The 144,179-nt window shown below is 42.7% G+C and overlaps 4 protein-coding genes across 6 annotated transcripts; 2 read left to right on the forward strand and 2 right to left on the reverse strand.

Annotated features, from left to right (window-relative positions):
• Window positions 1-1,222: 1,222 nt before the first annotated feature.
• On the forward strand, window positions 1,223-34,202 carry pdlim2 (PDZ and LIM domain 2 (mystique)). 2 transcript variants are annotated; one of them, XM_052067030.1, is made up of 11 exons: window positions 1,223-1,325; window positions 1,428-1,501; window positions 8,310-8,431; window positions 10,181-10,332; window positions 12,879-12,948; window positions 13,212-13,360; window positions 15,211-15,274; window positions 25,916-26,028; window positions 30,954-31,099; window positions 32,002-32,113; window positions 33,122-34,202. In XM_052067030.1, exons 3-11 carry the CDS (start codon window positions 8,339-8,341, stop codon window positions 33,312-33,314), a joined length of 1,092 nt encoding a protein of 363 aa, XP_051922990.1. In that variant the 5' UTR covers window positions 1,223-1,325; window positions 1,428-1,501; window positions 8,310-8,338; the 3' UTR covers window positions 33,315-34,202. The 2 variants fall into 2 exon arrangements, with proteins under 2 accessions (XP_051922990.1, XP_051922989.1); XM_052067029.1 differs by having other exon boundaries at window positions 1,237-1,501.
• A 7,016-nt stretch (window positions 34,203-41,218) lies between these two features.
• LOC127601582 (poly [ADP-ribose] polymerase tankyrase-1-like) lies at window positions 41,219-57,124 on the reverse strand. 2 transcript variants are annotated; one of them, XM_052066955.1, is made up of 28 exons: window positions 56,651-57,124; window positions 55,845-56,069; window positions 55,586-55,681; window positions 55,402-55,438; window positions 54,054-54,129; window positions 53,066-53,086; window positions 51,494-51,588; window positions 51,342-51,408; window positions 51,046-51,232; window positions 50,805-50,926; window positions 50,567-50,658; window positions 50,374-50,452; window positions 50,096-50,267; window positions 49,005-49,084; window positions 48,550-48,695; window positions 48,266-48,431; window positions 47,961-48,180; window positions 47,164-47,273; window positions 46,846-47,034; window positions 46,458-46,704; window positions 46,280-46,362; window positions 45,987-46,107; window positions 45,802-45,899; window positions 44,357-44,431; window positions 44,137-44,242; window positions 43,447-43,633; window positions 42,289-42,445; window positions 41,219-42,209 (listed from the first exon to the last, which is right to left on the reverse strand). In XM_052066955.1, the coding sequence occupies exons 1-28, from the start codon at window positions 57,081-57,083 to the stop codon at window positions 42,123-42,125; spliced, it is 3,774 nt and encodes a 1,257-aa protein (XP_051922915.1). In that variant the 5' UTR covers window positions 57,084-57,124; the 3' UTR covers window positions 41,219-42,122. The 2 variants fall into 2 exon arrangements, with proteins under 2 accessions (XP_051922915.1, XP_051922916.1); XM_052066956.1 differs by lacking the exon at window positions 53,066-53,086.
• Window positions 57,125-58,398: 1,274 nt separating this feature from the next.
• Window positions 58,399-88,579, reverse strand: piwil2 (piwi-like RNA-mediated gene silencing 2). The gene is given in 27 exon segments (XM_052067060.1): window positions 58,399-58,843; window positions 59,868-59,975; window positions 61,709-61,962; window positions 63,108-63,213; window positions 63,349-63,437; window positions 68,199-68,315; window positions 71,184-71,285; window positions 71,887-72,075; window positions 73,312-73,425; window positions 73,968-74,108; window positions 74,315-74,407; window positions 75,381-75,465; window positions 76,901-77,089; window positions 77,919-78,032; window positions 78,114-78,194; window positions 78,514-78,638; window positions 80,127-80,244; window positions 80,512-80,622; window positions 81,512-81,539; window positions 81,542-81,594; window positions 82,295-82,349; window positions 82,352-82,472; window position 84,324; window positions 84,757-84,874; window positions 87,528-87,633; window positions 87,713-88,055; window positions 88,492-88,579. Coding segments are annotated over 26 exon segments (3,090 nt in total). The 5' UTR covers window positions 88,028-88,055; window positions 88,492-88,579; the 3' UTR covers window positions 58,399-58,686.
• Window positions 88,580-92,399: 3,820 nt separating this feature from the next.
• htr7c (5-hydroxytryptamine (serotonin) receptor 7c) lies at window positions 92,400-120,451 on the forward strand. Its single transcript, XM_052067023.1, has 2 exons — window positions 92,400-93,239; window positions 118,562-120,451. Exons 1-2 carry the CDS (start codon window positions 92,782-92,784, stop codon window positions 119,298-119,300), a joined length of 1,197 nt encoding a protein of 398 aa, XP_051922983.1. The 5' UTR covers window positions 92,400-92,781; the 3' UTR covers window positions 119,301-120,451.
• Window positions 120,452-144,179: the final 23,728 nt, after the last annotated feature.

Below are 144,179 nucleotides of genomic sequence, written 5' to 3' on the forward strand. Positions count from 1 at the left end.
ACGATAGGTGCATTGGAAAGTTTGGAGAAGGGCAAATCAAGTTCACTATAAAAGTTTACTGAAAGGTAGTACATGGTTCCCCAACCTTTACTCTGCCAAATAACCCATTTTTATTGAAATAGTGATGATCTTGTGCCAATTTACTCACAAATGTACTGACTGTGACATCTAGGACCACACAGCTGATAGATATACTTGCAGGAAGCCATGACATATTCTGCTGTATGAGTGGCAGATGCATCCACAGGTTCATTATATTAACCACATAATATGTACTTAAAGGAAGACTAAGTAGCTGAGGGTCTTCAGTCGCTTTATTTCCCCGAACGGTAACGGGACTCATTTACTCAAGACCTGCTATCGCCCACAACTCAAAGCCAGTTTCTCCGCACATGAATAGTAACTCGCTTTGACAGTATGTCCATTCTGCCCTTTCATCTGAGATATTCCTGTGTTCCTTTGTCAGTCATCATCAGAGACGTCATAGACACACTTATAACAAAGCAAATAAAGAGCACCAACTATTTACAAGAAGCGCTACAAGGCATGCTCGGAAGTACACTGCCTGACAGTCGCCAAATTCTCTTTCGTCATGTCATGGAGAATTATTTTGTCATTATAAGGCACTGACCTAAGGTTTATTTGTAACTGATAAATCATTTTCTGACAAATTAAATTAAATTGGATAATTGATGAAGAGCACCCTGGTTGGGAATCAATCGGTAGTACAATCGTAGGTTCATCCTAAAATTACACCCAAATATGGCGAACCTTTTATGAGTCTTTTAAACCACACAGATAGAACTGTCAATAAAAATTATGGATTAAAAAAAATACAAGCACAGTCTCTCACTTGAATACATGGTTCTAAAACAATTGGTTCATAGAGGAAGAATCAGAAATATTTCCTATGTCACTTGACAATCACCAATACGACAGTCATGGTTATTCAATCATTTTTACTGGATGCGATGCAGTAAAAACAAATTTCCTTCCTTGAGAACGCTTCCCAAGCAAACTGCGCCTGTGAGCGTCGTGATACCAATCTTCCAATTAGATGACGTACAGGAAGTGACTTGGCAAGGAAACACGCGCGCGTTTCTCTTGCCCGTCAGCAGGTGGCGTAAGGTCGCTGAAAGCAGACGTGGTGGTTTTGTGGGCGAAATGGCTCAATTAACGTCACCGGGGCGACACCCTGGTCTCCTCCCGCCCCTGCGGTGTGACACGCCCCGGGTTGCTGCCGTTGACAAAGCCTTTATTTTGGTCGGAGCACATGGCAGTGGGAGCTCATCCCTTTTGATAGAACGCCGGGCTAGCAGCCACAGGTGGAGTTCGAGTTGACGCTTCCTTGTACTGTCTTGTACAACTTCCGTTACAGCTGCTCTTTACGCCAGCTTTACACCTCCAAAATTCCGTTTTTCAAACAGACTTGCTTATTGACGCAAATAGACTTCAGGTGGAGACGACGACCCACGGCACTGAAACGCAGCACTTCATATAGGTGAGTAAACTTTTCCTGAACCTCCCCAACATTAAACATCATCATTGGACCTGAAGTATTTATTACAACTTGCCATTCGCTTCATCTTTGATCACGACGCGTTGTGTTCAGAATGTTTGCTGTCATTGTTAATCTAAGTGTTGACTCAGCTCATGAAGGAGGGTGTCATTTTACAGAATATTGACACGAGATATGACGATTTTTGAACAAGGAAGTATTCTGGCGTAAATCGCTGTAATTTATTGGAATAATAAACCACCTTTGCCCCCGCAAGGTGCACCAGCCTCCACTTGCCCAGCTCCCAAAGATGAGTACTGAGGCTACCTGTGCACACTAGGCGGTCAAAATGATTTGTGGAGGGCCTGGAGTTTGGACCAGGTGCTAGATTTATATATGCCAGTATTTGACACTTTCACCACGTTGTTTCCTCACCCTATAATACTGGTGGTGAGAGCTCTCAAATAGCAGGCTTCTTCCTGCTTCTCTTTCTCTTTCATTACAAAAAAAAAAGTGTCTAGACATGACTGCACCTCAGCAGCTCAGGTTTGGGAACTAACAATCCTAGTGTTACTTTGCCACTGGTGAATAATCACTCTCCAAAACTGCAAAAAAGAGAGAGTGCTGTGGCTTTTATCTGGGTGGAATGTACATTCTATCAGGAAGTCAGTTTTATCAGTACATATTTGAGTGATCAAAGTTTCTTCCTGTCTCACTGTGATTTTTATTTTTTACTTGCACGTCACATGGTTTTTCCCAGAAACAACACATCGTGTAATGCCAATGCCAAATATGTTTCCACCGCTTCAAAGAGCTTTTAACTCACCCAGCGTCAAACATGACTGAAAGGGCAGAGTCTCCCCATTGATGCGAGATCATTCGAGAGGTTTCATGTATTGAACAAAGTCAGATGGGATGGTATGTGCAGAGATTGCTGAACAGTTCAGTGCAGCGCATTTGCTGCGTGAAGAGTGAAAACACGGGGGAAGTAGGGGCAAATCAGTGAAGCCAAGGTGTGTCATTTTCTGATTAAAACTAGATTGGTAGGAGAGCTCCAGGCCAAACGATAATTGTAATATCGTGGCATCTTGTAGCATGCTTTCCCTGTAGAAGGGCGTAGCCCGCACAATTCACAGGTATGTCACTGACTGTGATTACCGGTACTCTGGATGACACATGAGCCATAGTATAAACATGTGTCAACTCCTCACTCAACACCCCCTAAGACCTGTTTTGTTATTGTTTGATATTTTCCAATCTCCCTGGCGACTGCAGCTAAAAATGACCAAAGGGGTGTGATGAATGAATAAAATGAACGTTATTTCACACAATCCAGGGAGAGGCTTGTGGTTGCATTCCTCTTGTTTTATTCAGTGGGTGTGTAGTTGTCGGTAGGTTTCGACCTGTCGGAGCGCAGTGCGCCGCCACGCTGCACCGCTGTCAAAGCCCGGGCGGGCCTCCCAGTTGAGTATGAAGCATCTGTTATGTTAATCAGCCATGCTTTTGGGGGTTATTCTGACCCTGTGGATTTTTGTGCAAACAAAGACAAACACCCTCATTCAGGGAAAAGGTGTAAGTGTTGATGTACATGTCTGTGTTTTGGCTGCCTTGCATTTAAATGTGCAAAGTGTATTATCCAGATGTCTGTTTGCTCAGTCACTCAAAAACTCTCGGTGTGTCTACTTTCCTCAGTATCAACCTGCAACATTTTTGTGGTGTACAACTCATCTTGTAGTCTTTATAACAAATAACTCTTATTTTCCAAATTGGGCTATTTGATTTCATTTGAATTTCCTCCAATTTTTAATTGTCCTACATTTTGCTGATTTTTCTTTTTGTAACCATGAATGCACGTGTGCGCTTTTTTTCATACATGCATTGTGTAATACTCATCCAAAATTTGAAACCCAAATCACCATTCAGTTTTATCTAGAAAGTTTAGCTGGACTTTCATGTCAAGTTGCGTGTAAAACAGGGCATCCCTATCCACCACACCATAGACCCGTTTTCCAAAAATCAGGTGCATCTTCCTGTCTAGACGCTCGTCTCAGTCGCATGATATATGGGCAAAAGTAAGCTCACAAGCTAGCAAAATGTGATTTGAGTACCGGTAGTTAAGAGAGGAAAGTAATTTCATCTGTGCTGCATGTTACACATCGAGCGTATTTGACAATAGAAGCTGACTTGGCTTGAAAATGACTAAAAACAAAACAAAGCAAAATGTGTGTGGATGATTTTCATTGAAAAGGGCCAACAGGCCAAATAATGATACAGAAGATCCTTCAAATTCCCAAAAAAGAAAGTTGTATTTGAGAGAGAATATTGTCAATCCTATGTAACTCATTCACTCCCAAAGATGTTTACTAATTACACAGCTACATTCAGCCTAATGGAGAATCTGTTAACACCAGCTCACTTATTTATTGCTATTATTTTTTTGGGGCGGGGGGCAGTTTACAGACACACGTTTGGTCAATGTAAATGTATGAGATGCAAATCAAAGTTAATGACCCTGAAGAATGCCGTTTTTATTATGCCTACTGTTCTTGGCCATTACATACTCATCTACGGACTTGTGGTAGCAAGTTTGACTCACTCTGCACCCATTACACGTTCCAGCAAATGCGAGTTAAGTTTTGTTTCTGTTGGTACGAGCCAAAATGACTTCCAAGTATTTCTTATCAGAGTCAAATCTTGTTTTTCAGCCTCCTCCATTTTTCTATCTGCCGTGAAATAGTTGACTCCAAACAATGCGTGTAGAGTAACAGATATAAATTTGTGATTTTATATGAACAGACTGCTCTCAAATTCAGCATTGTCACCAAGATGCAATATTTTTTGGGGAAGACAAAAGTTGTATTTGTCGAACCCTGAAGGCTCTCTGCATGTTGAAGCAGCAACTTGAAGTTTTGCTTAGCCCGCTGGTCTTCCTTACACCTCCTTTTCATGTTTTACCTTGAAGGGAAAAGCCCTCATAATTGTTTCATTTGACTGAAATTCTACTTTACAAGTGAGAATGCCCCCGTGACATAAATAGAGCAAAGTGATGACCTGTGCAAGATCTTTTGGCTCATGTTCTTTAAACACTGGAGCAACATAATAGTTCAACAACACCTGTGTGAGATACATAATACCTAATGGAAAATACATTTCTAATATACTATATCTGCTTAGTACGTCCACCTCACAGTGCAGAGGTCCAAAGTTTGATTCTGGGCTCCAGCCTTTTTGTGTGGAGTTTGCATGTTCTCCCTGCACCTGTGTGGCTTTTCTCCATCTACTCCGGTTTCCTCTGACGTTCCGAAAAACACACATGGCAGATTAATGCATCACTCAAAATTGTCCCGAGGTGTGATTGTGAGTACACCCAGTTCAAGGTGTACCCCGCTTCCTGAACAAAGACAGCTGGGATAGACTCCAGCATGCCAGTGACCTTTGTAAGTTCAAGTTCAAGTCAACTTTATTGTCAAATGTGCTCTGTGCACCATACAGCACAGATGACATTTCTTTCCTCTCAACCACCGGAGAGAGACGAGCCGCTGCGGGTACCCGCATCACCATCAACCGAACAGTTAACATAAAATGACAAAATAATACAACATAAGACACAGACAGTCGTGCAATCTTAACCTGTTTTCTGCATACACTTGAAGCAGTTATAAATGAAAGAGGGGAGAATCAAAGAGGAATATGACTAGATAATGGTCATAATGAATTCATTTACACAACTGTCGATCGATGCATATAAATTTGGAGGTTTAAGAATGGCGATGTTTGCCTTGAAGTTCTTCAAAACAGCTGCATGTTCCTCCCCCATTTGCATCGTCCACAGTGCGGCTCAGCTGATGCTGAACAGCGAGCCAAGTGATGATTTCATGACAATAATTCCTCCTATTGTTTGAATGTGTTGTATTGTGTCTAAAGTGGTGTGGCAGCAATAGCTAGAGGTCACCAGAACACAAGTCACCTTTTATGGAGATGCCTTTTATATGACTGAACCAATAGTGTGCGAGAGCCGGATAAATTTCACAGTGCAGCACTTTGTCACTTGCAAGTGCAACTTGAACCTGATCAGTAGCCAGTTTCCCTCAGTGCAGTCATGGGTTTGTGTTTTTTTTTTCTTCTCTCCTGTGTAACAGCTCCTAAGAGAACATAAACCAATTGCTTTTTTACACCTCGGGTAAACCACCCAAATAATATGGTTATAAACCTGCAATACATATTTTCCCCCTAAAATCACAAAACAGAAAATAATTGTTGAATTAAAAAAAAAAAAGTGCAGCATAGCCTTGATTTCGGCGCTCCGCCATTTTTAGAGGAAACGTGTTTAAATCAAGGGCCACTCGGAGCGTCGGCTGCTCGCCAGTTGCCCATCACTGCTCCAAGCTTTTTATGATTGATATTTCCCTCACTCACTTTAAATTATACACTATTCATCTTCTGAAGTTTTAATAGAATATTAATGTATGAAATGTCTGTAATTATTGGCTTTGTTTTTGTTCGTGGAGGTCCTGGGTAAAAATAATTCTTTATCGAACACATGGTCAACATGCATGTATTACTTAGCCTCTATTGCTGTGGATCACTCTGAATGTTAATTTGTGACATGCTTCTGTAGTAATTGGTTTATGCTTTTGTAGGTCCTGTCTTCAAATTGTGAATATACAATAATTGCCATTATTTGACATCAAAACAAAAGCTTTTTAAGCTAAAATAAACCGTGTGTCTTTTCCCAATTTAAAACCGTTCCAATGTCTCTATGATGTCCGTTTGGGTGCAGCAAATGCGGCAAGGTTTTACTTGGCCCACGTGATATTTTTGTACTGCTTCAATAGTTATGCATACTAAGTACAATTTTATGAAAACTGAAATACTGTAGATCAACTGGGTACACATTTAGCTGTAATGTTGGGCCAAGATGGCTGTATACCGGTAATTGAAAAATTATTGAAGTGCGTTATGTTTTTGCTTGGCAAAACTTGCCTTTTTTGCAGAGCTGTGCCTATCCACAAACTTTGGCATATTGGTATACTGCACTGTACTGTATATGATAAGCACAACTGAGGCATGCTTTCTTCAAAATACCACACGGATTAAGAATTTGAATTACAGTGATTCCTCGCTTATCGCGGTGAATGGGGAACAGAACCCCCCTGATGGATGTACACGTATATCTACATGTGTATGAGTATATTTAATATTTATAAGGCCAAATTTAATGGTTTACATGCATGTAGAAGTAATTAACAAATTAACAAATGTAGAAGTTTGTAGTAATTAACATTACTTAATTCTCTCTCGCTCTGTCTCTGTGTGTGTGTGTGTGTGTGTGTGTGTGTGTGTGTACATATATAAAGATGTATAAGTTAGGTTAGTGTATACATAACAAAATACTGTAAACATGAAATATACATGTAGTACTGTATATGTTGCCCTCTGTGACTTGCTGTTGTTTTGCTGCCTCTCACGGACCTTTTGTGGCATTTTCGGTTTTTTGGGGGGGTTTGGATGAGTATTTTTTAAAAATCCGCGATGCACTGAATTCGCAATATGTGAATCACAAAGTAGTGAGGATCACTGTATTTTTATTCTGCATATTTATTGCCATGATAAAATCAGATCGTTTTGGGGGCAAATTTTTCTTATGGAGTGAACCTGTACTGTACTGAAAGGTCAAGGGCTTTTTTGTTAGAATGACGACCAATGACCAACATAGACAGTCTTCAGCCTTTGTTGGCCATCATGTACTTCTGGTCTCCAGCTGTTGGTTTCTACTTGCGGAGCGCAGAATGTGGTATAAAATCATTTTAACAGTGCATCGACACATGAACAAGTGCCGACTCTTATTTGTGCCGACAAATAAGTGCCGACCATTAATCTTTGTGTGACCAGTGGCTAATGGAACAATTTCTTCACCTGAACACGCACCACGCACGCTAAAAGCGAGTGCCCATAAACATTCCATTGCGTTATCACATGCAACATTTCATCACTGAGCTACCTAATTACACTCGTGAGCGATGCGTTGAATGACATTGCCAAATACAAAAATTAACCACTGTGTGAAAGTGGCTCGTTCTTTCACATTGGCACTCCGTCCAGCAGACCTGCCAAGGCTAAGAGTCAGTGAGGAGGTAATTCCAATAAATTAATTGGCACCACTGCTTCATAACAGTAACAGTGCGGCCACATCTTATGTTCAGAAAGAGACAGGTAACTTCAGGTATCCTTTGTTATTTGCTTCCATACAAGATGGTTATGCGTACACTCTAGATATACAACTCTTTGTTTACAAGATGCCAAAAGTCTCTATACGTCCAAATAATGTGAGCGTCATGAGCAAAAAGCAGAGTTTAACTTTGTCATATTGTACACTTTGCATAACTCGGTCAACCACATGTGATTTCTGCTACGCAAGCCCTGGCCCATAAAAATGTGCAGATAATAGCGTTACTGTAGCCCATAGCATAGAAGCACGCTCCAGTGCTTTAACAACATGCATTTATTTTCCTTGGCTCAAGTGTCCATTTAGATTTATTGAAACGATTTACCTTTGCAAATTCTTGAATAATGTTTGTCATGTGTTCCGAGCTCACCTCCAGATTCCTCCCATTCCTGTTTGATGCGGATATGCAGTTGATGTCAAAACGATTTAGTCCAGTGTAGGTGAACGTCAGATTCCAATGCTCAGTGTCTGCACTTGATGAGTCTAATGTAAAGTAATGACGGCAAATGTTCAAGTTAAAAAAAAAAAAGTTCGGTACACATATAGCAATGCCTTTTAATTAACAGCCTTTTATTTTGATTTCAGGTTCTCAAGAGTGTGTGCCAGACTGATCAATGGCACTGACTGTGAACTTGATTGGTCCATCGCCATGGGGCTTCAGAATAGTTGGAGGAAGGGACTTCAAAAAGGCCATAATTGTATCTAAGGTATTTGTCGAGACTCGCCCTGCCGCTGAACCTCTTCTCGCCTTATCAAACCATATCCTCTGTTTTTTGTCAAAACACAGACTGTAATGGCATGCCATGCAAAGTCAATTTCCTCCTCACGACGTCCCTTTTCTTGTCTTTGTTTGAATTCACAGGCTGTCTCTTACCTATTTCCTTGCAAGGCAAAACCATTAGAATAGAATGGAAGTAGATTACATTAGAAGGAAGCCACTGATTACAGTTACAGTGGAAGTTGAGGTGGGAGGTTAGTTGCTGCTGGTCTGGCGTGCACAGTTAAATGTGTTTGGATACGGATATGCGTTTCTGTCATTGATAACATGCATGTACCACATGTACCAGTAATTCACATAAGCTTACTGTTTTGCAGACCAGATTTTTTTGTTTTTGCAGTGTCGAATATGTCTGCATGCAGGAGACGTACAGCTCTGCTCACTTAGCATCCCGCTGCCACATTGTGCATTTCCCTACAATCCCCAGCAAGCTCTTCAGCACAGAGTATAAATTTGGTAGAAACCTGTGACAGTTTCAATCTCCTTTTACTTGTAAAACATGCATCATTTCCCCTCTTGAAAAGGTTTGCGTGACTGTGCACAAATATTGGGCTCTCGGTTAGATTTTGTTACCGCTGCCCATTCAACAACACGAGTCGCAAATATCAAACGTCCTTTCTGAAGTCTCGCCAAGTTCAGCTGTAACAGGGAAAAGCTCTTCATTGAAACCGATTGGCATTGTCCAGTTTGACGGACAGCCGGTCTGTCCACTGCTGTTGAGAAGCCGTCTGGCTGATGAGGTGAACCTGCTGGCACTTGGCACTGACATGGATTCAGTATTTCATTCAAGTTGCCTGAATAATAGTGATTTCTTGTTTTGCTTGGTCAAAGACTTGATTGACAATAATTTATCGGACTGCACGTCGTTAATCCAGGCATGTGAATCACCGCAGCAACACTTAATTGCCTGTTGAAGGGCCCCAGGCATGGCCTCTTTGCCCTCTTACTTGGCCAAAGTGACTGGCATTCTCTCTGCAGACATTTTTTTGGGGGAGACTGAACCTTTTTGTAGTGTTTTGCATTCTTTGTTCACTCCTCTTCCCTTTCTCACTTTTTTTTTGTACATTTTACCGAAAATGTCAGGCCACAAATTTTACAATTAAGCCGTTGATCTTAGCCTTTGTGTATAAGTCTTGTGTGAGGCTTCAAAACGGTTGCTCCAATTAAAGTGGAATTTCCACTGATGTGGTGGTGTGTGACATTGGCTTTGATGTATAGGGAGTGCACAGTAATTGCAAAGGTCAAACCAGCAAGTCTGTCACACTCAGGACTTCTCCCAAAGGACGTCTATCAATCGTTCTACCGTTGATTGAAGTTCCACTTTTTTCTGCATGTTCATAGCTGTGTCAACTGCGTCTTCCTGACAGTTGGTATAATAGACTGCTGGCTTAAAAAAGCATGACACAGCCTGAAATAAACCGGTCGCGTTAAACTTAGTAATTCTTCTCCCCCGCCCCCAATGTGTCATTGGTTGTCTTCTGTTAGTACAGCAAGTACACCAATGGATCAGAGGCATGACACATTGTGGAAACAACTTAACTTTGTCTTCTGTCAGTTACGCATTTGCTAATGCTCCATCCCTCTTATTGACAAGTTGTCAGCACAGCCACTTGTTAAACAATTAGGGGTTAGATTAGAGCATCTATTTTAAATTCTTCATTTTTTTCTTCTTCAACAGGTCAACGGAGGTAGCAAAGCGGAGCAAGCAGCTCTCAAACCAGGTGATGTCATCTTGGCCATCAATGGGGAAAATACTGCTGACATGCTAAATGCAGAAGCCCAGAACAAAATCAAGAACTCCAAGACCCATCTGCAGCTGATGGTGGAGAGGTATGCACCATGAATCAAAACATTATGATCTCCACATTCTTGCGGCTGTTTTTAGCATTTAAACTACACAGATAATGTGTACTCAGATGGGGTTTTTTTCCCAGTTCATAGGCCTCCCTCATTTAATGCCAAGATTACAGTCAGTCCTTCCACTGTTTTGTGTTTTAGTCATCATTTAAACACTGCACAAACAAAACAAGTGATTGCCATCAGAGGAAATACCAGTTTGAATTGGAGCCACATTGTTGTTTTCCCTGGTTCTCCAACAAACGTGTTTGGAGCCCCAAAGGGGTTTTCTTTCAGTCTGGCCTGCGCGCTTGGCTGCAAATTTAATAGAAGGCCTTCCATTTATTCCATTTCTTTTCACTGTTTCCCCCAATCCTTCTTCAACATCGTCTTGCCTTCTTAGGGGTTTCAGCCAGATGTTAGAAAGCGCTCACACACACATATACAGTACTTTCACATGTTATCTCCTGAGGTGTCCAATGTCCGTGTGTGTGTATTGCTGATCTTGTGTCTCCCGCTGAGCTAGAAGGACACTGCTACTGTCTGTGGTTGTGTCTTGCACATACATTAAACTGCGGTGCTGCAAAAAAGAGGTTTGTAGCACCGCCGCACACATTTTTCATGTTTACATTTTGATCTTGGTTTAGTTGGAAGCACGCTCTTTTCCGACTCAACATGTGGCTGGCACCATTGGCACTTTGAACAATCATCACTCAATCTTGTTTCCTGAAAACTGAAAAGGGGCTTTGTTTCTTGCAACCCTGTGCATGTACAGCGTGTGTTTGGAGTTGTTTGTTTTGAGGTGCATAACCATTTGAAGTCATCTATTTAGCATGTTGTGCTATTGAAGTTCTTTGTTACACCCTTTGAAATGTGAAAGTCGCAGTGCATTTTGACCTCACTTGGGTCACAACTAGTATAAGCAAGAACACATTCATTGGGTTTCCGTGCAACTTACATCTCTGCCATTCTTTGAGTCATTTTATTGTCTGGCTGAACTGCACCTGAATAACTTCCAGGCGTGGAACTGGTATGGAATGTTAAAAATGCCCAACTATTTTAGCCACAGAATCCGTGACACTGCTGTCTGATGGGTGAGATCACGGTTGACAGCAACTTAGCAGGCGAGTGAGGCGTGTTCATGTGAAATGGGTGTTTTTCGTTGCCCGTAGAACACCGTTGCGCAACACAACTCTCTGGAAGGTGCCATCAAATGGACTGATTCTTGATTTCATCCAGTCAGAACACCGATATGTTTAATACTGTGTATTATGTTTTTTGGGAAGACTTCCAAGCAAATATCAGCGCTGGCCAATTTAAATGCTGCAGGGAGGACCACAATGTTTCATCAGTACTATTGGGTGATGGGTGGGGGGCACAGGACCACGCACTTTGTCACAAGTTGTATGACAAAAATGTCACTTTAAATGGAGAAAGAAAATGTGTGCAAATTTTCAAAATACATGCTCGTTATATATTTCAATTTTAACCACATAGTATGATCTAGTTGGTGTGGAACTGTTTGCCCTTCATTCAAGCCTGAGCAATTAATATTTCAGTTTATGAGAGCGAGGACGTCTTCTGTACACATCTGAGGACTCTGCCTTAGGCAGGTCCCCTTAATGACACCAACGAGAGACTTAAATTAATAAGTGCTGCTTTATTTTAATAAAATTCAATGATGGAAAGAGACACTCAGCATTTTTTGTATTTGACACATTTATCTTTGTAATGGAGAGATCGGTGCTCATAGACTCAACACTAATGTAATCATTAACCTGCAATACATGGTATTGTCTGTTGGCCACCACTTGTCCCGTCACATTGGTGAAGATAGAGGCGGGGGTGGGGGGGGGGGGGGTCAGTTTTCAGGAAACAAGATTGAGTGATCCCATTTCAAAGCACTGATGTTTTTCTAATGTCCTCTGGAGAAGTAACATTTTTCAGCTTCTATACTTGTTCCTTTTCTTGTCATCCCTTCCCTACACATAGAATAGCGATGAGAGTTGGTGTGTTTCTGCGTGATTTACCACAGGCATTCAAGCTTTCCTGTTCGCCTCATTACAGTACCTCAGGCTTGACTGAGAGCCTGTCATCCTCCAGGCCTGCATCTAGCGGGGCACTGTGTGTTTGAATTGGCCACCGAGCTGCCCCCCCCCCCCCCTCAAAATTTAATCATTAAATTGCTTGCAGAATGTGTTTTTATTTAAAGCAAAAGGGACTGCAGTAGTTGGAAAGAGGCGAGCTGTCAGAGGAATATTTTTGAAAGAGACACGCAGTCTCATGCCAACGGACATGCTTGAACATTATCCAAAGCAGTTCAAACATTTTCCATCGTGTCATTCTAAACGATATTCCAGTCGGTAAAAATGTAATAAGAACTTATAACCTGTATTATTTAACTTTATTCAGCAGTCATTGTTTTAACATCATTGTTCTTAAAAGATGTCGGATTGAAAATACATTTTGAAGCTAACTTTAAATCCTACATAACCAAGTGCTGATCTTCGATTGATACCTGTGGATTTCTGTCTCTCTAGGTGTGCACTGTCCAATCCAAAACAGACAAATGGTATCAGCACCCCTGACCAGCTCACTGGGCACTTTCAGGTCGGATTTATTTTTTTTGTTTCTGTCATCTGTCTCCTTGAAAGGTATACTCTGATGCCCAACACAATCTGTAAAATCACATTTATGCACAAATCAGTTTTGTTTTGGGGTTGTTTTGGTATAATTTACTTTTTTGGTCATAAAAAGTACTGTTTTGATGTCCTTGTGGGTGCACAGCAACTGTGAACTCAAAATGCAACAAATTGAATGAGAGAATATTAATCCAATGCTTACGAACTGTCCCTCAATGCTATGATTCGTAGGAAGCAGTAATGGTAAGTCGAGACGAAAACCAGAACTATCGACAGTACAGCATATCCAGCCCTGCATCACTGTCACCTGTGCCGTATTCACAACCTCTTGACAGTCCTGACTGCAAGAAAGAGACATTGACAACCACCACCACCAGGAGGTAAAAGCTCCCCTGAATTTTTGTGTCAGTCTTAACGTTTACTTGTACTGTATCAGATACCCTAAAATCATAGTCAGACAAATGTGAATGTGCTCTTTATGAAATTATGCTTAATGCGGCTGTGATTTCTAGGATAACAACTTCCCTATGAATTCCATCCATCCATTTTCTAATCCATATATGGAGCCTATCCCAGCTGTCTTCGGACACGAGGCTTGGTTGCCAGCCAATTTCCCATGAATTGAGGCGAAACATGAAATGGCAGAGTGGCACAAATTAAGAGTTAATTCCATAATATTTAAATAGTCACTAGAGGTGCTACGGTTTACTGACAGCTAATCGATTATCAAATTGATTTTGACAATCGATGGGTGTATGTTTAAAAAAAATTGTCAAAATGCTCGGATTTTCAGATACTCGACAGTAAATATCAGATTTCTTGAGTCCTCCTTGAAAACAGATTCTTTGTGTTTAATTAAAAGTAAACATTTTTTGACTAGATGGCGGAAATCAGTCATCATGATTAATTTGTTTGTGGCAATCTCTACACTGTGAATTTGGAACAAAAAAGTTTTTGTAATCAGGAGTTGGAAATTTACTGAATATTATACAATATTATACAATACTGCGATTGACTGGCACCGAGTTCGGGGTGTCCCCTGCCGACTGCCCAAAGACAGCTGGGATAGGCACGCCCTGCGACCCTTGTGAGGATAAAGCGGATCAGAAACTGGATGGATTACTGAATAGTGTTGATAATGCCTTTGAATGTTATGCAATTGGAATGACTTCATCGTCAAGGCCTCAGACGTACTAGGGAAAAAATAGTTAAAGTGAAACTTTTTATTTTGACTAAAACTGTATGAAATTATGAATTAGTAGTTTCATTAATCATTGACATTTGTATACGCAGGTTAACGCCTTTTTCGGTGTTCATTTATTGGTGTTTCGTGGACTCCTTCTCCAATGTCACAAATATTTTAATCAGCTATGACAGAGAAATCTGGAAATTGGGGTCTGCATTTTTAAACCTTGTGTAGGATTCCTGGAGTTCATAGGAGTTGAACAAATCACATTTTATCGTTGCTCACTCACAATTCTTTCTAATGTACAATGATAATTGATCATGGTAAAACATTTGGAGAGATTCGAGTTGCATCATCCTGAAAGAACGTTGTTAGGCCATCTGTTTAAAGCTCCTTTAGCTGTATTCATCTGGCAATAGTTGATGCTTTGTGAAAAGTGTTCTGTTTGACAAGTTGAATAGGATTAAAAGTGGGCAAAGTGCTCCCGTGACGCTGCAGCATCCAGTGTCAATAGGTGTGAGAATAACAAAGTGGAGCCACAAGCTTATACTGTAGTAACAAAGGATATGCATAGGATATCACATTCCTCCATTTGCAGTCACTTTAACAAAAGCAGAATGTGGAACGTTCACCACACTTATTGTATGCTGGCCATTTGTGGACTCTGCACGACAACTTTATAGGCCCACAGGTCAAATGTTTGGCTTCAGTAAGTTGTTTGGCCCTTCATTTTTAAAAAATGCATTTACTTTTATCATATTTAATTATTAGTCTTTTCTGCAACGTTTGAAGTGCCCATGAGTATAAATGTATTAGAAAAAAATTATTCTGGTTGCGATTTTGGATGACATTGTTGCACTTTGTTTACGTCTCACTGCAAATGCGATTGCTAGCAACATTGAATCCATAATCAACACATTCACAGTCATTTACAAAATTTGATCCCAAAGTTAAAAAGTATACCCAGAAGAGTCGGAACATGATCTATTGTCCATATTTCTGCCCTAATACACAAGCATCACTTATTACTTGCTTTCCTTGTAGTGTCCATCTGCGTTCATGGTCCCCAGAGGATAAGAATTACAGACTGTCCAGGGCACTTTCGCAGGTTGGTTTCTGTCAACATCTTGTGTTCTTTTTGAAGCATTCTAAGTGGTTACTGCATCTGCCTCGTGTCCAAAATGTTCCTGGTTTGAATTTTTGCTCAGTCTTACTCACTCTGTGCTTGCGTGAGTTTTCTCGAGGTACGCCAGCTTCCACACACATTCCAGACATGTATGTTTGTCTACCGTATATGTGCTCGGCGAATGACTCACTGCTAATTCAGGATGTACCCCGCCTCGCACAAAGTCATTTTGGATAGGCACTAATTCACCCCTAACCCTGAACAGGATAACTGTTAGAAAATGTATGGATGACTGGATGGTTTGATCCTAAACATACTATCTCATCGGCATGATATGAGTGAAACGTTGACGTTCGTCCCTATATGTAGCCTGATGCTGCGGTACAGGTTTGTACAGTACAATGTGCTGGACATGCCTCTACTGTATTCTTGTTGTGATCATAAAGTCTACATCTGTTTTGTTTCAACAGATTTGCCCATTCTAGAAGTGAATGACATGTTTTATTTTTTCGTCTTTAACTCCAAGCACATTGTGTGTGTGATGCTAGACTGTCAGTGTTGCATGAGGATCTTATTATAACAACAAGATCCCCCAAAAAGTTTAAACATTTTTATAGCAGGAAGTGTGCAAACAAGAAACATAACTCTTATTGAAATATTTCACAGTCAAGCTAGACGGCAGTTCAAAAATATTTGTGATAAAATCAATGACCTTAACTTTAGGTCATTTCTAAACGGTCAAATACTTAAAAGGGGAGACTTGTGGTTATCATGCTTATTTACAGTTCTAGCAACAAAATCAAAACGAGGGTGACTTGGGCATCTGGAGAGCCTTTCGTGAGCTTAAGAGAGAACATGTTGTGGGAAAGTTCATTGTGAATTATTTCAGCTATGTGTGCACGCTTGGCTTCACTAAAGACTGAACATGTGAGATGACAGAGCAGGAAAAACATACAAGACCCCTTGTAATGGCAGAAGGAATTCCAGACCTTTTTATAACTCTTGTGGACACTTCATAAACTAAGATAAATATGCAGAGGTTTGAACTTCAAAACGTGTGAGTGTTCCTTCTAGGAGGCTGCAGGCTAAAGGTTCATCTAAAAAATGTTTCCTGGAGTTTGGGATGCTTTGTTTTTAACAAATTAAACGGGATCCTGATGCGCTAGCCACTTTCACACTGCCAGTTACCACATCGAGGAGTAGAGCTGGTATTTATTTGCTCTTGCCTTTCAAAGAGAGCTTGCTAAAGTGCGTGTCACAACAACAGTCGGGTAGGTGACAGTAAGATAACTAGGTGTTTCGTCACGTCAGCATGACAGTGGCGATTGCTTTTAACACACAGGGGCGTGGGCAGTGACTCAGTCGGCTAGTCAAATTACCACTCTCGACCCGAACCACTAATCCCGCATTAAAATGTTTTACACACAGGACAGAAAGTGGTGAAAACGTGGGTTTAGGTGGCCCGTTGTTCTGTACGTTCAAGTGGAGTTGGGGCATTCCGACTTTGCAACATGCCCTTGTAACTTGAATCTATTGAAGGTTGAAAGAAGTGAGATAAGTGATGCTTAGATACCCGAGGCAGCGGATTGAAACGGGGATGACGTAACGGACCAGGGTTAAAATTTGAGTACGCTAGCATCGCCGGGGGGTGGAGAGTAGAAGAGCCATCAGGAACATCACGGCGGAAACGGAGAAAGCCTCGAGATGGCTCTGGATGAGGAGAGGTGATCCATGGGAGGGGGCAAATGCTACTTCAGCACAAGCCGGGTATGTTCAACCACCGCCGGGTGGCCTGGAAGAGGATGTCTATTGTTGAGAACACCCACAGACTCCAGATTTCATAAGTGATGTGTTCAGGAGCAACTGAGAGATATATTTTATCAATCACTTTGCTGGAGAAACCAGTGGCAACCAGGAACAGACTGGATGAGGGTGAGCAAGTGACACAACGCACAGGTACCCTACCTGGTGAGATGCAGGAGGAGCCAGGCCTGGAAATGCCCCACAGAGCCAAGAATCTCCCAAGTGCCGCAAACAATCCCTCAGAACAGACCTCCAGAGAGGGTTTGAGTTAAATGGCCACAAGTCTGTCAAACTGTTTCCAGAGTGCCATTTTGCAAAGATGGCAATTCCATATTAGTTCGTTGTCCAGGCAGTGTACAACATTCAGACCAGCCCATCAAACCTCTCCATCTCCGGAAAAAACATGAGTCTCCCAACTGCCCACAGTGCCCAGCAAGGGGCACGTTGGAGCACATATTGAGCTGCAGTCCAGTAGCTCTTGGGCAAAGTCTGTATACTTGGCGCCACAATCAAGTTCTGAAACCCATCGCGGAAGCCATTTGTGTGGGAATCAGCAGCAGCAGACAGTCCCGCACCACCACCCATACGATCACTTTCGTGAAGGCTGGAGAGCAGTTGCAAAACACCGTAGGAGCCAGAAACCCACCACAATTCCTGCGAAAGACTAGCAGCTGTCTATCCACTTGGATAAACAACTCAAGTTCCCCCAGCACATTACCAAAACCCCCTTCGGAGGCCAGACATCCTCCTGGTTTCAGAGGTGGTGAAAACCATGATCCTGTTGAAGCCGACTGTCCCATGGGAGGACTGCCTGGATGTGGCCCACAAGAGGAAGAACATCAAACATGAAGAACTGCTCTCAGACTGTCGCAAGCAGGTCTGGAAGGTGAAGTGTATGCCTATCGAGGTTGGCTACAGAGGATTTGTGGGCCAATCATTATTAAACCTTGAGTGCGCCGGTCATCACCGGAGTGGAGAGTAGAAGAGCCATCAGGACCATCACAGAGGAAGCAGAGAAAGCCTAGAGATGGCTCTAGATTAGGAGAGGAGATCCTTGAGGGTTAGCAAATGCCACCTGAACATAAGCCGTGTCTGATCAATCATGGCTGGGTCGTCTGGAAGAGGGTGTCGAAGGGGAGTGTGTTGAAAGACCCGAAACAACGGAGGACTCCGGGTTACATTACTGATGATGTGTTCAGGAGCATCTGAGAAATGTATTTTAAAAGAAAAAAAGGTGATTGCAGAGAATATGGTTTTGCAGCAAGGAATTTTAATTCAAGATGATATAAATGAGTGGTGGCTTGGTTGATCTTGTTAGAAAAGTGTAAGTGTGTGACGCGAATGTGATCATAGTTCTGACGAGGCAGGGTCATTGAATTTGTCATGCAAAGGTTGGTTGTGTTTGACTTTTAGTTGACTTTGATGCCATATTACATTTTAGTCAAGCTAAGTTGACCTAATTTGAATGAATTTACAATGAAATTTCTTGTCAAGCTTATCAACCAACCTACTGGTGTAGCTGTGAAGCTGAAGCTGCTACATACGGGACAGCACTGTGAAACGCAATTTTGAATTGGCTAACTAGCACGCGCGCACACGTGCACGCATAGGCTTGCACGCACACTCAGACTATTGGAATGAACTTGCTCCTGTCATGGCTGTTGGTCTTGAACAGCCTCACATATTTGATTATTCATAGCTACACCCATTCTTATTTTTAATTGTTCTTTCTCTTTGCCAAATCATCTCTTTGCTCCTCTAACTTGAGTTCAACTCGCTATCCCCACAACAAAATAGATCATAATTGGCATTTATTGTTGTAATTTTGAACCTTTCAACAGTTTGTGCCTTTGCCAGCATTGTACAATTGATGCATCCCAGTCTTGAACTGAACTGCAATTTGCGATTTATGCCTCGTGCGCCACACTTCTTTTTTTCCTCGCATTTCTGGCCTGTAACTCGATACGAAATGTAATTTTTGACTGCCATCTGCGCTTGACGGCTTCAGTGTGGACTATCATTTCGACTGGTGGATGAGTTATGGGTTTTGGCTGACCCCTTTTCATGAATGTTGTCGACTGAGGTTTTAAAATGATTAGCATCCCACTGCAGTGCTGTGATTAGTGAGTTGAATTCTTTCATTGGCGCCCCGTGGGGAAGAGGTTTGCCTTGGCTGCCCTGTACATTATGCTGCTTGGGCTGGCAGGAACACTGCAGCTCAGTAAGTGTGAGCTGTGGCGAGCTCCATGACAAGGACCTCTGTCCCCGACTAAGAGGTGAACGGCACTACTATATCAGGTGATCCTCCTGTTTGAAAAGTGCCTAAAAGGCTTTTCCACACTTCTTCTGGGTCCCTCAGTGAGCAAAGTGGGATGCGCGCAACAGGATCCCCCATTTTCCAGGGTGTTGGGTATCCTGAGAAAATGCGGTGTACAATAGTGGCTGTGATGGCTCAGGGTGTGTACGACTAGGGCCGCTTTTCCCGACGTATTACAAGGCGTGTTCTTGTGTGACGAGAGCTAGAAGAGGGGGATGGTTGTGAAATGTTGTGGAAACCAAGGAGTCTGACAACCTTGCCAAACCATATTTAAGACATCACACCAATTTGCAAATGTCAAGATGTTGCAGAAGTGAAGAAATGCCCTTTATGCCCGAGAAACTTCAACACTCGTCCTCAAATAAATCTACGTTGGCAAACATTTACATCCACAAACACGAGTTGTTTTTACGTAATTATTTGGATTGGAACGAGGGGGCTTGTGCTTACGTCTGCCCCTTCTTGAATTCAACATTTTGAATAGTCTGTTTTGCCTACTTTTATTTCTTATTGCTTGTTTAAGATAAAGATCAAATCAGACATGCATACGAATAATTTCATGTCATACACTTACATGCCTGGACAATTACTTATAGATGGTGATGCATTTTATGGGTTATTGTTTTTTTTAATTGTTGTTCTGACCAAGAGTTTGGAAGGATTGTTGTGAGTTAGAGACCAGGCACTTTTTTCAAGTGTCCATCTATTGTTAGGCATGTGTTTTTTCAGGAAGTATTCAATGCTGCCAGAGAGTGTAACATCCTGTCCCTTTTTGTAATATGTGATGACAAAATAGCTCTGTACTAATACAATTACCGTTCTAGCCTAAATAATAATGCATAGCTTGCGGTTCTGAATCCAGTAAATCATGTTCTATTTTAGTTCCGAGTGAGGCTACTGATTTGGCACTCTCGTACTGCAGAAGCCTAGCCAGTGTCAGTAGTTGAGCTGGCAGTGGCCACGTTGAAGGGATCTTTTCTTCCTCCGTGTACAGTGAGCCCTGTGACCGGACTGAGTAAGGCCTTTTGACATGGACTTGTAGCCGTTAAGCTTGGGAGCCATTGTAGCCTCGGCAGGCAGCATGCCTCTCCTCATCCCCCAATTTATCAGCCAGCCTCTTTTTATTTTTTATTTTTTCCCCCCTCCTAGAGCGGGAAAGCAAAGTGGGGAACTTTTGATTTCCTCCTGCTGTACAGCCCTTGGCACAATCATGGGACACTGGCCCTGCAAGTTTTATGTGGGAGTGTTGGATGGAAAAGATGAGCCTTTACACGTCACTGCTGTTTATGAAAGTGGTTGAGCTCTGTCAACATTTCAAAAGGGAAATGCATCTGTAACTTAAGTTTATTTGTGCCTTATTCCCAGCAGCACACATTGCTAAGGTTGTTCTATGCTTGGCTAAAATGATGGGACATTCCATCATCATCATAGTTTTTTTGTGTGTGTGTGTGTCTTAGACCGATTGACACGTAATTTCATCTTTAGGATGCCATTTTTCTGATTTGTTTGCAGAATTCGGGCACATTTGGATTTCCCTATCCCTAAATCTATAATGTATAACCACAATGGCCACCAATACTAATCTTCGGTGTCACGGTCGCCAAAGTTTTTGTAAAAAATCTCATGGACAAGTACATATGGACTGCTTCTTCTGCTAGCGTTCACGAATGACATTTGGGCCCTGCACAGAGCACCAAATCTACTGTATGTTGACAGTATTTATCTGACGTCTAAAAGTGCTTGCAGTTTTTGTCATCATACCGATGCATTGTCTGTGTACTTTAGAATGCTGCTATTAATTATTTTTTTTTTAAATGCATTGTAGCATTTTACATCTTTTCTGAACTTGGTAACACATTGATCATCACCATGTTGTCTATTCATTTGGCATCTAATCTTCTACAGATGGTTTATATCAGGAGTAGCCTCATCCCGGGTGGCCAGCAAATCAAGACAGGAAGGGATTTGTACTGGCATCACTTTATTCCATGTTAATGAGTATTGCATTATGTACTGTAGGCTTGAGCCAACAATGTATTTATTCATTATGAAGTGGAAGTATTTTTTTGTCTTCAGTACTTAACAAAGATTTGATTTATTTTTTAAATCCGATTACCTTAGTATATTCCAATACCAACATATTTCAATGCTGGCGCCTTGATTTATTTTCAATTCATTTATAATAAGTGTTATTTGGATGTTTTGATGGTGATGATGATTATTTTTTGGGGCAATTCATGGGCCCTGTTCCTTTCCCCCATGGATAGTCGGAGTCCACTTTCTTTCTTTCTTCTCAATCAAATGAGAATTCCTAGTTGCGTAGTACGAGTCGGTCACATTTTCTGCCGACTTCAACACCACCAAATCTCCTGTCGTCAACTCTGTCTACCGCTTGGACATGGCGACCTGATACGTTTTTGTGTTCGTATTTCTTATTGTGGTTTGAAATTCTGTACCATCTTCTTTAACTACTGCTTTTCCATGACACTGAACTGTCAAAAGGCCCTGAATGTGAACGAGGCCATTCTATTCGATTTGCGATTCACAGTCGTCGCCGAGTCGAAATTTGAACTTCCAGAAGTACTGTATTGCCATGCATTAATGAATCAATACTTTACCCCTAGTGCAGAACGTAGTTCAGACCTGGCACGCTTGCACAACTGAGAATGCTATGCTAATAATTAACAGATGAACGATAATGGTTTTGCAAGTCCAAAGTGCCCTGTTTGAGAATTTATAGTAGCCATATTTGAGACATCTGAAATATATGACCTCGACCCTTGTATGAATGAGTTGATGTGAAACTGTTAACCTTTAAAGAATTTTAACGACTGGAATCACTTGTGACATAACTGATGCTTCTTGGGTTGCAGAATGTGAGCACAGTTATGCGGTAGTGCTAAGACATAATTACAAGGATTGAACCGTCAGTCACAATGGATGACCAGTGGGTTGATTCCAGCCTCTGGCTTTTTGTTCAGGACCTCCAACAAAAGAAAATCGCTGCATAATAAACACTGTATGTTCACACTTTCATTAGTAGTAGCACTAGCATCTCATTGCTTGGCCTTGTAAGTTGGCTGTACCTCATTGTTGGTCATCCTTTACTTTATGTGGTGAGACAGTGGATCAACACATATTGCACTTTCTCGTGGCATTGCCAACTATCCCAGAATAAATCTTCCTTAGCATCTGTACCGTGCAGTGCTGGCCCATGCCCTGTAATTGAATCTGCAGGGTGGTAATGATGATGCAGCGTGGCTTGCATGGAGCCAAACCGAAGACCGAAGGCCCCTCCACTGGCACTATCCCCAGCATATCCATTGGCCTTCATCTGAAACAGCTGCTCTTGCTTGACTTTGCTACTTCCTGTTTTTGTTTCTTGATCTGGTCAGTAATCAGATACTTGGTTCGCTTTTGCAGACAAACCGTTTCTACTGCGCTCAAATTAAATTAGAGGACACACTGTATTATGTCTATATTGCTTTGTGTTTTATTTAAATTCACCAATTCAGTCCCAAAATCCAGATTTACAGATGAGTTTGACTGAAAGATTTTTACACACACAACAAAAACTTCGGCTTCTTGCAAAACACCAATTAAAGTCTACTGCAAGTGTTTGAAAAATTCTTTCTGTACAAAAGTAATGCGCAGTTGTGTTTGTTTTATTGTCAGATATGTAATCATTGAACTATATCTTTATTTTTTTCTGATTGCACTGCAACTGAATTGGAAAATAGATTTTGATTTGAAACATGTGAGTGCATCGAATCGTTCCACTTTGAAATATGTTTTTCAATGAAGATATGCATTGAATCAACTTTACCAAAATGTCACTTGGATATCCTAGGCTCAAAGAAGAGAACAATGTCGTTGTCTCTTTATTTATAAGGCCTTACATCATAATATTCCAGCTTGTGTAAAATTTACTTTATTCTTCAATTATGCAGACCCTAGACTCACTGTTGTCAAACTCGGGGCACGGACGCCACATCCGGCCCATCATCTTATGTGGCCCGGGCCTGCAAATCATGTTTCTTACTCAAACAACAAAATAAAAATCGTCTTCCATTTGAATAATGTTGAGCTAGCGCGTGTGCGTGTGTGTTAAACAATTCCTTTTTCAAAATAGATGAGCAACTGGATTGTGTTGCGAATGTGATAATGAGGAATCATACATTGTGTTCAACGTCACTGAGGCCCGCTGAGGGAAACCATAACTACGATTGGGCCCGTGACCAAAAATGATTTTGTCACCATTGCAGCTCTTGCAATCCCAAATGTTAGGCGTGGACTGGTTTTCAGTTGGATACCTTGCTTTATTCAAAGTATTTTATCATGCAATCTGACTGTACAATTTCCCTTTTGTATGTTTACACCTTTCATTTATACCATTGCTTTATTTGTAATCAGGGAAGGAGTGTGTGTTACCAAGTGGCCCTCCTTGATCAAAGAAGGTTGAAATGAAATCTGATTATGCAATAAGCAATGTTACTGCTGATGGCCTCCAGAATGTTTTCCAGTTTAATTCACTCTTTTGAGAAGTCTGTGCTTGAGTGTGCTGTCGTACGTGTGTGCTTAGCATTTTCTGCAGCATGTAATCATCAGACGTTCTGAATGTACTTCTGTTCATTATGGCAACTTTTGGCATAATGATATAAGCAGTAATGGAAATCAAGAAGAATTGGCTAGCAGCCTGATAACCATATGCCCGCTCACACACACACACACACGCACCATTTTATTGATATTTGTAATAATTGATGATGGACTGACAGATGGTGCATGTTGCATTGTAGGTCTGAAATCATGCACATTTAATAGCTGCACACAATGGACCAAGCAGTGATTATTTTATTTTTTGTTCTCTTCCCAGTCAGTTTTGTGTGTCTCATCTAACTACTTACCAGCTGTACTCTGTTTACTGCAATTAAAGCCTTCAGAGGCCATTGTTTCTTTTTTTCCCCTCCTTTTTGTTTTTCTTTACTGAGCCGCATTCCTCTTGAGTCTCATAGATCACTGTTGGGATTTTCACTGAGGGGGAAAAAAACCCGGAGAGGAAGAAGTTTCATACTAAGGAGCCAGACAGTTGCATAACGGCCGATTGGTTTGCATTAGTGAGGATTCGTCTGTGACGGAGTGTTTTCAGTGAGTCTTCCTAAAGGGATGCCTAAAAGCATGCATGTTTCTCAGGTATATGCCCTTCAGATGGGCTCACAGCAGGAGAGGACATGGGTGCCTGTACCTTATTGTACTCTTTTCATATGGAAGAGGTGATTTTATGAACCTGGAGTTATTTTGTTGGGATTATCCTGGGAAGAATCTCGGGGAAAGGCCTATGATCATTCTTAACATCTTCGTAGCACGCACCGCCGATCCGCCCTTTCACAGAAGGGGAGAATGAAGAGAAATTTGCACTCAATTGAGAACAGAAACATTGTTGAAAGGGTTGTTGGATGTATGTATCTCATCACGGTCTTAAATCCATACCAAAAATGAATCACTACCCTCCAGTGACCCTTTTTAACATGTCAGCGGTTGAAGGTTGACAAAGACATTTACAATAAGTATTCATGTGGTAGCTGCACTTGTCATTTTTTTCCCCCAAAATTTGCATTCCATTCCCCGTTTGCATGGAAGCTTTGTATGGCCACAGGATCTGGAAACTGCTTTAAGAGTATAAATGGCATAAAGTCAAAATGTGACTGCAGTCGACGAATTATAGACAAACGAGGCCACTCGATTTTGTGGTTGACAATTTGTCGTGTCCGGTGCAAATTTATAGTGCATGTTATGCTGACTGTCAGCGCGGTCATGAATTCTTATGACATAATTGCAGCTAAATATGTCAACCTTTGCTCACGTTGTCCCGCTGTCGGTGTTTTTTTAACAGCTATAATAATTTTAAAAAGGCAGCTCAGCTTTTTTTCATTGTCTTTTGTCTCTACTGGATATGTGGTGCCCTCTTCTGTCCAAATTATATATAGGACAAAATATTCTTACGTGATTCGTAGAGTGTACCTGTGTGAAAGTGGACAATGTTCATAAGTATTGCAACAAATTGTGAACACTGTATCTACTGGGGCACTATTAAATTTAAGATGCCTTTCCAAATCGTTCAAAGTCAGTCGGTGCCTCACATTTGATTTTTGCCACACGACTGTAACACCGATGCGACTGAATTACAAAAGTAATATGCAGGACAATCAAAATAAAATTAATGCTGAACTAAGTTGCTGTCAATGTTTGAGCTTGGATCAAAGAAATGCGACATGTGTTTCCAATCACAGGGCACCCATAGTGGCTGACTAAGATTGTCAAGGTGTTTTGCTAATTCTGTAATGGTTTTGTCTGAATTAATGAAGTGTTTATTCGCCATATAAACATTATGGTTGCCCAGAAGCTGTATGTCTCTGATAACTGTGGCTTTTTCCATGCAAGCCTTTTTGTTTTTTTAAAGGCGCTTTCTAACACTCGACTGCTTTCTTGCCCTTCCTTGACAGGATTTCTCTCCTTCAGACTACAGAAACAGTTCTTTCTCCAGCAGAACCCCGACCCCACCAGGACACTACTCACCTCATCGTGCCCTTGATCACGACATGTCTCCTCATCACAGGTAAACACTACATACATTGGACCATTTTTTGCTGTGTAATGCAAAAAAAAAAAAAGAAAGAAGCAACCCTCAAGACATTGCTAAATCACGAGCTCTATGATCTCAACATCCCAAATTCTGAAGGGGGGGAGGGGTTGATGATCACACCCGCTGAGTGGTGTGTGCACTTGTGAAAATTTCCTCCCCAAGCTTCATGATTTCATCCATGAGTAAATGGGTCCCCACACTTTTTTTAATCATGCCAGCCACTTATGACCCTTAACCAACTCCTAATCATTTACCAAACTATGTATTTCTTAAGTTTAAAATGTGTAGATATTTTAAGTACACTATAGACAGAATTGGTGTACTTTGCGCATCTGCATGAAAGCATACTACATTTTTTGTCCTTACTTTATTCTGATGCCTTGCGCTGAATGGAATCAGCCAGTCATGTAGTCCAGTTTATGAACAGAATTGGTGACAAAGGGACACCCTGGCGGAGTCCACCCTTCACTGGAAACCAATCCAACATACTGTCGGCAATGTAGACCGAACTGACATCGGTCCTGCAGGAATTGGACAGCCTATATGAAGGGGTTCAGTACTCCTGAAGCACTGACCCCCCCCCAATCCCCAATCACCACACATACACACGCAGAACTCCTCGAAGGACACGGTGAGACACTTTTTTCCACCCAGACGCTTTCGGTTTACATCAGGCTATGAACTGAATTCAAACTCCCAGCTAACGTTTCACAGCCCATTAGCACCCCTAACTGGTGGAAAGCCGATACTACAGTTAAGCTTTGGGGACTGTGAATCAGCAATGCCAGTGACCCACTTTCGTCAGCCCCTGCTCGGCAGCAAGGTTGATTTAGCAATCATTGCAAGTTACAATATGGTGTTGATTGTGTCACTGCTCAAAAATAGAAGTGATAGGCACATACAGTAGAAATGTGTATTTTATTAACGGTATAGTTCTTTTCTTTTTTTTTTTTTCAAAGTGCTCTAAAATACGGGAAACCAGAAATAGATAAGATATCCTTTATTTGTCCCACACTGGGGAAATTTACAGCCTCCAGCAGCAAGAATGTAGGAAGAAAGAAGAAAAAAAACGACAAACACCGTTCAATTAAGTGCAATACAAACACAAAATGGATAAATCGCAGTGCAATTTCAATACCTACCTTTCTTCGCTGCACATGCTGACGACCGATACTTCTGTGTAAGGAAGCAGTTACTTGGTCTAAGGAGTTATAATAGAATGGATATAATTAGAAATGGTATACCTTGCACACACAATTATAATAACACATTCGTGGATAAGTATTGGTGCTGCCTTGTAATCTAAAACTGCTGCCAAATTATGTCAACCGGCCGCGGCAGAAACAGATATATGATAACAGCTATCAAATGAAGGAAGCGACACTTGCTTACGAGGCTCTGTGATTGACGGTGAGTAACAAAAATTGTTTTTACCAGTGCTTTTTGAAACTATGCAATGCTCTGAGAATATAAACAAGGAAGTAACCCGTAAATCGGATTTACTTTTAGGCCAAAAATGCATATGGAACATATACCTAATAATCTCTCCTTCTGTGGAGGAATTATGTCAAAACCACCGCTTTATTCTATGTACATTTGGAACATTATACCTTCCATATCATATTGGAATGAAAATTCCATTACACTTTTTTCACAGCCCAAAGGTACAGTGGTACCTCTACTTACAAATACCTCTTCATACGAAATTTTCAAGTTACGAAACTCCTCAACAGGAAAATATTCCCGCTTGGTACAAAGTAAATTTCAAGATACGGAAGGTAAAATACAGTACGGGCTGCTATTCGCAGCTTCGAGTTTCCTGAACGGAACATACTTATAGCTGCTGTGTCATTGGCTATTAACTAGCATCTTCCTTGCATCCTATTGGCTAAGATGTGTGTAGATAGATGTGTGTCTCTGCAGCGTCCTTGTCATTCGCAAAAAAACAGTCATATATTCAGGCCAATACGGTATGCGTGTATGTATATATATATCCATCCATTTTCCGGACCGCTTGATCCTCACTTGGGTCGCGGGTGGTGCTGGGGCCTATCCCAGCCGTCTTCGGGCAGTAGGCGGGGGACACCCTGAATCAGTTGCCAGCCATATATATATATAATGTGTGTGTGCATGCGTATATATGTATAATACACACACACACAGTCGAGTCAACATTCGTGAGGTACGGGCTCTGCCTTGCTCAAGGCCACACAGGCAACGCTCAGTAGTTCGAGCGCTTTTTGCAGCTTCCCATTTGCTTTCAATGGCTGGTGTCAAACTAACATTACTCTCTTGCCCAAACCAGAGCTACGCTCTTTCAGGTCTGAATTCTGCAGGCTCACAGTAGATTTTTAAGTGTTTCCCATATCCAGAATTCCTCTGGGTTGAAACCAGATCCACAGACATTCCTTTTGTATCGTTGTAGATTGTACCCTTGATTCAAAAGCCTGTGTTGAAACCGTCCGTCTCCATTTAGTGTACAATTGGTGCAGCTGTCTTAGTGTGTATGCTTGTGGAGCTCATTGCAGCAGCAAACACATGCTCAGTCCTTGGAAAAGGCTCGAGTGAAAGGCCCACCTACTGTACATGCTTGTCTTGATTAAGCACGTGTTTTGTTGGGGGAGCCGGGTGGGGGATACAGCTTTGGGAAAAACTTCGTCAGACCTGCAATCCTTTGTGTCCATTGTTCCTTCTCTTTCTTTCCGCATTGGAGAAGGATGGACTTTGGCCCTCGTTGGGTAACCGCAGTTGCTGTGTCAGCAAATGCAGTCATATGCAAACACCCAATGTTCCCCAAAAGGCAGATTTCCCCTCCTCCCCTAATTGGCCTCCAGTATGAAGCCCCCAGCCTGTACAGCAAGCCCCTCTCTGCTTCACCTCAGCCAATCACAACCAGCGTGACACCCTTTGACCCACCCATTGATGCATCGTGGCCAATCAGTTGCAGACTGGGGACACACCTTTCAGGCAACCTCTTGTTTTTCAGTCGCGTCCGCTTAAAAACACTGGAGGTGTCTGCTCAGCATCTGCTTGTGTGTGCTGCAATGTTTTGTTTTGTTTTGGTTTCTCCAATGCATGTTAATTGTTAATTGACTGGGAATACGTGTTATTGCTGTGTAACTTTGCTTTCTCCAAGGTGAGTGCTCCCATTTCAAGTTTGGTATTTGGTTCATGGAGATGATCTCACTTAAACGTAGTCGTTGGGGGAAGCTGCTGTAAGAGATGTTCCTGCATTGAAAGAGCTCATCTCCATATTTTATCAGCACAGCCCAAGTGTGATGTGAAGTTGTCTGTGCAGGATCGGTGCATGAAAGCACGCTCACCTCAAACTTGACAAGAAATATCGGACACATTTCAATCGCTGCTGACATTTTGTTCAAACGACATCTTTGATGCATTCCTGCCGTCTCCTGCTTCTTGCTGTGACCTGAGCTGCTCTTCTTTGGTTCGCTCCCAGTCGACCAGTACTTTCCATTTGCTCTGAGATTGCATGTCAGAAGGATGGTGACCGGCGCAGGAAAGGAAATTTGCTGAGGGTGTGGAGAACTTGGAGTTCGGGCTTTCATGGTCTGTTTTTAATTTGAGCCACATTCAAGGCTACAGAGGAAAGCGTCTCAGCTTTTATTTTTTTTGCTTTGACCGTATTTTTGTTGTCTTGTCCATTTGCCATCTCTGGTTGCAGTCACATCCATCTTGTAGACACAATATGCATGCATGCTTACACACACACACACACACACACACACACACACACATCATGTGATGTCTGACCTTGTACATTCAGATGTCGTTGTTGGGAAGTGATTCACCTTGGACCGTCATTTCTTTGAGAATCAGGCTTTCCTCTGTCTTTAGAAGAAGCCATGTCCGAGTGGTGAAAGTCCTGACTCTGACATTTACATTGTGTAATGAACTCGCCGGCACTATGCGGTGAATGCCATGGTGACTTTGGTGAACCATGCCTCACCTCACTGCTATTTGTTGTCTCGACGAATGCAGCCACGACCATTTAGTTTTTATTCTATTCTTTCATCCTCATCTTTGTATTGGAGGTCCCAAACAAGTGGACAAAACAAGCGCCTCTGCTTATTTACGGGATCCGCTCTTCATATCACATACCGTAGAGAAAATGCAAGTTACAATCGTAAACATCTTGGCAGTGTCATGTGATGATGGGCGGGGCGGCCATCAGGCTGACTTGGCTGTCAGCTCACAGTCTCACTTGGCCCGCGCGTGCGTGTGTGTGTGCGCGCACGCGTATGTCATTATAATGGCACACCTGGCTCGACTGGTGCACCCAGTTCCCAGCGACAGCCGCTCGCCAGCTCGCTCTTCGCACATAACTTGTCTTTCGGTTGGATTTCAATCGATGCTGCTTTAGAGGGCGGTGACAGCGCTTTCACATCAAGTGTGCCAGTAAATGTGTTTTTCCACCGCACCGGCAAACGAAGAATGTGCTTGTAAACGGCGCTACTGTTTTCTTGGCTTGGTCTTAATTGGCTGCCATGTTGTACTATCCCCCGATGGAAGCTTACTCACTCACACCCCTGCTGTGCCCTGACTGGCCGCAAGTAAGCGCGGAGAGGTGTTGGAATAACTAATAAAGAGCACGCATGGGGGACCTCCCACTTTGTTGGCCTCGGAGCATGTTTGAGTTCCAGCAGTGTTAAATATGATGTCGTCTCAAGCCTGTTGTGTGCACTTCAGACTGGGTGCGTAGAGGTCAAAGTTCCAAAGCCAGCTGTTGCCCCTTTCTTCACTTCCTGTGCATACTATTTACATAATGCTCACTCAAAATACATTTTCGAACGAGCTTATCTTGCAATGCTGAAATATATTCATGGTAGATGTCACTCATTGTATTTAAATTTTTTCTTTTTTTTTTTTTCTTTTGACAGTTCAAGCTCGGAACCGGTCATGCAGAGGTTTGACAAGGACTCAGAGGTGTACAAAATGATCCAGGAGAATAAGGAGACTCGCTCAGCGCCTCGTCAGTCCAACACCTTCAAAATGCTGCAAGAAGTTCTGGAGGCTGACGAGAAAGGTTGGGACAACATAGCCTAACAAAACATATATGCCCATTAGGAGGTAGTAGACCGAAAAAAAAGAATACTTATAATATTAATATAGATACGTAATACACACACCTTGCTTTTAACCCTGGAGAGCCCAAGAACATTTTTCTTCTTTGGAAAATGATGAATTATATGTTAAATGACTGCGGTATGTTCACTGTAGAGCAAAATATGTTTTTCCAAATATTTCATGCTTTAATCCTAATTTAGGATTCGGGCCAAATTTGACCGTTTAGGATTTAAGGGTAGCATCCGAGTAGCAGAATTTATAGGGGCCAAATTTGACCCTGTGGGTTCCCCGGGGTTAAAGACAAACTTTGTATGAAATATTTTCCACAAACATAATAAAAGTGGACAGTTTAAACTTCTTGTTCATTAGCTGAACCATAAGCAATTCCTCTACTTGTGTAGGTTGACACGCAGGAGTGAACGCGGGTCTGATGGTTTGCATCAGTGCAGTTTGGAAGCAGATGCTTTGTCAAATACTGCAAGAGTTGCATCACTTGTTAAAACCTACTTGTTGGCATCTTGTCGTTTGGAGTCAGGGGGATCCCGCTCCCAAATGTATCATGCAACTTATGTTATGTGTCCACATGGACGCCAGCCATCTGTGCTGTGAGAAGACAAAGTGTAATTTCATTTGTGAGCAGTAGATGGTGGGATGTTTGTGGGGGGTAAATCAATTCACAACGAATAACACGAAAGTGCCCAGCAAAACCCAAGTGTGCAGTTACAAGTGAAAGACGCAAACGAGCTTTCAGTGGTAGTGAAGGCGTAACTGAACACGGTCAGCATTGCCACCTCTTACTGTGTATGTGTGTGCATGCGTGCGCCTGCGTGTGTGCGTGCATATGTACGTGTGTCATTCCAGAGGCAGCATTAAAGTTCCCGGGAAAGTTGTCACCCAGCGTTCCGAAAGTAAGCACACCGGTGGGAGGAGTCAGCAAATACCACACCTGTGAGAAATGTGGCACCAGCATTGTGTAAGGTCACCTTTTCACATTTGAAGTTTCTTGAAAGACTAAGCAGTGCTACAGCAGTTTTGAAAGTCAAACCTGCAAACTTACCGACATAATTGTAAAGGGAGCCGTCGCAAAATATTTTGAGGTAGGATTGGGTTATCAATCAATGTTATTGATGAGATCAGATTCATTGCGCAGGACAATTTTCTGGTTTTATTTTCGTCCTCCGTAGTTCAAGCAGTGTCCTCAGACATGAACTGCTTGCGCCAACAACAATTATGCAAACGACGAGTTTACAAAAGCAGTCAGTATCCCCATCTTAGCGATCATTCCAACCTCTCTACTGGCTGTTTTACACAACCAAAGCGGTTGATGTATTTAATTTCCATGAAGCAGCAGTCGACAACCGTCAATCTTTTTCAAAATGTATCCCCCATACGTCGAGGATCACAGAGGAAGGCAATGATGGCGTCATTTGTGCAGAACATTGCAAAAGATGTGGTACCAATGTATACTGTATGTTGAAAAAGACAGGATTTATCCTCATGTTGGCCTGCACAAATATTTTGCTACGGTCGGTCTCAATGAGAGAAGACGACAGGGAAGCTGGAGAGAGTACCATCATTATTCGTGCAGTTTAGTGGCTCATTTTTGGTTAAATTATTGACAATTTTCCAAGAGAACGCACTTATTTTTATGTCTGTGAATTAAAAAAAAAGTTTTTGCTGGATCTCTGTGGATGTTAATGCCGTTTTATGCCAGTTTGGTATCAGGAGGAGTCCAAATTGTCATATTAGTTTTTTTCCCCCTCAAAGTGAACTATAATCAACTATAACTGTGAAGGTTTTATTTAAGGCCACTAAGTGCCGCCCTACTTTCTAGAAAATGCACAATGACTCTCTGAAGCCCATGGATGACAACAAAAACATATTTATTCTCATCATCATTAGATGAGGTGAAAATGCCTAAAATATGAAGATGGCATCAAACACAGTCCTGACTCCTCCACCCTCATCTTCCCACTCGCAGCACACAGGCCGTGCGCATCGTGGACGACCGCTTCCGCCACCCCGAGTGCTACACCTGCACGGACTGCGGCCTGAACCTCCGGATGAGGGGTCACTTCTGGGTGGGTGATGTGATGTACTGTGAGAAACACGCCAAGCAGCGGTACCAAGGTCCATCCGGCTCACCTCGATCCAGTCTCTCCCCTCACCACTGAGTCTTAACGCCACTGGCTGCCTAACATCCGCCTCATCGGACCCCCTTGCGGACAATGGGCACGCACGTGGGAAGGTGTCGACGACGTGGCAGAATTTTGCTTTTCTCCTCACATTTAACATTGTTTGGCGATACTGTATTATCCTTCACTTCATTGAAAATTTGGGGAGGTTTTCCATGTGGCCCACAGTCACTGTTGTTAGCTCTAAAAATACACCCTCCGTGAGTCCATGATTGCCACATGTACTGAGGTGACTGTACTTTTACCAATACACCAAAACTTTAACATGACCGAGGCTCTTTTTACTCTCCAAGATCTGGATAATCATTCATAAAACAAACAAAGAAAATCAAACAGCAATAGAAAGGGACCAAGTGTGCTCTACACCGCATGCCATGCAGTTGGTATAAAATCTGTGTGTTTGTGTGCGTGGGGGTGGGGGTTGGCGTGCGCACGAGTGTGTTTAGGTGTGCATGTGTGTGTTCGCGCACGTGAGTGAGAGGGTGAGAAAAATGTGTTACGGTGATGATTGCAGTCTCGAATGATTTTTTTTCTTTCTAGCTAGGCCAGCAACATTTTCTATATCTCATTGTAAATGGAATTTAATAGGAAACAACAAAAATATGTATTTGATTACTTCTTTTGCTGTTGTGTTGCTTAGGAGGGATTAGGAGGGTTCTTTCATTATTCAAAGATTTTGAATGTTTGTGTGATTGAGCTGTATTCTATTATATATTTAAAAATGTGTATATCTCTACACACACACCATTTTCAATGCACGAGAGTGTGAAAATAAGTGATACTGTATTTGTGATCAGTGATAGAAGTGTAATCGCCCAGTTAGAGTAGTACTCTGCATGTGGCATTTAATAAATTGCACAACTTGAACTTTCCTGTGTGGCATGTATAACATTTAAATTTTACTATGCTTCATCACAAAAAGCACACTGCGGAACATGTTTAATTTTTTTGTTTTTGTTTTTTGGCTGAATTCTGCAGATACATCTGCCTCATTATGTGGGTTAAATCATAGGTTTGAAATGTTCCCCTGTTCTTAAGTTCATGCTATTTGTATTTTATTTTCATTTTTTGACACTAGACTGTTGCACGGACAAGCTAATGTTGCGAAGTTTCCCCCAAGCTTTTCAGCCTCTCCCGTGATTCCAGTTCAGCCACAAGAGGTCAGCATTGACCGCTGAGAGAACTTGCCATCATTTGAAATTTTCTGTGTGTCGAGTACTGTATTCATTCCATAAATTTGGGATTCAGGATGAATCTTTCAGGAAAATGTTTAGATTTTATAAATAAATTAATTTTGTCACGTATGATCCTACTTTAGAAATTAGCAATACGTAATTGTTTTACGGTTTTTATCTGTTGTTTTGGATAATTTCTTGAAACAGAAAAGACATTATTAAAACTGCAAATCGTTAGGCCAAACGGTTTTGCAGTTGTGCGCAACAATACAGCTCGTTTGAAAAAGCTCAGATTGCTTCCAAACCAGTTTAGCCATGTGTGAAAACTAAAATACCCAGTCAGCAAAATTGGTCTGGCCCTGCTCTGGGGTAGACACAGCAGTATACTCGGCCCACATACCTCAATGAATGACGGTCCTGCAGTGGCCCACGTCTGGCATCCACGATGTGGGCCGCATTCGGCAAACCATATCTGGCCCTACTCCGGTCCGATGCTGGGCCAGAACAGGTTCCTGATATCAGCCTGAATTCAACCTCAACTAAGCCACATCTTTCATGAGCCATATTTGACCCACATTAAAAAAAAGTCACAAAAACGACTGTTATAAAAATGTTTGTCATAATTTGTGAACCTGACATATAACTCCACATACACTGGTAAAATGCACTTTTCTTTATTTAACAGTGAACACAAAGTCCAAATTGGGATGCAGCTTACTCTTGAACGGTATTTTTCTGTCAAATTGTCATCAAATTGTTGCGCTCTCCGTGTCCTCTTTTCTTCTCATACTCTCCTTCCTGTCACCACCTCGACCAGGAGCCGGATGTAGCCATCTTTTGATTGTGACATACATTTCCTGGTCTGAGGCCCAGGATGTTAGGCTGTTAGGTCTCACAGCGGCTGCAAGAACTGTAAGAAAACAAGAATGGACAGTGTATTAGGAAAACAAACATTTGTACATGTCATGAACAATGAATGGTCAGTAAAAATAACCCCTGACATTTCTTAGAAATAATAATAATAATACATTTCATTTATAAGCATCTTTCAAGACACTCTAGGACACCTTACAACCAAAACTAAATGGTGTGGCGCTGTGGGGCGGAATATTTGCCACCAAAAACTAAACGTGAATAACTTTTAAATAGTTTATACTGAATTTGAATTACGCGAATTGAAGGTCAGTGTCTCGTATAATGGATGGATTTGTATATTTTACTCTGAATCATATTGAATAACTGAATCTGAATTGTACAATCTGAATTTGAAACGATACACTTTTTTTTCTTTGAAACTTTACTTGATCCTCACTGAAAATTAAATTCTGTTTATTTTCATATTCAGTCTTACAAATACAAAAGAACGTTTTTTTCAACGTCAGATTTTGTTTTTGAATTGAGGTACTAAGATTTAAATTAACTTGATGGTCAAGTATGGAGTATCCGGTTTGTATTGCAGCAAACGGAATCAAAATTAATTTCATTGTATTTCAGTGCAGAAAGTGATGTGTCGGTCGCGAACGAGCCGGTACAAAGAAGTGAACGATGAGCCGTTTTTAGCCGAAAAAAACCCGACCATGTATAGAAAGGAATTTTTAGCCGAAAAAAATGTGTGTCAGAATGTGTTTTTAGCCCCCCCAAAAAACGACCATGTATAGTAAGGCGTTTTAACCCAAAAAACCCGACCATGTATAGTAAGGCGTTTTTAGCCGGAAAAAAACGACCATGTAAAGTATATGGTAAGGCGTTTTAACCAGAAAGAAAAAAATGACCATGTATATAGTCAGCCGTTTTTAGCCAAAAATCATGACCATGTGTCGTCAGGCGTTTTTAGCCGAAAACAACGACCATGTACAATAAGGCGTTTTTAGCCGAAAAAAATGACCATGTATCGAAAGGCGTTTTGACCCGAAAATAATGACCATGTATAGTAAGGCGTTTTTAGCCGAAAAAAACGACCATGTATAGTAAAGCTATGATGGACAGTCCCTCCCACCCTCAACGTAAACGTCTTCAATAAAGCTGCAAATGGTGGTTAAAGAAAGATGTGACCTTACTGCACACACTGGGAATCGAACACTCAACCACTGGATTTGGGACTTCCGCTTTTGATCAGCTAACCCACCACAATGAATCTTGGGTTGTTTTTCCTCAAATAAGTTATTTATGGTTAATGGTAGATGGTGTTGCAACAACCAAGGATCGAACACTTAAGGTGTGGTGTGGCACACCATCACTGTATCATTGAGCCAAAGCAACACAGCAGAGTTGTGTTTTTTTTATTAATCATGTTCGTTTTTTTCAGCTTAAAAATGTCAAAAAATGCCTTATTGTACATGGTCGTTTTTTTCGTCCAAAAAGGATTTACTATACATGGTCGTTTTTTTCAGCTAAAAATTCTGTACGAAAATGCCTTACTATACACGGTCGTTTTTTCCGGCTAAAAATTTCATCCAAAAACGCCTTACTGTACATGGTCGTTTTTTTCGTCCAAAAACGCCTTACTCTACATGGTCATTTTTTTCGGGGAAAATTTTCGTCCAAAAACAACTTACTATACATGGTCGTTTTTTTCCGGCTAAAAACGCCTTACTATACATGTTCATTTTTTTGGAATAAAAACGCCTTACTACACATGGTCGTTTTTTTCAGGTAAAAATTTCGTCCAAAAACGCCTTACTACACATGGTCGTTTTTTTCGTCCAAAAAGGACTTACTATACATGGCCGTTTTTTTTCTGCTAAAAATTCTATCCGAAAATGCCTTACTATACATGGTTGTTTTTTCCGGCTAAAAATTTCATCCAAAAACGCCTTACTATACATGGTCAATTTTTCGGGTAAAACGACCTTACTATAGGTGATCATTTTTTCGGCTAAAAATTTTGTCCAAAAATGCCTTACTGTACATGGTCGTTTTTTTGTCCAAAAAGGACTTACTATACATGGTCGTTTTTTTCTGCTAAAAATTCTGTCCAAAAATGCCTGACTATACATGGTCGTTTTTTTCTGTGAAAAATTTTGTCCAAAAAGGCCTAACTATATATGATAGGTTTTTTCAGCGAAAAATTTTGTCCAAAAAGGCCTTTTACTATACGTGGTCGTTTTTTTCGTCCAAAATAGCCTTACTATACACGGTCGTTTTTTTTCGGCCAAAAATTTTGTCCAAAAATGCCTTACTATACATGGTCGTTTTTTTCGTCCAAAAATGCCTTATTATACATGGTCGTTTTTTTCGGCTAAAAATTTTGTCCAAAAATGCCTTATTTTACACGGTCGTTTTTTTTCGGCCAAAAATTTTGTCCAAAAATGCCTTACTATACATGGTCGTTTTTTTCGTCCAAAAATGCCTTATTATACATGGTCGTTTTTTTCGGCTAAAAATTTGGTCCAAAAACGCCTTTTTATACATGGTCTTTTTTTCGTCGAAAAACGCATTACTATACAGGGTCGTTTTTTTGGGGCTAAAAACGCCTTACTATACATGGTCGTTTTTTTCGGCGAAAATTTTCGTCCAAAAAGGCCTTACTATACATGGTCGGTTTTTTTTCGGCTAAAAATGCCTTGATATACATGGTCGGTTTTTTCGTCCAAAATAGCCTTACTATACATGGTCGTTTTTTTCTGGTAAAAATTTCGTCCAAAAACGCTGTACTATACGTGGTTGTTTTTTTTTCGGTTAAAAAACGCCTGACTATATGTTTTTTGGGGCTAAAAACGCCTTAACGATAAATGGTCATTTTTTTCGGGCTACAAAACGCCTTGCTCTACATCGTCGTTTTTTTGGGGTTAAAAAGCCTTACTATACATGGTCGTTTTTTTCCGCTAAAAACGCCTTCCGACACATGGTCGTTTTTTTTTCAGATAAAAATGCCTTACTACCCGTGGTCGTTTTTTTGTCCAAAAGGGCCTTCCTATCCATGGTCGTTTTTTTTCGGGTAAAGATTTTGTCCAAAAACGCCTTACCATAACATGGTAGTTTTTTGGGGGGTTAAAACGCCTTACTATACATGGTCGTTTTTTTCGTCCAAAAATGCCTTATTATACATGGTCGTTTTTTTCGGCTAAAAATTTCGTCCAACACGGTTGTTGTTTTTTCAGCTAAAACCGCCTTATTATACATGGTCGTTATTTTGGGTTAAAACACCTTACTATACATGGTCGTTTTTTTCGGCTAAAAACGCCTTCCTATACGTGGTCGTTTTTTTTTCGGCTAAAAACGCCTTACTACACATGGTCGTTTTTTTAGAGTTAAAATGCCCTCCTATACTTGGTCGTTTTTTTCGGGTTAAAATGCCTTACATGGTCGTTTTTTTTTCGGCTAAAATGCCTTACTAAACATGGTCGGGGGGTTTTTTCGGGTAAAAACACCTTACTCATGGTCGTTTTTTTGGTCTAAAAACGCCTTACTATACATGATGGGTTTTTTCGGCTAAAAACACCTTACTCATGGTCCTTTTTTCGTCTAAAAACATCTTACTATACATGGTCGTTTTTTTCGGCTAAAAACGCCTGACTATACATGGTCTGGTTTTTTTCCATCTAAAAACGCCTTACTATATACACTAGCTGGTTCGCCGCCCTCCGGGCGGCTCATCAGCTAGTTCCTGCGGAAGGATGGTAAGGTGGTGGTTCGCCGCCCTCCGGGCGGCTCATCAGCTAGTTGGCTGGTAAGGTGGGCCTTCGGCCCACAAAAGTGTTGTTGCTTGGTTCAACTTTTTGTTCATCTTCATTGCTTATCGCGAAAATAAAGAGATGTTTAGCTCTACTAAATAACTAACAATTTTATTGCAATGCTTGTGGGTAGACAACATTTTTTCGCTAAGATGCCCGCGCGATCGTAGTGAGCCACTGCCTGAGCGGCGCAGTGGCGGCGCGCAGCGGCGCGGTGAAGTAGGTACGTTTTGAAAAGGGACAGACGGAAGGACAGACCGCGTGCGAGACGACGCGCAATATATATATAGAAGATTGTCGTTTTTTCGGCTAAAAACGCCTGACTATGTGTGGTCGTTTTTTTCGGGCGTAGGGGTGGTGATGGGGTGGCATTGAGAGTTATGAAGCACATAGCCCAAACAGATCAATAATCCCAAGTTATGGTAGAGTTCATCGCTTGCATTTAATGTTTTTAAGAAAGTTCCTTTCAAGACAGTACAAAACCAATCGCCACTCGGTTCCTTTCGTAATTTCATACACGACAAGTGGAACCATTCATAAGGTTTGTTAGGACAGTCGTCTGAGTCACAAGCAACCATTCTTCCGTCTCTGTCCCCATTGCAGATACAGTAGAGACTAAGACTATTTTCGGGGATATTAGATACAGATGGTCTGCTTGTGTCTCGCTTTGATGACCGTGGCTTTACTGGTTGTGGTCGTACCCATCCACAAACAAAACGGTCGTAGCTCTCCAAACTCTTGTAATTCTGAAAGTCCTTCATTTTGAAAAAAGGGCTTGGCTGACAGATTAAATAGTTCACAAGATCTGGATAGGTGATTTCGGGAAAAAAAATTGTAATCTTCACTCCATTCAGATTTTTCAATTTGATAAGGATCCTTGCCAATAACAGCAATTTTTTAAAAATACCGGCTATATGCTTGCTTATCCAATGTTTCAACATACTTCTCCATGTTGTGTGTGTTCACAAATCACCAAATTAATCAGGAAGCAACTCTTTCGTGTCGAAGTCTGCGTAGTGAAAAATGCTTGTGCGATCAGCGCAAGCCCTCCAATCTTGCGCACCGCACGGAATTGTGGGATACTGTTACTATTTTTAGCAAAAAATAGTAACTGTGTTCAATTAGCCTGCCATGCATGTTTTTGAAATGTGGGAGGAAACCAGAGTACCCGGAGGAAACCCACCCGAGGAGAACATGCAAACCCCACACAGGGAGGCCGGAGCTAGAATTTAACCTGATACCTCTGCATTGTGGAGTCCACGTGCTAACCACTGGACTCCCAGTCCACCTATGAGTGAATAAGACATCATAATCTTAACCATCTCTCCACATACACGCGCGTGCGCGCACAAACACGACATATTTGTTGAATATGTCAGATGGTTTACGCCACTGGGTGCCCAAACGTTTTGGACCGAAGATCGACTTTTCGATCAACCAACTTCCAGAGAACAACCATTCAAACAGTCACCGAGTGTGAACCGATCCCACACTGGCCGCACAGGTCAGGCAACACCATCAGTGGCTCTGAATACTGTAGATCAGATATTAATATTAGTTGAATTCCTGAAAACATTTGGGGTGAAAAAAGTGCTGTACTGTCATGCGGCAGAAAACGTGGTCATAGGTGCTGGAATTCAATGTGAAGCAGTACCACAATGAGAATTTCAATCCAATTTAGTAGTTCGGCGATTCACAGGATTTATATCGTTAATATTTGAGTTTGTAAAGAAAAAAGGAAACTGCTTACAATTGCCTCAATTGTTGTAAAAGGAATAACACATTTGAGAAATATTTGAATTTGGAATAGAATGTGCGGTGTTCCCAAAGCATTTGTAAAATGCAATCAGCTTGCAACAAGGACTTTGAGCTTTGCTTACTCTTGATAAACTGCTTGTTATTCTGACCATAAACTGGCAACTGTTGATGTAAATGAAAACTGTACTTCACAAATGTATTCAACAGAGAGCTATATTAAATTGTATTTACTTCTAAGTCAAATGGAAAGCTCGATTTGAATGAAAACAAAGCACAATGACCCATTATTGTGACTTTTATTAACAAAAAAAAGGAGAATAGAGAAGGGATAAAAGAAACATCTTTTTATGTTCAACTGAAGATACTTTCAAACAGCAACAGTTATAAACAACCATTTACACAACCTGTACAAATATTTTTCCCTCAAAATTTTCATTGATTCAAAATAACTTAAATAGGTTTCTATGTAAAAGTGCAAATCCTTATGCATAAAAGAAGACCAACGGGGACAAGTGGGATGCTTAGTTCACTGGCAATCAGGTTTTAAAACATCACAAGCATATTTCAACTTACTAAACTATTCTGTCATACATAATGCTTTAAATGTACAGCATTCATATGTGTAGAATATCCCTCATATTTTTAGGGTGCTGCGCATTGCAATCAAGCTGTGTTTCTGAGCATACTCTCATTCACGACTACATTGTAAAACCGATGAAAAGTATCGGATCCATCCCAGCCGCTTGTGCAACACGACTAAAGAGACCCGCAAACTGTAGTGTTCTCCTGGAAGTTCATAGTCAACGTTACGGGGTAACAACTATTTTCACTGATCATGTTTGGACTAAATCTTCTGTACAGGATGAACCCAGATATGTTTGCATTCCTACTTCACATAATTTGAAAGAAACTGTGTGTGTGTTAAGAGGGTTGGTGGTTCTCCACAGTGTTTGGGCAATGAAGCCACAAGGGTGGTAAACTAACAAGAGAAGCAAGCCATAAACTACAGGGACTTACATGCTCCCGTGTTAACATGCAACTGATGCACAAAAAGTGAAAGGAGACAAAAGGGAAGAGTATTACACTGCATATCTGTCCTCTATGTACTGGTCGCCTTGGAAGGGAAATTGGAAATGTGTCATGTGAAAGGAGGAAATAGCATGGAGTCAGTATGGCACCAACTATGACTTTTGCTCAGCTCCTGCAGCGGACTGGGCTGCACTCTCTGGTTTTAAGATCTGGTAGGTGATGAGGTACTCTGGGAAGGCCTGAGGGGAAAAACAAACAACAGCTGGGTGACAATGAATCATCTGCGGTGTTTGCGCTGTGGCTGAATTGAAAATGTACCTGCTCTCCTCTGTAAATCACATACTCGGCATAGGCCAAGCCATTAACGCTTGGCCGCCCGATCACCGAGTGGTGTCCTGGGGGAGCGTGGGCCATTTTCATGGCACTAAACTGGAGGAAGGACTTCCCGAGAGTCACCCTGCAGAACAGCATCTGCCTGCAAGTTGTAGAGCAAAAGAAAGCGTTTAGACCACTGGTGTCAAACTCAAGGTCCGGGGGCCAAATCTGGCCCGCCACATCTTTTTATGTGGCCCTCGAAGGCTAATCAAACATGTCAACTTCCATGATGCATACTAAAATTCTCATAATGTAATAAATAAGAGACATATTGTTCGCATTTTCTTGTGACCAGACCCCTCATTCCAGTAACTTATACAGTAGTTGAATAAACCGTTATAATTGACTTTTTTTGATATGGTTTCACTCATAACGGCTCTCCAAGGGAAATGGGAACTAAAATGTGACTCATGACAAAAACGAGTATGGTATAGACCAGGGGTGCCCATTACGTCGATCCTGATCTACCGGTAGATCTAAGACAGGTCCCAAGTAGATCCAAGGAGTGTCGAGGAGAAAAAAACAACAACCATTTGTGTGGCTTTGTACATGTTAGTAATATATTTTTTGTGTTAATGTATGCTGCACCCTAATCATCCTATCAGTCTCATTTTCACAAAAACAATATTTTAAAAATCCTGAATTTACAATGGCGCGAGACAGTCACCGGAAGTTGTTAGCGCTCAGCAGTCTGCAATTGCAGCTTGTGATTAGAGCTGTTGCGCTCTATCTTTTATCGTCATTATTCTCATTCAGAGTTTGCTTTGTGTACAATTCATCGAGGGCACGGCAAAGATTATTGCGGGAATATAGGAGGGCCCAGGGAAGCACTTTAAAACGGTACATGTGAGCTATGATAGTTAACAGGCTGCAAAAGTGCACCGCATGCCTCAGTTTCAGGCTGTTTCTCATCATGGCGTGCGTGTGCGTGCGTGTATGTTTGTATGCGCGCGCGCCGGTAAGGGTTGTCTCCCGGCAGGTTAGTTGATCAAAAAGTAGATCTTCGGTCCAAAATGTTTGGGCACCCCTGGTATAGACCATGACCTATTTCAATAGGAGCACACCCAAATCACTGCGACATTATTTGGAACGGTTATTCACCTGTGGCACAGGTAGCAGGAGCGGTCTTTGTGGGTCGGACAGCCTGTGCCTCCGCCGATGCCGTAAACGTACTGGTTGCTCTTGGAGGAGTTCTCGGCGAAGTAGATGCCCGCCCCGAACATTCCTCCGATGTAGGCGTGACGCTCATCAAAGCCTTTGTGGATGATGGCATTGATGAAGGGGGAACCTGAGGGAAGACACTTGTCAAGATCATACACAACACAACACGTCTTCGGTGGCAGCCAATTTAGAGCATTCCGACTGATCCATCAAGGCTCACAGAATATCGCGCTTTATGGCTGTCAACACAGCAACTATCAAATGAAAGATTAGGCTCACATCACGTAAAATAAATAAATAAAAATAAACACAGAACATGAGCCGTTTGTAAAAGGAATTTCCTTTCCCATCAACAATGCAGTTGACAATTCAAGCCAAAGTCGCTCAAAGAGCCAAGCTTTCATTTGTTTAATTCCTGGTTTGCTCCCATAAATTCCACGGGAATTCCGTTTTCAATTTTGAACATTTTCAGATTTTGCAACCCGATTTGCATTTTATTCATATTTGAACTTCTTGAACCTCCTGATGACCAAGGCAGTAATGCATTGCATGAACGTGCAGCACGGACAGCGGACAGGCCTCGCGGTGGTCCAAAAATCCACCAGAGTGCAGCTGAGCAGATGTGCGTACCGTGAAACAACATGCGTTCATTGTGGTGGTTGTGGTTCTCGTCTGCGATCTCCTTTTGCCGGTGAGTGTAACGCTCCCTCAACTTCTTGTTCACCACTTTTTGGATCTGTGGGCCAAAGACGGTATTTATTTTGATGAGACAGTGTGCAACGCTCACCCGGAAATGTGGAAACTCCTCAATATACCGACAACTAAATAGGACGTGAAAAACAGACTTGACCTTGATTATGTTGTATCTGCTGAACACGCCACCTGCGTTGCCTCCATCTCTGTGCTCCCTGATGGTGCTCTGCATCTGAGAGACAAAAGAAGCACGTTTCATGTGGGGTTCTCCCCTCCCGCCCCCCCCCCCCCCCCCTCTCAATTGGCCCGTTTGCTCACTGTGTGGGGATTGGTGAGTGGGTGGTTTTGCTGATAGTGATGCTACAGTATCCAAATGCCACGATATATTAATCATGATATGAACCTAATGATACGATAATCATGATGAGATTTTGGGGAGGCTGGTGAAATACAAAATGTCATGATACTGTATATAACCTAAACTGTATTTATAAAGTACTGTAAAATAATGATTAATGGATACAAAATACATGCACAGAGAAAACTCAGCCTGTCATCACCCCAATATTATGTTTTTGTACCGAAGAGCAGCAGTGCCAAAGACAAAATCTTGGCCAGAGAATTTTATTGCAATATGTTCTTCGTGGTTCAGAGGTGCATCGGGGTCTATGTAGTACACAATGCCGTGTTCGGCTGAAGCGTCTGAAGAGTAATATTTTTTCCGCACGAAGATGCTGCTTTTGATATCGTATCATCACAACCAGGGCAATTGGAATATTGCAATATCGCTTTTAGCATTACATTCCTAGCTGCTAATGGAAGTGGAATAAAAATGTTAAATAATAAATGAGAGATGAATTTGGTGTACTCTGATAAGTTGCTCATGTGTGCACTGGTAAAGACGCACTATTTTGGTTTAATGACTAAAATAGTCTGACTATAATGACTGCAACAAAAATAACTATTGCGCCACTTTCAATGGTTTTCTTGAAAAAAGCAATACCGGTACATGTACAATCAATCTTAACAATGTCAAATAGGACAAAGCAATAAGAAACCAGCCGTAGTTTTGTCGTGTTCACTGCATTCTTCAGCTAATACACATTCCGTAATAACAGACATTGAAATGAACAAGAAATTGAAGCAGCAATATCTATATCTATATTTATATTAAACTTAATTGAACTGTGTACAGCTCTCTCTGAAACATGTATTTTTGTGCATGCAAACACTTTGTTTTCCTTCTTCTACCCCCAATTTTGCTGCTGTAAACTGTAAATTTCCCCAGTGTGGGACAAATAAAGGACAACTTATTATTATGGTCAAATATTTTTTTTCCATGACTATACACTGTTCTACATAACAACAAAAAACATTGACAGACCTTAGCCAAGGAGAGAATTTTCTTCACTGTACAAAATAGTTGAACAGATCGTTGTGGTGGCCATTACATTTTGACGAGAAGTCTGTTTAGTTTTGAAATTGGGCTGCCCTTAACCTCTCCTATTTGAGTTAGCGGGTAACTAAAACAGTTTATTTTGTGCAGTCCCGGCCAGTATGTGCAGACCACCATCGACCTGAAGATCAAGGAGAATAACATACCTCCTCCTCCACTGACTGATACTCCTTGTCATCGGAGGCGAGGTCTATGAGGATGGTGCCTTGGTTGGCACAGTGGAATGTCAGATATGGATTGGCACCTGGGGTCAACGCAACGAGAAACAGTGGTTACAATTGCTCAAGTGAAACATTTCCAAGAGGCAGTGACCTCAAATAGGCCTTCTCACCTTGCTGACCACCCAGCAGCCTCTCTACGCCCTTGATAAGTTTGTGTCGGTGCCCGTAGGCATTGATTCCGATTTCCTTCAACTCCTCGTGACCCATGTCAACAAGGACATCCAAAGTGATCTAACATGGGGGGGGGGGGGGGGGGAGAAAAGATTTCAAACTGATGCCTAAAACCAGCTTTCTCATGCTTTTGATGAGTATGTGTTCCCAAATTCACTAAAGTGAGTTGCCAATTTGCCATCGTGCATTTATATTCACATTTCATATTTTTGACATCGTCTTCATTTCTCACCTGCTCTCTTTCAAATATGTCCCTCAAGTGTTCCAGGCCCAAACTCTTCAGGAATTGACTGATATTCATGTCCAGCATTGTTACTATTTGGGAAAATAAAGAAAGAAAAGAAGGTTTTTGTTAACCACCTTTGAAAACAATTTACTGAGGACCCAAGAGGCAGATTGAATAATCTTACAGTCTCCTTCCTTGCGGTCCGTGCCTGCGGCTCCATCTGCCACTCCTGAACTGCCACCAGCCGCACCGCTGGCCAGCTCATTGAGCGGCCCGGCTAGATTGTCTATGCTGCTGGCGGCTGATAAGCAGGACGGTGTGGAGGCTGGCGAGATGACAGAGGCGCTGACCACTGTGGCCTGTGGCTTAAAACAGATTGGGAGAGCGTCCGGTGGCATGGCGTCCATAAGAAGGGCCCGGATGTCGTCAGCCTAAAAGTGCAACAACAGAAAGCGTTCCAGTTTAAAGAGCATAAATCCGTCACTTATAAGACGAAAGACGAGTTCAGATGAAGATGAGATGCATTCATATCCGTAATGGGGTACAGAGTGTTGATGTTTTGGTGATGTTACCGTGGCCAGGTCCAGAGCTGTCTGACCTTCCTGGTTCTTCATGGTGGGATCAGCCCCATGAGCCAGCAGCAGAGCACAGAGCTGTGTGCGGCCTTTCTGGGCTGCCTCGTGCAGGGGCGTGAAAGCCCATTTATCTGTGGCATTCACGCAGGTGTTGTACTTGATGAGCAGGGCAGCAATGTCAACATGCTATCGGAGAGGGAAGATAACAAAAGCCACTGTTTTTATTTGGAGAACTAAAAAGGAGATATTTCAATCAAAGAAAAGAGGTAGCTGAAGCTACCGAATGCTTTAAGAGCTCGGTGGGTTGAAACTCACGCCATAGGAAGCAGCATTATGGAGCGGGATGAGACCTCCTTTGTCTTGAGCGTTGACGTCTGCCCCGTGTTCCAGCAGATACTCAGCCACTTCAAGGTTGTTGTAGCCAGCTAAGGAGAAAACAGGAATCAGTTGGAAATTGTAACAAGCGCAGCAAATCAATTATCCAGTCCCCATAAGGACACCCACAGTGAGAAGAAAAAGTGTGTGAGAAGTGACCAGTTTCAGATCAGACATCCACAAAGGTAGCGCTCAAGGTCATCAGTTGACGTCCGCATACATTCTTACAAGTATGGCTAGTGAGTTCTGATTTTACGTAAAATGTTTTAACCCAGAGACACTACAGCAAAACGTGACTGAGAGATTGCAGTTCCTCCATTCATTTACTTAAAACGAAAAACACATTCTTAGAATTAAAAACAAAACAAAACTATATCCTATACATCCTTTGACTCACCCACTTTTCTCTTGACGTCCATGGGGAGGTGAGTATTTTAGAGCCGGACAAACCTTTGTTTTCAATTACCAGTTTAAGTATTTGAATACATTACTGTGCCATATCATTTGTGTAGGAGCAGGCTGTATCACTGTAACTGATGGAAGGACATTGTTTTCGGCTTCTTCTGTCAAGCTTTGTGATTGAGACAATTAAACGCAGCCAATACAAGAAATCCCGTTGTGCGTCATCAATATCCTTAAACACATCGCAGTTGGACAGGAGCGGTTACATTTTTGGTACAACTACCGATTTGACTCAAGAGTGAAAAAGCCAGAAATGTGCAAAATGTACCCATTACCTGCAAGGTGGAGTGGTGTGGAGTTGCGGCCCTGAGTGTCTCTACAGTTGATGTTCTCTGGGGAGCAAAGTTTCTGGACACGAGCCAGGCAACCTTTTTTGGCAGCATCCAGCAGGGCAGCATCACCCCTCAGAAGGTCCTGGATGTCAGTGTCTCCATCCTTCACCATGTCGAGTGGCATGTTGCCATCGCGGTTCTTCTTGGAGGGGTCTGCCCCATGCTGAATATAGAGGCGTTTTAAACGGTAAACACGGTTAATTTTCCAATCTTACAACTTATCCGTCACTGATTGAAAGGGTTCTTACTTTGAGCAGCAGTTTGCAAATCTCATATTTTCCTTTGGCTGCTGCCTCGTGGAGTGGGGTGAACTTCCACAGGTCAGCGACATTGACTGAGGCTCCGTGTCTTACCAGCAGCTCGGCGACTTCATAGTGGCCATACGAGCAAGCATTGTGAAGAGGAACCAAGCCGCTGGTGGGATGAGTAACAGGTGTAAATCTCGATTCTCCAGAAAGATCGCCCCTTGGATTTTTTTTTTTTTCGTTTGTGAAAAGTGTCTAAAAAGCAACAGTGTAAAAAAAAAACGCACCCCTTGTCCTTAGCGTGAACATCAGCTCCATGGTGAAGCAGATACTCCACCACAGCCACTCGGTTGTAACCAGCAGCAAAATGAAGGGGAGTGGAGTGGCGTCCCTCCAGATCCCGACAGTTAACATTTTGAGGCGTGCACAGTTGCTGCCACACAAAGAGAACATGACAACAATGAATCTTAAAGTGAGCCTTTGAAGGCGAGAAGTAGGATGTTGTGAATGGTAGGGGCCTCTGAGTGACACGTCTGGCAAAAAGCTTCTATTCTGAGCGTCAAATCAAAAGAAAGATGCTTTCGTTGGGAAAACAAGAATCGTCTATTATGTCTTCCCCTGAAGAGTCCAGAGGTGATTGCTACACTGGACATTGGAAATACCGTTGCCAGAAGAACAGGTTATAGAAAAAAAAATTAAAAAAATAAAATAATCAAGAAAATGAGTCATGGCGCCAACTCACTTGCACAGTTTCTAGATCTCCTGCTTTGGCTGCCTCAAGAAATCTGTAGTCGACATCAGAGTTTCGCGTGGGAACATTTTCTGGAAGAAAAGAAAAAAAGACCAAATGTAAATAAAATCTGAACTGCCTTTACAAAAACTATTACCATCTTAACCACATTGCTCCTAAAAGCCTTAAACGAGGTGGAACATCCAGTAGTTTTTAGAGTGGATATTAGTTTAGTAACCTCTAATTTTATTTTCTTATTAATGTATTTTCTTGTTGTCCTTCAAGTTAGTCAAGTTAGATTTAAAGTTGGATTTTCAAGGAATTTTCCTTTTTTCAAAATTCAAGGATATATAGAGCCAACGACTTTTTTGTAGTACCAACAGACATTTCCGCAGGACATAGAACAAAATACAATCCCTGAAGTGCCAGCTTAGCCCAGTAAGTCATCAGACTTGTGAAAATAACATAAGATAGAATAAATATGAGGAAGAGATAATGGGTGATGGTTATTCAAGGGCTCAATGTGTGCAAAAATGCAAGGCATCAAAGACGTGGTGTGTATGCAGCAGGATGAAAAGCAAGAAGCTTGAGTTTCACATGATACTTACAACATCATGTCGTTGACCAAAAAAAAAAAAGAATAATAATTCCAAGAATTAAGTGTTAAACTTCCAGGGAGGAATGGGTGGGCAAGAGGTAATGATGATAATTTGACTAGTTCAGGTTTCGTAATTAAATACATACAGGTACTAAGTCCCACATTCCAAAAACATGCATGGCAGGCTGATTGAACACTCTAAATTGTCCCTAGGTGTGAGTGTGAGCGTGGATGGTTGTTCGTCTCTGTGTGCCCTGCGATTGGCTGGCAACCAATTCGGGGTGTCCCCCGCCTGCTGCCCGAAGACAGCTGGGATAGGCTCCAGCACCCCCCGCGACCCTAGTGAGGATCAAGCGGCTCGGAAGATGAATGAATGAATGAAGGTACTAAGTTTTGAAATCAATGAAAAAAGGTGAATTTTTTTTCAACTTGTACAGAAAATAAGCATGATTATTAGTTTTTCCATAGTCGTCCAGCCCGACCATGAACACCGAAATGTGATTACCATTGAGAATCTGTTGTACAGCTTCATTTCCCATCTGGGCAGCAGTAAAACCCTGCAGTGACACAATGGACGGGTCGGCCCCATAGCTCAGCAGCAGTTTGCAAGTTTGTATGTGACCAGCCAGAGCAGCCCGGTGCAGAGCAGTCTGTCCCAGTGTGTCCACGGCGTTCACCTGAAGTCAGACAAGTTAAGGGGGTTGGCGAGTGAACCATGTTTTCCAGCATCTTGGAAGGTGACTGCGAATATTTTCGAGCAAACCGAGTCTTAAAAATTCGAACCTTTGCTCCATGTTTCTGCAGCACCTCCAGAATGTCATTGTGCGCTCTCTCGGCAGCAACATGCAGAGGTGTCATAAAGCTGTGACGCACAAAAGAACAAGTGAATGCTTTCGCATCTCAAACTGAGAGGACTTTGTGATGTTAAGAGTTACAACATTCTAATGTGAAGTGTTGAAACAAATTGTGGACTTACTCTTTGTTCTTCTCGTTAATGTTCGCACCTTTACGTAGCAGCAACTCGGTCACTTGCTTCCTTTTTGGGTGGGGGGAAGCCACTGCACAATGCTTCAAAAAAATGAGTACATAGGACACATTTATTTGTAAATAAAGAAATAACACTTTATAATTCATGTAGAGTAACCACTGTAAATCACAAGTTCCAAAACCCTATGCCCCACCGGAATGCAACATTTAAGTATCATAGTTCTCACCAGAGCTGTCTCGTTGGTTTGAGGATGTTTGAAGCTGATAACTTCCAAAGCCAGGGTCTTCTTCACTTTGGTCATGTCTGCCTCACGAGCTGCCTGGAGCAGCGAATGGCCTTTGAACTCATCTATACAGAATGAAAAGAGAAAATTCAGGGACCAAAAAAAAACAAATCACTTTGGGTGTTGAGAGTCTGATTACAAGGTCTTGTGTGATTTTCAGTCATTGCTGCTAAAGAGGACTCACAAGTTAATCTCTCTTTCAACTCTGGAGTGGGAGCCATGTCCACAGCACTCTTGCTGTGACAGTTGAGTAGGGTCGGATCAGCCCCGTGGCTCAGCAACAAGGAGCAAACTTCCACGCGGTTTTTGGATGCTGCTTCGTGGAGGGGAGTGAACTGCCACAAGTCCATAGCGTTGACACAGGCACCGTGCTGCGGGAGGAAGCGTTAGGAATACGCAAGCACATGGGAAAAATGCTGTCAAGTGCACTGTGGTTCGTCATTACAAATTCTAAATGCATGTCAATGAACTTCAACTTACTTTAAGCAAGAGCTCAGTAACCTCAAAGTGACCATAGGAACAAGCATTGTGAAGAGGAACCAGGCCACTGAAGTCACAACACAGTCAGGTTTAGAGTCTGGGATGTTGCTCACTTTCAAGTGTTCAAAGTAAGTCCTCATTATACCGCTCACCCCTTGTCCTTGGCGTGAACATCAGCTCCATGCTGAAGAAGTAGCTGAACGATACGGACTCTGTTGTAGCCAGCAGCCAAGTGGAGAGGAGTCGACTGTATTTATGAAAAAATAAAATAAAAAAAGCATGTCTTATTCACATCAACGCAAATAAGGTTGGCTGGTCGGCTGCCTTGATTGTGCGCTGCGCCTTCGATGGCCGTTGGAGCAAGCAGCTGATTAGAGCCAGAGCCAATATGATTCGGCTGGCTATGATAGGTGAGCTGCAGATGAATGGTGTACATGTACTTGATGGTGTCAACTCAGTGGAAGTGCGAGCAAAAAACGGCGTCCAACTTAACATGCTGTCAGAGGTGAGAACTAACAATGCAAATTTCATTTGATTACATCTACATGACCTGTTCTGCAGTACAAAGCTGAAAATGTGTTCAAGTAGGGCGCTGCCAGTAACGACAAGTATGAAAAAAAATGGTAGACATTAGTTGATGCAAGTGAGCTGCTTCTGTTGGATTATCCAGAACCTCAAATAAAATGTATAAATGAATGACTTAAACACCCTGTCATTTAATCCATTTCAAGCATTGAATATGCAATCATTCGGCCAGTTCTAATCTGCACAAGATAAATTGCTATCAAATGTAACTGCGAAAGCGTGCAACGATGCCGTAAAATGAATTGTTTAAGGAAGCATATTCAAGCTGAAGTACTAAACCAAACTATTTCAGCCAATAATAAAAAAATGTGAGTGAAAGCAAGGTTTTAAATCCAAGTGCAGTTGTTCTCTTTATTGTGTCTACCGTAAGAAAGATGAAGCTTGCAATCAAATAGTCATTCTCAACCCAATTTCCATGCAGGAATATTTTGGGGGTGGCGGGGGGCAGGAGGGAGAAAAGTAACAATTCAAACAGTCATTCCCAATTCAATTTCCAAGCAGGAAGATTTTGTAAAGGAAATATTCAAACGGCAACTTCTAGATTACCAAATTTGCTGTGTAATGGCACTGTTGCTCAGTGTGAGATAACATTGAAAAAAGCAAGGTGCTTGAGAAACAGGTAAAAGTCATTCCTGATTACCAACCGGTTCATTGGGGGTGTGAGGTAGACACATTTCACTTGACATAATTGCTTGACAAAAGTCAAAGAGGAGCGAGCCTTTGGGCATGCATGGGCAACTGTCAGATATCATGTTAAGAAGGGGAAAAAAAGCCAGATCAAATACTGTGTGGAGGCTGGGTGAATGACGGTGTGGGTGAGTGAATAGAAGACAGACGCTGAAGAAAGCAGGCAGTGAAACAAACTGAGCTCCTCTGCAAATTCAAAAACATGGCGTTTTCACCACGGACACATTATCCAAACACACTCACATGCCACACGCGCGCACACAGACCCACACACACACACATACAGAGGAGCATCAGGGTGTGATACATGAGTGAACCACACACCCATGATGTGCAATTAATCGAGTGACAGCCAGCTTATTGGTCAAATAAAACAATGGATTAAAAAAAGGGGGAAAAAATAAGACCACAACAGTGCATCGATCAAGTGGCTGTTATCAAGGTCAACTTACCAGCATTTTTTGAGATGTTGACTGATCGACAAATGTTGCCAGAGTCACACAGAAAACAAAATGGAAAAAAAAATTACAAAACTGCAGCATCGGGTCATAGATAAATCTATTCTCCCCTCTTAGAAAAGACTGAAAACAAGGCCTATTTCATGAATCACTGTTATATCTGTCATACACGCAGTGAAATTTAGGTTAAACAGGTTGAGGGTGATGATAACCCTCAAGGGTTTTCAGCATCCAAGCGGTATACGGTGGGTTTAATAATGAAACAAAAAATAAAAATCTACCGTAACTGGGCTAGTTCATGCAGGCATCATGAAAAGCTACAGCATTGAATAACAAAAAATGAATGAAACAAGCGCATGACGATCCGGTTAGCATTTCATTATTTTGCAGATGAATGCACTTTTTTTTTGGGGGGGGGGGGTAAATAATAAAACAAAAGTGCCCTCCTTGTGGTAGCCTCGGGAGGTGGGGCTCTGGATGACATGACATCAACATTAGCAATGCTTTACATTTATATCAGGAAAATGCTGTCAAGTGCATTGTGGGTTGTCTTCGGACAATTAACCTTGCAATACACAACAGGTAAAGAAAAAGAAAACTCCACATGCCAGTGGCCGACCGACACATGGTCATCGTGGAGAAAGTGGCCATCTATCCCGAGAACCACTCAAATAGAGAACTGTGAAATAAAAGCTCCAAATGATGAACACAAAGTCAATGTCCAAATAACACACAGGAGAAGATGAATTAGGCATCTGAGAGAAACCACAGATGGTGCAACATGAAAAAAAAAATTGACAAGTTTAAGTGAGAGGTGCATGCATAATAATCAAACACGGCTATGAAAATAAAAAACAGCTAATCCCGTTATATGCAGTTACTAAGCATCCATTTAGAATAGAGACAGAAACAGTACACGACACATTATAACAATGGCTTCATATCTCTTTGTGGTTATTTGATGCAGTTGTATTTGAATTACCTTGCGACCATCACTGGCATGACAGTTAACATTCAATGGAGTCAGAAGAGCCATCAGTTTCTCTTCATTTCCGCTCCTGAAAATATATAATAATATAATATAATAAAAAATAATATAATAAGTATGTACAATAGTTGATAAAACCTAACTTTCATTTCACAAATCAAAGACAATAATATCAAGTTGCAGCAGCTAACTATCTTAACTCTGATTACAAGCGTATATGTAGGCCTGTCACGATACTTACGTTGACTTATTGTAAGATGACTAAAATGGACACAATATTTTTTTTACACGCTTCACAAATGGTTCTTTACCCATATGTTTATTTTTCATCCTAAATGGTCATGCCGATTCATTCCCTCTCCTGTCACTCACCTTAATCCCTGCTTTGTGAATTGACTCGCACACAGGCACAGTACGGGTGAAACGGCGAGAGAGATTTGCAATTGCAATTTCACGAATTAATATTGATACTTTAAAGAAGAAATCAATCAAAAAATTATTAAAATATTTACGTAACACTGACATTCCAACAATGTACACACATATGCAGGGACATACAAATTTTCTTATTTTAATTAAGGCAGTGGCCCCCAAACTTTGAGTCACTAGTTATTTTCATGTGGAGAGATATTTTAAAGACATAGAAAGAAATAAAAACAATTGACTTCAAATATCAGCCACTGTTATCTATGCTTTGAGTCAGCAAGTGTTAGGAAAGTAAAGTACAGGTCCCCGAAGGCGGCATAGTGATTGTTCTATGAGTAATTAAGTTTTCGTTAGCACGCACACATTTGTGGTCTGAGAAGTATTAAAAATAATAAATCTGGCAATGAAGTTGCACATTGTGTCACTGCCCTTGCTTCTCACCGCTAATATGAATCTACATAGGCTAGCAACAATCGGGGTAGCCTCAAATCATGAGCTTTTGGCTAACGTCGTACTCGTCTGCTCACTTCTCCGAATGGGTAAGCACTACGTCAGTGCAGCCCACCAGCGAAATGACACCGCATCTGCAATTGTCGTATTGTCAAAAATGCACCGCAATTCCCCACAAACTATTTTAATCATTTTCATCCCGTTTGGGCAATTATGTGACCCAGGATTTTCTTTGAAAATATTCATCACAAAAAAGATTACGGGATATTACGAGTTAGCTTTCAATGATTGACAAATTCCAGAAAATCCGTAATGGTTGGCAGCTCTGTCACTCTTATCAGTGGCATTAATTTTTGTAATGTGATAGTTTCTGGGAAAATGTAGCGGCCTAAAAATGTTATCATGACATTACATAATGCGTATGCAACTATCAAACATCAAACAAAATAAGGTGGAGGAGACTCACCTTGCTGCTTCTAGGAGTTCATCTTTCTTGTATTCACCTATTTATTAATATAGTTAAAGATTAGGTCAAGGCTTGAAACAACTTTCACAATATTTCAACTCTGTCAGAATGTTACACCTTGTTTAAAAAAAACCAAAACAAAAAATCTTATTTATGGGGGTAAAAGTTGAGAATAGAAACTGACCGGTGAGCACTGCCTTGGCAGACGGGTCAGCCAGATCCAGCGCAGATTTTCCATCAGTGTTGCGGATGTTTGGATCAGCTCCATGCTGGAGTAACACTACATTTACATGAGAAAAACAAAAACACTTTAAAAAATATCTCTGAACTGTGGCAACAGTTAGTTTTGACTGTTTTTTAAACTAACCCTGCACACCATGCTCACAAGTTTCAATATGCACACACTGAAAAAATATGAAACAAAATCAAACAGTAAAGTTTACCTATGCACACATCAATCTTTCCTTTAATGGCTGCCTCATGCAGAGGAGTGTAATTCCAGTTATCTCTGGCGTTGGGGTCTGCACCCTGACACAAGAGAAGGCTCACAACCTCAGCGTGGCCGAAGGAGCAGGCATTGTGCAAGGGGATCAGTCCTCCATCGTCTCTGGCATGGACATTAGCGCCCGTCTGCAGGAGATGCTCCACCACATCTTTCCGACCAAAACCTGAAGTCATATTTATTTATATAGCCTTTAATCACAAACAGTCTCAAAAGGCTTCACATGCCCACAGTTGACAGTAATTTACATCTCCTGACCTTAAGCCTCAGGAGGGCAAGGAGAAAAAAAAAACATCTGGGGAAATAGTGAGAAACCTTGCGAGGGGGCGCAGTTGTGACAACCCCCCTTCTAGAATGAACAGGCTGCAATGGATGCCGAGTGGGCAACATTCGACACAACAACGGAGGATCGTTTTAAAATGATGCTGCTTAGGAAAGAATTTATGTAATGTATATCCAAACTCAACAATTTATCTATATACGATCGAGTAAAGAGGTCTTCAACGAGTAGATCAGTTAAAACGGAGTTACTTTTGTTCAAACTAGATTAACTTAAAGTACGACACAGAACGACATAGAAGCGAGTAATCTTGCTGCCACTTATGATTCGCTGGTTAACAAGGCTACATTCTACCACTCAACTAAATGACAACATGTCGGAGTGGACACAAATATCGATGGAGGATTCCAATTAAGCGGATATGATGATGTAGCCAAGTTATCTTAGCCTAGCTTAGCGAGACATACCCGCAGCAAAATGCAGAGGAGTCGATTTTCGGCCAGCCATGTCTTTTGCGTTGACGTTCGCCGAATCGACTAGACGTTTCACTCTCGACACATCTCCGTTGCGACAGGCTTCGAACAACTCCCGAAAGGCTCCGCCGATTCCGCTGATACCGTCGGTGGGGCTTGTGGCTCCGGAGCCGGGGCTGGAGACGCCGCTGCCCCCAGAGGTGGTCGTGCTTGAGCTCACGCTGCTCGCTTGGACCGCGACAGGCAGGTCCGGAGAGGCCAGGGCGCCTTCAATCCCTCCACCGCATTCGCGCTCAGTTTCATGCGGCGAATTGATCGCTGTCATCGGCGCAGCCGTCGAGTGAGCACCCGAAAGTGAGCTGTTCCTCGGCGGAGACTGTAAGCTGTTCTGTTGCTGCTGCGCTGCTGAGCGACGACACACCGCCATTACAGCAGCTCGCAAGCAACAATAACCCCCTGCTCCGCCTTTCCGGTCAAAGTGGACGTGCTTCCGGTTTGTTACTCAATGAGCATACAGGTCCCGAGTCCAGCCTGCGGGACTGTAATATAATTTAACATGTATTTTATTGAATATATTGCGATTAGAGTGTGTATGTCGATAAGCAAGTATGAACGTCAATACAGTACCAGAACTCGGCCCTCTGGATGCATGTGTGTACGGACGCACGCAATGAGATGGGAACTTGGGAAGGGAAGTGGATTTTGCTGGTCCGACATGCACCAGCGGCTGGACCAGGCGTCCGTCATCGTCAGCCATTCATTATTTCAAGCCGAACCAAAACTGTCATTGTCAGCAAGTCACTCCCGCCACCGTGGTTATTTTAAGCGTGGTTCCGTCATTGCAAAATTACAGTTTGTCACCAATATTTTAGGATAGTTAGGAGAAAAAAATGTTTATAAAGGTAACAGTGTCACCAATACCTTGTCAGTCGCCAGCGGCTGGATCCCATTAATCTTTATCTTAACCACACTTCCGCAATATGGCACAATATGTGTTTGTGGTGTGTGGGACATATTTGAAAACTCATTCAAATGACATTTTTCATGTGATCACACCCAACAGGTCCGTTTTGCAGTTCCCCCATTCCCCTCTCGCTTGTTAAAAAATGTTTAGTCTTCTATTTTTTTGATAGAATGTACAGTGGAATCTCCTCTGTCGCCTCATTTCCAGTTGGATGATTTTCATGCAGTATTGCGTTGTTTATCACACACATGGAATAGGATAACTCATCTTCGAAAACCCAAATAGTGTTGCAAGCAAGCAAGCTGGAATATTTATATCGATCTATCTTTTTGAGGGTTTAAGCACAGATGTCGAACTCCAGTTGTGGAGGGCCGCTTTCCTGCATGTTTTCAAAGTCTCCCTGTTGCAACACACCTGATTAAAATATTCAGATCATCAGGAAGGTCTGCGGAAGCCCGATATTGAACCTGTTCATTTGAATCAGGTGTGTTGCAACAGGGAGACTTGGAAAACATGCAGGACAGCGGCCCTCCAGGACCCGAGTTTGACACCTAGGGTTTGCAGGCATGTTCAGCTCCGGGCCTGGAGGGCCAACGTCCTGCCTGTTTTCCAGCTGTCTCATGTTTGGGACCGTGTTGACTCATGCTTGCGACTGATCGTCAATTCTCCCAGGGAGCTTCGTCTGTGCTACCCTCCGCACATCCTCCAACGAGGCATGGATCTCCAGCTTCTTGGGGAAATTCCCAGAGCTTGCCGATCGGAAATGACAGGCAAAAGATGGAGCCAGAGAGGGAAAATTTTCGTCAAGAATTTTAATATTCTGCCCTCATGAGGATAAACGGTTCGGATAATGGATGGTTACTGTCAGATCATACAGACAATATATATCAACATACAGCATATGACAATGAATGGTTTTTTAAAGACTGCAAACTATCTATTAATGACTATTCTATTAATTATTTTAAAATAACAGTTTTCATAAAGCAAAGCATTTTCAGTGACACCATAACAGGTTAAGTTTAAACAAAAACGCAAACAATTAGTTTTTAACATAATTTGTGTTTCAAAGGAAAAAAAGCCTGTCGGCCAACTGGATGGATGGTTCAGAATGAAGGTACTGGCCTGAAAAGTAAGCCAGTTTGTGTGCATATTTGCACGGTGCGGGAACGCGAATCGTGCCTGGCCAGTTCCAGTACAAATGGCACATTTTGAAGGTCAGCCTGTTGGAATATAAAAGCCAGTACATAAATGAAATAAAATTGTCTGAAAATTGGTCAGAGTACAGCGGAATGCTACATGTAATCTCTGGTTGGACACCCACTCTGAATTGTGTAACTCAATTGGAATAGAATAATAAATGAATAATAATTTGTTTGTCATCAAACAAAATCATGAGTTGAATTAAAATCTGACTTTGCAGTATACAATAGGGCTGACCAATAGTGATTTAATATGTGATTATTATTTATGTTATCTTTATGTTTCTTTGGTTTTTCAGCTGTCCTCTTTAGAGACTCTGTATGCCTTTTTCTGTGATGTATTCATCATTTCTGTTCACAAATCCTTTAGCAATTGCTATTTGATCAAATTTATCAGTTCTGTCGCATGTTAAGAACATGCTTAGATATGACATGGATGAATCAGCCATCAATCGAAAAGTCAAATTTTCTTGTGCACACTTAAGCTTTGTTGCTACTCGAATAGTGGATAAGGTCTTAGGCTGACCATTGGTGACTTTTAATCTATTAAAGGAGGAAGTGTTTGTCAGACATAAGTACTGGTAGCTAGATTTGTGGCCTGGTTACTGCGGGAGCACTTTTCATTCCCACCGCCCTGCCATTTCTTTTTTTCCTTTTTTTTTGCCCTGCACCAAATCGCTGCCTTTGTGATATGAACCGACATCGAGACAAACATCGAATGTCGTAGAGTGTCATTATTCTATTCAATGTCGGTTCCATTTCGATTAATTGTTCAGCCCTAGTATACCACATGACAATCATAGGGATGGCCAATCTCATTGTATTAAATATCACAAAGTAATTCATAAATAATAAGCAACTTTGTGATGCCAAAGCAATCTCGTGAAAGAAATGTATGCTTCTGAATTCTTTTTCAACGTCAAACATTTAGGACACTTGATAACATACAGTGTATTGCATTATGGCTAATCAGTGGGGAAGCAAATTCCTGTATTTTCAAAAGTACATCAACAGGATTGAAAATCATATTTGAGGAAGAAGAAACCTTTGCAGATGGTCTGGTGTGAGGTTCGCTGTATTGTACAGGGTAATGTAGTGGGTAGGAAGTCCACATCCCTGCCGAATGTGATGTGCCATGAGATAGAAGTCCACCCTACATTATGTTGAGAAAAGAGGGAAGAGAGACTTCTAATTTAATGAGAAGACAACTCTTGCGGCACACTCACACAAGGCTCCTTGCACGATAATGGACTGGCTCGAGGAACAAATCTCTGGTAGGAGATAGGACAGATAGGAGGTAGGAGTCAAACATTTATTAAAATATTGAGAAAAGTATAAGTATAAAAGTAAAGTGTAAGTTTCGTCCCGTGGCTCATGCTAAAAATACGCACATGAGCTTTCAATATCATATTAAACCTTATAAATAACTGCCCGACCTAGCCAACCAGAGATGCTGTAAAATAGCGATGTCTGACTCGACCAATGAGAAGCGCTGTGCTCTCGGCGAGCACAGTAATCATAAAATACAATAAAAATACACTGCAGTGGTATCTCTACTTATGAAATTAATTAGTTTTGGAGGAAATTTCATAACTAGAAAATTTTGTAAGTAAAGACACATTTTTCATGTAAATGCCCTAATCCGTTCTAAGCCCCCCTCCAAAATTCACACATAAATGTTTTCGAAAGCATAAAATTATGTAACAATTATATTATTGCACAGTTGTTCAGAATGTAAAAAACTAAGGCTAAAGAATAAAATTGATGGTCATCAACTGCATCATCGTTGTTTTTTGCCCTTTTTAGGTCATGTTCTCTCTCAGAAATGATTTTTGCCTGGCGTTTTGTAAAGATCTGATCCAAGGACGTTTGCTCAATTCTTTGAAAATGTCCAAAGCCAACATCGGCATCGTGAGCGATCGGCCGACTAGTGAACAGTTTTTCTGGGTGGTTTACATTTTCGTAAAACTATCGGAACACATCAGGGCCCAAGGGGAATGACGAGGGCTCTTTATAGACACATCTCTCTGTATCTACATACATATACAGTACATATACGGCATGGGTCCCTCTTAGCCAATGGGATGCCAGGAAGACGTTCGGTAATCGCAGCTATAAGTAGGTTGCTTTAGGAAACTCGAAGCTGCGAGTAGCAGCCCAAACTGTATTTTTACCTTTCGTGTCTTGAAATTTATTTCGTGACAAGAGGCAATATTTTCCCGTTGAGGCATTTCGTAACTTGAATATTTATTATGAAGAGATGTTCGTAATTAGAGGGACCACTGGATAGGCAAGATGGCAGACTCATCAACGGGCGAAAGGTTAGTGAGTAATATCGAATCCGGTGAGAAACATTGCTTTGTGTCTCGCCCCTGCAAAGAAATCTACTGCAGTGACATGGAACAATAAAGACATGGGCTCAATTCATAGTTTTGAGCATAGAGTTTATGCTGCAGTGGCAACACAGAGAGGGCAATCAGGCTGGAATTGCACAAAGTTTTGTGCAAGCAGATTCTGCAGACAAAAAAAAAACAAAAAACCCAAAACATCTTTATAACTCTCTCTCTACACATACACGAACTTGATATGCAAGATTCATGTACAAGCAGCACTTTTTGCAGGTCCAAAAATATATTGCGAAGTGGCAAAGAAATACAAGTAGTGTCGACAGTTCAGGTGTGTTTTGTTTTATTTTTATTTTTTATTTTTACTTATGTTTAGGCATAAAAATAATTCTAATTGTGCATAGATTGTTCAAACATGTACAGTGAGAGAGTTCCACCGTGTTATGGGCATATTCGTATGTACTGCGTGCCCCGCCCCTTGTGGGGATAAGCAGATTAGAAAATGGATGGATGGATGGATAAATATATGACATACACGTACCAGTCTTTTTGAGTGAGCGTGTGATCCAAAACAGTTCCGGGTGAAGGTGTGCCAAAGCTGCTTCCATCACAGGAATAGAGGGTAGTGCTGATTCTCTTTTTGAGCACAATGAAGACAAGCTTCGGCTCATAGCTGGGAAACGTCTCAAAGCATTTGATCAGCTGTGGGATCTCGTGCTGCTCAACCATCTTGAGCTGACCATCTGACACACCATCCCGATACACCACAATCTTTTCTGGCAAGTAATGGTTGACCTATGTAGACGGTTTATACACAGATTTATGTGGTGGTTTTACAGGACAATGTAGTCTTTAAAATGTGATTCCACATGCACATTTCTTTTCCATATAACATTGGAAAGTACAGTACAATTCATATTATATCTCTTAACCTACCCAGTCCAACATCTAGTGTGTATGTGAGCCAAGTCTACACAAATGGCAGCCTGCGGGCCACAGGCAGCACGATCGCAAACGCTGAATGGCCCAGCAGCACAAAGAAAAATCAGCATGTGGTGATTTTACTATTGCGTTTGTGGGACAAATCAAGATAATAACAACCACAATGACAATCATACATTTATATTGAATTCCTTGGCATCCTTTGCCATTTTTGTAAACAATTCCCTGATCAATTCCAATGTTGACGAATGATGTCACAATGCATATTGCATAGCAACGTCTTTTACTAGCACAGCTATCAGGAAACATGGCGCCTTACACTCCGAAGATGGTTTACATTTTATATGAAAGGATAACAAACTGGGCAACTTGCAAATTACGGTATCTTAATAATTCATCAAAAAGAGGAAACCCTACCAATACGCAAAATAATTTGCACACACAACAAGCGATATTTGAGATGACGGTCACGTTTTTGATCCAAGTTGGGAGTGCTCAACCCATCAGCAGCGGCAACCTAACCATGTCCTCTGTCAATACTCCAGGGAACTATATTCGTAACAATTTCGACCATATTGTGGTAACTGTTGCACATTCTGCCTATATCAGAACCTGGCAGTACTCACTCCAGTCTATCGCTAGTTTCTCCTTTCACTGAGGCAGGGATAAGAAAAGATAAAGATAGGAAAACCTTTATTTGTCTCACAGTGGAGAAATACCCCCATTTACAGGAGCAAAATTCAGAAAGGGAGAAGTAGAACTTTCTAAGGTTATGTTACTTTAAAAACTATATCTTGCACATAAGACATAAATTGAATTGAATACAACTTTGTTGTCAAATGCGCTGATGCTAATCTACTTGTTTCGTCTTTTTTCCCCCCAATTCAACGCAAACATGTCTTATACCACTGACAATGGGCTTAACAAAACTACAAATACTGTAATCACATTACTGTGCTTAAAATGAGTTTGCAGCATTGATAGGTCAAAGCATATACCTCATGATACTTGTGCAGTGCATCCAACAAGCAAACTGTGAATCCATTGATGAGTTCTTCATTGGGTCCTTGAAAAGTTACTCTGGAATACCATCGAGTTATTGAGCTATAAAAAAAAAAAAAGTTTATAACCTTCCAAGAAACACAACACAATACTATTCATAATACAGGCCAAGAGGGGGGGGGATAGATTTGCAAAGCTAAACATGAATAACACCAATAAACGGTGAATACGACTGACCTGTTCATGCTTGCGACAAAGCCCATGACAGATTGGCGAGCCTTGCTGGTGTCATGGTGGACATCAACTCCAACCACCATTAGGTTTTTCTGTTATGAGGGGTATGCAAGTAAAAATGCAATCACCCAAACCTTCACCACAAATGGTGGATATAAAAACACACTCCTTTTCAAATACATTTTTTTTTTCTGGTCGTGGGTTGGGGGGGGGGCTTATTAAGACGAAGAGACAGTTTCACCATTGTGAGAAATTGTACAACTCAACTGAAGAAAAATCTTTCAGAAGGAAAAATAAAACAGTTACATTCACTTGGTTGCAGAAATGCACACACCTTCAAACTATATTTTGTTGTAGCTTGGTCACATTCATAGCAAAAAAGTTTTGAAATAAACAGTCATTTCTTTTTTAAAATCACACAAACTTGGCAGTTAAACATAGGTGTGTAGGCATTTTATATGTCAGGTCTTTGTTTATCATAATTGTTAGTCTAGCCTATACTACCGGAGACAAATTCCTTGTGTTTTACATACCTGGCCAATTAAAATGATTCTGATTTAATTTTCAACACACACACACACACGCACACGCACACACACACACACACACACAGCTTTTTCTGCACTATAAGGCACATCTAAAAACATTCAAATTCCTCAAAAGCCGACAGTGCGCCTTATAAAAGGGTCAATATTCCGATTTCTTGGATGTAGTATTTGAAATGTTCTGTAAAGCGTTTTGTTGCAGCTGCAGTGGTTGTGAAAGCTCTATATAAAGAAAGCTGTATTGTGTTGTATTCCTTTAGCGTAGCTCCATCTAGTGGACACACAACACACCTCAGCAACTACAGTGATTCCTCGTTTATCGTGGTTAATGGGGACCGAGAACACCCGCGATAGGACTATAGCAGTACACATATTTAAGTAAATATGTGTTCTGCTATTGTCTTTGTTCATATTTTGTTTATCCATCCATCCATCCATCCATCTTCTACCGCTTATCCGGGGCCGGGTCGCGGGGGCAACAGCTTTAGCAGGGAAGCCCAGACTTCCCTCTCCCTAGCTACTTCTTCCAGCTCTCCCCGGGGGATCCCGAGGCGTTCCCAGGCCAGCTGGGTGACAGTCTCTCCAGCGTGTCCTGGGTCTTCCTCGGGGTCTCCTCCCGGTGGGACATGCCCGGAACACCTCACCAGGGAGGCGTTCAGGAGGCATCCGAATTAGATGCCCAAGCCACCTCATCTGGCTCCTCTCGATGTGGAGGAGAAGCGGCTCGACTCGGAGCCCCTCCCGGATGACCGAGCTTCTCACCTTATCTCTAAGGGAGAGCCCGGACACCCTGCGGAGAAAACTCATTTCGGCCGCTTGTATCCGGGATCTCGTTCTTTCGGTCACGACCCATAGCTCGTGACCATAGATGAGGGTTGGAACGTAGATCGACCGGTAAATTGAGAGCTTAGCCCTTTGGCTCAGCTCCTTCTTCACCACGACAGACCGATACAACGTCCGCATCACAGCAGACGCTGCACCGATCCGCCTGTCGATCTCTCGCTCCCTCCTGCCCTCACTCGTGAACAAGACCCCAAGATACTTAAACTCCTCCACTTGGGGCAAGATCTCCCCCCCGACCTGGAGGGGGCACTCCACCCTTTTCCGACTGAGGACCATGGTTTCAGATTTGGAGGTGCTGATTTTCATCCCAACCGCTTCACACTCGGCTGCGAAACGCTCCAGTGAGAGTTGGAGAGCCCTGTTTGAAGGAGCCAACAGCACCACATCATCTGCAAAAAGCAGGGATGCAATACTGAGGCCACCAAAACGGACCCCCTCAACGCTTCGGCTGCGCCTAGAGATTCTGTCCATGAAGGTTATGAACAGAATCGGTGACAAAGGGTAGCCTTGGCGGAGTCCTGCCCTCACTGGAAAGGATTCCGACTTACTGCCGGCAATGCGGACCAAACTCTGACATCGGTGGTATAGTGACCGAACAGCCCGTATCAGGGGGTTCGGTACTCCATACCCACGAAGCACCTCCCACAGAACTCCCCGAGGGACACGGTCAAACGCCTTCTCCAAGTCCACAAAACACATGTAGACTGGTTGGGCGAATTCCCACATACCGTCGAGAACCCTGCTAAGGGTGTAGAGCTGGTCCACTGTTCCACGGCCGGGACGAAAACCACACTGCTCCTCCTCAATCTGAGGCTCGACTTCCTGACGGACCCTCCTCTCCAGCACCCCTGAATAGACCTTACCAGGGAGGCTGAGGAGTGTGATCCCTCTGTAGTTGGAACACACCCTCCGGTCCCCCTTTTTAAAAAGAGGGACTACCACCCCGGTCTGCCAATCCAGAGGCACTCTCCCCGTTGACCACGCGATGTTGCAGAGGCGTGTCAACCAGGACAGCCCCACAACATCCAGAACCTTGAGGAACTCTGGGCGGATCTCATCCACCCCTGGGGCCTTGCCACCGAGGAGCTTTTTAACCACATCGGTGACTTCAACCACAGAGATAGGAGAGCCCACCTCAGAGTCCCCAGGCTCTGCTTCCTCCAAGGAAGGCATGTTGGTGGAGTTGAGGAGGTCTTCGAAGTACTCTGCCCACCGGTTCACAACGTCCCGAGTCGAAGTCAGCAGCGCCCCATCCCCACTGTACACAGTGTTCGTGGTGCACTGCTTCCCCCTCCTGAGACGTCGGATGGTGGACCAGAATTTCCTCGAAGCCGTCCGGAAGTCGGCTTCCATGGCCTCACCGAACTCTTCCCATGCTCGGGTTTTTGCCTCGGCGACCACCGAAGCTGCGTTCCGCTTGGCCAGTCGGTACCCGTCAGCTGCCTCTGGGGTCCCACAGGCCATAAAGGCTCGATAGGACTCCTTCTTCAGCTTGACGGCATCCCTTACTGCTGGTGTCCACCAGCGAGTACGAGGGTTGCCGCCACGACAGGCACCAACCACCTTACGGCCAGAACTCAGATTGGCCGCCTCAACAATAGAGGCACGGAACATGGTCCACTCGGACTCAATGTCCCCCGTCTCCCCGGAACATGGGAAAAGCTCTGTCGGAGGTGGGAGTTGAAACTCCTTCTGACAGGGGATTCCGCCAGACGCTCCCAACAAACCCTCACAATACGTTTGGGTCTGCCAGGACGGACCGGCATCTTCCCCCACCATCGGAGCCTACTCACCACCAGGTGGTGATCAGTTGACAGCTCCGCCCCTCTCTTCACCCGAGTGTCCAGAACATGCGGCCGCAAATCCGATGACACGACCACAAGGTCGATCATCGAACTACGGCCTAGGGTGTCCTGGTGCCAAGTGCACACGTGGACACCCTTATGCTTGAACAAGGTGTTCGTTATGGACAGTCCGTGACGAGCACAGAAGTCCAATAACAAAACACCACTCGAGTTCTGATCGGGGGGGCCGTTCCTCCCAATCACGCCCCTCCAGGTCTCACTGTCATTGCCCACGTGAGCATTGAAGTCCCCCAGTAGAACAAGGGAGTCCCCAGCAGGAGTACTCTCCAGCACACCCTCCAAGGACTCCAAAAAGGGTGGGTATGCTGAGCTGCTGTTTGGTGCATATGCACAAACAACAGTCAGGACCCGTCCCCCCACCCGCAGGCGGAGGGATGCAACCCTCTCGTTCACCGGTGTGAACCCCAATGTACAGGCACTGAGCCGGGGGGCAATAAGTATGCCCACACCTGCTCTGCGCCTCTCACCGTGAGCAACTCCAGAGTGAAAGAGAGTCCAACCCCTCTCGAGAGGACTGGTACCAGAACCTAGGCTGTGTGTGGAGGCAAGTCCGACTATATCCAGTCGGAACTTCTCTGCCTCACACACCAGTTCGGGCTCCTTCCCCGCCAGAGAGGTGACATTCCATGTCCCAAGAGCTAGCTTCTGCAGCCGAGGATCGGACCGCCAGGGTCCCCGCCTTTGGCTGCCGCCCAGCTCGCATTGCACCCGACCCCTTTGACCCCTCCCACGGGTGGTGAGACCATGAGAAGGGGGACCCACGTTGCCTCTTCGGGCTGAGCCCGGCCGGGCCCCATGGGTGTAGGCCCGGCCACCAGGCGCTCGCCAACGAGCCCCACCTCCAGGCCTGGCTCCAGAGGGGGGCCCCGGTGACCCGCGTCCGGGCAAGGGAAACTGGATACCATCGATTTTATCTGTCATTAAGGGGCTTTGTGAGCCATGCTTTGTCTGGTCCCTCACCTAGGACCTGTTTGCCATGGGTGACCCTGCCAGGGGCATAAAGCCCCAGACAACTTAGCTCCTAGGATCATTGGGACACACAAACCCCTCCACCACGGTAAGGTGACGGCTCACGGAGAGGATATTTTGTTTATATTTACTTAAATATTTAATTTACCCCATGTGGTATAACAGAAAGGAGGGTGCTGGGTGGGGCTGAGAAGATGCACAGCCAATCAACATGGCTGTGCATAATGGTATGTGCAATGGTTTATCGACTCCTGCTGTCATTGGTCGACGTCGGCGCTGGGTACCAATCAAGTTATAGCCATGCACAAAACCACTGAGTCATTCTGCATTTTTTTTCTGAATGCAGTACTTTGGAAAAACCCCTGCGATGCACATAGAAGGGTCTGATCACTGTATTGCAGCTTCTATGCGCCTTATAATGCAGTGCGCCCCAACATATGAAAACTGTTTAAAAATAGGCTTTACATTGAAGGTGCGCTTTATACTCCAAAGCGCCTTATAGTGCGGAAAATACAGTGTGCGCGCGTGTGTGTGTGTGTGCGTGTATGTAGGCATGATGAATGAGTGCCCACCACTGCGAATATCTGACCCGCCGTAATAATGTGTGGCTGTTTACAAGCATGGGGCTTACCAAAGGCACACCAACAGTCCAAAGTTCCCCTCCTAATTTGGTGTTCACTTGCAGGAGTATCCTTTGTGCCACACTCCTTAATTTCTGTTGCTGGGAAATTGTCCGGACATTGATCGCCTAGCAAGCAAACACAATACTAATTAATAGATTGAGTATTACAAATTCTAGGCTGCGGTGTTAAACCTATAGCATAGTGCATCCACAAAGTTTTCACAACATTACAGTTTTTTCCATGCAACAGCCTCATCCCAAAATGAAATGCATTCATTTCCCCCCCTCAAAATTCTACACACAGTAATGTGACAATGTGAAATTTTTGGGGTTCTTTATTTGCAACTTTATTAAAAAAAGAAAAACGAAGACCACATGTACAAACCAAATTCCAATGAAGTCGGGCCATTGTTTTATACATGGTCAGAAAAGAACCATTTGAGAATATTCAACGGACAGTATATTTAAGTGAATAGGCTGTTCACATTGATAAATATTATTGTTTTTAGGAAATAATAATTACCGGTAACTTGGAATTTTATGGCTACAATATGTTCCAGAAAAGCTGGGGCAGGGTTATGTTTACCACAGTGAAACACCTTTGCTTTTAAGCAACATTCAATAAACATTTGGGAACTGAAGACATTAATTATTGAATCTTTTTAAGTTTTTTTTTTTTTTTTACCATTCTTGCTTGATGTACCACTTCAGGTGTTCAACAATCCAGGGTCTCTGTTGTCATATTTTTTGCCTCATAATGCACCACATATTTTCAATGGGAAGTCAGGTCTGGACTGCAGGCAGGTTAGCTTAGAATGCCTACATTCTTTTACAGTGCACTCCGCTTAATAGAACACCGGTTAATAGAGTAATCCGCTTAATAGAGCAAAAGGCTCTGGAACCGATTTGCCTAATGCAATTTCCTATAAAGATACTCCGCTTAGTAGAACAGATCTCCGCTTAATAGAACAGGCCGTAAGCAATGAACATTGTAAACTAGTGGTTTTCGAAGTGTAGCTATCGCGATACTGTACCACTATCGCGAGAAAACGCGGTAGTTCTAGCCGTATACAGTAACAGGTAGCACGCGTCACTCCACACATAGACACACGCACGTCACAACGGCTTCAACTTCATTCAAGAGACGAGAGACAGACGAAGTGTAGCCATCGCGATACTGTACCACTATCGCGAGAAAACGCGGTAGTTCTAGCCGTATACAGTAACAGGTAGCACGCGTCACTCCACACATAGACACACGCACGTCACAATGGCTTCAACTTCATTCAAGAGACGAGGGCTATACTCAGACGATACGATGCATTGCCGGATTCTCAGAAGGTACGCCCGCGGTTTCCAGGACTTCCCTCTTATCCAGCGCATTGAGAGGGAAGTCAACCGCAAAATTACGGACTCCTGTTTCCAGACAAAAGTAACGAAATTTTTCTCGTGATTTGAGATGTTTGACTGAAGTTGATTAAAGTTGTTGTTTTGTTGTTTGATTAAAGATATGGACGTCCACAGTCGAAATATCTCTTCTAACTCGTCAGCAGGGGTTTTTCTGCGTGCATAACTTGGTCGTCGACGTGTCTGAAGGTGTACCTAATAAAGTGTCTCCGGTTAATAGAAACCCCGCTTAGTAGAACAGAAGCGCTTCGGCCCAATGGTGTTCTATTAAGCGGAGTGCACTGTACTACGAAGCCACACTCTTGTAACGTGCAGAATTTGGTGTAGAATTATCTTGCTGAAAGAAGCAGGGACGTCCATGAAAAAGATGGAAGCATATTTTTTCTCCAAAATCTATATGTACCTTTCAGCATTAATGGTGCCTTCACTGATCATATTCCATCGGCACTAACACCGCCCCATACCATCACAGACGCTGGCTTTTGAACTTTGCGTCCATAACAGTCCAGTTGGTTCCATTTCCTTTATAACTTTCAACAGAATAACCACCCAAAGTACACAGCCAACAAATAAGTGGCTTCAGGATACCTCTGTGAATGTCCTTGAGTGGGCCAACCAGAGCCCAGACTTGAATCTCATTGAATATCCTTGGAGGCATCTGAAAACGGATGTGCGCCCCATCCAACCTGATGGCGCTTGAGAGATGCTGCAAGGAGGGATGGGCAAAACTGCCCAAAGATATGTGTGCTGCCCTGAAGGCAATAGTTATCTACTGTATTTATTTTTTCTTTAACGGGTCTCTCTCTGGTATGGCAGTTATATGAGAAAAACTATATGTGGGTTTAATGTGTTAGAAGTGTTTTGAGACACTGTCATTGATGGAGTCTTATCTGCCGATGTCATTTCCTGTTTGGTCTCGTCTGGTTTGAGGGCGAACACAGGGAAAACATGTTTTGTTTGCTATCCACCGCCATCCACGGTGAACCATTGTGGAAGTAATGCCATAAGTTCAATCATGTCATTTTAAAGGTGTTGTGAAAGCCGAGATAGTGGCGTTTTGCTTGGATGTGTGGTGTTTGTTACAACTGCGGGCTGTAGTTGAATGGAACGATTGGTTATGACGCCATCTGCTGGCTATTTTCTGCCACTGCCTTTGAATGATGGAATGCCGAGGAGCAGATTGTTTGCTGGTGTTTGTGCATATAATGATGTGGATTTGTGTATCTTGATTGCGTTCAGGCATTGATTGTTTTGTATCTTCTTGTTTTCGGTTTTCACCAGTATGTATTTGAAAAATTTTGGAGGTAAATGATCAAACTTGCATCTCCTTCGCCTTGATTGGCTATGGTTAAACTTGGTGTTAAGTCCGTGTTTTGAACACACTGCACGAGAATACTACAATAGGTGTGCTAAGCTTGTGGCATCATAATCAAATAGACTTAAGGCTGCAATAATTGAGAAAGGTGCATCAAGAAATATGAAGGAAAGGTTGTGAATACTTGTCTGCAAAACTAATTCCAATGAAGTTGGAGCATTCAACATAAATTCACTTGGGTTTTTTTGTCTGTGTGTGTTACTGTATGATACCTGGGATGGGATGGGACTTTTAACACAGCAGATCTTCTTGATGGCACTGTAGAGATCTTCTCTGTTCCCTACCAGGATGCATACTACAAGTTGCAAAGTAGGCTGGAAACAAGAATAATAATAGTAAAATATGACAGGATGTCTCTAAGTGCATTTTTTCCCAACACAGCTAAAATATATTTTGTTTGCTCATTTATAGACAAGAATCGACATCTGAGGTTTTTGGATTTTCAATTTTCTCCCACCCAAAGAAATGGATGTAAATAATCAATTTCATGGTCAATCTGTCACTGTCATGAGAGCCCGAGGAATTCGGGTACCTTTTCTGCTTCAAGTACAGGCCTATTTACGTGAAAACTGCCACGTCGTAGTAGTCCAACTAACCAAGGCAACAATTGTTTATGCTATGCAGGACAATGACAGTGCCAATGGCAGTAAGAAGGCCAACTTCAAAATAAACCTTATATTAACAAATAATATTTGGACATCAATGCCTAGGTACACTTTTATTAATTATAAGTTATTCTCGGCAACGTGTCGCTGCGTCCCAGCTGCCTTGAGTCTGTTTGGGGTTATTTGCTGTAGCAAACTGTTACTACCGATTTTAATAATGCAATGTAGGTGAAAATATGATGAGGACATAGTATTGGCATGGAATTGAGGAAAGAATAATATTTGCCTATTGCTAAAATGTATGTCTTACCTGACTAGTGAACTGTGAGTGGATGCTCTTGACATAGGATTCTGTGCGATCGTCCCTCAGCTCTACACACACAGGACGACCCACTTGCACTCCAACAGACGCACCCACTTTTTGAAATGTTGAAATGAACTCTGTAGTCTGGTCTGCACAGCGTCGAGGGTAGAAAATCGCCCATGTTTTCAGGGGTACCTAAGAGATTGATTTGTCAATGAAGGCAAATTACCAGAACAAACCTGGCTAAACTAAAACAATACCAACACTGGTTTCTGTGTAAGCTTTTAAAATGAGTCATTTCTTATGATCATGTTTAGGGATAAAATGGTTTACTTAAGTCTTCAACTTAAGCATTACAATTTCAAATTTTAATTACCTTTACTTTTTAGAGTATCTTGGAAAGTACGCCTTATTCATGTTTATTGTCGTTCTTGGTTTGATCGTTTTTTGTACACAATTCTTATCTATGCATTAATGGACATAATTTGCCAATTTAGCTTCACTTTATGCAGCTGCACTTGTTTCTTCCCGCTAAAATGTAATGTATTATTACTAATATGAGTTTATTAAAACTAGCAGTGATCCAGCCCGAGTCAAGTCATTAGATTTCAAACAACTTTGGACCCCAACTTTATGGTCATGGACCATGCTACTTAAGGGCACAAAACACATTTGTACAACAGTATGGGTAATCGCACGATCAACTTTTGGCTGAATTAGATTCTAGAAAACTAGTTCTTTACATGGGCGGCCCGGTAGTCCAGTGGTTAGCACGTCGGCTTCACAGGGCAGAGGTTCGATTCCAGCTCCGGCATCCCTGTGTGGAGTTTACATGTTCTCCCCGGGCCTGCGTGGGTTTTCTCTGGGTGCTCCGGTTTACTCCCACATTCCAAAAACATGTGTGGCAGGCTGATTGAACACTCTAAATTGTTCCTAGGTGTTAGTGTGAGTGCAAATGGTTGTTCGTTTCTGTGTGCCCTGCGATTGGCTGGCAACCGATACAGGGTGTCCCCCGCCTACTGCCCGAAGACAGCTGGGATAGGCTCCAGCACCCCCCACGACTCTAATGAGGATCAAGCGTCTCGGAAGATGAATGAATGAATAGTTCTTTACATTATTTTATTAGATTTTTTTTACTGGATTTTATAATGCAGTTTCTTTTGTTAAAAACATTTTTAGAGCGTTCTGTGCATCGAACAGACACCTAGCCTTAAAGGGTGGACAAATTCTGTTCGACAGGGGACTAAGGCAGTACATGCCCCAACAGCAGGAAAATGGCGAAAGTACCCAAACCATATTAAGATGACCAAGAATAACTCGACAACAAAGAGACACCTAATTTACAGTTGTGACCATGATCATGAAACAATATTTTAAACGAGGTATTATTTATGATTCAAGATGCATTTATCAGTTGTCCTAGTTACTTACACAGCAAATTGGAGCCAGCCTGACGACCTCTCTGGACCAAGACCCATCAGCACCAATGGTAAATGATGAGGTTTGGACACAGATAGTTTCAAGAGGGAGCGTTCTAGCGTTTAACTGAAACAGCAAAAGTGAAATGTCATCAGAATCAGATTGATTAACATATCAGGGCGCCTGCAGATGCAACGGTGAGCCTTATCAGTCTCGGGCTCCCGAAGGAGGGGTAAGAGGGCTGATCGGAATGCTAGCGCTCAAGGGTATTTTTCTATCCGGGGGAAAATTCAGATAACAGTTGTTTTGGGAACAGGCCGTGCACAATTTCAGACAATTTAGCTTGTGACTTACAATGGCATCAATGAGCCAAATCGTCAATCATTCAATTTATTTCAGGCTAGGCCAATTCCTCCTTGTTCTTTTCCATTTTGCGAAGTGACTCCAACGCCGCATCCACTTTGCAATTGAGTTTGGTCAACGCATGAGTCTGAGTGTTGATCACCCGACCTACACCATCCAGAAAGGCCTGCAGCGTGTTCCCTACTAATGAAGCTGCTCCCGCTATCTGAACTTCATTAATCTGGTCTGGATTGGCTAGCAAATGAATGCCATATTTTAACATAGAATTTGAGTAAAATATTGTCATTGACAATAGTACAACTTACTTGCAGTATTTCGGAGCCAAATTCCAGGCCCCATTGGGTGATTTCTTTCTGGCTGTCAACGTTAGAGCTTATGTTCTTCAAAAGTTGCTTTATTGAATGTGTGTGTTGATCACCATTTACATTAATGTGCATGGTCAGGTCCTAAAATATAAAAAATACACAATTTAAAATTGTAGCCAACCAAATGCCTTTACCAATCACATAGAGTGAGGCTTCTACTTTTGAGTCTACTTTCCGTTTGGATGAGCTAAAAAACAGTGAAACAAGAACCAGATAAAAAATGAAAAATGGGGTATAAAACTTTAGTTTGTGTCTAAAATAAAAGCCGACATGGTGTCCAAATGTACCTTCATTGATCTGAAATCCTTCTTCATATTTTCTGGGATCCCAGTCAAGAAAGAAAGCTCAGGAACAATTAAAATCTCTCCAGGAAAGACTTGCTGCAGTGAATAAGTGTTATAATTATTCAGTGTTGCAACAGTGACATTGTCTACAAACTCAACTTCAATTAAATCGGGACGTTGTTTGTCATAAAACAGGATACAATGGTTAATGAATAATCCTTAATTTAAAATGCTATGTCTGCAACACTTTCCCATAAAGCTCGGACTGGTGGACTGAGAGAGTTGAGAAATGTTCATCCAACACCTGTTTGGAACGTCCCCCAGGCAAACACGGTAATCGGGGACAGTTGGCTGCCATGGTTGGGGATAAAAGGAGCTTCCCTGAATTGCTTAGTCATTCACAAGCAAATATGGGTCTAAGTTGACCACTTTATGAACAACTGCATGATAAAATAGTGCAACACTTTAAAGATAATGTTCTTCAACGTACTATTGCAAGGAATTTAGGGATTTTATCATCATAATATCATCAAAAGGTTCAGAGAATCTGGAGAAATCCCCACATGTAAGTGGCAAGGAATTTAGTTTGTAATCACTATTTTATGGATTATTTCTGGTTTACGTTATTATTTAGAATAAGGATATGATTAAGACAACTCAATTGCAATACATACAATGGAAATAGTCTATACTTTTTTATAATGGAAAAACAAGAACAAATATGAATGTCCAATTGCCATATTTCTTTTCATAAGGAAAACAAAAACACTGTGGTTGATGACAAAAAGGACATAAGAACAAATAAAAATCCAAGCTTTATATCTATGGTTAAAGGGAATATACGACTTGACACAGTCGGCTAAAACTTGTTGCAAAATACCACATCTGCAGCAATTCATTCATATTTGGCCTTGTCGCTCAGTGTGGATTTCTAAGTAGTAATATTTTAATTATCTTTGCATTTCCGTTGAGACTTAAATGTCAACTTTGTGTCGAAGACTCAAGAACACAAACACTGCAAGATAAGCTGTATTGACTTTCATAGACTAGAATTCCAAAAAATATTTACCTTCCTCCCTGGCTTGGATCGATCCTTTGGTTTATGCATGAGAAGAGGTTGGTCCGTCTCTTTAATAATAATTCCATAGTTCTTGCTGTGATGAATTCACAATGAAAGATAATGATAATGTTAAGTTTCAAACAATTCAAATCAAAGTCTAAGCGATGTAAAACTATACATTTAAATATAATTTCAACATGATTTAAAGGGGACCTTTTAAATCAAGGTTTGAAAACCTTTCTCTGCGCCTTCACTAGTCTAAACACTGCATTCTAATTCACATTGTGTTTGTGCAATACGAATTAAGCAGCAATATCCATCTGTTTTTAGCCATCGTGAGGCGGACATTTTGCCACTACCTATCGGCTGAAATGACATCACAGTTACTCAGGGCCAAGATAACGACCAATCACCTCTTTTCTGAAGCTGAAATATACTGTGTGTGAGAGTTCCCCCCACCCCACCCTCCCTTGCCCCGCATATCCTCACAAGGGTCGCGGGGCATGTTGGAGACTATCCCAGCTGTCTTTGGGCAGTAGGCGGGGTATGACCTGAATTGGTTGCCAGCCAGCCAACACACACACACGCACGCATGCGCGCCGCACACACACACACACACACACACGCTATATCGCTAACTCTTCCACTCCCGCAGTGACAAGGATGCGCTTAATTACCAAAAGATGATTTTATGACTGTATGAATATGTACAAATGTAGTATCCAAAAGAGTAACAACTTTGTGTCAGTAAAAAATTAGTCATATCATTGCATACTTTTCGTGAATTTAGTCCTTTGATTCGGTCTGGTGTGGAAGCGCATGCACATGTAAGGTGGGTCCTGTCAAAAAAATTCAAACGCCCAAATTCTGGCACAGGCTGGAGTACAAGGGTGACCCAAAAAGATGCGTACCCATATTTTATTCGATAAAAAATCAATTTTTTAACGAATGTCTTTTCAGTTGCAGGACGTGAAAGGTGAACCTATGGATGATCGTTTTTAGCTCGGACAGATGGACAGAAGAAAACATTGCTGCAGTGAGGGACTCAATAGAACACAGCCCTAGGAAATCAGTGCGTAGACGCAGCCAAGAACTCGGAATGACAAGGGAGTCACTGCGGCGTGTTCTTACATCTGATCTGCACCTATACCCATACAAGATCCAAATAAAGCAAAAACTAACTGATGCTGACAAGGAAAAGCGAGTAAAATGTGTGAATGGTTCAATGGAAACGTTTTCGAAACTGAATCTGTACACTCTGGTATGATTTTGTTGCAAAATAGATCTCCAGGGAGAATATCTTCTGCTGATTTGTCCAAGACATTTTTGGGGCAACTATAGCTAAAAACGATCATCCATAGGTTCACCTTTCACGTCCTGCAACAGAAAAGACATTTGTTAAAAAATGGATTTTTTATCGAATAAAACATGGGTACGCATCTTTTTGGGTCACCCTGTACTTTAATCCATGTGTTTCAATGTCTACCCGCCCTACTCAATCATGATCATCTCAAGGACAGTTGTCGCACCTGTAGTAATCGACAAAAGTGGTTTTTGTGCCATCCATCAAAGTGAAGGTGTCTTTAGGTGATTTGTCCCACTCAATGGCATCAACGCGGTAAGTCCGGTTATTGTAGCGGGTGATGATGATGCTACCAACAAGTTCTTTGGTGCATTCATCTCTAAATTTCTCTTTGCTTTGTCGGTAGAGAATGTTCCTGGCAGAAGGAAGGAAACAAATCAAATGTTAATTTTAATTTGCATGTCTCGTCATGCTTTATGTATTTTGAAAAAGGCAGCTTTGCTCTTTTTCAAAAATCTCTCAATCATCCAACAGGTTGGTATGCTGTTATTTGCCATGGAATTTACAAACACAGTTCGATAAATACTACAGATCCTCAAAACAACAACTGTTCACTGTAATGTGATGCTCCTCTTTTTGTTTTCATTCGTTGTTTTTCTGTGTTTTATATACCCTTTTAAAAAGCTATTCGTTAATAAACCTAAGAGGAACATGAAGATTTCCGGAAATAAAATGGTAAATTATTGTTCATAAATAGTACTTTGGGTACATTTTATATGAAATAAGAGTGAATACAACTAAATTAGACAGATGGTTTAATGATGATGGAAGATGGAAGAAATTTCATCTGTGCTGTATGTTAGACATACAGTACATTTGACAATAACGTTTATCCAATCCAATGGTTTCAAGCAGTAAATGCCAGATATTAATCAAGGTTTTGGCTGTGACATGGTCGGGGTGATGAATGTTCACAAGTCATGTGAATTAGTGATATTAAATGTAAATCACCATAGCTAAAAAAAGCTCTCTCTCTTTCTCTCTATAAATAATTTCTACACAACTAAATGTCTGCACCTTGTTGCGTTAAAAAAAATTACTCCTCCTACAGTTACCTTTTCATTTAGTGAATATCAAATAAACATTTAGATTTACCATTCATATTACAAAGTATAAGTCTATATAATTATTTAGATTTTGCATTTTTTACTTATTTTTGTGTCAGTGATGTTTCAAAAACTCACATCACATCCAGCACGGAGTCATTCCGCAAGACCTTGTGCAACACATCAACACACAGGTACAGACCTCCATCTGTATGTTTGATACATGTTGAATAGCCTGGCCACACCTGCAGTCTACAAAAAATTCACACGAGGTAATTAGTTAAACGGCTTTGAACACAAGTGCCCCATGGCAACAGAACAACATGTACTTGCCGATGTTTTCCAAGAACTGTTGCATTTTCTGGATCATAATGATTTCTCCCTACCAGTTTCAATCCAATCATTTTCATGACCCTTGAAACAGAGAAAAGAAAAAGAAGCACACATGACCGTGTTTGCAGAAACATTCATCCATTTTCAACACCGCTTATCCTGAAGAGGGTCACAGGGAATTTCTGGAGCCTATCCCAGCTGACTTCGGCCGAAAAGCAGACTACACCCTCAACTGGTCGGCAGTCAGTCGCAAGGCACATATAAAGACAAATGACCATTCATGCCCACATCCACAGCGTCCACTGAACCCATCCCACGCTGCCTGCATACAAGAAAGGCGAGTGTTCCATTGCACCATCAGCGACACGTCAAAACCACACATTTAAATTGAAATACATACCTCCTGAGAACAACATTGTAGAGTGGGATGCACAGATCACAGCTGGGTGGCAACATCTTTGTCATTTGTATTTGGATTTTGATTTCTTCATTGTTGGTTCTTCTCAAACTCTTGAGAACCACCTCCTGTGCATTAACCTAATGTTACTTTAAAATATTGCCACAAATTTATAGTTCGATAAATACGAACGATTCCCAAATTGTTGGCCGAGCTCCTAGATGGGCCCCCAACTATTTGAGGGAGGGGGCAGAAATGGTGAAAAGGTGAAATATACAGTGAAAGTACATTTTCTAAAAATGTGTCAATCAACTTCCAAAGCTAAGGCAAAAAACAAAAACAAGTATGATCTACAAATTACACAGCCTCCAACATGAGCTCTTAAAAATATTACCCAAAAAAATCTATCAATTGGCTGAACGCTATGAAGTTCAATTAGTTAACTGGCATTTAGCTATAAGTTTCGCCCCAGTCATAGGGCCACAAACATAAGTTTGCTTTTTCATTTGCTCTCTCTCTCTTTTTAAGATTTTTTTGGACCAGTGAAGAGAGTGTATATTTAAATCTTGTGAGTGGTTTTAAAACCAGAAACTCCTTTAACATTTGCATATTCAGTAATCATACACTTTATAGGGTGACGTGCATTGTTTCCCCCACAATTTGTGATGCTTGTGTGTTTGCGTAGCTGTCTTAAAAACTAGTGCAGTTCACGTTAAAAAGCCGCATCAATTAGTTCGAACACAATTTAAATGGGTTGGAACGCAAGATCCAAAACTTGCACAGTTAAATTTTTCTCATGCTTGTTCAAGCTTGTCTCACAAACTAGTTGAGCATAGCTTGTTACATGGCTCAAGTTATTGACTGCAAGCGTAACATCATGTGATTATTGTGGGAAATAGATACGAAAAATATAACCATGCGAGTGTGCCAGTGGTTGCTCGATAATTTAAAAAAAGGCATCACATCCACTGGAGAATCAATTAATGGGAAAGAGAGACACGAGTGAATCTCAATGATAACAGATTGTTGAAAATCAGAATTAAAATGTTCTTTTCTTTGAAATTGGTATCGTGTTCAAAAATCAAGTTTGTCAAACTCGAGTGTTGTGTGTAGAAGCTTCCCAATCTAAAGGATATTTCAGATTTGGTTATCAGGACAAATCTACTCTTAAAACACCTTGGACTAAAGGACAAATATTATAGGATGATCTTATCAAACACAATACAGTCAGGCGTTTGATTTCCTTAGTCATGAAAGTGACTATGGTGTACCACATAGGTGTCAAACTCAGGTCCTGGAGGGCCGTTGTCCTGCATGTTTTCCAAGTCTCCCTATTGCAACACACCCGATTCAAATGATCAGATCATCAGCATGCTCTGCGCAAGCCTGACATTGAACCTGTTCATTTGTATCAGGTGTGTTGCAACAGGGAGACTTGGAAAACGTGCAGGACAGCGGCCCTCCGGGACCTGAGTTTGACACCAATGGTGTACCAGTACATACTATATAGTGTATAGGTTTGCCTATATAGTATATAGGCAAACCTATATAGGCAAACTATATAGGTTTGCCTATATAGTATATAGGCAAACCATAAATGCCTCTTTGATACCTACATCCTTCAGTTGGAGGGGAAGGTACAGTACAGACCCATCAAAAGCTATAACTTCTCCTGTGGTCAAACGGTGATCTTTGATCATCCCATAACGCATTGACATGGATTCAACATTTGGCCTGGAAAACAGCGGACATACAAATTCTCAGAAATATTATCACAGCGTACATACGAATAAGAAAGTGGAGAATAGAGAATATAAAGTCAGTCATCCTAAAGTGGATTTGAATGGTTGTCAATTGGACATCATCGTAGGACGATAAACACCCATGCCATGGCAGATTAGCATAACACTCGTAGAACAAGTATATACATTTGCACACACGAAAACTGTTTCAGTGAATTGTCTGCTGAAGAAAAAAAAGTCAGGGATCAGTGTTACTTACGTAAATGTCACATGGTACTGATAAACTGCTTTGTTCTTGCAGTGAATTGGAATATGATTGGAGCCAATAGTTACAGGTGTTCCTTTTGATCCAGCCTTGTTGAGTGGCACGCTGACCAAGAAAATGGACAGACAAAAATATAATACAGATTCAACAGAACCAGATGTTGATTTGTTTGCCCAGCACAGTATTTTCGAGGCCTGCACGATATTGGAAAAATATCAATACATATGGCGATAGGCACATAACATAAATACAAAACAAAATGTTTATCCTTGTCATATGTGTTTTTCTGTTACCAGTAGTTGAATGTGTCATATTTAAATGCGAACGTTATCCATGTTTTTTTAACAAACCATAATTTTAAGTTGTCTGTGAAATAGTGACATCCATGTCAATTCCTCGACAACATTGGCGATCGATGCGTTGTGCATTGCTGATAGAAATAAATGGCATGTGAAGACAGTATGATGTCTATATTTAGTTTCTTAAGACAGATGCAAGTAATTGTTCCAATAGAAAAATACTGGAAAAAAATATCTCACTCTCTTACCAAAATAATTAAGTACATAGTGTGATTGATCGGCCTTTAGAAGCTTTGATCGAATTCACCGATCACACCACTTTTTCACAAACATCAACCGATAATGATCGGCCACCGATCGATTGGAGCATCCCGACTTTTAAGTGAAATTAACATGCGTGGTGGAAGTTACACGAATCATTGCCAGTGAAAGGCTGCACACCTTTTCAAATTGAAAGAATGTACCCCGAAGTCGAAGCATTGTGATATACTGTACACACGATATTTAGATGATAAAACTGAACATGAGGTATTGCTTGTTAGAATACAGAAAGCCAAATTTAAAAAAGATGCCCTAGTGGCTCCATGACAGATAGTATTGGCTAACACAAAATGGATGACAGTTTAATTAACAGAGGGACAGCGATTAAAACCCTTAACTCATAACAAGGGTTTGAGACAAAACATTAATCTTACCGAATTGCCTCCACTTTCAAATCTTTCTTCCTGGTACAATAACTGAGGGGTCTTGCACCTCTTGAACGATGGAGACAATTTCTAAAGAGAAATGGCATACTAAATTGTTGCTCAATCAATCACTGAAATGTCATTGTTCCACCTCCCCGGTCGTCAGTTAAACTCCACAGCAAAGCAATAGAAAAGAAAATGTGAAGAGATCCTGTCATGCGTTTTTGAAATCACGTCACTAGCCACACTCGAAGCGCACCTCTCTCTCTCTCTCTCTCTCTCTCTCTCTCCTCTCTCTCTCTCTCTCTCTCTCTCTCTCTCTCTCTCTCTCTCTCTCTCTCTCTCTCTCTCTCTCTCTCTCTCTCTCTCCTCTCTCTCTCTCTCTCTCTCTCTCTCTCTCTCTCTCTCTCTCTCCTCTCTCTCTCTCTCTCTCTCTCTCTCTCTCTCTCTCTCTCTCTCTCTCTCTCTCTCTCTCTCTCTCTCTCTCTCTCCTCTCTCTCTCTCTCTCTCCTCTCTCTCCTCTCTCTCTCTCTCTCTCTCTCCTCCTCTCTCTCTCTCTCTCTCTCTCTCTCTCTCTCTCTCTCTCTCTCTCCTCTCTCTTCTCTCTCTCTCTCTCTCTCTCTCTCTCTCTCTCAGCAATGTCAATCCATATTTTGTTTTTTTTCACATTACTAACTTTCAATAAAATCTTATTGATATCTATGTCCTAGTCTCATCTATGATCGAATGTGTTTAATGTTCTGGATGCTCTCCTCCCTTGTGTTATTTTTAAACTTTCAGGCTTATTACCCTGTGTCAGAGATTGGCGTGGAATCGCAAGCTGTCGCCTCTGAGGTAAGAGAACCAGCTGAACACCTTTGAGAGGAGAGGAGGAACGAGGTAAAGGGCTTCCTCGTCCGAGCCCAAGCACAGGCATTGCTGCTCTCCCAACTCCCACCATCATGCTCGGCAAAGTTTGTTGCGAAGAAAGCTGCAATAGTTCACAGGGCACGCCAGCCATGAGTAAAACTCATAGCAGGGATGGCAATGGCTAGTGATGGAAAAAAAAGCGGAAAGGGGCGTGGCCTGGACGGGGCGACCAATCACAACAAGTAAGACATACACGTCCAATCGCAGGTCTGTTTACAATCGGAAGATGGAAAGACTGATCGGGAGAGCTAGTGAAAACTCGACGATAAGGTACCTGACCCCCCCTAAAATTTTCTCAACGGATTTAGAAGATTCACAAAAATGATCATTTTAAGAAATAAAAAAAATTGCCATCCCTGTCATAGGGATAACCCAACAAAAAATGACAACATTGGGAAAAATATTTAGTGAATAAGAAATTGGTACACTGTAATTCCCATTACACAACAACTGTACTTCAACACTTCAGAGAAAATCAAACAGGAAAATTTGAAAAAAAATGTACTACTGAATTTTGCTTTTGGTCTGTTATGTCCAACCAGTAATATTGTAACAATTGCTGTTCATAGTTTATTACTCTGCAACTTAATGAATATGGGTCCAGCAAGACCTAGTGTCACTAGGCCTAGGTGATATATTGTTATTGTATCGTGATTGCGATATGAACATTCTAGATCAGGGGTGGCCATTTGGTAGATCCTGATCTAACGGTAGATCTAAGACAGGTCCCAAGTAGATCTGAGGAGTGTCGAGAAGAAAAAAAACAAACAAACATTTGTGTGTCTTTGTACATGTTAGTAATATATTTTTTGTGTTAATATACACTGCAACTAATCAGTCTCATTTTCACAAAAAAAATATTTTAAAAATAAAATAAAGCAGGTAAATCTTAAATTTGTGTGTGTGTGTGCGTGTGCGCGCCGGTAAGGGTATATCCCTTGAGGTTAGTTGATCAAAAAGTAGATCTTCGATCCAAAAAGTTTGGGCACCCCTGTTCTAGATACTGATAACGAAATTATGACAACAGTCAGGTGAACTTCCCACGCTTGTGCTACATGTAAGCTAAGGCCAACCAACCAGGCAACTACTTTCACGTTTGGCGTTGATCGACAGCTAAAGCTAGCCAATAAAATAATCATCTGATGGAGGGAGCGATGGATGGTCGCAGCGGTACAGCAAATACAAAAGAAAACCTTTGGGTCAACGAGAGCCATCCACAGCCATGCACGCGAGTGCATATGTCTTACTCACACACAGACCATGCTGAACCATCACGGCCCCAAACTTGAACGAAACAGAAAAATAAAGTGATACAAGAGTTTTTTTTTTTAATTTTTAAAATGCTTCGCCTGGTACTCCGAATTCCTATTCTTTGCATATGATACAAACTTTAAATGAGATTAAGAATAATAGTACTAAAAGATTTCTCACAACAGCTTTGATCGCAGGCTGCAATTGAAGATTGCGGACCACTAACAACTTCCGGTGATGCAGGTCACGTGCCATCGCAGGTTAAAGGTGACTTGCTTTTTAATTTACCCTATTTTCCGCACTAAAAGGCACACTGGATTATGAGGCGAACCGTCAATGAATTGCTATTTTGAAATTTTTTTCATACATTGGAGGCATCGCATTATAAGGCACAATCTCCAATGCCTCAACTAGATGGTGCTACGAAAAATCTGAAAATCAGCCGGGGGTCTGGGGGCCACAGGGTCCAGGGGCAATGCCCCAGATGGGTGACCCAGGGCCAAAGCCCACGGAAGCAAATGAGTTTTATAGATTTTAAAGCTTTAAAACCATTAATTTCATCAACAAAATTGTACAATTTTTGAAATACCATTCCCTATTTGCTTACAATATTGGCACTTTATACTAAACATGTTAAAGATGAAGTGTATTCAATCTACACACTACTTGAAACTTTAACTTTTGTTTACTATTCTTTCAAGTGAAAATTTGACCTTGGCCTTTGTGCAATTTTGCTGATGCATTGCTGGTGAGCACAAACATGTAACTTCAAATTTGCTGAAAAAAGCAGAATTCTGCCAAAAAGAGGAAAAAAGGTCATCCCCGCTTAAGTGTTGTTTAAATGCACTCATTTTCAATCAAGTAATAGCTTCCATAACCAATCTATTATCATAAAAATTAAACTTTGTTTTCCTGCTCAACAATCCCCCGCACCATCACAGCCTGCTGCCATATAGCCACTGCCGCATCCATATTACAGTACTGCAGGAAATACTGGTACACCATAACAAATGTGACAAATGTGAAGGGAGCTGGAATGTAGATTACCCTGTCATATGCAAGTGATGGAGAACATGTCATCTTGTCATTCTTACCTTGTCCCTCTGCCAATCACTGCTTGTGTGTGGCCACTTGTCTGTAGGCTAGGGGCTACCACACCTACATCCAGACTTGGTTGCTTTAACTCTTCCATCTCCCCAACTATTTGTCTTCCTGCAAAAATAATTGAATTCAATTTTGCAGCTTAAAATGTGAATACAAATGTGCAAACTATAAAACTCCCAAGAAATTTGCAATGTTCTAGTCCTTTTGTCAGGTACAGTGGACCCCCCGCCCCCTTTCTGTTTGTGGGGGATTGTGATTGGGCTGGCCCACAAATGGCAAAACACCACTTTGAATTAACGTCCATTAAGAATGCATTAGGACGGGACATTTATGGGAAAAAAGAATTGCAATTGTTTTGGATTTAGATCTGGATCAATAAAATGATTGACTTTAAAACTAAGCATTTGTTTAACTGTTAAAACAACTACTCAAAATTATCAGCATAAACTGGGTTTACATGGAATTGTTCTGACAGTGAAACTCCTCTACAACGAAATCATGTTTGCAGCAAGACATTTTTCACAACAGGGGTTTTTTCACTGTAAACAGGTTTACGGGAAACAGAAGAAAATGAGAACAGAAGAAAATTGTATGAAAACTGGATTGTAATTAAACAGTTTAGGGATGGCAGAATCACAGCCACTACACACTTGACATGCAAGCAAATTGTTGCGTTCGTGGTACTTTCACAATGTCGCACACTTGGAAACGAACCACGCCATCATGCATATTAATCTTTTTTTTTCAATGATAACGTTTTAAAGATCAGGAGGAGCCATCACCAAAATCACGATTTAAATTTCGATTAATTGCCATCCATCCATCCATTTTCTGATCCACTTAATCCTCAACAGGGTCGCTGGAGCCTATCCCTGCTGTCTTCGGGCAGTAGGCGAGGGACACCCTGAACTGGTTGAAAGCCAATCGCAGGGTGCTTATTAATCGTCCAGTCCTAAAATGTATTGAAAAGAAATGAATATAAAAATGTATCCCCCCTAATTATTGAAAAAAATGGGATGAACCTCCAATAAGTCTTGTCCATGAAAAATCAGGTTTGCTTCCACCGGAATTATTTATTTTTTACTAAATATTGGGGCTGTGGGGGAACCCGCAAATGGGTGACGATGCAGGGGTCCATTGGATGCATTAATGGCTATTTGGTTGTTGTTTTAAGTTTTAGTTTTGTACTATATAATAACCGAACTGCTTTATTTTCGGTAGTAGTAGCAGGATTAAAACAAATACATTGTACCATCACATGGCTTTGTTTGAAAGTACAAGAGGTCAAATGTCAACAAAAAAAAATTGTTCAAACACTTCACTAATAAAAAAATGAACATTTAAAGGTGTGTAATTACCAATAGTGATTTCTCTGTCAAATATCACTTATAAATAAGGTACCAGATTGGCTGGCAACCATTTTAGGGTTTGCCCCGCCTACTGTCCGAAGACAGCTGGGATAGGCTCCAGCACCCCCCGCGACCCTTGTGAGGATAAAGCGGATCAGAAAATGGATCGATGGATAAAGTACAAGTCAAAGATTTCGAAACACCTTCAAATTATAATGGTCTCAAACACAGTAAGAGGTCAACAAATTCATGCAATTAAATCTTGATAATGCACAGATATGAACTGTAAATCATTCCAGGCCAAAAAACATCATCCAAATCACACATTTAACTGAGAGAATACCACGATGTGCAAAAGGTGCCTACTTTGAAGTAACCTCAATTACAAAACATTTTGTTTTGATTCACATTTGATTTACCAAATAATTCCTCCATCAATATTTCCTCATCATGTTGATGAGTTACGTATTAATCTTCAATTCAGGAAGATGGTATAACCCAAGAGGCAACATGCCACTTGCTACTGTTATTGCCAGCCATCATGTCTTGTGTTGTGATGAGACAAGATGACGGAAGTACAACAGAGCACGAAAGCAACACATTCTAGCCATACGTAATCAACTCTTCCCATGAGTAGCGAGGCGCCTCCCCCCGCCGCAAACGAGCATTTGCTCCGGAGCAAAGTTTTAACCCTGTAGCGTTCACACGTACCATTTTACATCGGTGCTGCCGGTGCTTTCTTAAATTTAAGAAAGCTGTTTTCAGGGGGGCGGCCCGGTAGTCCAGTGGTTAGCATGTCGACTTCACAGTGCAGAGGTACCGGGTTCGATTCCAGCTCCGGCCTCCCTGTGTGGAGTTTGCATGTTCTCCCCGGGCCTGCGTGGGTTTTCTCCGGGTGCTCCGGTTTCCTCCCACATTCCAAAAACATGCATGGCAGGCTGATTGACCACTCTAAATTGTCCCTAGGTGTGAGTGTGAGCGTGGATGGTTGTTCGTCTCTGTGTGCCCTGTGATTGGCTGGCAACCAATTCAGGGTGTCCCCCGCCTGCTGCCCGAAGACAGCTGGGATAGGCTCCAGCACCCCCCGCGACCCTAGTGAGGATCAAGCGGCTCGGAAGATGAATGAATGAATGAATGTTTTCAGGGGCTACACCGGTGTAACTTTGCACGTGTGAACGCTCTACTGGGGCAGCACTGGAGCAAATGTTGCAGTGTGAACACCCCTTATATTGCAATTCCTTACCCAATTTTAACTAAGCAAAATTTTCTATGTGGAGGGAGTAAAATTTTTATTGCAAAAATTGCATTTTTTTAAAAAATAAGATCCAACTTTTTCCCTTCCACCACTGGAACTTTCACCAAAAAAAATAATAATAAGATTAAGAATCCTGGAGGAGCAGTTATTTACACACCAACTGGCAAAGTTCCTCTTCCCCTTGAGACCGCTGAGGGTTCCAAGCCTAATCCTCTGAACATGGAGACCAGTGAAGCACCTTGACCCTGTGTAGGGGACTCAACCTAAACACAAAATAAGAGTTTATAATACGTTTTTTTTGTTTATGATATTGAGACAAAACACTTTTCAGGCTTAAATTACCTCTTTCCTGGTGAGGGCTCCTTCCAAAAATTCTTTCCGAATCTCGGTGCTTGCCAGTACTGTACCTCTTGCGATGCCTATCTTGGGTTCTGTTGAGGGAAATTGGCAGCCTCTTGCTGGAACAAGTCCTCCATCATCAGACCGAAGTCCTCGTCCAGCGAAAGGATCACATGCTGGTATACAGGATCCTTGTCCTTGGAGGACATTAGCAGGAGCGAAAAAACCTCTGGCTCGTCCTACATCGAGCCCTCGACTGCGTCCCCGCCAAGGAATACCCCCCATATTACTGAAGTTCGTTGGTTTGTTTGGATCCATTTTATCCACTCGAAATATTTCGTGGGAACTGCAATACAAAGGGGAGAAATCAAGTAATTTAATCTTTCAGTTTTAAATTCTTACATTTAAATCTTTCTTGAAATGCTGTAACACACGTTCCTGTCGTCATATTTAATCCCCGCCAGACCCCCCAACACCCCCCAAAAAGCCCATAAAACAGAATGTAAATTATCTTAATCCTTCAACATGATTCAGTCTCATTAAATCCAGAAAAACTGTAGACGCTTTAACAGATTTCTCAGACATTGCCAAATACATGTACTGACCACAGCCGGCACGCAGCAACTTTAGCAAAATGAGCACTTCGCTTACTCCAGGCCTCTGATGCGGACTAAGCAGCAATTAGCAAACATGACTTTCAATGACTTCATTAACAACCCAATTTCAGTGTGTTGGTTAAGTAAAACAGGTCTCAAAAACGTAATATAAATATTTAAACTCACATTTTTTCGCTGACAGACTTTCAGGTTTCAGAAGCAAACTTCTCGATCGTTGTCCTCGAAAATGGTTTAGAATGTACCTGCCCTACTGGGCTATTGGACAATCCAATACGTAGAGCTTTATGCCATTGGTTAACAATACCTGCCAATCAATTCACTGCCAATTAATATCATTCATTCATCATTCATCTTCCAAGCCGCTTGATCCTCACTAGGGTCGCGGGGGGTGCTGGAGCCTATCCCAGCCGTCTTCGGGCAGTAGGCCAGCCAATCGCAGGGCACACAGAAACGAACAACCATTCGCACTCACACTCACACCTAGGGACAATTTAGAGTGTTCATGTTCATGTTCAAAAACATGCCACGCATGTTTTCGGAATGTGCGAGGAAACCGGAACACCCGGAGAAAACCCACGCAGGCCCGGGAAGAACATGCAAACTCCACACAGGGAGGCCGGAGCTGGAATCGAACCCGGTACCTCTGCACTGTGAAGCCGACGTGCTAACCACTGGAGTACCGGGCCGCCCTCCAATTAATATCAGTTCATGTCATTAATACCAGTAATATCATTTTATAAAGGATTTGCCGCCCCCTAACGTATTAGTACAGTACAGTAATGCTTTTCATAGCCCTAATCCATACCAAATTCGCGTTTATTCGGATATATAAAATGCATGTAAATCAATTTTCAACGGTTTTCTGGAGCCTATCCCATCTGACTTCAGGCGGAAGGTGAACTACACCCTGAACTGGTCGCCAGTCAGTCGCAGGGCACATAAAGAGACGAACAACCATTCACACCCACATCCACCCTCCCACTGAGTTGGAACCGATCCAAGGTACCTCCACTCAAGTCAAGCGAGTGTACCATTACACCATCAGCGACAAGACCCAGATGACTAAAATCTCACCCTCAATATTGGGAAGTGGCACACCGTAGCACGGTCCTTCAAGATCATTTCAAAATAATTGGGAGGCATTTTAATATGTAATCATTAGAAATAACTCTTGTAAATCATGTTTTAAATAGTCCTTGAAATATAGGTATATTATTGTTATTTATATAATGCACGTGCTTATGCTTGCTATATTAATTGTTCCTGAAGACATGGGATTAATCACATTAACAGGCTAACCAAAATGTTTTGAAATGATACAGTGATGTCAGGTTCGAGTTTGCCACAAAGGCATTTATTGCCTAGGAGAACGGACATTTGTTGCCTTTCAATGGAAGTGTAAGTTTGTGTGTCTTTGCAAACGAATTAGTTGAAATAAAGTACTGTACCATTCTGGTCCTTTTTGAAAAGTGTTCTTATTTTTCATCATGAGCGGTACAGCAAGTATTCTTGTTTCTGATGCTCTCGTGATGTTTATACTTCAATAGAGTATCTGCTGACGTACTATATCACATTTTAAATAAATTGTTATACAAATGTTGGGAAATGGGACGTCACTTACATAGCGTTTATCCACAATTGTTTTAGTCAAAGGGATTTACACTGTTTGCTCATTTACCTACTGATGACGCAGCATCAGAATCAACTGGGAGTTCAGTATCTTGCTCAAGGACACTTCGACAATGTCTACACTGCATCATGCCACCTCCATTGACCGAGGATGTGTTGCCATCTACTGTTAGGCAGAAGTAGCTGCAACGACAAAAACAAATCAAGCACACATGGGACGTTTCGTGCATTTACATGATGATTCAGATATCATATAATCACAGCACTTTCACAAACGCAATAAAAAGCATATACACAATATATTTTTTCCACATGAAGGTCCTAAGAACAAGACTATACTCAAAAAGACATGGCAACTACAACACGAACAAAAGACCACAAAGTGAAAGTTACTAATTCACTAAAAATGTTTTATAAACGGCGGCCCGGTAATCCAGTGTTTAGCATGTCGACTTCACGATGCATTGTAAAAGACGCTGACCTGCAGAATTTGCCTCACAGTCTTGAATCCCTGGAAGTCTGACCCATCTTCCTTGACATATACAGATTCGTAATAGGCTTTGTGTAAATGGGCCAAATTTTCTTGACAGCAGGAGGCCTGGGCGAAAGTGGCAATAATCTGATGTGACAGTCATTACAGACCTGCCTGTCAGACTGCACAGTAGATAATTAGGAGACTCAGCAGCTGAGTCTGTCTTGGCCTGCATCTTCAGTTAAGGAATTGGATGACAGGCAGTATTGTGGGTCACACGACAACCGTTTCCGCCTGCATGATAATAACGAGGCGGTCCATCATTTTATGTATCACTTATCTCCACTAGTGTCATGCTTTTTTAAAAGCATACATGCATGCATACATACATAGATATCGGTACATGCATGCAAGCATGGATGTATGTATAAGTACTGTACATACATGCAAAATCTACACAGGAAGGCTGTAGCCCGAAAATCTAACTTTGGACGTGCTGTGAACCAGTCATCGAGCCTTTTATTTATTTATTTGTTTTTGTATTTATTTATTTCGCCCAAGTAAGGCAATAGACGGAGAATAGGTGAGCATTTGCAATGACATAGTTGCCATCAGCAGAGTAAGGCAAAGCAAAAGAAAATCAAAAGTTTAAAAGTTCAGAGTGTCAAATACCAGTGACCTCTGACCTAAGTATTCTTTTTTTTAAGGATGAGTGCTAAAACAACCCCTATCACACACACATTTTGTAAGACGTTTTTTGCAAATGATTGGAAGCAAATTGGGTACCCATTCAACATTTTTTTCCATTTCCAGTTTGTTTTGGTGTCCCAATATTTTGTTCAAAAAGATTTGTACAATGCAAGTCATGACAAAAAGTGAAGCAATTGTAATGAGTTAACCTTTTACCTAAATACTGAACATTTAAATGTACTTTTGACACACAAGTCCAGTCCAAGCCAAAATCTGAATTAGGATGTTATGTTGATGCTACGCTACACACATGTGAAAAGCTATAAATCTGCATCTGTAATGTAACTCAGTATATTCTGAACAATAGCATGCGACATTGGAAGAGATAATATAGAAAATATGTGGAATATTATGTTGGACTTGTAGGCCTCACTAACATAAGTTCAGGGAGAAGGAACTAAAAGGTTTTATTGCATATGGCTTTTCTAAATTTGCCCACTTTTCAATTCACAACAATAAACTTACTCTCGTCCTTGCTTACTAATTTACTAACTTAATCAGCATACTAACAAGGCATGCTGTAAGAAAGCAAGAAAGTGATGACCACAGTTCTTCTGAAATGGATTAGATGCAGAGAGCAAATTTCACTGGACCCCAAAAAACAAACAAAAAACAATACTGTAAAAGAACTCGCGAGCAATTCCCCACGGCTCCTTGAATAGAGTTCACACAGGCCCCCCTCAAGGCAAGTCTGCTAATGATCAACTCCCTTCGAGTACACTACTTCAGATATTGCATCACAAAGCTGAGATCCACTAAACGTTAAATATACACAAAGGCACCCGTTTTAAATGACAATAAATGCAAACAATTGCACAAAAGAAAAGGGTTACAAAATTATAAATACCGAAATAATAATTATCTCCTCTTAATTTACTCATAAAAGGTTTGGTTTGCGATTGACTGGTGACCAATCCAGGGTCAAGTCAGTTGGGATATGTCAAGCCAAAAATTCCTTTGTCAAAATTTGGCAAAACATGTAACTCCCCCGCACCCTGCCCCTCCCCACCAGATTACTAGCCAGTAGCTCTGTTCGCACATGTGTGTTCTTTTGACAAATGATTGCATAATCTACGGTGTTGAAAATGGCTCGCTCTCTTTGCAGTGTTAATTAACAAACATTCCAATTTTATTCTATTAAAAGTACACTTTTGTAATGGCATGGCTAAATGGTATTTGGAGCGTCCTCTTTCACCATCATATGAATCATTTCCACAGTGAGAGAGAGAGAGAGAGAGAGAGAGAGAGAGAGAGAGAGAGAGAGAGAGAGAGGTGCGCTTCGAGTGTGGCTAGTGACGTGATTTTCAAAAACGCATGACAGGATCTCTTCACATTTTCTTTTCTATTGCTTTGCTGTGGAGTTTAACTGACGACCGGGGAGGTGGAACAAGCACTTTATTCGATGGACCATCTTTTGACCGGAAGCCACCAGTACCCCAAACTGTCTTCTGCTCCAAAAGCGCCCACCCTGATGTAGTGAAGCTGCATCTGGTTCGAAGTGAAAAGCACTACATCGGACGGAAAGCAGGTCACAGACATCCAAATATGCGCGTTGGGGTGCCCTGGCGAATCGTGCCTTTACTTCATTCAGCAGCGTTGTCGTGATGTTCAACACTTCAGGTATTGAGCTCAAGAAGGAGGACATTTCTGAAGTTATCAATGGCACCTGGCAGCTTTTTTACAACGTCCCGCAGAACATCGGCCCCACAACCATGCGGAATGAGTCGTGCGGGGAGCAGCTGTTGAATTTCAGGCGTCCGGCGAAGATCATCATCGGAGTTATGCTGGCCATCATCACAGCGGTCACCGTGATGGGAAACACGCTGGTCGTGATCGCGGTGTGCGTGGTGAAGAAATTAAGGCAGCCTTCAAACTACCTCCTGGTGTCTTTAGCGGTGGCTGACCTTTCAGTGGCCATCGTGGTGATGCCATTTGTTATAGTGACTGACCTCACCGGTGGCAAGTGGCTTTTTGGCGAGGTCTTTTGCAACATATTCATCAGCATGGATGTAATGTGCTGCACTGCCTCCATCATGACCCTCTGTGTGATCAGCGTGGACAGGTACTGTGTGTCATGAAACGTAAATTGCTTACTTGCGCGCGCCGGCTTTTAAAATGCGACTTGAACAGAGACCGACGGTCGATGACTTCAACGAGCTATAATTAACATTGTAAATAGTTCATCCGCCCGTGTCAACTGAGCTGTGAGTGAAATCCCCCCAATTACGGGGCATTTGGCGATCTTATCATGTTGTACTTGTTACAGTCATTGGATTAACAAATTCGCACACACATTGTGATTAATTTACGACATACTTAATAAATCTGCTTGATCAAATCATGGGAAATGTTTCATCAGGATTTAGGATCAGATGCAGGATTTAAAAACACCATTGTCCTACATTTGTACTCAGGACACACTGTATGGCTCGTCGGCATTTCCAATTAATATTGAGGATTGAAATTGCTCTGAAAATTAGATGGTTGAATTTACATAGAGTGTAATAAAGTTGGCTACCCCCGCACCCCACACCCTACCTGAATTACAGCAATGCAGGTTTTATCAACAGCAAAACAACTAGATTATTAAACTGGCTAAAAGCGCAGCATAGGTGGGCTGCGTTCAGCACTAATTATTGGAGGAGTGTTATGTTGGGTCTGCTTGTGACAAATGAGTCTGCCTTCCCTGATGAAGGCTGTAATGAAAAGGTCGAGATATCGGTATTTAATCTGTGGTGCTCCAAGATTTTCTCAGCCAAATTTAAAATCTAATCTAATAACACTGTTGAATGAAAATGTGAGGGTGAACAAAAGGACTTGTGTGCACAGAGTATATGAAAGTCACAGAGCTGAATACGATATGCTGAAGATTTGTGAACAGTTACTCTTCAGTCAGAGCAGGAGCTCCCCTCATTATACGAGTGTCATTCAATAAATAAATTGAATTTTTCGGTGTCAGGACTTCTAATACAGATAGAATCTTACTTTTTTTTCAACTACTGTGAACTGCTGAGGCAAGATCAAGCAGACATAAAGAACAAATGCAGGGGTCATCAGTCAGAAGGACTTATCTTGCATGATGACGACGCAAGGCCTCACACAGCAGCCCAAATGATGCAGACCACCAACAAGCGGGGCTGGGAACTGCTCCCTCGTCCTCCTAACAGCCTCGACCTTGCCCCTCCAGACTTTCACCTGTTTGGTCCCTTAAAAGCGTTCACTAGACGCACGAATTTCAAAAGTGACGGTGAAGTCAAAAGTGTTGTGAGCGGCTGGCTGAAACATCATTCCAAAGATTTTTTTACTCTGAGGGAATATGGAATCTTGTGCACAAATGGGAAAAGTGTGTGACAATGCTGGGAGACGTTGAAAAAAAACCTAAGCTTCTATCTGTATTAGAAGTCCTAAAGTGAAAAATTAGCCTTATTTATTTAATGACCCTCACATCAAGGAAATAATTAACATCATAACAAATACCTCCGTGAGTCGTCACCTTACCGTGGTGGAGGGGTTTGTGTGTCCCAATGATCCTAGAAGCTAAGTTGTCTGGGGCTTTATGCCCCTGGCAGGGTCACCCATGGCAAATAGGTTCTAGGTGAGGGGCCAGACAAAGCACGGCTCAAAGACCCCAACAATGATTGCAATAAATGGATCTAGGTTTCCCTTGCCAGGACGCGGGTAACCGGGGCCCCCCTCTGGAGCCAGGCCTGGAGGTGGGGCTCGCTGGCAAGCGCCTGGTGGCACAGCCCGAAGAGGCAACGTGGGTCCCCCTTCCCATGGGCTCACCACCCATGAGAGGGGCCAAAGGGGTCGGGTGCAATGTGACCTGGACGGCAGCCAAAGGCGGGGACCCTGGTGGTAGCTTCCTCGGCTGCAGAAGCTAGCTCTTGGGACATGGAATGTCACCTCTCTGGCAGGGAAGGAGCCCGAGCTGGTGTGTGAGGCAGAGAATTTATGACTGGATATAGTCGGACTTGCCTCCACACACAGCCTGGGTTCTGGTACCAGTTCTCTCGAGAGGGGTTGGACTCTCTTCCACTCTGGAGTTGCTCACGGTGAGAGGCGCAGAGCAGGTGTGGGCATACTCATTGCTCCCCGGCTCAGTGCCTGTACATTGGGGTTCACACCCGTAGACGAGAGGGTTGCCTCCCTCCGCCTTCGGGTGGGTGGACGGGTCCTGACTGTTGTTTGTGCATATGCACCAAACAGCAGCTCAGCATACCCACCCTTTTTGGAGTCCTTGGAGGGTGTGCTGGAGAGTACTCCTGCTGGGGACTCCCTTGTTCTGCTGGGGGACGTCAATGCTCACGTGGGCAATGACAGTGAGACCTGGAGGGGCGTGATTGGGAGGAACGGCCCCCCCCCGATCAGAACCCTAGTGGTGTTTTGTTATTGGACTTCTGTGCTCGTCACGGATTGTCCATAACAAACACCTTGTTCAAACATAAGGGTGTCCATATGTGCACTTGGCACCAGGACACCCTAGGCCGCAGTTCGATGATCGACTTTGTAGTTGTATCATCGGATTTGCGGCCGCATGTTCTGGACACTCGGGTGAAGAGAGGGGCGGAGCTGTCAACTGATCACCACCTGGTGGTGAGTAGGCTCCGATGGTGGGGGAAGATGCCGGTCCGTCCTGGCAGACCTAAAGGTATAGTGAGGGTTTGTTGGGAGCGTCTGGCGGAATCCCCTGTTTCAACTCCCACCTCCGACAGAGCTTTTCCCATGTTCTGGGGGAGGCGGGGGACATTGAGCCTGAGTGGACCATGTTCCGTGCCTCTATTGTTGAGGCGGCCAATCTGAGTTGTGGCCGTAAGGTGGTTGGTGCCTGTTGTGGCGGCAACCCCCGTACTCGCTGGTGGACACCAGCGGTAAGGGATGCCGTCAAGCTGAAGAAGGAGTCCTATCGAGCCTTTATGGCCTGTGGGACCCCAGAGGCAGCTGACGGGTATCGACTGGCCAAGTGGACCGCGGCTTCGGTGGTCGCCGAGGCAAAAACCCGAGCGTGGGAAGAGTTCGGTGAGGCCATGGAAGCCGAATTCCGGACGGCTTCCAGGAAATTCTGGTCCACCATCCTACGTCTCAGGAGGGGAAGCAGTGCACCACTAACATTGTGTACAGTGGGGATGGGGCGCTGCTGACTTCGACTCAGGACGTTGTGAACCGGTGGGCAGAGTACTTCGAAGACCTCCTCAACTCCACCAACACGCCTTCCTTGGAGGAAGCAGAGCCTGGGGACTCTGAGGTGGGCTCTCCTATCTCTGTGGTTGAAGTCACCGATGTGGTTAAAAAGCTCCTCGGTGGCAAGGCCCCAGGGGTGGATGAGATCCGCCCAGAGTTCCTCAAGGTTCTGGATGTTGTGGGGCTGTCCTGGTTGACACGCCTCTGCAACATCATGTGGTCAACGGGGAGGGTGCCTCTGGATTGGCAGACCGGGGTGGTAGTCCCTCTTTTTAAAAAGGGGGACCGGAGGGTGTGTTCCAACTACAGAGGAATCACACTCCTCAGCCTCCCTGGTAAGGTCTATTCAGGGGTGCTGGAGAGGAGGGTCCATCAGGAAGTCGAGCCTCAGATTGAGGAGGAGCAGTGTGGTTTTCGTCCCGGCCGTGGAACAGTGGACCAGCTCTACACCCTTAGCAGGGTCCGTGAGGGTATGTGGGAATTCGCCCAACCAGTATACATGTGTTTTGTGGACTTGGAGAAGGCGTTTGACCGTGTCCCTCGGGGAGTTCTGTGGGGGGTGCTTTGTGGGTATGGGGTACCGAACCCCCTGATACGGGCTGTTCGGTCACTATACCACCGATGTAAGAGTTTGGTTCGCATTGCCGGCAGTAAGTCGGAATCGTTTCCAGTTGGGGTAGGACTCCGCCAAGGCTGCCCTTTGTCGCCGATTCTGTTCATAACCTTTATGGACAGAATTTCTAGGCGCAGCCGAAGCGTTGAGGGGGTCCGTTTTGGGGGCCTCAGTACTGCATCCCTGCTTTTTGCAGATGATGTGGTGCTGTTGGCTCCTTCAAACGGGGCTCTCCAACTCTCACTGAAGCGTTTCGCAGCCAAGTGTGAAGCGGTTGGGATGAAAATCAGCACCTCCAAATCTGAAACCATGGTCCTCAGTCGGAAAAGGGTGGAGTGCCCCCTCCGGGTCGGGGAGGAGATCTTACCCCAAGTGGAGGAGTTCAAGTATCTTGGGGTCTTGTTCACGAGTGGGGGTAGGAGGGAGCGGGAGATCGACAGGCGGATCGGTGCAGAGTCTGCTGTGATGCGGACGTTGTATCGGTCTGTCGTGGTGAAGAAGGAGCTGAGCCAAAGGGCGAAGCTCTCAATTTACCGGTCGATCTACGTCCCAACCCTCACCTATGGTCACGAGCTATGGGTCGTGACCGAAAGAACGAGATCCTGGATACAAGCGGCTGAAATGAGTTTTCTCCGCAGGGTGTCCGGGCTCTCCCTTAGAGATAAGGTGAGAAGCTCAGTCATCCGGGAGGGGCTCAGAGTCGAGCCGCTTCTCCTCCACATCGAGAGGAGCCAGATGAGGTGGCTTGGGCATCTGATTCGGATGCCTCCTGAGCGCCTCCCGGGTGATGTGTTCCGGTCATGTCCCACCGGGAGGAGATCCCGAGGAAGACCCAGGACACGCTGGAGAGACTATGTCACCCAGCTTGCCTGGGAACGACTCGGGATCCCCCGGGGAGAGCTGGAAGAAGTAGCTAGGGAGAGGGAAGTCTGGGCTTCCCTGCTAAAGCTGTTGCCCCCGCGACCCGGCCCCGGATAAGCGGTAGATGATGGATGGATGCATGGATGGACAAATACCTTTCTCAGTAGAAGACATTTTGGTCATTTCTACACCCAAATGCAGCATGCATTTAGCATTAGCATGAGTGGATTTACACAGTTTTGAACACCTGGCCTCTCATTGCGAATATCGGGTCATGTGATGAAGCTCAATAGTACATGAAACAAGAAGAACCATCACTGAACAAACTTTGAGCAAGTTGACGTCTGTTATCAGGAAAATTCAAGCTTCCGCACCACTTTTCTTGAGCAGACCAGAATGAAATAAAACCGCTTCTGTCAAAGTGTCCACGGTGAAACAAGTAAGGGTGTATGTACTTAACATGCTGTATGAATCAAAGCACGACTGAGAGGAAATTCTGGGGGATGAGTGATAGGTTAGCTGCGGTCAATATGAAAGAAGACTTGCATAGACTTATAAAAGATAAAGCTACAGGATTCGGCTTTGGATGAGTGGATTGGTCAGGATTCGAGAAATGTATGTTGGCTGTAAGTTAATGCCATTGGCATCATCGAGCCAGAAGCATGACCCCTAGTGTACAGACCCAATAAATATTTAATCCCACAATGATGTTCTTCAAGAGATCACTCTGGTGGAATTCAGTATCTCTGGCCTTTCCTGTCCACAATCAGAAATAGATAATACCACGAAGATCCATGGAGAATGGAAAACTAGGGGTTCCGTAATGGTTATCATGTAACCACACAAACACGTTGATGATAACATAAATGAGGGTGTGACACATTAACAAAAATGTTGTATTGTGGATATTGATGTCACATTATTTTATGACATTTTAAACATCATACTTCTGTGAGTTTTTACAAAGTCTTTTTTTCCCACTAAGCGTTGAAAGGGCGTTCGGGTAATTAAGACACTTTCACATGAACAAACAGAACAATATTTGAGGATCTTACATGATCCATCCATCCATCCATTTTCTGATCTGCTTTATCCTCACAAGAGTCGTGGGGCATGCTGGAGCCTATCCCAGCTGTCTTTGGGCAGTAGGCGGGGTACAACCCGAACTGGTTGCCAGCCAATCGCAGGGCACACAACGAACAACCATCCACGCTCACACTCACACCTAGGGACAATTTAAAGTTTTCCATTAACCTGCCCACCAATACTTTTGGAATGTGGGAGGAAACCGAAGTACCCAGAGAAAACCAACGCAGGCATGGGGAGAACATGCAAACTCCACACAGGAAGGCCGGAGCCAGAATCGAACCCTGCACCTTATGAATTTAACATGTGAAGTCATCTGAAAAATCATCATAATGTCGTGGTAGATCCGATTACATCATGATGCACATCTAATGAAATCCAAGGCAAGAGTTTCACAACTTTACATTTTTTTTAAATGCTCAGCTGACACTGCCAGTTTTATCAATTCAGTTTTTTTAATTGTTATGGAGTTGCAATGCATCAAGCATGTAGTTGAGACCTTTCAAATATATATGTACCGTAATAGTCAATATGTTACATAGATTTGTGCCAGAATGGCATATCAAGGCTCAACGTAAGCGGATTCACAGCACAATTTGTGAGTCAAAATATGCACATTTGGTGAATCAATCTAACAGTTTGAAAACCAAAATGAGTGAGTGTTTATGTGCACAATGCACATCTGTCAAATGTTTCGGAAATCACTGAGCTTTAATTGTTACGCCTGTAACAATGATTGTATTTAAACAAAAAATCACCACAGTGGGTGTTGCTATATCAAGGGCTTTAGTTTTCTCTCTGATTTGTAAAATGTTTCAGTTTGGCACCAAGTGGGGAACTTGAAAGGCGGGGAGAGCAGCAGCCCAAGTAGGTCCCTTAACCAATTAGGCTTGAGAGCCACGGTCATGTGTGAGTCTGTCACTCTGCTGAAGTTGAAGCATATAACTGCGATGTGCTTATGAAGTGTCGATGGTCAATGTGTGGTGCAATTCACATCAGCTTCCGTGGCTACTAGCTGCCTTCTTCATCGATTGTTGGTCCGCTTGTCACACTTTGGTTGTCAGTTGGCTTGCTGGCTCGGCGCAGAGCCGCAGCTTGTTATTTGGGGCCTGAGCCAAAGAATGGTCAGGACTTGATTACAAACATTGGAAGATGCAAGAATGTGGGTAGAAAGAAGAAAGCTACTTTTGCTTTACTTTTGCGAGCTACTTATAAAATCAAGTCCAAGTGATGTACCTTATTTATTTATTTGTGTACTTTGTATAACTGCATGGACTCATATTGTGCAATACCACTATTAATCTATATTTTCTATCCTTATTATACTGTGATGAATGGAATTAGGAAGGGGATCTACTGTATATTGGAGGAGTTTCTGGTAGCGAGTCATGCACACACCTCCCAATTCACATCAGTCATATTGGAAAGGTCCTTGGACTTCATGTTGTTATCAATGGGCAGAAAATGCGGCTCCACAGCCGGCCAGCATCTCACTGTCCCAGTCACTTCCCCCACCACCATCACACCAAATGGCCGAAGCGACACACCACCAGAGGGCCACAGGCCTCATGCAAGCGTTAGGTGGACAACTCTTCCATCCCAAGTGTCATTCTCCAGCACCGGGGAAAAATGGTCAACGTGTGCCCACACACATCATGCGCTGCCCTGGGCCCGCCTACTCTGAATCAAGTCAAAGACACGCAACCACGGGGCCCACCACAAAAAAAAAAAATCCTCCTCTAACTCTGTGAGAGTAGACGAAAGAAAATGGAAACTGCTAGTTTTGCTATTGCATGCACATGCACAGTGAGACATGCATCAAATGCATGACTGGCTGCCCTGTTTGTCAATCAAGTGACAAATGTAACAACAGATGATAGCAGGTTTTTAAAGATTCCATCGTGCAATTTAAATCACTCTTTTTGCGAGAGCATAAGCTTGTCTCCTTTATAAAGAGGAAGGTATGAGGCATTAATGCAAGCATGAATTTTACGTAAGCTTGAGATGTATTCAGACCCATTCCCCGAATGAGAGAAAATGTATTTTGGCTTCACTTTTTTACTTTCCTGTGAGTAATATGTCCACATTCAATAATTTAAAAGTCAAACATGAATGATTTATTCAAAAGAGTGGGACGAGTTGATGCTTTTCTGTAGTTCCTTGGGTGTCTAAGAAAAGTCAGGCCAAAGGAATGAAGGAGATTGCCTCATAGGTTGGATGATATTGAGGAAAAAACATCACTTAACTGGAAAAGTTGACTGTCGATTACACCCATGGGAAATCAGGAAACGTTCACATTTTAAAACATTTGTGAGGTGAGAAAGCTTGTCCCTGCAGAGAGAGGGCAGCTGGGGAATAGTCACACGCAGCAACACACACACACACATGACCTGACATAGCTGACACATCCTCAGGTAATGCGATGTGACGCCCAAGTTCTGCTCTCGGGCACTTTCCTTTCCAACTTCCACCTTGCGAAGGATTGGATGTTTCCAGCATGGCTAACATGATCGGATCAAAGGGAGTTCATGCTTGTGATGGAATGCTTTGAAAAATGTAAAGCGTGTGTATTCTAGTGAGGAAATACAATATTTGTGAATCTCATGATCACAAGCGTAGTTAATGCAACAAACCTTTCTGTCTATTTCATGCTGACTACAGTTTTCATCTTCAAAGAGGTCACTAAATAACATTACGTTTATGCCTTGGAGCCTGTGGCATTCACTTGCAAACTTCCGTCAATGAAAATATTTCAGAAGTCATGAAATAAAAATGGCAGTACAGTTCACATTTGGTTGATCATTGAAAGGGGCTGCTTGCCAATGGCAGCTGTTTGCGTTCTGTCTGACTACCTATTCGTCTTTTAGTACAAAATAACCTGAAGTCTAAGACAGATTGTATATGAGCTCGGAGAAGGTGTGTGTAAATTGGTTTCAAAATAGAAAATGAAAAAGTGAAAACCAAAATACATACAATGAAACTTCTCAAGTTGAACATGATCTGTTTTGGGGTGCTTATTTCAAGACATCTTTTTTATTTTCTCCAGAAGATGGCGAATTACAGTATCTACTAATCAGGCAATCCCGCTCAGGTTCTTCCAGGGGATCTTGTCTCACAGGACTGGTCCCGCGGTGGCCTGTAAAACTTTCGTTTGGTGTCGTGCACCTGCATCATTTCTTTCTCATTTTTGAGTTGATGTGTTTTGGATTTCTGCAGCATTTTTTGTTTTGTGATTTGTAATAAATGCTTTGACTTGGTTCCCGTGATTGCAGAATTTCTGTCTTGAGATTGTTAATTTCTGCATTTTTTTTAAACATTGTTTGTAGTGTTTGGCCATTTGCAGCATTTTTGTTTTGCAGTTGTTTTGTGGGGTGGCGCGGTGGAGGAGTGGTTAGCGCGTCGGCCTCCTTGTGTGAAGTTTGCAAGTTCTTCCCATGCCTACGTGGGTTTCCCCCGGGCACTCCAGTTTCCTCCCACATTCCAAAAACATGCATGGCAGGCTGATTGAACACTCTAAATTGTCCCACGTTGTGAGTGTGAGCGTGGATGGTTGTTTGTCTCTGTGTGCCCTGTGATTGGCTGGCTACTGTCTGAAGACGGCTGGGATAGGCTCCAGCACTCCACACGTCCTTTGTGAGGATAAAGCGGACTGGAAAATGGAGGGATGGATGGAGTTTTTTTTTGTGTGTTTTTAGTTTTCTTGTGTGTGTTCGTCTTTTTTCGTTTGCATCTTTCTTTTTGGTCGACATTTTTGTGTTTGTAGCATTGTTTGTGGCTGTTGGCCGCCATACAGAGAGGAACTTAAGATTTTCAAAAGTTATATGTGTGTGAGGCGGCCCTTTAGTCCAGTGGTTAGCACGTCGGCTTCACAGTGCAGAGGTACCGAGTTCGATTCCAGCTCCGGCCTCCCTGTGTGGAGTTTGCATGTTCTCCCCGGGCCTGCGTGGGTTTTCTCTGGGTGCTCCGGTTTCCTCCCACATTCCAAAAACATGCATGGGAGGCTGATTGGACGCTCTAAATTGTCCCTAGGTGTGATTGTGAGCGTGGATGGTTGTTCGTCTCTGTGTGCCCTGCGATTGGCTGGCAACTGATCCAGGGTGTCCCCCGCCTACTGCCCGAAGACGGCTGGGATAGGCTCCAGCACCCCCAGTGACCCTAGTGAGGATTAAGCGGTTCAGAAAATGGATGGATGGATATGTGTGTGAGCTAAAAATCTCGCCCCAACTGTTTTTTTTAGCTTAAGTTTTACTAATAATGAAATCACACACTGCTCTTGAGTGGGTTTATGTACATACAGTATACCGGTATGTCATTAAAGCCTTTACTTCTAATAAAACTAAAAAATCATGTAGACAGCTCCACCACAATCAACTGCAGAATTGGAACATTCCACCCTCTTGTGGAAGTTGACATGGAGGATGATGGATTATCAATAAGTGGCCGACTGATAGTGATCTCAGATTTCCTTTGTTATTGTCTACTTGCCACATTATTTACTGTATATAAGTGCTGAGTGACTTTAGTGTTGCATAAATCAAGCTTCAAGTTTGGCATTACAATGATGGGATCCATTATTTGTCAATACTGAACAAGAGGACAACAGACAGTTACAAATCAGAGGGATAATAGGCTTTGTGTTGGCTTCATGTTCTTGTGGGACTAAAAATGCCATCACACGTAATTGTTTCTTAGTTGTTATTTTTTTAACATGTCACACGTGTTTAATTGCAACTTGGTGTGTGTACATTCATTTGATAAATATTTGGTGGGTTAGTGTATATTTAAAAGAATTATATCTACAAACAGAGGTTCAAGTCCTCCAAAGTATACACGTGCTGTCTCTGCTTGGGAATCGGGACCTGAATAGTTTGGATTTCATCTTTGGCATTGAAATGGAGTTTGTATTCCAGTGGGGAATGCAACAATGTGGTATGATGTTTACATTATTGGTACCTCAGAACTGACCTCGAACTATATGCAGCACCAAACCTTTCGATCTATACAGGACAAAAATGATCCAGTCTGTTTTCAAGTCATGTCAAACATTCTTCTCGAAGTTGAGAGGTGGGAAAATTATTCCATACTGTCAGCTATAATGATGATGACTTGCGAGGAGTTTCTCAATCACGACAGTTGTGTGATTAACAGCTTATTAACGGAGCCCATGGTGAGATTGCTTGCTGTTGAAGCATTCTGGCACCACTAAGATCTTTGCACATGATTCCTAGCGGTGTGAGGTCACATTCAATATGCTCAGAAGTGTGAGCTAATTCTGGACCTTGAACTGATAATGAAAATAACACAAATTTATGTTAGGGTCTGTGTAAATGTACCATAAATGATAACCTTGGTGCAGGTGTTGCAAAGGATACAATTTTATACTATTGACTGCATGTTGCAATGCTGCTTGAATAGAGTACAGTATGGAATCATTAAAAAAAATATGGAGCAAAGTAAAGTACGGTAAGTACTATCTGAAGGGTAATAATAATTGGGCCCCCAATCTATTTCATGACCCTCCCAGACGCCAACCCCGCCAAACCTGAGGTCTGGCAAAGGGTCGTTACGACATAATGCAAGACGCAACACATTACTGAATTCATTGAAAAAGATTGACAAAGATTCACCCTCTTAAGTTGCTCTGTATTTGAAATCAGAAAGGATAACATGATTACATGACTCGATGGCTGAAAGCAAATGTACATTTTAACAGATTTGGTCTAAAATGGTAAAAAATGCTTTGGCTATTCTATTTCCAAGCTACTCATAGCGCTTTTTAACTGGAGGCGCATTCACACATATGGCCCCTTTGGCATTGAAAGCTTGGTCACAGAACGTCTGCAGGCTGGTGTTAGGGAAGGAGAGCAGGCCAGCGTCAGATGGCGGCAGCTTCTGTGATGGGTTGAAGGAACCAAGGACAATTGTGTGTCGTGGGGCTTCGTCGTGGAGAAATTGGATCAGTACAACCATTGTAAACAATAATATTGCTTGCGCACATAAAAGTACAGACATACTGACGTTCTCCATAAATTTTGTCGGGCCGATGTCCCATTTTACATGCGCTTGTTGTAATTAATTTATTTGATCTTCTGGTCATACTATGTTTACCTCTGCAAAACTTTTCTTAATGTGGTACATTTTGTATTTACATTCCCTTTACATTTTTAGTTCAAATGAGCTCTGCCTTTGCTGGTTTAGTCCTCGTGACACATACAGGCATAACAAAATTGTTGAATGTGTTTAAGCTTCTCTTGGAATTGTTGGGATTGCTAATTTGTTGCTCATGGACCATTCTATTCTAAATAAAGTTTGATGCAAGAGTTAAACTACTGAACTTATTCTGGTTACTTTATTTGTATTTTTTTATTTGTTTTTGTTTGTTTGTTGTTTTTCTTACATCTAGTTATTTGTCATTGTCATAGAGACAGAGAAGAATGAAATGAACGAAAAGAAACATGCAATGTTGGTGTTTCATTCTTTTCCATTAATTTCCTCATTGTCTGTTAATAACTGATGATTTCTCAATGTTCCCCCCCCCCCCGTTTTGAATGTTTCTTTTCCTTCCAGGTCACTGATAGTGTAGTGATACAAAGATCTGATTTTAGTACAGCCAGGGTGGGATTGATTTCCACTCTGTGACTGTATAATTTGATGTCCTGCCACAGAAACTGGAACATTTGAAAGACTAATCCGATTTCCAATTGATCGAAGCGTACGCTTGCAAGAGTAATTAGATTTCCGATCGAATAGTCACATTGCGTTAATCTACGTTTAAAGAGTTGATCAAGGTCAGAATCAAGTGTTTGTGCTGTATTTTGAAATCTGTTTTTAATCAATGTAATGCAATCGTTTGGTGAGCTCAACTGCATATAAATACCGTGTTGATGTCTGGGTTTTTGATTACACCTGGTGGTCACCAAGACCCATCATATTTTGAAACACACACTTTTACTTGTCGTTATGTTAATGTATAGCAATAACGGTTAACTGAGTGTGCAGCTTAATTTCATTTGTCAGAAAAAAGCAGCCCCTGTGAATGCCTGTTAACTCTTTCACGTTGTACTGTACTCAAAGTCAGTTTAGAAAGGCTCCACCTGCGACACTAATAAGAGGCCAAACCCTTCAGAAAATGAATGGAAAATGAATTAAAAGGCAGTTATAATCCCCATCAAAACCATTATTTTAACATTTTGCTGTTTGTTTTGAGTTACTCCTCAGAATTCCTGTCCCAGGGGATACCGACATAGTCATCTGCCCCAAATACTTCACTGAGGTCTTGACCCTTTTATTTTATTAATGGCTGGCTGAGACCATCTCTGAACGCTTCTCAGCATCAAAATATTTTGAATGCAGTCACACAAATCTTATGACCAGTGATCCATGCATGACTGCTTAATCTAGCATGCATCTGAAGTATCTATGAACAAATCCTCTGACTTTGGCTCTGTTTATCCTACGAGAAGAGGATTTAGATATGGCAGTCCAGACCAGAGAGACCAGAGCCACCCGTGTATACGGGAACCTCTATCTCACATAAGATTTTTTTTTCTTTTTTGGGTCATTCATGTCTGTGATTTGGCTGTTCAGGTCTTCAGCACAGGCTGTTGAATCTGGGTCAGAGTATTTTCATGCATTTGAAACAAGCAAAAGAGCTGTTTTCTGCATCACACAAGCTGACAAGAGGAGAAAAAAACAATCTACCCCTTCAAATTTACTTTCACTTTCTGAAAACCTGTTTTGTATTCAGCTATATTCTGCAGCAAGCCAATTTCTTACTGGACATTAGGCATATTTTAATGGAAAACACAGGGACCAATTTTTCATAGGGCCAAAGCTCTGTTTTCTACAAGCAGCACACTTCTCTTGAATTTGATAAGTTACGCATATTCTGCATTTCCATTACAAAGGGTAGCTGCAGTGTTGTAATACAATCGTATTTATTGAGATATTTTCATGAAATCATGTCAGACAGTTAAAGTAAAAAAGTGGTTAGAACTGCATGGCTGTCCGTGTTTTATGTTATGTGTTGTGTTTATTATTTTACTTTATGTTAACTGTTTTGTTAAGCGCTTTGTTACAGGTGCCGCTGTTGTGAAAGCGCTATATAAATCAGCATGTATTGTATTGTATTGTATAAGTATTTCAATGGATAGTGGAATTATTTTTTACGGCCAACGAGTCCAGTTTCATGACATCGTTTTCAACCTTGCCAATATTTACTTTCAATGACAAAAGCTAATGGCAGTGTTCTGGCTCCATACCTCCACCATGCAAACATCAATCAAATCAGGGTTTAATTATTCCAAATAAGGGGTGAGTGGGCCAGTGGGGCTGTAATAAGAACCGATTTGAATGAGGAGATTGCTTTTGTTTTTAAAGATGGGATTTTATTATCGAACTGAATTGAATCGAATCATTCCATCTGAAAATATATTGAGATACATAAAATTCGCCCTTCATTGGTAGATATGTTATGGATTCCATGTTCATGCTGAGTCTTATGCAAAGTGCAGTCTAACTGTTCGCATTGGTGGACTTTGCTTTGTTTTGGTATTTTGCTAGACTTTGCACTGGTAGAATTGGACATAAAGGGCATTGTAGAATGGAAATACCGGTAATCTTTTCCTGGGCAATCTTAGTGCCATTCCTCATTTGCATCAAAACAAGGGCGTTGCAACTGCAGTGCACCCGATTATGCCATGCTTAACATTGCGGAAACAGAAATATCCCCAATGGGATGGGTGCATGACATTAGCAGATAATCAGCAAAATCTACCCTTGCAGATGATGTCGTTGGCCGTACATGTAACATTGGCAATTGGAGACCGCCTTGTACCCCCGATCGTGTGTCTGTGTGTTAACCCAAACCAACCAAATATTTTAAGGATGATAATGATGATATTGGGTGGCACGGTGAAGGACTGGTCAGCACCCCGCCTCACCTTGCAGAGGTGCAGTGTTCGATTCCAGCTCGGCCTTCCTGTGTGGATTTTGCATGTTCTCCCTGTGCCTACGTGTATTTTTCCCGGGTACTCTGCTGTCCTCCCACATTCCAAAAACATGCATGGCAGGTTAATGGAACACTCTGAATTGTACCTAGGTGTGATTGTGAGTGCGAATGGTTTTGCCAAACTAAGATTAAACACAGCATCAAAAACCAGTGGAATATACTAAACCTATCTATGACCCAGAGTTTGTGTTGTCTCTGTGGATCCGGCGATTTCGGGTCACTTAACACCAAAGTGCTGGTCATTCAAGTACCAGTACTAACTGCTATCACAGATCCAGCGGCCTCTGAAGCAGTGTAGTTTCCGATCAGCAGAGGCAGCATTGATGTAACCCGTGCACTTTGCAGTGCGGTTACATTTTCATTGTTTTACACCGCCACAGTAATTCTTCATCTTCTATAAATGAATTGTTGATACAGGTGCTGCGCTAGTTTCTTTGCTCTATTTTTTTAGGAGTACATCAATGTTTGAAAGATGTTATACAATTAGAGTGTTTTGGAATCAACATTTGTGGTAAATTTATGATGGAGACGGTACATGCAAACATTTAATAATTAATTTCCAAGATGATAGGCAAGTATTTTCAGTCATTTCATAAGACTGGCAATAAAATGGCATACTTGTGCGCTACAACCTCTTTCCCCAAGGAGACAAAAACCTGTGTCACAGGTTTCACAATTTAAGAGTCTGACTGAAGCTCATATGATTGATGAAAAGAAAGTAAAACTGCTATAGTGAGTCTGAATATTCTTTTTGTTAAGTGATTTGTTCCTGATATTTAAAGGAGGAGCTCAATTATTCAAAGGTGCTCACTGTTTAGAGTTTTATATAAAAAGCACAGGTTCATTCGGCAGCATTACTTATTATTATTTTTAATTTGAGTTAAATTGAAGGCAATGGCTGAGAATGAAATAAAAATTAAGGAGTCAATCATGTGACTTTCATTTAAAATGTTTGATGTGTTACATTCTACTTTGGAGAATTATCCAGATGTACAGGTGGATGTACTCATGATATGACAAAAAAGGTTCCGGAGTACGCATGACAAAAAAGGTTGGGAACCACTGATTTAAAAGTATTGATTATGTATCTATAATGGGGTCCATCAGGCGGCCCGGTAGTCCAGTGGTTAGCACGTCGGCTTCACAGTGCAGAGGTACCGGTTCGATTCCAGCTCCGGCCTCCCTGTGTGGAGTTTGCATGTTCTCCCCGGGCCTGCGTGGGTTTTCTCCGGGTGCTCCGGTTTCCTCCCACATTCCAAAGACATGCGTGGCAGGCTGATTGGACACTCTAAATTGTCCCTAGGTGTGAGTGCGAATGGTTGTTCGTTTCTGTATCCCCTGCAATTGGCTGGCAACCGATTTGGGGTGTCCCCCGCCTACTGCCCGAAGACAGCTGGGATAGGCTCCAGCACCCCCCGCGACCCTAGTGAGGATCAAGCGGCTCGGAAGATGAATGAATGAATGAATGAACGAATGAATGAATGAATGAATGAATGAATGAATGAATGAATGAATGAATGAATGAATGGGGTCCATCAATTATTTGCTAGTTTGCTGCTTACACTCATGCTTGGTCCCAGTCCTCACTGTCGCCACAGCTTTTCATGTGCAGCAAAAATTCATCTTAACCCTCGTAGTCCACCGCTTGCGATAAATGTAAAATTATGTCTTTGAATCAAAGGCAAAGGCATTCGGAAAAACACGAGGGAGCTGAAACGTATGGGGGGGTTCAATAATGGCCTAAATTTCATGACGTCACCGGCTGATAATTCTCAGGCATTGCAGCAATAATAAAAAAGGTTTCGATTCCGTAATCTTCACAATTTACATATTTTGCACCATAGAGACCCATTATAATTCATATTTTTGAATGCATCGTAAACCTAATGTGTAAACATGCATTTCACGCGATTTTTACGTCAATCGCTTTGTTTTCGCTTGGACAGACGTATGCATGCCATATTGTTGGGTTGAGGTCATTCCAATTGTGCAACTTTTAGGTGGCGCCAGAGGATCGCAAATGAGTTTGCCTTTTTGCAGGAGGCTTCAAACCAATGCATTTTACATGAACACGTCCGGTCGGGATTGTTAGTAGGGCTTGGTTGGGACCTCCAGACACAATTTTTTTTTTCCTTTTGCAAAAAAATAAAGAATAAAAAATCCCAAAGAACTAATAAAAACTATATATGTATGGTTAGCACAGATGCCTCTGAACATTTTGAGTGTTTGAAAAAAAAAAGAATGTTTGTATAACACAAAATACATAATTACAAAAATTGTAAAATGCGTAACTTAGGGTTTTTTTTCATTTGAAGTTCCCAAGTTAAATATGCAAGTTCATGCCAGTGCCTCAGAGGAAAGTTCAAAGAATAAATGTAAATGTTGATTCATCCACCCTCATCCACACCATCACTGAGTGGGCACCGATTCCACACTGCCTGTGTACAAGTCAGGCGAGTGTACCACTACACCATCAGCGATGGCATCTGATTACGTTTTTCTTTTTTTTTTTATATATTCTACAAAACAGACACCCCTATCCAGCACATTTGAAATTTCCTCCCTCTCAAGACAACATGCAACAAGCTGCTGTTCGAATCCAGAGATACTGATGATCAACTGTTATGTGTTGTCTTGGTCTTATTATGTCAAATTGAGAACAGACTTATGAACAGAACTGTTGAAATAACAATTCTAACTGGGGCAGGAAATGTATTGTTCGTTTCGTGATCAAACACCTGCAGTGAATTCAACTGTGCATCTCCTTGTTAGAGAACAGCAAATTGTGCAAAAAGTACTGAAACATTGATCAGTTGGACACATGCATTCACAAGTTTTCAGAAGATCAATTTACGTTCAGCTGTTAAGGATATGGTGCATTTAAATTCATCCTGATATTTAACCTGAAAGTCAAACCCCTTAACCCTTTGTGAGCAGTGTTAAACTAATAGGCGGATAAGCTGAGCACAGAACTCCACTAAGGCTCGAATGTTGTCTTTTTCTTTGTCAATTCATCCTTTGTGTTTTATAGAGGATGAAGAACAGGCAAGGGATGCCAATGTGATTCTGGTGTTGAGTGGAAGAAAATTAAATGGATTGAAATATAACTGGTTGTTGATATGTGATTGGTTATTCTACTTCATGCGCCATTCATTCGGCTACCAAGTTTTGTGGAGACTGTTTTTGATTCAAAAAGAATAAGGCAAAATCATCATGCAATATTTAAAAAATAAAAACAACAGACAACCCTAGCTTGGACACACATTGTACGTAAAAAAAAAGTTTTTATTTCAAGTTTTACAGGTGCTTAATGTGGCCACCACCGGCAGCCGTTATGACAATTCCTCCCAAATGTCTCTTGGGACGTTGCAGTCCACCGTGTTGATTGTAGCTGTTTATTGTATCTTTCATGTCACTGATATTTGCCGGAAGTGGTGGTATATAAACTTTGTCTTTAACATTCCCCCACAAGAAGAAATATGTGTCTAACTTATTCCTGCGGCGGTGTGTTCCACCATTTCCAGCAAATATCAATGACATGAAAGATCGAATAACAACTGCAATCAAAACGTTGGACTGCGATAACCTGAGGCACATTTGGGATGAATACTCATGTCAGCTTGATGTTGTCTGAGCTGCCGGTGGTGGCCACAAGAAGCACTTCTAAAACATGAAACACAAATTTGAATGTACGATACTTGTGTCCAAGCGGCCGTTTTCAATAGTTTTTCATTTTTTAAATATCGTGTGATGGTTTTAGCTTATTCTTTTCAAGTCACCCTGTATATTTGTGCAAAGCTGGTCTGTTGGTGAACTAAGACTTTGAGATCGTAGCAGTACCAGTATATACCGGTAATTGAAAACAGTTTAGAGTCACCGATTGTGTAGTAGTACATTCGCAGGACAGTTCTCACTCAATGACAGTACGAATGGTTGTCTTTATATGTCCTGCAACTGACTGACCACCAAACTGGGATGCAGTCCGCTTCTGGCCTGAAGTCAGCTGAGATAGGCTCCAGTTCACTTATACCTCTGAACTGGATAAGCCATCCATCCATCCATCCATCTTCAACACCATTTATCCTGAAGAGATTCACGGGGAGTTGCTGGATAAAAGGATAAGCAGTGTAGAAAATGGATGGGTAGATAATACCTTTTATTTATAAATATATTGATATATTTTTTTTCCCCGACTCACTCAGAAACATCTATCAGTGCAATACATTTAGATTTCAAGTGTGGTTATGCATTTTCTTATCAATTGGGCATTCTAATTAGATCAAGTCCAGCATATATATTCAATATAAAACACTGATATGTGCCTCCAAAGCCTTGCTCCTTGACATTGCTGCACACCCTCATTCCCTCAAATCTTTGTCCTCTTTCCACCTCTCCGTTCCTTCTGCCCGTTTGAACATTGTCGGGGACAGAGCCCTCAGCCGTTCTGCCAGTTGTCTTTGGAACTCACTAACATTTGACATCCATAACACAGACTCATTATCCCTTTTTAAAACTACCGTAGAATCAAAACACACTGATTGCAGATTGCTTATTTACTTTAATGTTGCTCGTATCACTTGCCATTTTAATTGATGTTTTATGTCCTGCTATTTTATAGTACAGGCTTTTAATTATGTTGTACCTTGAGTGCCTTGAAAGGTGCCAATAAAATCCATCATTGTTATTATCCATCCATCCATCATCCATTTTCTAATCCGCTTATCCTCACAAGGGTTGCGGACATGCTAGAGCCAATCCCAGCTGTCTTCGGGCAGTAGGTCTGGGACACCTAAACTGGTGTCCAGCCAATCACAGACTTATTATTAGTAGTAGTAGTATTAGCATTATTAATACGAGTATTATTATTATAATACAGCTGGGATAGGCTCCAGCACCCCCCATGACCCCTGTGACTATAAAGCGGATCGGAAAATGGATGAATGGATATTATTATTATTATTATTATTATATATTTATATATTATAGATCCAACACAACAGCTTCAAGATGTCTGTATTTACAAATACAAAAAAACAACCCAGTTTTGAGTGTTGACGTTTTCAACAATGTTTCTATTATTGTTGTCATACTTTGCACTGGAATGTAGTAAAATCAGATGGACACTGTGTAAACCACGAATAGAGAAATGTGCAGTCCAAAAATTAACTTTCATTTGTCTGATTACATAATCAGAAGACAGTAAAGAAATGTACACTTTAAACACACATTGATTTGACACCAGATGCCATAAATCAGTATATTAAATATGGAGATGGAATCTGTGTCCCTGTCTGAGAACTGTTTGCTCACACCAAACAAACTCTGAATGATGACATGATTTTCATTGCAAGAGCTTATTCTGATATTTATCTTTGCTCTGTGTAGCAAGAAAAAGAAAATAATTCATCATTACTCAGCTTGCAAAGCACATTTGTACATTCCACAGATTCATCTCCACACACGCCAGTTTGAAAGATGGACTGGCAAATAGCGTAGCATTACAGAAGAGTAAACACAGCTGTGACAACAGTCTAATAACATTGATCATACTGATCCAACTGAGTGAAAGTCACCCAAGCACGGGCAGTAAACATAATGATGGATAAGGAGGTAAGATTGTAACTGGCAGACCAATGAAAATTTACTGATGGAAGCGATGGTGGAAGCGGGGTTAAAATAAAATGACAGACGAACTGACAAGACGATTATAGTTTGGTTTGGCTCCCAAAAAAAATAATAATAATAAAGTCATGTGCCCAGACCAGTGATGGAGAAGAAATGATGGACCGGCAAAAGTTTGTAAATTGCCTACCTAGGGATACACTGTATATTTCTCATTCCGACCACCACAAGTTCACTTGAAGAGCTTCTTGTTTGTACAGTCATACAGTCATATATTTTTTGACCAATGGAGGAGGAGAAAGAAACAAGTCAAGTGCTTGCATCCTGTGTTGTCACCGACTCGGCGTGGTAATTTAATTACAGGTACAATTGGTTACAATAATTACATTTCAGTCAACCACCCATTTCTGTAGCCATTGCTCTTTTAAATACCTAATCACTATCTAACAAGTACCGTATGTCATTCTCACTGAGACTAGGCTCAACCCTGGGAAAGGTGCCCCCCTAATGGATCTCAGCCAGTCTTATGTCGTGTTCTGAATGCTCCTAGACTAACAGGCCAGGGTGGTGACATTGCAAGTCTTTTGAGGAAAGACTTGTACAGCTTTAGTCTTAATTGGCTCCTTTAACAGTATAAAAATCATCACATTTAAAATGATGTATAACAACCCGGTTTGCTTTGTTACAATACATCAACCATCAAATTCAGTTACCGTATTCTGCGTCATTCTTTTCCATTCCACTCTATTCTGCAAAGGCTGCGGGACCTGTGCAATATTTGCTTTGTGGAGACCATGCTGACAGTGGTTCACAATGGTTTTTAGATCGCACCTATCATTGTGGCACTAATAGTCATCTCTATTGCTGTGGGAGCCAGTAAAAGGCTTATAGGAGTGACAGGTGGTATGCTTCACTAGAAAGACTATAAAATATAAACTTCCTTTCTTCATCGAAAAGGAGGAATGACAGTAAAATGTGTGTACACGAATTTAGTCCAATTATTTGATGGATAAGTAAATTGATCTGTAGAGAATAACTTTGCTTCCGATGCTTATTTGGAGATTGAACAGAAGAGCTGTTTGCAATATGAACACATATATAATATGTATGTCCATGTGTCTGCAGTAAAAAACAGTTCATTGTAAATACCCATTGTAAAACATATACAAAACTACATCAGAAAATGTATGGAAAATCTCATATTAGGACATGAGATGGCGAATAAAATTTTAATTGCTGTGGAACAAATATAAGTAAGGGTCTGCTATCTATTTAGAGGAAGAAGTGACAGTAACAGTGGGGTGTTTTCATCAATCTCAACATTTAATGTTCGACAAACAAAGCATGAAATCCCTCCCAGAAAATGTGGGCCACTTCTCATTTTCAAAAGCATATTTTAGATCTCCCTCATTGCCACTGGAAGTCTAAAGATGAAAACACGAGTGGAAAGCTTCTGTGGGGAAAAAGTAAATGGACTTCCTCACTGCCCTCTTCCACTTTTCGCTGTTCTAAATTTACCACACTGACACCTAAACCAACCACAGCTCGGTAAATATTTCACTGCGCATTCCCTTTCAGACATAAAAGGTTTGAGAGATACCCCTAGAGACAGGATGCTGTTGCACAGTCTGGCCGATTACAGTGTTATGGTGCAGAAAATAATTTACTTCACTGTGCCCTAGCTGGTAGTTCAGTGGAAGTAATGACATTCTCCATTAGTTTGGCCACACTGTTGGTCTGTGACAGCAGAATCCCCGAGGCTTCTGAATTAATATGTCTCGAATCCTCCTGAGACACCAAAAAAACAAACCTAACCAAAAAAACCCACTTTATTTCGGTCTGTGTGTCCCTGTGACTGCCTGCGTGTGTCACTCTCGGGGCAGCTTGGCTTGGTATGTTGAATGAGTTTCTCTCAACCCACAACCTTGCGGGTTGAGGGTTAGACTCTCTGTGGCTACATAAAAATATCGTTGAACAAGATAATAAGCTCTCAATTTCCTGATGTTGCATCATCATAGTGTAAATTACTCTTCTTCAATGACAACATAATCCATAAATCATCTCCCCTCCAAAAGTATTGAAACAGTGTGGCCAGTTTCTTTATTCACGCTTTAGACTGCATACATTTGGGTATTCGATATGAAAAGCTGAATATGGGACATCAGATTTTGGGCCATATTTTTGCACCCAGCGGAAGTCTAGCGCAAGGTGCAGTCAAATGGATCATGGTTGGATTTTCTTTCTTTTCGCAGGTAAGCCCATCAATGAAATTAGATGGGCATTTGCGCCGTTGTGGGATGGAACACAGACGGCTTCATTCCCGTCTTATTTGGCATACAGACCCTCATCACCTCGCTTGTGTGTTTGGCTGCTGAGGAGCACTACCCACTGCTGACCTGCTGCTCGGAGTCGGTCAGGCATAACATTCTTAATGCCTGGGCTTCATCTACTCGGTTTATGTATGCTAAGCCGAGAAGCGGGGGCCACAATCAATCAGGACGGGGGAATGGCAAGCCTTTGCTCTGCTGTTCCCCCAACCTCTCATTGAAGTGAATGAGACCCGGTGAACAAGCTGTGCGTGCTCTCGCTCGTGAACATTTTATCATTAATCATCAAAAAGTCATCAATTTGTAGATATATTGTAAATATGGTTCATCGTTGGTCCATCGATCAGATTTAGCAGGAAAGCCCAGACTTCCCTCTTCCCAGCCACTTCTTCCAGCTCTTTCCAGGGAATCCCAAGGCGTTCCCAGGCCAGCCCGAAACACCTCACCAACAAGAAGTGTTACCGTTTTAAAAAAAAAATACTCATAACTTCCTTTTAAACTGTCAGAAATGTCATACATAAAAACCACGGATAAAACAAATCTAACCTGGAGTTTAATTAGATTTGTACACTGCTGATGCATGCTGCTCACTGGCGGATTGTCTCATGCTCCCGAAAGCTTCATCTGTTAAACCAGAGCACATACCACACAAAACATAAACATAAATAAACCTAAATATACTGATTTGATTCTGAAGTAGAATGAAAAATGTTGCAGGCATGCTGCCAAAACACAGAGAGCTGCTCTACACAGTCTTAGCATTTTGTGAATATAGGAGCTATTTTTACAAGTCTTTTCAAGCTCTCGCATTTTTTTTCCACACTTCTTCATCTGCTATTCGATTCAAGCTGATTACTTGATTGATAGCTCTCTCTTGAGCAGCTATGAAGTATTCCTCCCAAGTCACAGAATAACAGGCTGTCCTGGCATGAGCACTTATTGAAACTGTTTTGTTTGAAAGGGCATGATTAGTGTTTGACACACCACTTGCAGTAAATTTCAAGCATTTTTCTTCCAGAAGATGACAGAATACTTTGACCTTCAAAATGGAAGAATTAATATCCTAAGTTAGATACCAAGGAACTTGGAGCAATCTGGATGTGACCTACCAGAAAAGGGCATGCAGCAAGAGTGCATTTCTCTCCCCCAATATTTGACATACACAAATGTACCCCCATAGAGGTTATTAGGAGACACCAGAATCATTGTCTGTGCCTTTTCATGACCCAATATGGTTCATGTACTGGATGCTCTTACACCGCAAAAGTTAAACATCACTGTCAGTGAAAAGTAAATATCCCATTTAAGACCAGGAAAGACCAGGAAAACTACAGTATTGTATCTTATTGTTTGATATGTTTTATGTTGAATCTTTCATTTTCTCTTCTGTCAACAATTGTGCAATATTAACGTTTGTTACGTTGGTCAGCACGTCTGCCTCAGAGTCCAGAGGTGCAGCATTTGATTCCAGCTCTGGCCTTTATGTGTGGAGTTTGCATGTTCTCCCCGTGCCTGCACAGGATGTTTCCGCGTACTCCAGTTTACTACCGTGGCAAAAACATACATGGCAAGCTAATGGAACACTCTAAATTGTCTCGAGGTGTGATTGTGAGTGCGAGTGGTTGTTCTTCTACGTGTACCCTGCGATTGGCTGGCAAACAGTCCAGGGTGTATCCCGCCTACTGCCCGAAGACAGCTGGGGTAGGCTCCAGCACCCCCGCGACCCTCGTGAAGATAAGCGGATTAAAAAATGGATAGATGGATAATATTTGTCATGCATTTAGATTTAGAATGAACCTCCCATATTATCTTTTATCTTTCTATAAAATTAAAACAAGCAAGTAGTGTAGTCAACTGTGAGCATTTTAATTTTTTTCTTACAAGCCACATGATATGTTGACATCACATCCCAAAACACATTTTCAACTTCTAAAATCAATAAACTAACCAAAAACATTGCAAATCTTCTTGTTCAGAATGGGGAAATGAATTGCCTTTGAAGGGCTCATCACAAATTCAAAACATTAGAACAAAGTTGATGATGGTCAAATTGCAGTTCGAAACTGGAACAGTATAAATGAAGAATTAAAGCACTGTCCAAACATAACCCAGTACCAGTATGAATGAATGTATACAAAATATACTGCACACAGGATATGGGTGTGTTTGGTGAGGATGTAAAAATTATAATGTTTTTGTGTGAGGCTATTTCTTTTTAGATTATACAAATAATAAAGGACATGTATAAAATATTTATACCTTTCAGATTTCACTTCTTGTTAGATATTTCTTAATGTAGTAGAGAATGGGTAGGATTGAATACTTCCTACTGCATTTCTGAACAGCAATACGTGGTGTTTCAGAATTGGACATTTATATTGACAATTTTTGTATTCTTTTTTTGGTCATATATGTTTTAAATAAAACTTCAAAACGTCAATCAAACATGACACAAATGTGGTCAACCAAAATTCCATGTTTTCTGCAGTTTGCAATCTACTGTATTTTTTATTTTGCAATCTCTGTTCTGTATTAACTATGAAACTTTTAGCCTCTAATCTCGGAGTCCAAAACATGCAGTACATGGCACCAAAACATTTGAGGATACCTACAGTGACAAACCATTGTGCCCACAAGGTCCTTTCCGGTCAATTTGTAATGCTGTTTTTGTGTCCCTCTCACAGGTACCTGGGGATTACGCGGCCCCTAACCTACCCAGCGCGACAAAATGGTCAGCTGATGGCAAAGATGATCTTGGGCGTGTGGTTGGTGTCAGCATCCATCACTTTGCCCCCCTTTTGTGGCTGGGCCAAAAATGTCCACACAGCCGGCGTGTGCCTCATCAGCCAAGACTTTGGCTACACCATCTATTCCACAGCCGTAGCCTTCTACATCCCGATGCTGGTAATGCTGTTCATGTATTACAAAATCTTCCGGGCAGCCCGCAAAAGTGGTGCCAAACACCGCTTCACCGACTTTTCTCGCCGAGAGCGCCTGGAAACAGTGACTAATGAAGCGCTACGAATGCAGGGCTTAAAGCCTCCTGGTATGGCAGAGGAGTGCGTTTCCCTTTCCCGACTGCTGAACCGCGAAAGGAGAAACATCTCCATTTTCAAACGGGAGCAGAAAGCGGCCACAACTCTGGGGGTTATTGTGGGGGTCTTCACTGTGTGTTGGCTGCCGTTCTTCATCCTGTCCACTGCAAGGCCCTTTATCTGTGGGGTAGTGTGCAGCTGTGTGCCCATCTGGCTGGAGCGCACGCTGCTCTGGTTAGGTTATGCTAACTCCCTAATGAACCCCTTCATCTATGCCTTCTTCAATCGAGACCTACGCTCCACTTATCGTGACCTTCTTCGCTGCAGATATCGAAACATCAACCGCCGTCTGTCAGCGGTGGGCGTACACGAGGCCCTCAAGGTTTAAGGAAGTTTTGCAGAAGACATTGACTCACGGGGAGTGAGACGCGGCGGCCCTACGCTTGTACTGGTGTACCTCGTGGATTGTGGCGTGTATGCAGCAGGACTGTAGATAAAACACATTCTGACAGAAAGTGAGTCACTGTTGGTACGTCTCTGGTCCCACTGCAAGAGAGAGAGAGAGAGAGAGAGAGAGGCTGAGACTCACTTATGCTATTTTTGGAAAGAAAATCATTGAGTGAACTTTGTGAAATATTCAAGGTGACACTACTTTTGTGCATTTTTTGTTGGGTGACACGAGCTGTGTTACACAATCAAGCATCTTGTGCTCTTCGGAGATGATGGAGGCTCATCGATTTATGTATACTGCAAAAATTATGTTCAATAAGGAACCTTGGTCAAACGCAAGGTATAAAAGTTCTTCTGTTGAACAATTCCTGTGTATTTTCCTGTGCACTTGTGTATCCCCCGCATCGCTTCTCTTGGAAGTCCTAGTTTCAAAGTGCTTGTATCACTGAATAAATGAGAAAAAAAATCATGAAAAATGTTTCACACTATTTTATACTGTGGTGATTAAAGATGACATGGATTATACCAGTGAAAAAAATGTATAGTTGATGGTGTGTGTTCGAAAGATCTGTCGTGCGTGCTACTTTTAGATTTTACAATGTCAACATAAGTGTTCCACGTTTCACACTCTCACCTACTTCAATTGTCACAAATCTGTTTTGAGTTTTTCCACGGCTGTTATTTTTCACACCACGGTTGTCTTGCTGACCTTGATAAAACAAGTAAACTTTTCACTATGATCCAGAGACTGCTCCAATGGGAGTCAACAGTGTCCCTTACCTTTTTTTGTGAGATGAACCGTCATCAGGCAACACTGACCTTACAAGTCTGTGGTGACTCGTACAAACTTGTGTCACATGACATCAGTCAAAACAGTGTATGCTGATTCTACCTCGACTTTTGACAATGCAGTTCATTACCTCCAGGCAGATGTGATTCAATATATATTTTTTTGGTAATCAATAGCTCTTTTTCAATCATCTCTAACTGCTCCAATTGCAATTGCCTGCTTTCAACACTTTGACATTATGTTCAGTGGCAACTCATCTACAGTTTTAATTTTGTAAATAAAGAATTCCCTTCTTAAAATGTCACTGTGATCCTGGCCAATCCTCATTATTTTGATTCAGTTAGACAAGATTCCCCCAGCAGCCCCCTCAAACTGCAAACACACTCGACAAAGGCGGTATGTTCTGTTGTTATTCCCACACGGCTTTTCTTCATCTTAAACAAGATTCCCTTCCCTTCATACAAAGTTAATCACTCTATGAGATGACTGATTTGTCCATTCAAAGGCACACCTAAAGGCTTGCTCGAAGCCTTTCCAGAAGTTTTTGACAATGTTTACACATGAGAACTGCCCTTCATATTTTGTTTGCCTGAAACTAAATATTTTATTCATCGGCAGGTGGGTGAGAGCTGTCTGCTAGTTTCTTGATGAAACAATTTTGTATTACACAGACAGAGCGAGGAAGGAGTGTGATGCAGTATTTGTTGTCGATGGCTGCGTCAAAGCTTTTTGTTAAAAGTGAGGATTTTCTTTTCAGGTTTAGGAGCGGGCCACTGCTTTGTATCTCACGAGAATTAATGTGCTCCTCCACTGAGCAGCAGCTGAATCCCATCTCCATATTCAGAATCAAAACAAGAGCAATCTGTTGTAAGATGACCATGATTGAGGATCATACAGTCCCCTCCAAAAGTATTGGAACAGCAAGGTCACGTCCTTTGTTTTTAATTGTAGACTGAAGACATCTGGGTTCCAGATCAAAATATGAATATCAGTTCATTATTCCAGCTTTTATTTCATAGCATTTCCATCTAGATGTATTTAACAACTCAGGACATAGCAACTCTAGTTTGTAGCTTTTCACTTTTCAAGTGAGCAAACATATTTGCATGGACGTTATTAAATTAATTTCAAGTGAAAAACAGAAATGGGCAATTTGCCCGGCATTCGTCAGTAGCCGGTGTGCCAGTTTGTCATCATCATTCCGCCATTATTTCTGACCGGCCTAGTCCGTTTGTTGTCAGTCCATCACAATTATTTTAACCATGTGTCCGTCATCATTAAAACACAGTTCGTCAATGCTACTTTAGGATCATCAGTTTTCTACTGGGAGTTCTGAAATAGTGGTTGCATTGTATTGTATCGTTAGGTGTTTTGTATGATTAAACGTAATACAAAAGACTGTCACTCGGCTTAGTTTGAAGCTAATTGCATTGTGAGAAAGCTTCGTTGTGAAATAAGACCATTCTCTCGACTGCAGTGTTTTCCAAGGCACTCATTTTACAGTATTTGTTATGTCCTTGTTTATCGTAGTTGCTTATTATTGCCTACACTACTGGATACAGGTTCCTTGTGTGTTCTACATACTTGGCCAATAAAGATGATATTGATTCTGATATAAAAATGACACAGCATCCAATCAAACAAAAATGTCACAAAAAGTATGAACACTGGCATAATGATGGTCTCGTCTCAGGTAACTCACAAATGGGCTTAATCTGGACGAACACTCACCGGAAGCCATTGTTCTACCTGTCTCTAAAAACTGCTGGACTATATACATCAATCAAATTTATATTTGTAATTATTCAATTAATCTCCAAAATGTTTATTCTCACGAGAGTCATGGGAGCCTATCCCAGCTGCCACTAGGCGAGAGGCGAGATTTACCCAGAACTGGTCATCAGCTAATCTAAGTGAAATTAGATAATTTCTTACACCTCCCTCATTGGGAATCACTGCTCCACTGTCAAGGTGTCTGTGAACATGTAATGCATGCGTACATGTGATAAATATGATAAATGTAGTGATACATATTCTAAAGGTAATGATTTGGGTAAACCATTCTTGTTACTTATATATTAGCAAAAAAACAAAAGTATAATTGTCCATTTCACAGTGAAGATCGTATCCCAGGAAACATAGTTAAAAACCTTTTCACAGTTATGAGCAAGATATAAAAGATGCTTTGTGCCCTGATGTTTGACTATTCTTAGCAGACCGACACAAAAAGGAAATATTTTAAAGTTCCTGAGGTGTAAAGTGGAGACTTGTTCTCTGCCAGCATGTTGACATTTTGCTTGGGCACATAAAATAGTAGGCCGCCTCAGTGCACCTTGTGCAGCCCCGTGACAATGTCCAATCTCCAAGCATCCATGTTAACAGACATTACACTTGTGGGGAATGAGCACTGCCACATTTCACTTGCGGTGATTGTGGTTTTATCCTGAGCCAGCTGTCCGTGTGTGTGACAGTGCTGAGCGGGCATGAGAAGACGGGGAAAATGTGCATGTGATGATGTGTATTGCGTTTTGGGGAAGCAAATGAGTCTTGCACACACTGGATGGATGCCACCCAGCAGCTTTACTGACAGTGCCGACAATGGAATGCACACACTCACGTTGCTTTTTTAATGTGATTCTGTAATTATGTGAGGAAACTTTGATTAATTTGAGGGAAAGAAATCTTTATGAGCTGTGATTGGCTGGCAACCAGTTCAGGGTTTCCTGCCCCAAGAGAGTTGGGATAACGCCCAGCACATAACACCCACATGAGAAGAATGGATGGATTGACATCTTTATGAGTTGAACATCTTGCACTGCGAGTATCTCATCTCTGGTTCATAAAGGTCAGGGACCAAAGATTGCAATGTTTTTCTTGAGACCTCTTGAACCCCTTTACAATGCCCAACTGTTGTTAAAAATTAATTAGACTGATGGCAGACAGCAGTTTAATTACAAACAATCTGTGGTTGCCAATTAAGTACTCCAAGCTCTGCACTGAACATTTTGAACCGGCGTGCTTCAGTAACCATTTACAATACATGCTGATTTATATAGCGCTTCCACAACAAAACAGTTAACATAAAGTCAAATCATAAACACAACACATAACATAAAACACAGACAGTCGTGCAGTCCTAACCACTTTTCCGTCACACGCTTTGTTGTTTGAAGCAGTTTGAGATGAAAGAGGAGAGAATCAAAGTGTCCCTTAACCAGTGGATCAGAGACGTCATGCACAAAATGTGCACACGTCGGCTACAAGCTAAGTTTCAAAGTCAACAAGAAGCTGTAGCATCCATTAACGAAAAAAGAGATGGTTCAATTCTCCTGTCCCATGGAAATCCATTTCAATTCCAAGCGGCGACTCACGGTTCCAAATACGCATCGGCGCTCTTCACCAACGCTCCTCTCTCCTCATCCTCAACTTCAGCGGCCATCCATCCAGCCGCACCAACACCAACTGTCCAACAGCGCTGACATAGCCACTGAACAAATCGGGGTTGTGAAAAATGCTGCCCATTACTGGCGCAAAAAACGCAAGCGCCCCAGGTCTGTCCAGCACCGACAGTCAATGGCGCCGACATTCCTCCCAATCAAAATCTGTGCTGGTACAGGCGTGCTGCTGAGAAGGCGCAATCACCAAGCACAGATACTGCTCCTTTGACGAATGTCATGGCCAAAAAGCGCTGAAAACAGTCCATATCAGGTCCACACAATGAAACAACATGTGACAAAACAAAAGACAAAAACAGCAAAAAAGAACAAAAAAGCAAGGCTCTTGAAGAGCACTTGCCGAAGGCTGCCTACTCGGGCGCCATCTTGGGGAAAAAAAAAAAATGGCATCAGGTACACGAGTGTAGTTCGACCCAGGCTGAAAACCAACTCCCGTCCCAGCGATTTTTCCATCAGCAAATGCGACTTCAACTCCCAGCAGCAGGAGGAAGAACCCCGGTGGTCCTGGTGCATTCCAGAAGCGGCACAGGCAAGAAGTGAGGCGTCATTTGTATGCACCTGTGACACTTAAGAATGGTGATTATGAATTAAGTGGTTGGAAGCCCCCCAGTCCTCCCCCATCCCACCCACACATAGTGTAATAATATACTTGTTAAGCGTACATGGCAAGCTGCCTGACACGGCAAAGCCTTTCGGTCAAGATAGTCCCTGTGTTGTAACATTTCATGTACGGCCAACACATAATTATGAATCCTACACGCACAGCGGGGCCAACTGTTGATGTCTCTAAAGCTATTGCGTGACTGAGTCGAGGTTGTCACGTCGCGTGTCCGCCAGCAGGTGGCGGGTTTTCTCCCCCGCCATCTGCGCACCTGTCCGTAATTTCGGGCTGATTACCCTCTTTTATTAAGAGACTCCGACAGTCATCTCGCTGCCGGAGAATTCCACGCCGTGCCATTGTTCTCTCGTGCTAATTCCTCGATTATAGATTACTCGTTGCCTTCTTGCCTTGCGGCCTTTACTCTTGCCATTCGCGATTAGTCACTAAATTGTATTCTCCTATATTGCTTAATCAGTAGTTCCTCGCACTTTGTTTTTTCGGCGAGCGTTTTCGGTTGTTTCCTTATTTCTCCCTGGTCCTTATTTGACCAGCGTTTTGTGTTACCGTTTTTTCCCTGTCGGGCTCTTTCTGTTTTTGTCATTAAAGACACTCTTTGTTTTGACAAGATTCTATCGTTGTCTGTTTTCCGGGGATCCAACTCTTTATTTTCTCGTTCTGCACGGAGCGATCGTTATCGCTTCGGGCAGAACCTGACAGAATTCTCCGGCCACCATGGATCCCGCAGACATCGAAAAAATTTTGTCCGCTCTTTCCCGACAAGAGCGACAGGTGAGTCAGCAGGGCCAAGCCATTAGGGAACTCCGTGGCACGGTCTCCATGCTGGCTCATCGGTACGATGATTTAGAACCTCGGTTGGTCCGGGAGGAAGAGCGGAGACCATCTCCCCCCGGGGTTCGTTCTATCATTCCCGAAGCGCCCTCCTCATATCCCATTATGACGAGGGAGCCATCGCTTCCACACCCCCCTCGCTACGGGGGCGAGCACGGGCAGTGTGGACACTTCCTCCACCAGTGCTCTCTCATTTTTGACCAACAGCCGTCTGCCTATGCTAATGACGCCGCCAAGGTGGCTTATGTCATGAGTCTGTTAACAGGTCCGGCAGCATCGTGGGCGATTGCGACCAGTGACGCCAAGCCGAGTCTCCGTACTTCGTTCCCCGACTTCGTGGCTGCGTTCCGCCGGGTGTTCCATCATCCCGTGCGGGGCAGAGAGGCAGAGGGCCGGTTACTCGCCCTCCACCAGGGAGAGCGATCGGTAGCGGACTACTCCATCGAGTTCCGGATCCTGGCCGCCCAGAGTGGATACGGTGATCGGGCGCTGTGTGGCCTGTTTCGCCGTGGACTAAACCCTCAACTCAAGGACGAGCTGGCGACCCGCGACCACAGCACCAACCTGGAGGAATTAATCGACCTCTCCCTCCTCATGGACAATCGCCTGAGGGAGCGAAGCCGGGAGCGTGGAGGTGAGCGGCCCCAGTTCCGACGAACACCCACGGAGGAACAGGTGCAGCTGGGAGGCAGGGACGCTGGTGCGGAGGAAAGGAAGCGTCGTTTCAGCGATCGAGTGACGACTGACGGCGTTCCACCATCTCCTCACGCCGCAACCAGCCATCCGGGGCCGTCACCCCCTGCCCACCAGGAGTACTGTGAGTCACGACCACGCGCGCCTCCCTTCGAGTCTAGGCGAGTCGACTCGCGGCCTGGACACCCCAACAGACTCGAACTCGAGGGGGAGATATTAGGGGGGTCCCGGTCGTGGCGGGTTCGGGCTCTGGTAGACTCGGGGGCAGATGACTGTATAATGGACACCGATCTCGCATCCGAGCTGGGTTGTTCCGTGGAGAAGTTGATAGATAGGAAGCGGGTTTGTGATCTTGATGGGCGCCTCCTGGCGGTAGTTACGCATAGGACGGAGCCGTTGAAACTTCTACTGTCCGGCAACCATGTCGAACATCGCCGTTTTTACTTAATGCGGTCTCGCAACGCCCCGATCGTTCTCGGGTTACCCTGGCTCAAGACACACAATCCCGTGATTTCCTGGGCGCGCCCAGCGATAGACAGCTGGAGCCAGTACTGTTACCAGCACTGTCTGCAATCGGCCGTCGGGAAGCATGAACGTGTCACACCCCCCGAGGAGATCTGCCTTGACGGAGTGCCGGATTGCTATCGGGATCTAAAGGAGGTGTTCAGCGAGGATCGTGCCCACTCTTTGCCTCCACACCGCCCCTACGATTGTGCTATAGACCTGCAGGCGGGCGCTCCGTTGCCGACCTCGCGGCTGTATCAGGTGTCCCAACCCGAGCGCGAGGCATTGACGGAGTACATCAACAGCTCGCTCGCCGCAGGTCTTATTAGACCATCGCGTTCACCGTTAGGGGCGGGTTTTTTCTTCGTAGGGAAGAAAGACAAGACCCTGCGACCCTGCGTAGACTATCGGGGATTAAACGAGATAACTATTAAGAATAGATACCCGCTACCCTTGCTGGACTCCGCCTTCGCCCCATTACAGTCAGCCACCATTTTCTCCAAATTAGACTTGCGCAGCGCTTACCACTTGGTTCGCATCCGGGAGGGTGACGAGTGGAAGACGGCTTTTAAGACCCCTCTGGGTCATTTTGAATACTTGGTTATGCCTTTTGGGCTCACCAACGCCCCTGCCGTTTTCCAAAACCTAATCAATGATGTGCTAAGGGACATGATTAACATCTTTTGTTTCGTTTACCTTGACGATATTTTAATTTTTTCCCGGTCATTACACGAGCACCAGCAACACGTTAGGCTGGTGCTACAACGTCTACTGGAGAACCGGCTCTTCGTCAAGGCAGAAAAGTGTGAATTCCATGTCCCCGTCGTCTCCTTCCTAGGGTTCATTATTGAACAGGGCAGGTTAAGGGCGGACCCCATTAAGACGCGTGCAGTCACTAACTGGCCGGTTCCAACCAACCGCAAGGAACTGCAGCGCTTTCTGGGGTTCGCCAACTTCTACCGACGCTTCATCCGCGGTTATAGTCAGAAGGCGCTCCCCTTAACCCGCCTTACGTCCATTAAAATCCCATTTAAGTGGGATCCGACCGCGGATGCGGCGTTCGCAAACCTGAAGGCGGCGTTCACCAGTCCCCCCGTACTACAGCACCCTGATCCTGATCTCCCCTTTATCGTGGAGGTGGATGCCTCGGATTCGGGGGTGGGGGCTGTGCTGTCCCAGCGCTCTCCGGTCGACCAGAAGTTGCACCCCTGCGCCTTCTTCTCCCGTCGACTCAGTGCCGCCGAGTCCAATTACGACGTGGGCAACCGTGAACTGTTGGCAGTTGTGACCGCCTTGCAGGAGTGGCGGCACTGGCTCGAGGGGGCAAAGGAACCCTTTACGGTCTACACAGATCATAAGAACCTCGCCTACCTCCGCTCCGCCAAAAGACTGAACGCCCGTCAGGCCCGGTGGGCCCTCTTCCTCACCAGGTTCGACTTCATCCTCACCTACTCTCCCGGGTCTAAGAACACCAAGCCCGACGCCCTTTCCCGTCTCCACGAGCCTGCGGGGAGGGATCGACCCCCGGAGACCATCCTCCCGACCCGGTGCGTCGTGGGGGCCGTCCAGTGGGAGGTTGAGCAGCGGATCCAGGCAGCCCTGGAGGGGGTTCAGGTGCCGACGGAGTGCCCAGCAGGGAGGCTATTCGTTCCTCCTTCCTTACGATCTGAAGTTCTGCAGTGGGGACATGGGTCCAAGGTGGCGTGTCATCCCGGGGTGAACCGGACTGTGCAACTCGTCGCCCAGCGTTTCTGGTGGCCGGAGCTCCGCAACGACGTGACGGAGTTCATCAAGGCCTGCACCTCCTGCGCCTGCGGCAAGTCGTCCCATCAACCGCCGGCGGGACTGCTCCAGCCGTTGCCCATTCCTCCTCGCCCGTGGTCCCACATCGCCCTGGACTTCGTCACGGGTCTCCCGCCTTCCCGGGGTCGAACTGTCGTACTCACGATCGTGGACCGCTTCTCCAAGGCGGCTCATTTTGTTCCTTTGTCCAGGTTGCCGTCGGCGCTGGAGACCGCCGACCTCCTCGTCGAACACGTCTTCCGTCTCCACGGCATTCCACTGGACATTGTCTCGGACCGGGGGCCCCAGTTCGTATCCCGCGTCTGGAAGCAGTTCTGCCGGTCCCTCGGGGCCACGGCCAGTCTGACCTCGGGGTACCACCCCCAGTCCAATGGACAAGCCGAGCGTGCCAACCAGGATCTGGGGGCGGCCCTCCGCTGTGTGTGCCTTCACCGTCCCTCATCCTGGGTCGACCACTTACCCTGGGTGGAGTACGCGCACAACACCCTCGTCTCTTCTGCCACTGGTAGGTCCCCCTTCATGGCCGCCTACGGGTACCAGCCGCCGCTGTTCCCGTCCCAGGAGGGGCAGGTGGAGGTCCCCTCTGTGCAGCACCACCTCAAGCGGGCCCATCGCGTGTGGAAGGAGGCCCGGGCTGCGTTGTCCCGCACGGCGGCCAGGAACCAGCGGATCGCGGATCGTCGCCGGCGCCCGGCTCCTTCATACGTGGTAGGACAGAAGGTGTGGTTGGCGACGAGGGATCTTCGGCTGGCCGGCACGTCTGCGAAACTGGGACCCCGATTTACTGGACCATTCGAGGTCGAGGCCGTCATCAGTCCAGCTGCAGTCAGGCTCCGGCTGCCGCCCACCATGAAGGTTCACCCCGTCTTCCACGTCTCCCTACTCAAGCCCGTGTCTTCCAGTGACTTGGCTCCTCCTCCCACGCCGCCGCCCCCTCCGCGGGTCGTCGACGGTGACCCGGTGTACACGGTTCGTGCCATCCTGGACTCTCGGCGCAGGGGAAAGGGGTTCCAGTATCTGGTCGACTGGGAGGGCTACGGGCCTGAGGAGCGGCAGTGGGTGCCTCGCTCCTGGATCCTTGATCCGTCCCTTTTGCGCGACTTCCACGCTGCACATCCATCCAAGCCGGGTAGTCCGCCGGGAGGCGTCCATTGAGGGGGGGGTACTGTCACGTCGCGTGTCCGCCAGCAGGTGGCGGGTTTTCTCCCCCGCCATCTGCGCACCTGTCCGTAATTTCGGGCTGATTACCCTCTTTTATTAAGAGACTCCGACAGTCATCTCGCTGCCGGAGAATTCCACGCCGTGCCATTGTTCTCTCGTGCTAATTCCTCGATTATAGATTACTCGTTGCCTTCTTGCCTTGCGGCCTTTACTCTTGCCATTCGCGATTAGTCACTAAATTGTATTCTCCTATATTGCTTAATCAGTAGTTCCTCGCACTTTGTTTTTTCGGCGAGCGTTTTCGGTTGTTTCCTTATTTCTCCCTGGTCCTTATTTGACCAGCGTTTTGTGTTACCGTTTTTTCCCTGTCGGGCTCTTTCTGTTTTTGTCATTAAAGACACTCTTTGTTTTGACAAGATTCTATCGTTGTCTGTTTTCCGGGGATCCAACTCTTTATTTTCTCGTTCTGCACGGAGCGATCGTTATCGCTTCGGGCAGAACCTGACAGAGGTTATTCAATCAAGATACAGGTGATACAAAAACACACCAGTCTGTATTTCCAATCCACTAAATGCGGCATTGTGTCGATTCTTCTCAACCTCTCAGCCAGGGTCTTCAGTGAGTCAAAACATACATACAAAGTCGCACTGCCGCGGTCCACTGCATTACATCTGTTAGTGCACGCAAAGAATACAACGGATAATTTTAACAAGCGATCGCGGTAATGCGCAGATTATAGTCCACAAATATAAAATGTATAACGTAAAATCACTTTATAAATTATTATTTTATATAATTTGCCGAGGGTCCGGACAAAGGAGGTCGGCGGTCCGGTCGTGGATCGCGGTCTGCCAGCTGAGGAAGCCGGCTCTATGGTATAGCGTGTTGGTCAACTATTAAAATGTTACTTCCGGTAACCCTAGTGGTGGCTAGAGTAACTACACCTACAATGGCTTGAGCTTCAATTTGGTTCAGAAACACTCAGAATGTGTCACGTTGTGCGCGAAGCGATAGGATAATTGCTTCGTGCACAACAAAAAATAAGGAAGTGGATCCCCGAAATGCAGACACCAAACAAGGTCTCCGTAGCAAAAGGGTTTAATATACAAAAATTCGCACCGACAAAGTAGTAACATAAAGTGCTGGTCAAAACAAGGACCAGAGGGCACAAAAAACGAATAATAAAAAGCGCTTGCACAAAAGGCAAGGGGGGAAATACGAATCGCAAAGGCAAACAAAAAACAATGTAACCACTAGTGATGGGTCCAGCGACACCGATGCATTGACACATGCGCCGGGCTCACAGAGCAAACCACGTGTCGATGCATGTGCTGCTTCATTACGTCACGTGATTGACACGTGAACTGCATTGACACAGTCCAGGCTTCTAATTGACACACGGTTGCGTTGACACAGTCCAGGCTGCTAGTTGACACATCGGCTACGTTGACACAGTCCAGGCTGCTAATTGACACGTGAACTGCACCGGTGCAGTTTAGACCGCATCGGCTGCTTGGCACAGTACAGGCTGCGCCACTTAGTCCAGGGGGCGTCGACTCAGTGCAGAGGGCGTTGACGCAGCAAAAGCCCGCCGCACAGTGTTTATAAGGAAGTGGGTTTGGCGACACAATGCCACTTGACGAAACAAGCCAGACCTCACTCACGCTCGCTTGTCGAAGTTCGTGTCAGTGCAGACTTCGTGTTCGTGCCTTGCCTTCCTTGCCGATTATGGAGCAGAGACGCAAATCATCCGCCGTGTGGGACCATTTTGATGTCCTGGAGAATAAGGTATTATTTATTTATTTATTCAAATCGCCTTCTGTCGCCGAGAGGCACTCGCCGAGTGCCTCTCAGATTATTGACATGTGTTGTACCATTCTAATCCGAATACATTTCAAGGTAACTCTTAGTTACTTCTTATTCACATTTCATTACAGGTGAAATGTCGAATTTGCCAAGTCGAATTGTCATACACCAACAGAAGCACCTCCACCATGCTGAGGCATTATCGGGCCAAGCATGAGAATGAAGTTCGCGATACACCCAGTATTACGCCAGGTATACAAACGTTCACTCATCTTTTCACGGTTGCTATGTTGATGATTTAATTGACAATCAGTAATTATTATTGGTTGACTCTCCACTCCATGTTTGACAATCAAGGTTCCAGGAAGCAGCTGTACTGGAAGGACCAACACACTTCTTTCCCAAACCTCTCCCACCTCGCAAAGGAGTTCCTTTGTACGCCAGCCTCATCCGTCCCTTGTGAGCGTGTGTTCTCCACAGCAGGAGAAATCGCTTGTAAAAGACGCAACAGGCTGAAGTTTAAAACATTGGAGCATCTTATTTTTCTCAATAAAAATTTGTGAAATAAAAGCCCACAAGCATCCTCATTCAAATGATCTTCACATTATTTGAACACATTGAATGTTGCAAAATGAATGCATGGATGTGAATGATATTGTATACACTTCATCATCAAATCGATGAATGACCTTATGAAAATGTCTTGGAACAGTTGTAGATGCAAAACCGTGCTGGCAGCTACATAATAGATAATAAAAGAAAAATATCCCAAACCATAGGGATCCTCCCAAAAACTAAGGATGTGCTGAATAAGAGATCCTTGTACACCTTATACTTTTATTACTTCCATATTTGACCTATTGTGTGGGAATATGGGGAAATGCCAGTAAAACGCTGTTTTAAAACTACAATACAAAGCAATCGGAACAATCACTGGCTCCAAATAGACGGAACCCACAAATCCACTGTTTATCAAATTAAACAATGAAATCTCATGACCTGATTGACTTCAAAATCGCCCAATTAATGTACAAAGCACACAATAATAACCTTTGCCAAAAGATCCAGAAGCTTTTTAAAATTCGAGAAAGTTGTCATAATTTAGGGGGTACTAATCTATACAAAAAAATCCAAAACACGAACGAACATCACACAAAGGAGTGTATCTGTAATAGGTGTAAATCTGTGGAATGATTCTGAAACGGACCAGTAAAATGAGGAACTCTCTTGCTGAGATTAAAAATGAATTCGAGAGTAGTACAAGACAACTACACAAATCAGAATTAAGCTGAGAAATTCGATACACTCATGAAATATAGCAATACATCAGAAATACATTGATGAGATTATTTAATATAGTAATGAAATGTAGCATCCATTATGAATATGAGAAAATCAACATATACATGTGCTCTAAAGAGTATGTACTGTATATACAAACCTAATGTTGTAAAAATGTATTAGTACAGCATACATAAGGGTAAAAGCATTTGTTGATATTTAGACTTTCTTTCCTATTTAGAAAAATGCTCAATTCATATATAAGAAGGGGTAGGACTCGGGGTAGGTTTTTTGCTTCTTTCTACTCCTTTGAACACATATTTGTGTTGATGACTATTTTCTTTTCCTTTTTTTATATCTTACCTTCACCTTTTTCCAATTTATTACCGAATTGTATATTTTATATGTTCAATATACAAAACAATTTATCAGTCAGTTCAGTCTGTTAAGTGGGTTGGCTGCAGGGATCTTGAAGGTCCAGCAGGTGGCAGTGGTCAGTGACACAGTATCAGCACAGTATCAACACAGTGTGTCAGTGTGTCGACACGCCTCATGAGGCCTCATGGACCCTTCACTAGTTAACCACTACACGCAAGCGAGAGCCAAATCACAAACAAAGAACCATACTTCCAAAATACTGAGCACCGAGAGTTCAAAAAGCGAAACACGACGAGTTCTGTAGCAATAGCAGTCAATGAGCAAGGAAGTAGCAAGGCGAAATACAATACTCCAGCGATATGTGCATGTCAGAGGGCTCCTTAAATACAGACTGAGACTAATCATAGATTGGCAGCAGGTGTGCACCAAAAGTCCGCTGATGCCACCTGCTGGCCAGACTGAAACATAACCGTGACAGAATGAATAAGTCTAACCTATTTTTTAATTGAACTGTGTTTGAACTTGCAGGAAGTGGCGTGTATGTATTACAGAACATATTACCAATGAGAGTATGAATTTTAACAGACCAATCTGGCCTTTAAAGACAGAGGGCCAATTTATAGAAGAACTAATTAGCTTGAGACTGTTGCGACAAAAAAAAGTATGCAAGAGTGATATGGTTTTTTTTTTAAACAAATGTCCTTGGAACATATTCATCTGGCGCAATTATTTTATGATGGCAAAGTCTCAACTAAATGTGCTGATACACCTCCACAGTCTAAGTATCTAAAAAAGTGAGTCATACCACAGTTACCTGAACCGGTACAACGCCAACAGCAAAAAAGAAAACGCTGCGTGCGTTTCAGTGCCGACTACTTGATTCAAGGTGTTATGAAGACAAAGACAGAATTGAGCTCAACAAAGAATTTCTCGAAATTTCTGAATTAGCCTTACAAGACCAACTGCATACACACACACAGCACCAGAAGGTCTTTCATTGCTCTCACCCTGTCACTCACGATGCATGCAACAAACAGGCTACAATCAACCAAACATGTTCACAACAATACGACAATGATTACTGCACCAAAAGGGGCACAACAAAAACAAGCATTTTTATAAATCAAACACCCGAGGCTGTGGTCCACCACTCGCTTCCTTGGAAAGACGAACAGGTCATTCAGTTTTTTCCTCACTAAACACAAACAAAGACAGCACAAACAAGTCTGTGCCCAGTCTTTACAAGGTAACCCTTTTTTGACTTTTAGTAGATGGTCAATCTACTCCCCCTGAAATGGCAGCGTGTTTTAATCCTAGAGGACAACACATTATTCAAAAAGAAGCCAAAACGACACTGTGATGTATCTCCCGAACATATTTTCTTGGAACGGCTTGAATCGCGTTCATCAAGACATGTCAAAATATTATCACAGATTATGTTCTGCTTTCAAATGTCTCCTGATGTCTGTGCCCTTCTATCATGTCTTGTACATTGTATTGTCAGCCTGACTGTTTCACCTATCAGCAGACAGAAAAAAATGATTTACACTTTTGTCTGAATTGGCTGGACTGTTGTAACACTCGTTTTTTTTTTTTTACCGTTTGTTGTTGGCCACTTTCAACCCACACAGACCATGTCAAGCACAACATTTTTCCCTTTAAATGCCTTTACATTGTTTGCCTGCTTTGTTCACCACAAATTGTAAAATAAAGTGTGTGTGTGTGTGTGTGTGTGTGGGTACGTGCGTGTACGCGTGTGTGTGTGTGCGTGTGTGTGTAATACGGTAGAATATGGGATTCAGCACCGATAAATAAACTCTGTTTTCTTATCATGCTTTTTCCCATACAGAAATTAAAATACAGTGACACTTTGATATCACCTTTGGGGTACAACATAGTTTTTGTGAACCCTGTTTAGTGCACTCGGGGAAAATAAACAATATTTTTTATTGTTTCAGACTCCTAAAGATAATGGATGTGAGGGTGAGGAGATTCTTTCAAGAATGTCAGTGTTGGAAAGGGAACACAAAGTCGTGCTGTGCTTGAGAGCAGCTCAAAAAAGAATCAGTGGGATCCCATCCACAAAGGATGTACCGGTATGTGATTTGATGTGAAGTGCATAATTTTCAAAGTGAAGACTTTTCTGGTCTTTCTTTTTGTATCTGGAAAATGGGCCTGAATACGACTGAAGGAACATGAATAAGATGGCACATGCAGTGATACGCACTGAAACAGTACAGTGCACAAAAAGAATTGTTCCTCAGAGAAATCTCCTGGTCCATCTATATGAGAAAAGCTCATCCCTGGAGTTCAAAAAAGTAACATAAAAAACAATTACCGATACTGGATTATTCTCTCAGCAATTCCATTTGAGGAGCTGCTAGGGAATTGACAAGTAGGATGGTGGCTTAATATGGGGTACACAAAGCGTGGGGATAAACTTGATTCGTACACCTCAAAATAAGAAACATCTCGAACAAGCAATAAAAAGCATACAATCCAAAATTGCATCGCTACAATTTTGAGGCAATGTCTGTGTTTTCACACATATTCTTTCATTTGTGATGCTATATTGTAAAGGATGGCAATGGTTGTCACAGAGAGCCTTCTATATGCAAATTCTGTTCCGTGTGAAAATCAAGCAAAAGGGCAGAAAATGTGGTGATATTGGATTGGCAGTAATCAAACAAGCTTGTTTCACTTCAGAGAACAAAAGTCGAGTAATTAACGAATTGTCAAAAATAGCATCTCTCGAGTCAATTCAAAGAAACAGATGTCCTTTTCGGACTCAGCTGCCCAGAATTAGTCGGTAATCATGAAACTATCTTTGACACAAAACAAAAAAAAAGGAGGGGAGGGGGAAAGATGCCAGCAAATCAGGCACAAGTACAAAGAGAAAAAAAGGTGGCTGTGTGTGTGTGTGTGTGGGGGGGGGGGGATTGTTATGCATGGGTGCATGTTATTCACAAGATTTTATGATACATGTCTGTATATCCATCTACAGCAGGTGTCACCAACATTTTTGAGGGTGAGAGCAACTTCATGTGTACCGATTGTGTGAAGGGCTACCAAATTGATACACGTCTGAAATAACATATTTGTCCAAAATACCTTCAATAATATGAGGATGTGTTATTTTTAATACTTGATGATTTAAATTGTCAGACTTTGATCGTGTTTCGAAATGTCTCACAGTACTGCCAATGTTTGCATTTTTAAATCATAATTTCTACTAGCAAATCACAATGTCCAGGCACTGGCGGGCTACTCAAGTGGTCTTCACGGGCTACCTGGTGCCCGCGGGCACCATGTTGGTGACCACTGATCTACAGTATCTATCTATATCATACATTATCTGAAGTGCTTTATCCTCATGAGAGTCGCAGACGTGTTCGAGTCTATCCCAATTGACTGTGGACAGTAGGCGGGGTACACCCTGAACTGGTTGCCAGTCAATTGCAGGGCATACATAGATGCAAAAAAAAAAAACATTCACACTCACAAGCACGCCTTGGGACAATTTAGAATGTTCCATAAACCAACCATGCATGTTTTTGGAATCTGGCAGTAAACCGCAGTAGCTGGAGAAAACTCACGCAGGCACGAAGAGAACATGCAAACTATACACAGGCAACGAAGCTATGAAAATGTAGGATCAGATGTTCCAGCACTAGGGGCTCAAGCATAGGGCGACTGGTCATTAGGGCGGAGGATGTAGGAGAGCTGGATCACGTGGGCTGACCTGTCAGGAGCTGAGCGACTGCCTTGCTGCCGGCCAGAGTAATCCCTCACATATTGTGCCCCCCAGACCAAACAAGGAGCGCCTGCTATGATAGAAGCCGCTTGGCTGTTTCACTATGACGAGCCAAGATGGACCAGCACAAGCCTAGACTCTGAGGTCTATGGGATATATATATATACAGTATATATATATATATATATATATATATATATATATATATATATATATTCATTCATTCATTCATTCATCTTCTGTACCGCTTGATCCTCACTAGGGTCGCGGGGGGTGCTGGAGCCCATCCCAGCCGTCTCCGGGCAGTAGGCGGGGGACACCCTGAATCGGTTGCCAGCCAATCGCAGGGCACACATAGACGAACAACCATCCACGCTCACAATCACACCTAGGGACAATTTAGAGTGTTCAATCAGCCTGCCATGCATATTTTTGGAATGTGGGAGGAAACCGGAGCACCCGGAGAAAACCCACGCAGGCCCGGGGAGAACATGCAAACTCCACACAGGGAGGCCGGAGCTGGAATCGAACCCGGTACCTCTGCACTGTGAAGCCGACGTGCTAACCACTGGACTACCGGGCCGCCATATATATATATATATATATATATATATATATACACACACACACACACACACACACACACACACACACACACACACACACTCACACACACACACACACACACACATACATATAGGTATAGTATATGGTTTATTATATTTTTAAATGTTGTATTCTTTGGTATATTTGCTATTGCAGTAATACAAAAGTAATTACAATTATTCACATTACCTTACTTTAATAACATGGAACTTGGATTATGGTACTAACTCCATTTTCAATAACTATATCGGCATATATTTCACCCTCCAACCCTGGTGGCAAACCAGCACTTCAGTGACTGCTGTTATCACATAGCACTTCCTGTGGGAATGGCTCACAGCAAATTAATTTGCAGAGACACTATCTGCAAAGTGCCAACTCAAATAGTTTATTTTCCCTGCTTTTCTTTTCAAGGCAGCGTTCTGTAATTAGCTTTTGCTAGAAGGTGTATGCATGCTTTTTGAGGTTGCCAGCATCAAAGGAATTGAACATGAGGCCATGCGGCCAGTGCACTTCAAAGTGAACATAATTTTGTTCCTACTCATGTGTTATTGAAGTCACTGGCATGTACTGTGGATATAAGAAGCCGACACACCGGGGACGTGTGGCCAGGGCGGGCGGGGGAGCCAGAACCTCTCTGTTCCCTCCCCTCTCCCCTTGCTCTTCCGCATGTGAAGAGTAAAAAGAAACAAATAAACAACAACAAAATGTAAGAATGATTACATTAGTATGGTCCACCCTTTAATTTAATTTTCATTTTCAATCCAATATCAATAGTTTCATCATTAAAACAGTTGAATTTGCATATTTCCTGTTCAAATACACAGGCGAGAAGGGAAGATTGGCATCGTACTTTGAGTGCCTCAAGGCCCACATTAATTGCTTCCACACAAGTATATATATACACTGTATACGCTTTCAACCTATTTTTAATGAATGTATGCGACATATTTAGTCTTTCTGATCGCCTCCACAAGTGCCATTTCACCCGCATCCCGTTATATGACCAGACGCGTGAATAATTTTAAATCGGGGCTTTCTAAATGGGTTAGGCTTTTTTTTTTTTAAGAGATCAGAATAATCTTTTGTTTTTCTTGCTCTGACTCTAGAGGACTCAGTGCCAGTAATGAGCTTCACCGCAAATCTTTGGCTACGCTTAGATGCGGTCAATAGTCCTTTCAAAACTGGAGTATTAGCAACACTCCAGTTGTGCAAGGCCGTATAAACACCTGCAAAAGAGAGAATGTGCTCATATTCTGTTTTGTTTTTGTTTTAAAATCCAAATGCAGCACAGTAGGGCACTTTTGGAGTCAATCAATTAATTGTATTGGTTTATTGTAATTCTTTTAAAAGTTTTCTGTTTTTGACTTATGTGTGGGGGCATTGCTTGGTAAAAAGACATTTTATTGCCCAAAAATGTTCATGGTGACAGGCCAGGGCTGGTATTGTGGATATGCATCAAACTATTTATTAAACAGGAGAAAGATTATCACCAAAGGAATTTCTATACTTTCTAGATTAGAATGACAAGTGCAAAGAACTTCAAAAATAAAACGCCTTCACAAACCGACTGTCTTAGTGCAGTCACTATCCCTGTTTGGCGAGGAAATCCAGTATAACGGATGAAAATGGTGAACGTCTTTTGAACATTTTTTGACTTGATTTTTAATTGATCATTTGAAATTGTGGATTATTTGAGGCCATTTACATCCGAATAGAAGGCACAGTTCTGAGACATCCACTGGATTTCAACGGCAAATTGTTTTCAGAATCAGAATCATCTTTATTGGCCAAGTATGTAGAACACACAAGGAATTTGTCTCCGGTATAACACGCTGCACTAGTATCATCGTAAACAACAAAATCATTAAACCTTAAATGAACCATTTTAGATTAACCAGTAGTTTTGTAGTACCATTTTGTGGTGCAAGAAGAGTGACTATGTCAATGACTGTTTAAGGAGTTAATGGCTAGAGGGAAGAAGCTGTTTAAGTGTCTACTGGATTTGGTGCGCATGGATCTGTAGCGTCTGCCTGAGGGGAGTGGCTGAAAAAGGTGGTGGGCAGGGTGCGGGGGATCCAGGAGGATTTTCCGTGCCCTTGTCTTGATTCTTGCAGTGTGCAAGTCCTCAAGAGTGGGTAGGGCGGTGCCAACGTTTTTTTCCCCTCCTCAAACCACAGGTGTCAATCTCCGGTCCTTGAGGTCGCTGTACATCATGTTTTAGATGTTTCCCTCCTCCAACACACATGATTCAAACAATCAGGTTCATGAAGTCTGTAAAATGCTCATATTTAGTCATGTTGTATAACTTTCCCATGCCCACAGTGTAGCTTAGTGTCCTTGTCACAATCATCACCTAAAATTGGAATACTCCCTGCTGGAGACCCACAAACATTGGGAATGCGCTAAGATGAGAATCGGTTTAAGAGAAACAAAAGTTATGATATCACACCTTGTGTCTCGGTACCGCCCTTCTGATGGTATCTACTCGTGACACGTAGCCATTGTCTGTAATTCACTGATGCCCAGAATATTCTGTGATTAAAAGCTTTGAAGAAACTGTTCATCGACTCCAGTCAGTATTTGGATTGCCAACATTTTCCTCGTCTGAAATTCAACGAACACGTGGGGAAAAGAAGGCCGCTTCTCCCCCAACATTCATTATCAGGGTCCTTTAGAGCTTGGTGATGATCTGATCATTTAATTTAAATCAGCTGTGTTGCACAAGTGAAACGTGTAAGACATAAAACATGCAGGATAGCGGCCCTCGTGGACCAATATTTGACATCTGTACCTTACACCTATTGCTTGGTTGGTTTAAGGTACAGAGTGAAATCTGCTGCATTTACACCATAGAATAAGGTATACCACCTTTGGGACTCCTAATTTGAGGCATTAAAGTTTATCCACAATGTAACCTTATACTACGTTCATACATACCAACAGAGGTAAAACTAGTGATTAATATTTACCTGGTATCATCTATTCTGACGCCGTTGTGCTTTCATGTATATGGACTTCAATATTTAGGAATCCACAGATAGCAAAACAGGGAAACCCGCAATGCAATGTTGTTACCAAAGAACACCAAACAGCCAGAGGAGCTGGCAGAAAGAAAGCATAAAGTGCTCAGGCAGAGCGTGTGATCGGGGACATAAGACTGACGTGGTAAAAAGGAAAATGCCAAGGCAGGAATGTCAGAGGCAGGCAGGTTCAGGTCATGGCAGAAGAGAGAGATTGATGGAGAGTCTTGTATGAGATTATAAAGAGCATTGTGGCGATGAGTGGGTGAGGAGGAGATGCTTAAATAGTGCCTTGATTGCCGTTGTGGAGCACTTGTGTGCTCAGGTGAGAGGAGTGACTAATGTGGTAGGAGTGAGCGACTGACAGAGAGGAGCACTGGTGGGCTGAGTTGGGAAAACGCTGCAAGAGCACACACGTGAACAATGGAGCCGAACTGTGACATTGAGGTTGAGTTTCTTCTGCTGGCACTGGGACCATAGTCAAGGTGGATGAAATTATGAACCGTCTCAAATAAATATTAGTATTAGTGCAAAGACTTGAGGCTTCTGCTAGGGGGAAAAAAGCCCACTAGTCCATCTGAACTTCATTTGGGGGAGCAGGCGTGTGATAACGCCCAGTTAACATGAGTTTGAATGTAACAGATTATTCTGATTGAGTTGTACATCTTACAGGTCACATTAATGGTGTCATTTTAAAAAAATGTTCAATGACAAATAACGCACAAAATAACACATAACTCCGGCATCTGAAAAATGGGCGTGTAGACTTTATGTTCACTCTGTTGTGTTTTACTCGAGCTGCAGAGTTGTGTGGATATATCTGCATGATTTTACAGCCATCCACACATCTTGCTTGCCAAAAATCCAACAATATTTCCAAGACATCAGTTATTGGTTATTTGGCCATTGTTTTAATGAACATGAATGACTGCAAATGTATGCACATACTCCAAATCCATTAGTTTGTGTTTCAGTCATTTACATTTGCAAAAGTTCCCAAGTGGTAAATGATGTGTTTTTAGGTGGCAGAGGGGGCACGCAGATAGTGCCTAGGGGTGTCCAAACTTTTTAGACCGAAGATTGACTTTTCGATCAACCAACCTCCTGTGTGATGGACCGGTTACCGCGCATACGCACTTACATACACTCGCACGCCATGATGAGCAACAGCCTAGCACGGAGGCATGCGACATACTTTTGCAGCCTGTTAACTATCATAGCTCACACGTACCGTTTTAAAGTGCTTCCCTGGGCCCTCTAGATTCCTATTCTTCTTCCATGCCCTCGGTGAATTGTACACGAAACACAATCTGAATGAGAATAATGACAATGATAAAAGATAGGGCGGCCCGGTAGTCCAGTGGTTAGCACGTCGGCTTCACAGTGCAGAGGTACCGGGTTCGATTCCAGCTCCGGCCTCCCTGTGTGGAGTTTGCATGTTCTCCCCGGGCCTGCGTGGGTTTTCTCCGGGTGCTCCGGTTTCCTCCCGCATCCCATAAATATGCGTGGCAGGCTGATTGAACACTCTAAATTGTCCCTAGGTGTGAGTGTGAGTGCGAATGGTTGTTCGTCTCTGTGTGCCCTGCGATTGGCTGGCAACCGATTCAGGGTGTCCCCCGCCTACTGCCCGGAGACAGCTGGGATAGGCTCCAGCACCTCCAGCGACCCTAGTGAGGATCAAGCGGTTAGGAAGATGAATGAATGAATAAAAGATATAGGGCAACAGCTCTAATCACAAGCTGCAACTGCAGACTGCTGAGCACCAACAACTTCCAGTGACGTAGGTCACGCGCCACCATTGGTAAGATTTACCTGCTCTATTTTATTAAATTAAAAAATACCGGTATATACTTTTTGTGAAAATGAGACTGATAGGATGATTAGGGTGCAGTGTACATTAACACGAAAATATATATTACTAACATGTACAGAGACACACAAATTTATTTTTATTTTTTCCCAACACCCCAGTGATCGACTTGGGACCAGGTCGATCGTGATCGACATAATGGGCACCCCTGGTCTAACATGTCTGCCTCACGGTCAAGTTCAGATCTCGCTTGGTTATTTCTGTGTGTGTGTGTATGGTTTTTCTCAGGCACACTCACATTCCAAACACATGCACGCTGGACTCTGAACTATCCATAGGTGTGAATGGACAGAAAGTATCCGTTGCCCAGAGACACCTCGCCTTCTTTCCACTGTACTGAGAGAGCCCTCATCAGAAGGGTGTTGCCCCTCAGTTTTAACGTATATAAGATAAGATAAGAAAACCTTTATTAGTCTCGCAATGAAGAAATTCCCAATTCACAGCAGCAAAGTTATGAAAGGACGAAGTAGAACAACAAAATATAAGAGCTGCTGGAAAGGCAGCCACTCTCGCGGCCCCATTTTGAAGTCAAAATAACAAAAATAACACAACACAACACACAGGACACAGACAGTCGTTCAATCTTCACCAATTTTCTGCATACACTTTGTTGTCTGAAGCAGTTCTAGATGAAAGAGGAGAGGATCAAAGTGTCCTTTTACCAGTGGATCAGAGACGTCATGCTGAAAATATGCACACGTCTGCTACAAGCTAAGTTTTGAAAGCAAACACGAAATTGTAGTTTTCCATTGACGAAAAGAGATGAGTTCCCTTCTCCTGTCCCACGTAATCCGATTGAAACTCCAAGTCGTGACTCCCAGTTGCAAATCCGCATCGGCGCTCCGCGCTAACGCTCCTTTCTTCTCATCGTCGGCTCCTCAAGACTTACATCCATCCGGCCGCAGACCGTTCAACAGCACCAATCTCTCAGCTGAACAAAGCAGGGCTGTGAAAAATGCTGCCCTTTACATGCGCAAGACACAAGCGCCCCGGGACAGTACAGCAGCGACAGTCAAATGGCGCAGACATTCCTCACAGGCAAAAAGAGTGCTTGTATACCCATGATGCCGAGAAGGCGCAACCACCAAGCACAGAGTCTCCTCCTTGATGAATGTCGTGGCCAAAAAATGCTGAAAAAAGTCCACATCAGGTCAACGCGACGTAACAACAAACACAAAGTGACAAAACAAACCAAAATAAAATGCCAGTTAATATATTTTTACTCTACATTGGCATATCCACGCTTCCGTAATGAATCACACTTGAGAGAAAAGTAAATCACGCACACAATTAAGCAAGATTGCACCTGCGTGTTGAGAACGTCTTGCGTGCAAGTTATACAATATGAAGGACTTGTCAACTAACTAACACACGTGTGTGACATGCTAACGGTATTAAGAGAGCTACAGTTGTGAATGTTAGAATAAATTCTGAGGTATGCCCTTGCCTCATACATTAAATGTCATCACCTGGTTTTCATTCAAGGTAGATTTTCTTTTCAGATTTTTTTTTACTGCATGTATGGACTCTGAAGAGTTGTTAAGCAACCAATATACCTAGTCGACTTTTTGATATGGTAGGCCTAGACAAAATGACTGTCAAGTGCATCCACAAAAACGCCCTTTTGATGCACTCTTGGGATTTATATAGTGTTGTATGGCAATTCGATTAAAGCATGCAAACTGAAGAAGAAAAGTATATATATATATATATATATATATATATATATATATATATATTCATTCATTCATTCATCTTCCGTACCGCTTGATCCTCACTAGGGTCGCGGGGGGTGCTGGAGCCCATCCCAGCCGTCTCCGGGCAGTAGGCGGGGAACACCCTGAATCGGTTGCCAGCCAATCGCAGGGCACACATAGACGAACAACCATCCACGCTCACACTCACACCTAGGGACAATTTAGAGTGTTCAATCAGCCTGCCATGCATATTTTTGGAATGTGGGAGGAAACCGGAGCACCCGGAGAAAACCCACGCAGGCCAGGGGAGAACATGCAAACTCCACACAGGGAGGCCGGAGCTGGAATCGAACCCGGTACCTCTGCACTGTGAAGCCGACGTGCTAACCACTGGACTACTGGGCCGCCCTATCTATCTATCTATCTATCTATCTATCTATCTATCTATCTATCTATCTATCTATCTATCTATCTATCTATCTATCTATCTATCATATATATATATATATATATATATATATATATATAGATATAGATAGAGATGCT

Source organism: Hippocampus zosterae, chromosome 6 (genome assembly GCF_025434085.1).
Source record: "Hippocampus zosterae strain Florida chromosome 6, ASM2543408v3, whole genome shotgun sequence".
Lineage (NCBI taxonomy): Eukaryota > Metazoa > Chordata > Actinopteri > Syngnathiformes > Syngnathidae > Hippocampus > Hippocampus zosterae.

Bases quoted from the DNA above. Each gene is read 5' to 3' on its own strand.
- LOC127601582 (XM_052066955.1), bottom strand. From the start codon at position 57,083: ATGGCGGTGTGTCGTCGCTCAGCAGCGCAGCAGCAACAGAACAGCTTA. The intron at 50,927-51,045 runs GTGAGTCCTCTT...CATTCTGTATAG, and splicing joins GTTGAAAGAGAGATTAACTT to ATGAGTTCAAAGGCCATTCG. The intron at 50,659-50,804 runs GTGAGAACTATG...ATTTTTTTGAAG, and splicing joins AAACCAACGAGACAGCTCTG to CATTGTGCAGTGGCTTCCCC.
- pdlim2 (XM_052067030.1), top strand. From the start codon at position 8,339: ATGGCACTGACTGTGAACTTGATTGGTCCATCGCCATGGGGCTTCAGA. The intron at 10,333-12,878 runs GTATGCACCATG...CTGTCTCTCTAG, and splicing joins CTGCAGCTGATGGTGGAGAG to GTGTGCACTGTCCAATCCAA. The intron at 13,361-15,210 runs GTAAAAGCTCCC...CTTTCCTTGTAG, and splicing joins ACAACCACCACCACCAGGAG to TGTCCATCTGCGTTCATGGT.
- htr7c (XM_052067023.1), top strand. From the start codon at position 92,782: ATGTTCAACACTTCAGGTATTGAGCTCAAGAAGGAGGACATTTCTGAA. The intron at 93,240-118,561 runs GTACTGTGTGTC...TCCCTCTCACAG, and splicing joins TGTGTGATCAGCGTGGACAG to GTACCTGGGGATTACGCGGC.